Source organism: Nerophis ophidion, linkage group LG21 (assembly GCF_033978795.1).
Source record: "Nerophis ophidion isolate RoL-2023_Sa linkage group LG21, RoL_Noph_v1.0, whole genome shotgun sequence".
Taxonomy (NCBI): domain Eukaryota; kingdom Metazoa; phylum Chordata; class Actinopteri; order Syngnathiformes; family Syngnathidae; genus Nerophis; species Nerophis ophidion.
In genome coordinates this window covers 23,507,601-23,616,722 of record NC_084631.1, presented here as the reverse complement: position 1 = coordinate 23,616,722, position 109,122 = coordinate 23,507,601, and the positions used below count along the sequence as shown (strand labels likewise).

General features: G+C 40.8%; 6 protein-coding genes across 14 annotated transcripts; 2 read left to right on the top strand and 4 right to left on the bottom strand.

Moving 5' to 3' along the window:
- Nucleotides 1-8,930: 8,930 nt before the first annotated feature.
- Nucleotides 8,931-19,146, bottom strand: LOC133539902 (zinc finger protein 664-like). The gene is made up of 2 exons (XM_061882218.1): nt 18,876-19,146; nt 8,931-11,345 (listed from the first exon to the last, which is right to left on the bottom strand). The coding sequence occupies exon 2, from the start codon at nt 11,293-11,295 to the stop codon at nt 9,925-9,927; it is 1,371 nt and encodes a 456-aa protein (XP_061738202.1). The 5' UTR covers nt 11,296-11,345; nt 18,876-19,146; the 3' UTR covers nt 8,931-9,924.
- Nucleotides 19,147-23,033: 3,887 nt separating this feature from the next.
- Nucleotides 23,034-35,368, bottom strand: LOC133539901 (zinc finger protein OZF-like). 8 transcript variants are annotated; one of them, XR_009803511.1, is made up of 7 exons: nt 34,896-35,368; nt 32,271-32,513; nt 29,502-29,634; nt 29,168-29,264; nt 28,485-28,657; nt 28,189-28,346; nt 27,581-28,066 (listed from the first exon to the last, which is right to left on the bottom strand). XR_009803511.1 is itself a non-coding variant. In XM_061882213.1 (6 exons), the coding sequence occupies exons 1-4, from the start codon at nt 35,017-35,019 to the stop codon at nt 28,651-28,653; spliced, it is 471 nt and encodes a 156-aa protein (XP_061738197.1). In that variant the 5' UTR covers nt 35,020-35,367; the 3' UTR covers nt 27,581-28,066; nt 28,189-28,346; nt 28,485-28,650. The 8 variants fall into 8 exon arrangements, 7 of the variants coding, with proteins under 7 accessions (XP_061738195.1, XP_061738194.1, XP_061738196.1 ...); XM_061882213.1 differs by lacking the exon at nt 29,502-29,634 and having other exon boundaries at nt 34,896-35,367; XM_061882214.1 differs by lacking the exons at nt 29,168-29,264; nt 29,502-29,634 and having other exon boundaries at nt 34,896-35,367.
- A 9,726-nt stretch (nt 35,369-45,094) lies between these two features.
- Nucleotides 45,095-54,869, bottom strand: LOC133539900 (gastrula zinc finger protein XlCGF28.1-like). 2 transcript variants are annotated; one of them, XM_061882208.1, is made up of 3 exons: nt 54,229-54,865; nt 50,050-50,298; nt 45,116-47,612 (listed from the first exon to the last, which is right to left on the bottom strand). In XM_061882208.1, exons 1-3 carry the CDS (start codon nt 54,350-54,352, stop codon nt 46,285-46,287), a joined length of 1,701 nt encoding a protein of 566 aa, XP_061738192.1. In that variant the 5' UTR covers nt 54,353-54,865; the 3' UTR covers nt 45,116-46,284. The 2 variants fall into 2 exon arrangements, with proteins under 2 accessions (XP_061738193.1, XP_061738192.1); XM_061882209.1 differs by lacking the exon at nt 50,050-50,298 and having other exon boundaries at nt 45,095-47,612; nt 54,229-54,869.
- On the top strand, nt 54,700-71,303 carry LOC133539899 (oocyte zinc finger protein XlCOF6-like). Its single transcript, XM_061882206.1, has 3 exons — nt 54,700-55,328; nt 61,047-61,289; nt 68,435-71,303. The coding sequence occupies exons 1-3, from the start codon at nt 55,205-55,207 to the stop codon at nt 69,934-69,936; spliced, it is 1,869 nt and encodes a 622-aa protein (XP_061738190.1). The 5' UTR covers nt 54,700-55,204; the 3' UTR covers nt 69,937-71,303.
- Nucleotides 71,304-72,767: 1,464 nt separating this feature from the next.
- gpr39 (G protein-coupled receptor 39) lies at nt 72,768-79,660 on the bottom strand. The gene is made up of 2 exons (XM_061881457.1): nt 78,804-79,660; nt 72,768-73,623 (listed from the first exon to the last, which is right to left on the bottom strand). The coding sequence occupies exons 1-2, from the start codon at nt 79,576-79,578 to the stop codon at nt 73,172-73,174; spliced, it is 1,227 nt and encodes a 408-aa protein (XP_061737441.1). The 5' UTR covers nt 79,579-79,660; the 3' UTR covers nt 72,768-73,171.
- A 7,284-nt stretch (nt 79,661-86,944) lies between these two features.
- LOC133539912 (zinc finger protein 391-like) lies at nt 86,945-99,225 on the top strand. Its single transcript, XM_061882245.1, has 3 exons — nt 86,945-87,556; nt 91,809-92,027; nt 97,843-99,225. The coding sequence occupies exons 1-3, from the start codon at nt 87,433-87,435 to the stop codon at nt 98,913-98,915; spliced, it is 1,416 nt and encodes a 471-aa protein (XP_061738229.1). The 5' UTR covers nt 86,945-87,432; the 3' UTR covers nt 98,916-99,225.
- The last annotated feature ends 9,897 nt before the right edge of the window (nt 99,226-109,122 follow it).

Here is a 109,122-nt window from a genome sequence, read left to right as displayed (position 1 = left end):
TGGGTACAAGCAGCTGAAATGAGTTTCCTCCACCGGTTGGCGGGGCTCTCACTTAGAGATAGGCTGAGAAGCTCTGCCATTCTGGGGAAACTCAAAGTAAAGGCACTGCTCCTCCACATCGAAAGGAGCCAAATGAGGTGGTTCGGGCATCTGGTCAGGATGCCACCCGAACGCCGATCCCTAGGGAGGTGTTTAGGGCACGTCCAACCAGTAGGAGGCCACAGGGAAGACCCAGGACACGTTGGGAAGACTATGTCTCTCGGCTGGCCTGGGAACGCCTCGGGATCCCCCGGGAAGAGCTAGACGAAGTGGCTGGGGAGATGAAAAAAAAAAAAGTCTGGCCTTCCCTGCTTTGGCTGGTATACCCCCGCGACCCAACCTCGGATAAGCGGAGGAAGATGGATGGATGGATATTTTACTAGAATACCCTTATGAGCATTACATATATTTTACTAGAATACCCTTATGAGCATTACATATATCAAAATCAAGTACTGTTTACTGTTTACGTGTTGAAATACCCTTTTTACAGCTAAAAATCTACCCAAACGACCACTTTGCTGCTGCCAAAAATAGATTTCAAGTAATATTTTGATATTGACACATCTCATCGCTGCATATATTACTAGAATACCCTTATGGGCATTACATATATCAAAATCAAGTACTTACTGTACTGTTTACTTGTTGAAATACCCTTTTTAGAGCTAAAATCTAACCAAACGACCACTTTGCAGCTGCCAGAAAGTGATTTCAAGTAATATTTTAATACTGACACATCTCATCTCTAAATAATGTAGTAGAATATCCTTACGGGCATTACATATATCAAAATCAAGTACCTACTGTACGGTTTACTTGTTGAAGTACTCTTTTTACAGCTAAAAATCTACCCAAACGACCACTTTTCTGCTGCTAAAAAAATATTTCAAGTAATATTTTGTTATTAACACATCTCATCTCTGCATATTTTACTACCTTATAAGCAATATATAAAAAAACTCAAGTACCTACTGCACTGTTTACTTGTTGAAATACCCCTTTTAGAGCTCAAATCTACCCCAATGACCACTTTGCTGCTGCCAAAAATTAATTTAAAGAAATACTTTGATACCGACACATCTCACCTCAGCATAATTTACTAGAATATTCTTATGAGCATTACATATATCAAAATCAGGTATTTACTATACTGTTTACGTGTTGAAATACCCTTTTTTTAAGTTTCCAATAATTTCTGCAACACTTATTTTTTGTAATATAGTGATTGGAGGACATACTTGTTGGTCACAAAACACATTCATGAAGTTTGGTTATTTCATGAATTTATTATGGGTCTACTGAAAATGTGACCACATCTGCAGAGTCAAAAGTATACATACAGCAATGTTAATATTTGGTTACATGTCCCTTGGCAAGTTTCACTGCAATAAGGCACTTTTGGTAGCCATGCATCCACAAGCTTCTGGTTAAATTTTTGACCACTTCTCTCCAAAAAATTGGTGAAGTTCAGGTAAATATGTTGGTTTTCTGATGTTGACTTGTTTCTTCAGCATTGTCCACACGCTTATTGTAAGTCTGGACTTTGGGAAGGCCATTCTAAAACCGTCATTGTAGCCTGATTTAGCCATTCTTTTACCACTTTAGACATGTGTTTGGGGTCATTGTCCTGTTGGAACACCCAACTGCGAACAAGACCCAACCTCCGGGCTGATGATTTTAGGTTGTCTTGAAGAATTTGGAGGTAATCCTCCTTTTTCATTGTCCCATTTATTCTCTGTAAAGCACCAGTTCCACTGGCAGCAAAACAGGCCCAGGGCATAATACTACCACCACCATGCTTGACGGCAGGTTGGTGTCCCTGGGATTAAAGGCCTTACCTTTTCTCCTCCAAAAACATATATCTGGGTATTTTGGCCTAACAGCTCAATTTTTGTTTCATCTGAGCACAGAACTTTCCTCCAGAAGGTCTTATCTTTGTCCATGTGATGTCAGATGAAACAAAAATTGAGCTGTTTGGCCACAATACCCAGCGATATGGTCCTGGTTAGAGTGAGTTGCCGGGTCAACCCTCACATATTCCAATTTACACCCTACTAATCCCAGGTGGTTAATAGCTGCGTTAACGACCAATTTAATTAATTCACTCTTTGATGTGACTTGAGCAGTACAATTAATGACTCCTGCAATAAAAATTAGCAATGCCTTTGTATCCACATGCACTCTGTTGATCATACATTGCTGCTTCGCTCTCTTCTGCGGTTTTGTCTACTTTATTTTGCTCTCTCGACACTCTCACCACCTCTGCATATGATTTTCTTCTCTCCACCCTTACTTTTTGAATCTGGTTTTCCTTCCTCATGACTTCACATCCACCATACTTCATACAATGGGCTCCTCCACAGTTGCAGCATTTTGGTTCCACACCCTCCACACACGTCCCATATTCATGGTTACTTACACATCTTCTTTGCTCTTTACGTTATATAGCTATGTGTCCAAACCTTTGACAGTCGAAGCATCTTAACAGCTTTGATACATAAAGCTGTTACCTTGGAGTGACAATAACAGAAGACCTATCCTGGACCACACACACAGACAAAGTGGTGAAAAAGGCACAACAGCGTCTGTACTTCTTCAGGAGACTGAGGAAGTTTAAGCTAAACCACAAGATCCTCAGAAACTTCTACTCATGCACAACAGAGAGTGTTATGCCTGGAAACATCACCTCCTGGTATGAGAATAGCGCCGCACACGACCGCAACAGACTGCAGAGGGTGACCAAATCAGCCGAGCGCACCATCGGAGGTGTACTCCCAACCATCTGCAACATCTACACCAGGCGGTGTAGATCCAAGGCCAAGAGGATTGTGAGAGACTCTAGCCATCCAAGCAACTGCCTCTTCTCACTGCTGCAGTCAGGCAAGCACTACCAGAGTCTCAAGGCCAACACAGAGAGACTCAGGAGGAGCTTCTATCCCCAAGCCATCATCAGACTGCTCAACTGCACCGCTGATTAACACTCATTACAATTGCACAAAATCGCACGCACAAGATCACTTTATTTACCACTGTAATTACCGGACTACAATACTCTTCATTCAATGACTGTAAATAATGTAAAAAAAATATGTAAAAACACTTTACTTACCACTGTAATTACCGGACTACAATACTTTTCATTCAATGATTGTAAATAATGTAAAAATAATGTAAAAACAGGAGTATATAGAAGTCATACTGTTCCATTACCTTGTTCATACAAACCCCATTTCCATATGAGTTGGGAAATTGTGTTAGATGTAAATCTAAACAGAATACAATGATTTGCAAATCCTTTTCAACCCATATTCAATTGAATGTACTACAAAGAGAAATTATTTGATGTTCAAACTCATAAACTTTATTTTTTTTTTTACAAATGGAAATAATAATTAACTTTGAATTTGATGGCTGCAACACGTGCCAAAGTAGTTGGGAAAGGGCATGTTCACCACTGTGTTACATCACATTTTCTTTTAACAACACTGAATAAACATTTGGGAACTGAGGAAACTAATTGTAGAAGCTTTGAAAGTGGAATTCTTTGTAATTCTTGTTTTATGTAGAGCTTCAGTAGTTCAACAGTCCGGGGTCTCCGCTGTCGTATTTTACGCTTCATAATGCGCCACACATTTTCGATGGGAGACAGGTCTGGACTGCAGGCGGGCCAGGAAAGTACCCACACTCTTTTACTACGAAACCACGTTGTTGTAACACGTGGCTGGGCATTGTCTTGCTGAAATAAGCAGGGGCGTCCATGTTAACGTTGCTTGGATGACAACATATGTTGCTCCAAAACCTGTATGGACCATTCAGCATTAATGGTGCCTTCACAGATGTGTAAGTTACCCATGCCTTGTGCAATAATACACCCCCATACCATCACAGATGCTGGCTTTTGAACTTTGCGCCTATAACAATCCGGATGGTTATTTTTCTCTTTGTTCCGGAGGACACCATGTCCACAGTTTCCAAATATAATTTGAAATGTGGACTCGTCAGACCATAGAACACTTTTCCACTTTGCATCAGTCCATCTTAGATGAGCTCGGGCCCAGCAAAGCGTTCCTTGGTGTTGTTGATAAATGGCTTTGGCTTTGCATGGTAGAGTTTTAACTTGCACTTACAGATTTAGCAACCAACAGTAGTTAGAGACAGTGGTTTTATGAAGTGTTCCTGAGCCCACGTGGTGATAATCCTTTACACAATGATGTCGGTCTTGATGCAGTACCGCATGAGGGATCAAAGGTCCGTAATATCCGAGCTTACGTGCAGTGATTTCTCCAGATTCTCTGAGCCTTTTGATGATTTTACGGACCGTAGATGGTAAAATCCCTAAATTCCTTGCAATAGCTCGTTGAGAAATGGTTTTCTAAAACTGTTCGACAATTTGCTTACAAATTGGTGACCCTCACCCCATCCTTGTTTGTGAATTACTTAGCATTTCATGGAAGCTGCTTTTATACCCAATCATGGCACCCACTTTTCCCAATTAGCCTGCACACCTGTGGGATGTTCCAAATAAGTGTTTGATGAGCATTTCCTAACTTTATCAGTATTTATTGCCACCTTTCCCAACTTCTTTGTCACGTGTTGCTGGCATCAAATTCTAAAGTTGATGATTATTTGCCAAAAAAAAAAAAATGTTTATCAGTTTGAACATCAAATATGTTGTCTTTGTAGCATATTCAACTGAATATGGGTTGAAAACTATTTGCAAATCATTGTATTCCATTTATATTTACATCTAACACAATTTCCCAACTCATATGGAAATGGGGTTTGTACTACTGTCACTACTCAACTGCCAAAGAACTGTCGACACCTTCATATTTGTTCCTTCCTATACTGTATATAGTGTTACACTATTTGATCTTGCACTGGTACTTTATTTGACTACTGTACTTCTACTTGTACTGATACTTCTACCATAACTTCTGTGACTTATAGTGCAACTTACCTGTCTGTAATTATTGTACATCAGAGCTATTCAATTGTTGTATTTCTTTGTATTTAGTGTATTAGATTCTGCAACTAGTGTTTGGAACCCAGTGTACGCAGTATCTGAAGAGCATGGAAAAAAGCATTTCACTGTGGTGTAGTCTGCATGTGAAAATAAAAAATTGTACCTTGAACCTAAAAAATTGAACCTTAAACTGACTGGATAGCTGACAAATCACCAAAACACCTTCTGAAGTACATGTTCCCCTTAAAACTGAAATAATACTGTCTCAGTGTCCTTCTTCTCCCCTTCTCTTGATGTCTTCATTCTTTGCACACTAATATTCTTCCTCCTCTCATGTTCTTCTTTAGCTCTTCCATTCCCACACTTACTGGAACCACCGTGATCACTCCTTTGCTACCACCACCATTTTGTGCTCCTACTCTCCTTGTGTTATCTACTTGATTCTTCCCAATCTCTTCCACACCGAGTGTCTTTTCAACTTTTTTTTCATCAGTACTTTTCACTAACACCTTTTCATGGTTTATTAAGATTTTTGCATGCCCAATCTCGCCTATCTTGCTTGCCCATGTAGTAATTAACATAATTTAACGTTTTTAATGTTTTCTTAAGCCTTTTCATTAAATCCTGTTATGCCAATTTTTTTCCCCCATTGTCTTCCTCACTTTCATCCCTCCCACATGCTCCTCAGCTCGCATTCCTTTATATCTAAACTTTATGTCAAAGTTAAGTTAAAGTCCAAACGATAGTGCACACGCATACACTAAGAGTGGTGAAATTATCCTCTGCATTTGAGTCATCCCCATGTTCACTCCCTGGGAGGTGAGGGGAGCTGTGAGCAGCAGCGGTGGCCGCGCTTGGTGATCATTTGGTGATTTAACCCCCAATTCCAACCTTTGATGCTGAGTGCTAAGCAGGGAGGCAATGGGTCCCATTTTTATAGTCTTTGGTATGACCTTAAGGGTCTCAGGGCAGACACTCTGGCCACTTATGGTCATTTTCCCATCCAGTCTTCCCACATTCTCATCCCCTCTTCATCATCAAAGTCCATTTCTACCACGCTGCCTACTTCTGACCCATTCACAGAGTAGTCGTGCTCAACCGCCACTGACACGGGGATTTCCCAATGTTTATCCCCCACACTTCTCCATGTTTTGTCATGTCCTTTTCCGGCTGAAGATTCAGCATTCTCTCCCCAACTCTCTCCACTTTGTGCAAAAACGTTATACTTGCTGTTCGAAGTTAGTCAGTCTCTACGTCTCGCCTACTTTTGGACTTACGGGTCATCCCTTTTCCCAAAAATCACTTCTCAGTTCCAGCTTGAAGTCTTGCACTAGACGGCCCCCTAAAATAGACCGTTATGAAGTCTCGCGATAGTTTGTAAAACGACAGACCAGGGGCTTCACACTAATTTTAGCTCTGGGGTCGGACTATCAAAGGGGAACATTATCACCAGACCTATGTAAGCGTCAATATATACCTTGATGTTGCAGAAAAAAGACCATATATTTTTTTAACCGATTTCCGAACTCTAAATGGGTGAATTTGGGCGAATTAAACGCCTTTCTGTTTATGGCTCTTGTAGCGATAACCTCCGTACGTGACGTTGCATAGGTAAGAAAGCCGCAATTTTAATTTTTTCGAACACATTACAAACACCGGGTCTCAGCTCTGTTATTTTCCGTTTTTTCGACTATTTTTTGGAACCTTGGAGACATCATGGCTCGTCGGTGTGTTGTCGGAGGGTGTAACAACACTAACAGGGAGGGATTCAAGTTGCACCACTGGCCCGAAGATGCGAAAGTGGCAAGAAATCTGCTGCCAGACCCCCATTGAATGTGCTGGAGTGTCTGCACATTTTACCAGCGATGACAGACATGGCACAGAGATGTATGGATAACCTGCAGATGCATTTGCAACGCTAAAGTCAACGAAATCACAAAGGTGAGTTTTGTTGATGTTGTTGACTTATGTGCCAATCAGACATATTTGGTCGCGGCGTGACTGCGAGCTGATCGATGCTAACATGCTATTTAGGCTATCTGTATGGACATTTGAAACTATATTACGTTTCCTTCCACCCACATTTAATGCGAAAACAACACTTACCAATCGACGGATTTAAGTTGCTCCAGTGTCACAAGATGCGAAAGTCCTAATTGTTTGGTCCGCACATTTTACCGGCGATGCTAACGCAGCTATTTGGCCATGCTATGGCTATGAATAGCGTCAATAACTATTCGCTCAATAGCTTCAGTTTCTTCTTCAATACTTCCATTCTCCAACCCTCCGTTTCAATACATGCGTAATCTGTTGAATCGCTTAAGCCCCTGAAATCCGAGTCTGAATCCGAGCTAATGTCGCTATATCTTGCTGTGGTATTCGCCATTGTTTGTTTACATTGGCAGCACTGTGTGACGTCACAGGAAAATGGACAGTGTCTTGGCAGAGAGCGAAAAAAAGGCACTTTAAAACTTTTTTTAGGGATATTCTGGGACCGGTAAAATTTTGAAAAAAACTTCAAAAAATATAAGAAGTCACTAGGAACTGATTTTTATTGTTTTTAACCCTTTTGAAATTGTGATAATGTTCCCCTTAAAATCATGGCAGTAAAACAAAAAAATAAAGACAACTTCAGATTGTTTTCTTTGTCTTTCTTTGCCCAAAAATAGAACAAACACATTCTGAAAATATTACAATAAAAATATAGAAAAAAATACCGTCAGCGCCGGTAAAGTTGAGACGCATGCAAAGTGAATGAATGTGCGATGATCTGTCACTTCATTTTTGTTTGTACTTCCTTGTTTTGTATTTACTTCTTATCAGTGCTCTTATTTTGTTTCCATTTCCTGCTTGTCCCGCTGAGCACTGTGATTTTTCCCTCACCTGCTGTTGATTGACAGCCGGTCCACACCGGCTGCCAATCAGCATTTTCTATTTATGCCTGTCTCACCCGCTCCTCAATGCTCGAAGATTGACTTATGTTTTTAGAACTTACATTATTAAGACATCATTAAGACAGCGTTCTCTGTTTGATGATATTAAAAGCATCTTACCTTCTCATTGCTCTCCTGGTTCCTGCATCTTGGGGTCACTGCAATTGCAGCCACACGAGCTCGCAACAGAATGTTTATAACTGAATAAAGTTACATATGTATAGAAAAAATGTTTCCTTTGTATTATTGTTTTTAATGAATTAATGTTTATGACAACTTTTTTCCCCAAACACAATATATAATGTGAGATGTAAAAGGATAATGCTTATTTTTATCATTTGTTTTCAAAACGGTTACAAAAAAGTGGGACCCCAAAAATTTACCGTGAGATCATATTTTTATGACTTGATGGGGCCCCTGGGACCCCATTTTGAAAATTCCTAGCGCCAAAAACTGATGGGACTATAGGTGTGTGCAAAACAGCAGCAGGTGGTTGTGGCCTGTGGGCCTGTTCTAATTCTAATCAAATATCATCCTGGGGGCCACAGATAATTCATTCACGGACCAGATTCGGCCCACGGGCCTTGACTTTGACAACACTGTGATAGACAATGATATATATTGACACAAAGTTAAATAACATCACTAATGTTACATGTGTATGTTAAAAACGTTTCGATTTTATATGCACTATATTTAGTTCTGAATGCATGCGTGTAATTTTATTTAATTAAATGTTATGTTAAAATGCATAACGAAATAAGTTATGTTGCTCTATATTAGACATAATTTTTAATTAAATCCTGTGATGAATGAAAGGTTACTTTACTTTAGAGTCTTGATGTTAATTACTTTTATTCATATTTGACTTTCTGTCTTTCAGGTGTTTCATTTGCATACTGCTTAAACAAACTCATTTCCTCTGTCAATATCATCTTTATTCCCAAACCCCACAATTGTCTACAAATAAAACATTGAGTGGAATCTGGTCAAGTTTAAAGTTCTGTCTTTATTCGAGTGTGTGAAGCTACATTGCCTGACAACATTTGACAGTAATTGCTTTAATTCACAAATGCAGATTCTTGAAAACAAAATCCTCCTTCTTTACCTTGCACAAATAATTCTGCCATTTACTCTCACCTACATATTACATAAAGGTCTAGGGAGATACATATAAAACAATCATAAAACGGTATTCATAATACAAAAGAGTAAGAATGATAATAAATATAATGTATTATCAAGACTTAACAGTTGATTTATAAAGTCACACATTTCAAAAGTAAATGATCTTGTATAAAACACAACTGCTCAAATGATGTATGAAGTAAATAATAATATGCTTCCAGAAGTGGTCCAGAAGATGTTTCAAATGTGAACCAGTAAATACGAACTAAGAGGGGTTTATGTGTACTCAAAAGCAAAGGTATGAACACATGTAAAACATATATGTATTTCATACAAAATAGTTCATCTATTGAATCATTTACAATTAGGAAAAAATAATAATACATTATTTCTAAAATGTATATAAAACACTGTTCTGAATTAGTATAAAAGTGATTTATCCATCCATCAATTTTCTACCCCCTGTCTCGTTCTGGGTTGCGGGGAGTGCTGGAGCCTATCTCAGCTTCATTTGGGCGGAAGGAAGGGTACAACCATGACAAGTCGCCACCTCATCACAGGGCCAACAGATGGACGGACAACATTCACACTCACATTCACACACTAGGGCCAAAATGAATATGCATTTGATAAAATGTTTACTGTTTTTTCTCAACCTTTTCAGTCAAATTGCTGCTTTTTAAATACACAATTTTGCATGTTGTTGCATGTTATTGAATAATTAAAAAAAAAAAACCTAAACGAAAAGATCTAATCTATAAATGGTGGACGCATAATAACAAGATTGTGTAACACACCAACAACCATGTCACGCGTTTATGTTGTTAGAAAGTCAAAGTTATCAAAGTCTTGGTTTCATTTGCTGCTGCTTATCTTACCAGCACACTTGTGTTTCTTACACTGGTACTTATAAGAGAATCTTTCATCACACACACTGCAACTCAACACTTTCTCACCTGTGTGTGTTCTCATGTGTACTACAAGGTTTCTTTGTCTGCAAAAGCTTTTGTTGCAGCTTGTACAGGAATATGGTTTTTCACCAGTGTGCGTTCTCATGTGTACTTTCAAATTTTGACTTTGTACAAAACTTTTACCACAGATGGAACAGGTAAAAGGGTTTTCTCCGGTGTGTATTCTCGTATGTACTTTTAAACTTTGATTTGTAACACAACCTTTACCACAAACCGAACAGATAAAAGGTTTTTCTCCGGTGTGTTTTCTCATGTGTACTTTCAAATCTTGGCTTTGTACAAAGCCTTTACTACAGATTGAACAGGTAAAAGGGTTTTCTCCTGTGTGTGTTCTCATGTGTACTTTCAAATTTTGACTTGTTACAAAACCTTTACCACAGATTGAACAGGTAAAAGGTTTTTGTCCAGTGTGCACGCTCATGTGTAATTTCAGATTTTGACTTGCTACAAAACATCTACCGCAAATTGAACAAGAAAATGGTTTTTCTCCGGTGTGTATTCTCATGTGTACTTTTAGATTTTGACTTTGTACAAAACCTTTACCACAGACTGAACAGGTGTAAGGCTTTTCTCCAGTGTGTTTTCTCATGTGTACTTTCAGATAACTGTGGTGTTTAAAAGTTTTGTCACAGTGAGAACATGTAAAGCGTGTGTTGTCAGTGTGACATGTCTTATCAGCTTTAGAGTCTTCATCATCAGTGTCAGGAGAGTGTGACGTTGTGTCGTCACTATCTGATAGTGGAGCTAAGAGCTTGTCTGCTTGTGATCCTCCACAGTGGTCTCCATCAGCTTCTGTTGTCCTGTGTTGATTTGAGCTGCTGCTTGGAGGCTCCACCTCTCTCTTCTCCTCACTTTCATCCTTGACCTCATCATCTTCACTCTTCACAATCACACCAATCACTGGGAACTCCTCCAACCATTCAAGATACCCTTCCTCCTGACTGATGCTGTGTTCCTCTTCCTCCTTTTTAATGTGAAGGGGCTGCGGTGCCTCATCTTCCTCTTTAATGTGGGGCGTCAGTCGGTCCTCCTCTTTCTTTGTAAGGTGCGGGGTCTCTGGCACATCTTCTTCCTCTTTAACATGGGGAATCAGTAGGTCCTCTTCTTCCTTTTTAAGGTTGGGGGTCTGCGGCACCTCGTCTTCTTCCTTAATGTGGGGGGTCAGTTGGTGCTCTCCTTTTTTTTTGTTGTCAGGGGTCTGTGGCACCTCGTCCTCTATTTTAATGTGGGAGTGCTGAGGCTTTCCCCGCTCCATCTTGAAGCTTCACTCCAGAAGCCCGGGGAGAAGATGTTCTTCACAGTTGTCTGTCGGACACAAAAAACACCAACACATGTTATAGAAACGTCCGCCTTTGGTCAGTCACATGTACTAAAAAAATAAGTTATTGTATGACCTGGTCCGAAATCTCTCCGGGGAACAAACACGCCGCTCTTTACAGCATTATTCAAAGGAAAAGAAGACCAAGCCATGGTGGAAAATACTTTTTTACTAGGGAAGGGCGATATGGCCTGAAATCTATATTGCAGTATATGGTAATACTTTAGTATGGGGAACATATGAACCATTAATTAGTTGCTTATTAACATGCAAATTAGTAACATATTGACTGTTAATTAGTCATTATTAAGTACTTATTAATGCCTTATTCTGCATGGCCTTATTATACAACCAGTAAGCCATTAACTAAGAGTCTTCCCTAACCCCAAACCCAACCCTAACCTTGACCAAAACCCTATGTTAATAAGCAACTAATTAATGGTTCATATGTTCCCCATACTAAAGTGTTAACCAATATATGGTTTCATACAGAATTAATAATAAAACCAGGACATCGAGATGGCACGGAGGACAATCTCCACTGTGTGTCGGTGTGAGTGTTTTTTCTACTTTTTGTGTGTTAACTCAGTTTTATGTCAACATTTATGGAGCTTTGTCACAAAGGATGAGCTTATAAATATAAGCTACAACTCCACGGGACGTATTTCCACTTTTCTGACAGAATAAGTGGAATTGTTGGATGTCCCGTTCAGAGGTACCCTTGCCTTTATTTGGTGCTGTGAGACGACGACACAGAAGTGGGAGGTGGGTGGGAGTGCCTGTGCGCACCGCCAGCGCCGACCACGCACTGCTCTACCAGGTAAATTTCTCTCCAATGCGCGCTCACTGGCGAACTAACTCAACAAACTTCAGCTACTGGTGGGGATAAATAAGGGACTTTTTTTTCATCCTGTGCTCTGTATTTTACGGAGACATGACTGTGTGAACTGATTCTGGACTCTGTGCTGCAGATGGCAGGATTCCTACTCTTCAGAGAGACTCGAGACACGTATTTCCTGGAAATAAAAAGTGTGGCAAAATCTGATCTGATGTCACGGTGATCTAAAAGCACTTATCTCCTGGGCCGGAATATTTTTAGATTTATAGCAATACTTTTTTATCCATCCCGTGAGTTCACTTCATTAATTCTGGTTGGTGTTTACATTACACTGCAGGCCAAGGAACATGAGCTAAAGCGAGCTATTACTGACAAGATTCTGTGCATTAGGTATAAACTGGCCGTGAAATGATACCACACCACCCCTAGTGTTCAGGTTAAAACTTGGGCTACAACATTTTTACAGCAACTACCTAAAACACTAGACTTTTCCTGTTTTTTAGAAGAACTTGGATCATGTAAACACATTAGCAGATCTTTGCTTTGCAATTTTAACAATAAAGATAGTGAAGATTTGTAATTTACATAACAGCTATTTTTCCAGAAATGTGTAACTGACAAAGAAAGTAAGTATGAAGTAAGTAACATTTATATAGCACCTTTCATAGACAAAAAGCCACAGTGTGATTCGCAACACAGTTAAAATAGAAAATACACACATTACAGAAGGCCAATTTAAACAAACAAAAACCCAATTTAAAACTGTGGAGAGGCAGAGCCGACGGGCCGACGGCGGGGCAGGGCAGGGCACGCTGTAGCCCTGCTCAAGATGGCGGCAAGGAGGCGGAGAATGTGGCGGAACGGAGAGGCGGGGCGTGCTGGAAGCAACGCCGCCGCAATCCAAATCAGGTGCGTGACACACACATCAGCTCACAATCTATGTATCTCCTCGCAGAGTATAAAAGGGGAGAAGGAGGAAAGATGAAGGAGGGAGGTAGAGTGTCCGCAGCAGATGCAGCAGTGCAGGAGAAACGAGAGCAACAGAGATCAGCACACGAGAGAGACGACGCAGCCGGCTAAAAGAGCGACCGAGGAGCGAGCAGCGGAGAGGAGCTGAAAGAGCGATCCGAGCTGCAGAAAAACTTACTGAAAAATATAGAGTCAAACCGGTGCTCGACGACCATGTCCTTCCTGAGTGGTCCATGGAATCCGCACGACGACAGCAAGCGACTATCACAAAAACATTAATCCACAGACCTCAAGAGTTGTGGTATAAGGTTGGATCAGATCACTGATGTAAGAGGGAGCCTGACCATACAAGTCTCTGAAGGCTTGATGTGGCGTCTTCGTGGCATTGTGATGCAAATGGTGCTTCTTTCAAGAAATAATGATTTATTAAAATTCAAAACGGGCTCAGAAAAAAAACACTGGTGCTAATGCAAAAAGGCAAACAAAGAGCTCTTGCTCGAGGCACAAACTGGCAAAACAAGGAGCTAGCGTGTGAGCTAGGAAAAACAGCGAGCTAAACGGGAAAATTAGCAAGTCCAAAACAGTTAGGTTACCATAGAGGGGAGTCCACGAAGTCATCGATAGTGTGTAGCAAAACTTGACGAGACCAGGACGAGTTAATGAAACAGGCCGGTTAAAAAAAGTCTCTAATGAAAAGCAGGTTTGCAAACCACAGCCGGTGGGTCCAAACAGAAACCATGGTGACAACAACCAACAAGGAAATGCACAAACTAAGAATCGGAAGACTCAAACAATAAACAACAAACACAAGAGACTCAAAACCCAAAACTATATATGATCTGGGTGGCGGATCATAACACTTGAAGTTGAACCAGATTTGTAAACTTGATACTATAGGACACTGGCAGCCAGTGAAGTTCTTTTACAACAGCATATATGTGGGTGGTTTGTGCTAATGCAAATGCTATATGAATAAAAAAACAATCAAATTCTTTTTTTCCGTTTCGTTTTTCATTTTTTAACTTTTAAACATATTTTACCACCATAGATTGTGTGCTTATTGGGTCAAATGCAATTTGATAAAATGTTTGTTAATTACAGTAAATACAATCATCCTCACATTTTAATTTTCCTGAAGGAACTCTCCTGAAGGAATCAATTAGGTACTATCTATCTATCTATCTAATTGTTGGTGCAATACATCTTTGGACAATTTTGAGCAGTATTTTAGGTCAAAGGATAATTCTTGTGTAAATATACCAATAAGTGCTTTAATTAAATTATGCTTGTGTAAGGTAATTCTTTGAAACCTTAATTTTGTTAGCGCAGACAAACCAGAAGTGCCACACTACATTACTATTGTGAACAGTTAGGAGGGTTAACCCTAATCCTCTCACCCTAAACCTTGCCTTAACACTACATACTTTCAATTCAAGGGAACGTTTTACCGACAGAAACATGGTTGTGCCATGGGATCACCTGTATACCCAATAGTGGCAAACCTTTACACGGAGGACATGGAAAAGAGGGTTCTGAGCTCTTTTCAGGGAACAGTACCAAGTCATTGGTACATATATGTGGATGACTCATGGGTGAAAATCAGAAACCAAGAAGTGCATGCCTTCACCGAGCACATGAACTCAGTGGACAAAACCATCAAGTTCACACATGAGGATGTCAAAGACAGAAAGTTGCCTTTTTTGGACTATGATGTCTACATTGGAGATATCGGGGCCTCCATGTTGGGGTTTACCGAAAACCCACACATACCGATTATCTACTTTTTGACTTAGACCACTCACTGGAACGCAAACTGGGCGTTATCAGAACCCTACAACGCAGAGCAGCTAATGTCCCTACCAGTCCACAGGCCAAAGAGAAATAGCATATAGGCATTTGAGGGAAGCCCTCAAAACATGTGGTTACCCCAGCTGGTGGTTTGTGAAAAGTGTATCTCGATTCAGAAATAAAAAGAACAGAGCGGATGAGGAGGAAAAAGGTAACAGATGCAAAAATATTGTCATTCCATATGTATCAGGTCTACATATGCATCCATCCATCTATATTTTTATTCAACCCACATTATTTACTTTTTGATTATGATTTAAATTCTGTACACTGCTGCTGGAATTTAAATTTTCCTATCCATCTATCTATCTGAAAAACTCACAATAATATTTAACCAACAACAACATCCCAGGACACTTCAAAGCAGGCAACACCCTGAGACAGAGACTGGTGCATCTTAAAGACCGGACACCCCACACCCACAAAGAAATACCTAGTGTATGCTATCCTGTGTAATGATGAATTCACTGATTCATCATTAACAAAACAAAACAACGACTATGGCGACGCATGGCCCTGCATAGACGGGCAAACTCTTCAGGCCAAGACTCAGCTGTCTACCTGCACCTCAAGGAGAAGCAGCACTTCATTGAGAACAAAAATTTACAGATTCTAGACAGGGATGATGGATGTTGTCAAAAAGGAGTGAGGGAAACCCTCTATGTAAAGGTTGAAAAACCATCCCTAAACAGAGGAGGTGGTTTGCGACACCACCTGTCTCTCACATACAACACCGTCCTTTCAACCATTCCTAAAGACTCTGCAATTTAGTCTCCAACAAATAAGAGGAGTTACAAAAATTCTGGTCAAAGAAGGTAACCAGAATGCCATTTGTGCCATTTATTTTGGACTGGTAGTGGTCGATCCACAGCAATCGTTCTGCCACACAATACCTCAATGCTAATAAAGGGAAACTACTCTTCAACTATTGTCGTTCTCTTTGACCGTTAGGATTGCTCGCTTGCATCTCAACAGTTGTTTTTTTCTTCACTACGTTAGGGCGAAACTATCCTTGCCCAGGCACACCTTCTTGGTTGAGGAGTATAAATATTTGCGGTTTTGGCACCCACCGCTTGACTAAATCTGACCAATCTATGAGCATAAATTTATGAAGTCTAATTGGATGAGCAGCCAAACGTCTTTTAACCTTCGTCTTGTGTTAGGGTCGGCACCAACCCGTTTTAGTGTTCAAATGCATAAAAGAACCACATAAATTAATTTTTTTGCATCAAGGCTTTTTGACTTTGTCAACACAACAATTTTTTTTTTTGTTCTGATTGAAATTATGATCTTAGTGTTGTTAGGGTCGGTTTCGACCCAGTTAGAAAAATAGGATTATCGAGCAATAATTAGAACCAGAACTGAACACACTGACAGCTAGGTCCTCTCCCAATCATGTAGCATTTAAGTCTCACCTTAAAACTAATTTGTATACTCTAGCCTTTAAATAGACCTCCTTTTTAGACCAGTTGATCTGCCGCTTCTTTTCTTTTTCTCCTCTGTCCCCCCCTCCCTTGTGAAGGGATTCCGGTCCGATGACCATGGATGAAGTACTGGCTGTCCAGAGTCTGGACCCAGGATGGACCGCTCTTCGGGACCCAGGATGGACCGCTTGCCTGTGTATCGGTTGGGGACATCTCTACGATGCTGATCCGACTCCGCTTGGGGCGGTTTCCTGTGGACGGGGACCCTCGCTGCTGTCTTGGATCCGCTTTGAACTGAACTCTCGCGGCTGTGTTGGAGCCACTATGGATTGAACTTTCACAGTATCATGTTAGACCCGCTCCACATCCATTGCTTTCGGTCCCCTAGAGGGTGGGGGGGGGGGGGGGTGGGGGGTTGCCTACATATGAGGTCCTCTCCAAGGTTCTCATAGTCATCATTTTCACTTGCGTCCCACTGGGTGTGAGTTCTCCTTGCCCACTGGGTGTGAGTTTTCCTTGCCCTTCTGTGGGTTCTTCCGATGATGTCGTAGTCGTAGTGGTTTGTACAGTCCTTTGAGACATTTGTGATTTAGGGCTGTATAAATAAACATTGATTGATTGATTGATTGATTGATTGATGTGAGCTTTAGGGGATTCTCCTTTTACATTGTTATCCAGTAAAAATACATGAGAGGTCAATTCAGTATAAAATTATTAAAATGAAAAAAGACATACATTTATTTAAAGGCCTACTGAAACCCACTACTACCGACCACACAGTCTGATAGTTTATACATCAATGATGAAATATTAACATTGCAACACATGCCAATACGGCCGGTTTAGTTTACTAAATTACAATTTTAAATTTCCCGAGGAGTTTCTTTTTGAAAATGTCGCGGAATGATGACGCGATGAAGACGCGTGTTTGTGACGTTATTAGTTGGAGGGGACATATTAGCCCAGCACCACTTACGGCTAAAAGTCGTCTCTTTTCATCGCGTAATTACACAGTATTTTGGACATCTGTGTTGCTGAATCTTTTGCATTGTGTTCAATTAATAATGGAGAAGTCAAAGTAGAAAGATGGAGGTGGGAAGCTTTAGCCTTTAGCCACACAAACACACGGTGTTTCCTTGTTTAAAATTCCCGGAGGTGAAGCTTTACTATGGATCAGAGCAGTCAAGCAAACATGGATCTGACTTCATGTCAACCGGCAGTTTTCGGTGAGAAAATTGTGGAAATAAGTCCCCTCTTACCGGAGATCAGCGGAGCCAGCCACCTCCTGCAGCTGCCGTGACTTCTCTCAGAGACTCTGGCGTCAAAACACTCGTGGCCACACCCCTCCGACTTTAAGGTACTATTTAACTCACTAAAACACTAGCAACAAAATAGGCAGATAAGGGATTTTCCAGAATTATCCTAGGAAATGTGTCTAATAACATCTGAATAGCTGTCACTGCAATCGACTTTTTTTTTTCCCTAGTCCTTCACTCTAAACTACCTCATCCACAAATCTTTCATCCTCGCTCAAATTAATGGGGAAATTGTCGCTTTCTCGGGCCGAATAGCTCTACCTGCTGCTGGCTATGATTGTAAACAATGTGAGGATGTGAGGAGCCCTACAACCAGTGACGTCACGTGCACATCGTCTGCTACTTCTGGTAAAGGCAAGGCTCTTTTATTAGCGACCTAAAGTTGCGAACTTTATCGTCGATGTTCTCTACTAAATCATTTCAGAAAAATATGGCAATATTGCGAAATTATCAAGTATGACACATAGAATGGACCTGCTATCCCCGTTTAAATAAGAACATCTCATTTCAGTAGGCATTTAAGAGATGTCTTCTAATACCCCTCAGTAACAGTCAGGTAACACAACAACCTTTTATTTATTCACACGATTCTCTTGAGGTTCATTTTACCATTTTTTAAATTGAAATCGAGGCGTATACTGACAAAAAAAAGCCCAATGGCTCACACAAAAAAATATTACAACCAACTTTTTCATGGATAAGGAAGCCTACAAAGGTAACCAAGAGATGAGAAACAAACTGGATGATAGATAATTGTTTTTAGTTTTCGATAATGTGGCGACTTGTCCAGGGTATATACCGCCTTCCGCCCGATTGTAGCTTAGATAGGCGCCAGCGCCCCCCGCGACCCCAAAAGGGAATAAGCGGTAGAATATATGGATGGATAATTGTTTTTAGTGTATTTTTCAGCTGATTTAAGACATGGGTCGAAACCAATAACATAAGAGATGGTAACAGAAATCGAACACAAGAGGAAGGTTAAGATAAACCAAACAGTCCAGTTGCGATCGACTGAATGCCGAGAGATGACAATGACCTGGATGAATGACAACATTCATAGACAACACTGCACATTATTGCTATTTTACACATGTTCACACAATCACAACACTTTATACTCACACTTGATCTCTGCTTGGCGATGTGTTGTCGATCGCTGTCTCTTTGTTAGCAGCTAGCGAGCTAAGCTAACTAGCAAGCTAAGTCTGAGACGCTTCTGCGAGTTGAGTTAGTCCTGACACCAACAATTAATGACGTCTAGTTTTTCAAACGATGGACGAATAAGTACAAATGTTCAAATAAAGAATCAACACAGACAACATTGTTATGTTACGTTTCAGAACACGGTTGGTACTGGACGACACACGCTTTACGCATGCGCAAGGACCAAGCTACTTCCTGTCAAATTTTCTTTTACTGAACTATATTTGCATACTTCCTATTTCTTTTTTTTGGGCGGTTGGTAAACCAACTCCGGGTACATTACTGCCACGATTTTAATATTTATTTTAGTCCAAATGACTCTCCCATGTCAGGAAAAAATAATCTATTTATGAGGTGCAATTTTGACTTGTCCTCGTCTATCTGTGTTGGCCCTGGCGACTTGTCCAGGGTGTACGCCGCCTTCCGCCCGATTGTGGCTGAGTTAGGCACCAGCGCCCCCCGCGACCCCAAAAGGCAATAAGCCGTAGAAAATGGATGGATGGATCGTCACCACTGCCTTCTGTAATTCCCCCTGCACTTTTGCCAAATTATACATCTTTCAAATCCAACAATTTTGCTACAGCTTTGACACAATAATCTTTTTTTTCCCGTCTTTTTTTTGCTTGCATATGGAAGAATATTACCTTTTTGTCCGTGGTTATCATTGAAATCGCCGATTGCTGATCTTCTCATTACTTTCCACTGATACATTTTCCTGATTGTACATTTTAAACTACATCGGCATAAGCAATATTTCACTCTGCTTTGATTTGATAAATTTTTGATTCTTGTTTCCTGGCCATACACAACCCATAAGCTGCCGAATAACATACTATGATTATTATTGTTATTACTATGTAATATAACTCCATATTTGCGTTCTCCTCCACACCTTCCAAACTGTTGCTTAACACATTATTGCTTTATATTTATATATTTGACAGTTGGCACATCTTGTCGGCAGAGGAACTGTTCAGATCTTCCATTTTAACTTGAAGCGCCCCAAAAATAGGCTCTGTAGTGTTCTATAGCTTTTACAATACTGACATCTAGTGTCTTAACACTGCAACGACCTTCAAATATACGATTCAACGTCCCTTCCCTCTGCACTTTTTTGGAATTTTGCCCATTATTTACAATCATTATGAGAGACAAGAACACAGATTTAATATTAGTTTTTTATTTTTAGGATTATAAGGATGAAAACACACTTGCAAGAGTCACCATTGTAACCTTTAAAGCCCTTTCATCGCGCTTTAAGAGTCTATATTAAATAGTAAAGAAGCTTTTTAGCCAAGTAACACTTTATATATATATACACACACACACACACACACACACACACACACACACACACACACACACACACACACACACAATACCCAGTAATATGTTTGGAGGAGAAAAGATAACGCCTTTAATCCCAGGAACACCACATCTACCTTCAAGCATGGTGGTAGTAATATCATGCTCTGGGCCTGTTTTTCTGCCAATCGAACTGGTGCTTCAAATGGGAAAATGAAAAGGGAGAATTACTTCCAAATTCTTCAGGACAACCTAAAATCATCAGCCCGGAGGTTGGGTCTTGGGCGCAGTTGGGTGTTCCAAAAAGGCAATGACCCCAAACACACGTCAAAAGCGGGAAAGGAATGGAAACATCAGGCTAGAATTAAGGTTTTAAAATGGCCTTCCCAAAGTCTTGACTTAAATGTGTGGACAATGCTGAAGAAACAAGCCTATGTCAGAAAACCAACACATTTATTTGAACTGCACCAATTTTGTGAGGAGTGGTCAAAAATTCAACCAGAAGCTTGTGGATGGCTACCAAAAGCACCCTATTGCAGTGAAATTTTCCAAGGGACATGTGACCAAATATTAACATTGCTGTATGTATACTTTTGACACAGCAGATTTGGTCACATTTTCAGTAGACCCATAATAAATTCATAAAAGAACAAAACTTCATTAATGTTTTTTTGTGACAAACAAGTATGGGCTTCAATCATTCTATCACAGAAAAAATAGGAGTTGTAGAATGTATTGGAAACTCAAGACAGCCATGACACTATGTTCTTTACAAGTGAATGTAAACTTTTGAACTTGACTGTAGGTCTCATCCTATTTTAATCAGAGAGTTGTCTATAAAAAGATGGCTGACATCAATTAAATGTCATTAACTTCAATAAAACTAAATATATCATGTTTTGATATTGTAAACATGTAAATCACAAATTATAATGGACAATACTGAAATAGAAAGAGAAAAAACAATCAAATTTTTAGAAGTTATTATACAAAACCCAAAACCAATGACGTTGCCACATTGTGTAAATCGTAAATAAAACAGAATTCAATGATTTGCAAATCCTTTTCAACATATATTTAATTGAATAGACTGCAAAGACAAGATATTTAATGATCGAACTTAGAAACTTTGTTTGTTTTTTGCAAATAATTATTAATTTAGGACTTAATGGCAGCAACACATTGCAAAAAAGTTGGCACAGGGGCATTTTTTACCACTGTGTTACATGCTTTCCTTTTAACAACACTCAGTAAACGTTTGGGAATTGATGAGACCAATTCTTGAAGCTTTTCAGGTGGAATTATTTCCCATTCTTGCTTGATGTACAGCTTTAGTTGTGGTATTTTAGGCTTCATATTGCGCCACACATTTTCAAAGGGAGACAGGTCTGGACTACAGGCAGGCCAGTTTAGTACCCACAATTTTTTACTACAAAGCAATGCTTTTGTATCACATGCAGAATATGGCTTGGCATTTTCTTGCTGAAATAAGCAGGGGCGTCCATGAAAAAGCCGTTGCTTGAATGGCAACATATGTTGCTCCAAAACCTGTATGTACCTTTCAGCATTGATGGTGCCTTCACAGATGTGTAAGTTACCCATACCTTGGGCACTAATACACCCCCATATCATTACAGATGCTGGCTTTTGAACTTTGCGTCTATAACAATCCGGAAGGTTCTCATCTTCTTTGGACCGTCGGACACGACATTCAGTTTCCAAAAACTATTTGAAATGTGGACTCGTCAGACCACAGATCACGTTTCACTTTGCATCAGTCCATCTTAGATTACCTCGGGCCCAGCAAAGCCGGCAGCGTTTCTGGGTGTTGTTGATAAATGGCTTTCGCTTTGGAGAGTAGAGTTTTAACTTGCACTTACAGATTTAGCAACCAACTGTAGTTACTGACAGTGGTTTTCTGATGTGTTCCTGAGCCCCTGAGGTTATATCCTTTACACACTGATGTCGTTTTTTGATGCAATACCGTCTGAGGGATGGAAGGTCACGGGTATTACCGCTTACGTGCAGTGATTACTCCAGGTTCTCTGAACCTTTTGATATTACAGACCATAGATGGTGAAATCCCTTAATTCCTTGCAATAGCTGGTTGAGAAATGTTGTTCTTAAACTGTTTGACAATTTGCTTACACATTTGTTCAAAAGGCTCTGCGATGGGGTGGCGACTTATCCAGGGTGTACCCCACCTTCCGCCCGATTGTAGCTGAGCCCCCCCCCCCCCCCCCGCTACCCCAAAAGGGAATAAGCGGTAGAAGGTGGATGGATGGATGGATTTGTTCAAATGTGGTGACCCTTGCCTCATTCTTGTTCATGAATGACATAGCATTTCATGGAAGCTGTTTTTATACCCAATCATGGGACCCGCCTGTTCCCAATTAGCCTCTTCACTGTGGGATGTTCCCAATAAGTGTTTGATGAGCATTCCTTAACTTTCTCAGTCTTTTTTGCCACTTGAGCCAGCTTTTGTTAAACATGTCACAGGCATCAAATTCCAAACGATCAAATATTTGCCAAAAACAACATTTCTCAGTTTGAACGTTAAGCATCTCGTCTTTGCACTGTATTCAATTGACTATAGGTTGAAAAGGATTTGCAAATTAATGTATTCTGTTTTTATTCACAATTTACAAAACATGCCAACTTCACTGGTTTATGGTTTTGTAGTTGAGAAAACTACACTCGAAACTACATTTAAATCATACAAATAACAAAATATAAAAAATGACTGCAATATAACAGAACAAAATACATACATAACAAATAACTACATTTATTGTTCCCAACTTTAGTTGAAGCATACATTATATATTGCATAAAGTCTGGGAACATACATATAAAACAATCACAAAAGAATATTCATATTACAAAAAAAACTAATTAAGTTTAAAGAATGTATTATCAGGACCCAACAAATGATTCATTAAGTCACACATTTCAAAAGTAAATGATAAAAACACATACTGCTCAAATGATGTACAAAGTAAATAATGATATTAAAATCCGATATTAAAACACTGTTATGAGTAAGCTTAAAATTTGATTATGAATTTCCATATACACATTAAATGTTTATTGTATGTAACATACATGTTTTGTACTGTTTACTCGTACCTTTTTAAGTCAAATTGCTCTGATTTTAATTAAAGTACACTAGTTTGTATATCATTGCATATACTTGACCCACAAAAAAAAATACTAACCTGAAATATATCATCTATTAATGTAAGAAGAATATTAACAAGTATGTGTTACATACACAACAATAATGTAAATCATGTTATATGTGCTGATGTCAGAAGGCCATGGTTAATAAAGTCTGCAGCTTCATTTGCTGCTGTTCTCACCAGCACACTTGTGTTTCTTACACTGGTACTTATAAGAGAATCTTTCATCACACACACTGCAACTCAACACTTTCTCACCTGTGTGTGTTCTCATGTGTGCTTTCAAATGTTGACTTTGTACAAAATCTTTACTGCAGATAGAACAGGAAAGTAGTTTTTCTCCAGTGTGTATTCTCATGTGTACTTTTAAATTGTTACTTTGTACAAAACCTTTACCGCAGATTGAACAGAGAAAATGTTTTTCCCTGGTGTGTATTCTCATGTGTACTGTCAAATATTGACGTTTTACAAAATCCTTACCGCAGATTGAACAGTTATACTGGTTTTCTCCAGTATGTATTCTCATGTGTTTTTTTAAATACTGTCTTTGGAGAAAATATTTACCACATTCTGAGCAGGAAAATGATTTTTCTTCAGTGTGTGTTCTCATGTGTATATTCAGATCACTATTTTGTATAAAACCTTTACCACATTCGGAGCAGAAAAAAGTTTTTTCTCCAGTGTGTATTCTTGTGTGTCTAATCATAGCTTGCTTCAGAGAGAATCTTTTACTGCAAACTGAGCACACAAATGGCTTTTCTCCCGTGTGTATTCTCATGTGTACTTTCAAATTTTGACTTTCTGCAAAACCTTTACTACAGATTGAACAGGTGAAAGGTTTTTCTCCAGTGTGTTTTCTCATGTGTATTTTCAGATCACAACGGTATTTGCAAGTTTTGTCACAGTGAGAACAATTAAAGCGTGTGTTGTCAGTGTGACATGTCTTGTCGGCTTTAGAGTCTTCATCATCAGTGTCAGGAGAGTGTGATGTGTCGTCACTATCTGATAGTGGAGCTAAGAGCTTGTCTGCTTGTGATCCTCCACAGAGGTCTCCATCAGCTTCTGTTGTGATGTGTTGAGTTGAGCTGCTGCTTAGAGGCTCCACCTCTCTCTTCTCCTCACTTTTATGTTTGATCTCATCATCTTCACTCTTCACAATCACACCAATCACTGGGAACTCCTCTGACCATTCAAGATGCTCTCCGTCCTCTTCCTCTTTAACAAGCAGGGTCAGTGGGTACTGTTCTTCCTTTTTAAAGTAGTGGGGATGTGTCACTTCCTTTTTCTCTTTAATGTTAGAGGTTAGTCCATCAACATCTCTCTTTTTAAAGTGTGAGGTCGGTGGTGCCTTCTCTTCCTCATGATTGTGGTAGATTTGTGGTTCTTCCTGCTCTATCTTGAAGCTGTCTTCCTGCTGCAGAGGGAGAGGATGTTCTTCACAGACGTCTGCAAAACACAAGAAGACACACACATGCTTTAGAAATGTTGAGTTTTATTCAGTCACATGAGGCATTCAGAACATATGTACATGTACTAAAGAAAACCAAGTTATTTTATGAACTGGCTTGAACTTTCTGTGGGGGACAAACAGGCCGCTCTTTAAAACATTATTCACAGTAAAATAAGACCAAGGCGGATGGACTTTTTAGTATGGACGGGCAATATGGCTCAAAATCTACAAAACCCAAAACCAGTGAAGTTGGCACATTGTGTAATTCGTAAATGAAAACAGAATACAATGATTTGCAAATCCTTTTCAACTTATATTCAATTGAATACACTGCAAAAACAAGATATTTAATGTCCGAACTAAGAAACATATCTTTTTTTTTTGCAAATAATCATGAACTTAAAATTTAATGGCATCAACACATTGCAAAAAAGTTGACACGGTGCATTTTTACCACTGTGTTGCATGGCCTTTCCTTTTAACAACACTCAGTAAACGTTTGGGAACTGAGGAGACCAATTTTTGAAGCTTTTCAGGTGGAATTATTTCCCATTCTTGCTTGATGTACAGCTTAAGTTGTTCAACAATCCGGGGTCTCTGTTGTGGTGTTTTAAGCATTTTCAATGGGAGACAGGTCTGGACTACAGGCAGGCCAGTCTAGTACGTGGCTTGGTATTATCTTGCTGAAATAAGCAGGTGCTTCCATGAAAACATTGCTTGGATGGCAACGTATGTTGCTCCAAAACCTGTATGTACCTTTCAGCATTAATGGTGCATTCACAGATGTGTACATTACCCATGCCTTGGGCACTAATACACCCCCATATTATCATAGATGATGGCTTTTGAACTTTGCGCCTGTAACAATCCAGATGGTTCTTTTCCTCTTTGTTACGGAGAATACAATGTTCACAGTTTCCAATAACAATTTGAAATGTGAACTCGTCAGATCACAGAACACTTTTACACTTTTCATCAGTCCATCTTAGATGAGCTCGGGCCCAGCGAAGCCGGCGGTGTTTTTGAGGGTGTTGTCCTGGGAACAACACCCTCAGGCGGTACTGCATCAAAAAACAACATCAATGTGTAAAGGATATCACCACATGGGCTCAGGAACACTTCCGAAAAACACTGTCAGTAGCTACAGTTTGTCGCTATATCTGTGGGGGCAAGTTAAAACTGTACTATGCAAACCATTTTGCAATGTGTTGCTGCCATTAAATTCTGAGTTAAAGATTATTTGCTAAATAAAATTCAACATTAAATATCTTGTCTTTGCAGTATATTCAATTGAATATTAGTTGAAAACGATTTGCACATCATTGTAATCTGTTTGTATGTACGAATTACACAACGTGCCAACGGGGGGCAGGGGTTAGTACGTGTGCCTCACAATACGAAGGTCCTGGGATTGATTCTGTGATGGGGATCTTTCTGTGTGGAGTTTGCATGTTCTCCCCGTGACTGTGTGGGCTTCCTCCCAACTCCAAAGACAGGCACTTGGGGATAGGTTGATTGGCAACACTGAATTGACCCTAATGTGTGAATGTGAGTGTGAATGTTGAGGTGGCGACTTGTCCAGGGTGTACCCAGCTTTCCGCCCGAATGCAGCTGAGATAGGCTCCGGCACAAGGCGCAAGTGGTAAAAAAATGGACGGATGGACAACATGCCAACTTCACTGGTTTTGGGTTTTGTAATATTTACATGATTCCACTTAGCAGTGTCATCAAGAGACATGTGATTATTTTCCAGTTATGCTGATGACACACAGCAATACATTTCCCTGTCTCCTGATGACACAAGACCAAATTATACTCTTTTTAATTGCATTTCAAATATGTCCTGGATGGCAGATGTTTGTTTACATTTTAACCAGGACAAGACTGAAGTTTTAGACTTTTGCCCTGAGGAAGAAACACACATCAGAACTAAAATCATTGTCTTCAACTTCATCACCACAAGTAAAAAATCTGGGCATTGTTTTCGACTCTGACCATAGTTTTATACCACATATAAAACACAAATAGTTTTTTTATCTCTTTAAAAATATAGCCAGAGTTTGCCCAATTCTCTCTCAGGGCACCACGGAGACGCTAATGCATGCTTGTATTACAAGTCGTATAGATTATTGTAATGCCCAGCATTCTGGTCTTCCTGAAAAGGTTATTGCACATTTGCAATTACTCCAAAATTCAGTGGCATTACACATTACACCGGTTTTAAAATGTCTGCATTGGCTCTCAGTGTGTTTCAGTATCCAATTTAAGGTTGTTCTTAGGGTTTCTAAATGTTTTTTTATGGTATTGAGCCTTCTTATCTTTCAGATTTCACTGTAAAAACTGTTGCCTAGATCTAACTCAATAAAAATAAGGCAACATTTTCCAAGCAATTTTTGTTAGTTTAGTCAACTAATTGGTATTTTGAGTAAGTAGAACTTAATAATATGCATTTCGATTTATGCAAAAAGATTAAGTTGAGTTTACAGAAAAAGCCAAAAAATTGAGTAAAATCAATGTAAAAAAAAACATCAGCATATTAAACACACAAGACTTAATTAAAATAAGTAACATTTAAATGAAAAAATAATTGTTGTACTCAATTTTATTAATTTTGACCAACTTACCCTTTCTTTGTTCTGAAAATGGAAAAATTATTTAGAATAATAATTTTAAAAAATCAAAAGATATCAAATTCCAACCTTCATTAAATCATTACCATATAAAAAAAAGTGTCAATGAGCTGGACAGTATGAACAGTCAACATCCATATTTAGTGCATAGAATACATGACCTCAACTTTTTAAAGTGATGTGTAGAACACCTTCACAGTAGTTTTCTTTTTTTTTAACCGTATGCATATTAATCAAACATTTTCACAAGCCATATCCAAACCGTGTCAATAAGCTGGACAATATTAATAGTCAAGAACATCAGTATTTAGTGCATAAAAGAATGCATGACCTCAGCATCTCAAGTTTTACTCAGAACATTCACAGTACAGTTTCTTGCTAAAACAATTTAACATTAAGATTATCTGTACTTCTGTAACAATTCACAAGCAGAACAACTTCACAGTAGTGTCTTTCAGTGAGCTCCTGTCCACTCTCTCCCATGTTCTCTATGAGGCATCTCAGAGTCACATCTCTCTTCATCACTGCAGAGGCACTTGGGTCCTAGAGTTAAAAGAATAATAAATCAATGAATTTTGTTGGCACTTTTACTCCAAATCTGTGATACCGTTATTAGAGCAGGATTACAGATTCAGTTTTAAACTTTTAAACCACTTTTTACCCACCTGTATCAGTTCCATCAACAAGTTCTTGATGCGCTGACCAGTCACTCCTTTTGCACTGAAGACATCCAGGATAGGAGTTTTGGAGTGTACTTGTCCAGCTGGGACATAAATGTTGATTCCAGTGGAACAGCAGTGCACCTTCGGAACTCTTCATTCCTCTGAAAGACAGCAAATGTTGACCATTACTGATATTAAGGGTTTTAGTATACATTTTCAGACAAAAAGTGAGACTAGTATGTCATGTCCAAGTCACAATGGAAACTTGGTCAGGAAAAATAGAATGATTAATCATTTACCTGGAATGGTTCGATGAGGGCATGCAGTCTTTCCTTAAATTCTGCCGCCCCAGGAGACTTGGCAACCACTTCCTGTCTTCTCCAACTGTATGTTGTGGCCATCCTATCATTGATGGTCCTGGCACAGTCCTTTCTCTGATAGGCTGCACATCAGTCAGAGCAGGAATCAGGATCTGCACATGCAAAGGAACAGTCAGTAAACAGGCTGTCAGACGCGCTCAGTCTCCTGCAGCAGGTGGTTAAATATGCAAATGAGGGCAAAATCTCCATCAAATTTACCAAAATAAACTGTGGTTTTCACCGACCAAAACAAACGTAAATATTCAGCAGTGTGTTAGCAATGATATTGTTTCGTTTATATACAGTTTAAGACAAAATAACTAATACTTACTTAACCAACAGACGAGTATCACAACCCATCTCACCAGCACATAACAGCTTCCCCAGTTTTGCTGGGAATGTGAATAAGCTACATCACTACAGCGTCTTGACTACAAGCAAAGAAAACGCTCATTTTAAACCGCACATGTATAAACAATGTTTGGTTGAAGTTATGAGCTGTTGGCGGTAAGAGCACATTCGAAATGGCAGTCGGCGGAAAAGTAGCAAACAAAATATAACGTTGAACCATGCTTTTGAAAATGTATACATTTCAATCCTGGCAAAGACTGACTTTTACTTACATGAGTTGGGTAAAGTGTTTTCCTTGGGCTCCGTGAAACAACGTGTCTGGGCTTGTTCTTCCACAGCTGCAGGTGGGCGGGTCCTGACGTTTTAGGTCTGATATAAACATTGGAACTGAGTTTTGCTAAATCAATGTTGGAAGTCCAATAAAATTAATTTTATCACATAAAAAAGTAAGTCACGAAAATATTCACACTTTTTACTTATAGATTACTCAAAAAGTATAAAAATAAAAATAAGTTGATTAATTGGAATAAATATACTTTTAAAAATAAAGTAAAATGGACAATACCCCTGAAAGAGTTTTTACAGTGTTGCTTTTACCCTACCAACCTTCACATGCCCTGAGATCCTGCGGCAATCATCTCCTAATTTTTCCAAAAGTTAGGACACAAAGTCACTGGACAGCATCTTTCCACCATTATGGTCCTCGTCTATGGAATGTGCTTGCCAGACGACCTCAGGGCTGTGGAAAACATTTATGTTTTAAGAGCAGGCTTAAGACCCACCTTGTTGATTTGGCTTTTACCTAATATTAATTGATTTTATTGAAGTAATTCATACTTTACTTTTTATTTTATTAGTTATGCAAGATTTTATTTAGTTATATTATTTCATATTTACTATATATTATTCTTTTTTTGTCTTCATATTTCTTACTTGTATTTTATACTTTATGTCAACTTATGGTTCTTACTATTTTACAGGTTTTAATATTTTTACTTTCCAGCGTTCCTCAGTGGGAGCCATCTGCCTCAGGGGTTGTCAGCCTTGCTGTTGGGGCGCTTTGTGTCAGCGTCCTTGTGGCTGTGGTCTGGTGACCTCCTGTTGCAGATGGCTCCTGTGATAGTGTTTACTCACATATCTCCTCTGTACTCGACCATGCATTCATGTGTTCATATAGTTGCATATGTGTGTATATGGGTGTGTATGTGACACACAGACGGTAACTCTGATTGACTTACTGAAGGAACCCATCACAGATCAATCCATAAGTGATTGTACCTAAATCTAGCCAACCACAAAAAGCTCCATGCAGTATAAAGCAATCAAAAGCAACCTATGGCAGGTTTTTGCGTCTTTATTTTTCACACACACACATTTCAGTGCAGTGTTGTCAACTTGGCGACTTTCTGACTAAATCTAAATAAATAAATGGGTTGTACTTGTATAGCGCTTTTCTACCTTCAAGGTACTCAAAGCGCTTTGACACTACTTCCACATTTACCCATTCACACACACATTCACACACCGATGGAGGGAGCTACCATGCAAGGCGCCAACCAGCACCCATCAGGAGCAAGGGTGAAGTGTCTTGCTCAGGACACAACGGACATGACGAGGTTGGTACTAGGTGGGATTTGAACCAGGGACCCTCGGGTTGCGCACGGCCACTCTCCCACTGCGCCACGCGGTGGAAGAGTGGGAGAGTAGAACCATTCCAACTCTTCTTACTGACTTTCTTTCTCAAAAGCGACAAGCGACAAATCTTGCAACTTTTTTTGGGATATTTGGAGACATAAAAGTGCGTAACACTTTCTAATATCCTCAACGTTCAAGCAGTGTTGCTGATTGTCTTTTCCTCACAGCCGGTCCTGTCTACTGAATGTCTGCTCTTGCACAACTTGTACTGAACACACTTTTAAGTGCAATAATAATGAAGTCCATTCCATTATAGTCAGAGCAGCGAGGATACCAAACCCACTCTGTTCATAGCTGCTGCTGTTTCTGCCTAGGTTGAGATGAAAATGTTTCGTCACTGTCACGCTTCAAATAAAAACAAACCTATCGTTCATGTTAATGGACCAGTCGATAGATGGGGTTTGTTTGTGAACATCCCAACCTGTCAGTCTTTTGATCAAATTTGACACTCTAACATTTAACAAATGTGTAGCAAATAAAAATACAATTAAACTAAAAATCTACACAACAAAATTCATTTACAGTTGTAATTATAATTTTCATTTTTAACTCAGTCATCCTTTCTTTAAGTTTACGGATTGCAATGCCTTAATTGATACTTATACTATTTGCTCATAATTAATGCAGGCACTGCTTGTTTTTTAGGTGTCTATTTAAAAAAATAAACATATGACATTGTTCTGACATGATACAATTAATTTTCTTCTCACCATGCAAAGCTTCCATCTGCATCGAATCCTATGGAGTTTTAATGTTTTAAAAATATTGTTAGTAAAATGTATCACAACGCATGTATTAAGATTCATATCACATCGCCATTCAAGGTACAGACGCAAAGCCCTAATAAAAACGTTCAATTTTAGTGTTTTGTGCACAGCATATCCCAGGCATGGGTCATGTGGATGACCCTTGCCTAGGTCATTCTAGCTCTGTCTGCAAATTTGACAGTGACAATCCAACTAATGCCTCCTCAACGCAAAATACTGTCCTTGCTTGCGACTTACGCTTAAACATGTTACACTTCACACCGTAGGGAGAAATGGTAACTTCAAGCTAGAGCTCTTGGATGTAAACAAAGGTGGGCCAATCCATACATATAACGATAGTAGTGATATCAAGTATAATGTAATGATGTGCAGGTGTTTAAGCATCAGTTGACACAAATTTGTCAACGATTTTAGACCTTTTCATCAGCTTTCCTTTTGGACCACAATGTTTACAAACGTTGTCCTCCACATGATTTGTTCTACAGCCACAAATGGTTGAACTTGCCCTTACAATCTTACACAAATAACTCTGCTTTCCTGTGGGCTTTCCTAATATCCGCTGCGAGCTTAACTCTGTTGTAACATACACAGTACCACACACTCGTCCTGCTCCAGAATTTTGACCAGGCTGAACAGATAGTTTATGTATTTATTTAAACAAATGTATGTATCATTATAATTTTGGGGACATTTCCAGGACTTATTTTAGATTTTTTAGAAGATTGTGATAGAACTTAACACACCCCAAGGTCTTAAATTGAAAGGATTAGATTTAAGACTTTACGTCTGTGAGCATTAAGTGATGAAGCCTACTTGGATGAGAGGCCAAACGTCTTCTAAGAAAAAACGAACAGTCCAGTTGTGATGGATTGAATGCCCTGAGAATAAAATGATACGTGGATGTTGTGCTTACTTGGACTGTGATGACGCTGTGAGGACTCAGGGGGTTTGTCTTCATGGTCTTCAGTCTTCACAGAGACAACACTCAGTGGAAACTTGGTGAGATCCGTCTCCTCCTGCCCTAGAGGACACACTCCCTCCTGACTGCTCCGCACTTCCTCCTCTTCCTCTTTAATGTAGGATGGCTCTGCCTCATCCTCTTTTACACAAGGGGGATGTAAATATTCTTCTTTGATATGGGGGGGCTGCTGGGCGTCTGTTTGTGTAAATAAGTAAATAAGATTATTAGAGAATATAAATTGTTTTTGACTGACACTGTTAACAAAATGAGATTATTTGTGTTCTTTTGTGTGTTGTGTTAAAAGTGTGTAGCTAAACAACCATTAAAAACACAGGAAAACCTTCCTTTTGTCCCAGCCACTAAAATTACTTCTAAATTGGTACAGTGAGTAAAAAAAGGCTTGGGAATTGTGTTGGGGGTGGGGGGCATTCTTAACATTACACTCACTGGTGTAAAGTGTGTAACCATTTTTTTGTATACATGTCCGCCTATTACACCTAAACTTTACCTACAATTTTAACCATAAACCTGTTATGGTAATTTTCTAACCATGAATTAAAGGCCTACTGAAATGAGATTTTCTTACTTAAACGGGGATAGCAGGTCCATTCTATGTGTCATATTTGATAATTTCGCGATATTGCCATATTTTTGCTGAAAAGATTTAGTAGAGAACATCGACGATAATGTTCGCAACTTTTGGTCGCTAATAAAAAAGCCTTTAATGTACCGGAAGTAGCAGACGATGTGTGCGTGACGTCACGGGTTGTGGAGCTCATCACATCTGAACATTGTTTACAATCATGGCCACCAGCAGCGAGAGCGATTCGGACCGAGAAAGCGACGATTTCCCCATTAATTTGAGCGAGGATGAAAGATTTGTGGATGAGGAAAGTGAGAGTGAAGGAATAGGAAAAAAAAAAAGACGAGGGCCGTGGGAGCGATTTAGATGTTATTAGACACAGTTACTAGAATAATTCTGGAAAATCCTTTATCTTCTTATTGTGTTACTAGTGTTTTAGGGAGATTATATGGTCGTACCTGTACAACCTGAAGGTCGGCCCTGCACCTTTCTTCAGCACCAGTCGACGGGTGGTGGCGATGCCCATCTCTGCCCTTCGCAAGGGACCCTCATCGAAACACGATCTTTCGACATGATCGCTGCATAATACACTGTACTTTGTGTGTGTGGTTCAATCCGACCGTGTTTGCTAGACATCTCTGTTCCATCGTAAAGCTTGAATATCATCTTTCGGGAATGTAAACAATTAAACACCGGCTGTGTTTGTGTTGCTAAAGCCGGCTGAAATACACCACTTCCCACGTACAGCTTTCTTCTTTAATGTCTCCATTGTCCATTGAACAAATTGCAATAGATTCAGCAACACATATGTCCAGAATACTGTGGAATTTCGCGATGAAAACAGACGAGCTAATAGCTGGGAACGATCCTGGAACAAAATGTCCTCGACAATCTTTGACGTCACGCGCAGGCTTCATCATACCGAGACGTTTCAGCCGGATATTTTAGTAAACTAACCCGGCATGTGTTGCAATGTTAATATTTCATCATTTATATATAAACTATCAGACTGCGTGGTCGGTAGTAGTGGGTTTCAGTAGGTCTTTAAATATAATGAAAAACAATAAAACACTTCTCATTCCGTAACTACTTAAAAAAGTAATACCATGTTTTTGTCATTATACAGAATACTTTTCTATATGGTCATTTTGTTGACTAGGCCAAAAGGAGCTCTTACAAAACATGTTTTACTAAGTCGTGTTTTTATGGAGGAGTACGTCCATCAACAATTCCTCTTTAGAGCACAGCTCCCACATTCACTTGGAGACCATGCGTGCTAAGGCAAATTAGTTTTTTTCCCCTTGGACTCAGTCTGGACCCCCTCCCGAGGGTCCATCCTTAGACCGATATGTTTTACTCTTCCCCCCTTTCCCAATATCACCTTTTCCCCACCTTTTTGAAGCAGCAGCCGTAAGTGGCTGATCCGCTTGTCTCCCTGTAACGTATGTCTGCTCTTAGTGGGACTGTCCCGAAAATGTAATTTCAGTTCATATATGTCTTATACATGTTAAAAAATGGACAATAATAAAGCATCCTGAATCTTTATCTACAACACGCTGAAAGAAAGTCAGTGACATTAATCTTTTTTATAATAAAACAACTGTTGACTATTTTGCTTATTGAAAAATGATTGACAATACATGTTTACTTTCACTTATTGGTGCATATAGGTCAAAATCAGGAAGTGAAATTAGCCAACCTCTCATGTCTGAAACTGTCTCCTTGTTATGAACAAAATAAAAACAAAGCAGTGCATCATCCTCATACGATAATTAACCGTCCATCCATCCATTTTCTACCGCTTATTCCCTTTTGGGGTCGCGGGGGGCGCTGGCGCCTATCTCAGCTACAATCGGGCGGAAGGTGGCGTACACAATGGACAAGTCGCCGCCTCATCGCAGATAATTAACTTTCCTATACACAATATATTAAAGAATAGTATTGTTAATCAAATATAAAGTTGGCAAACATGTGAGAGTAAGAAGTAAACAAACCTGTTTGTAAAACAATCTGATGATGTTTCTTATAATAGGCGTCCAGTAGTTGATGTTGTCGCTCCTTCCCCTCTTTTGTTGGACACAGTTCCTCCTCGTACTCTGCTATCGTTCTTTCACACATTTTCCCACAATCACAACACTTTACACTCACACTTGGTCTCTGCTAAGCCATGTGTTGATAACTTCGGCGTATTCTAGTTAGCAGCTAATAAGCTAAGCTAACTAGCAAGGTTAGCTCATTTGCCAGCTAAAATAGCACAAGAAGAAGCATCAAAGTGCGCCAGACAAATGTATCCGAATACAAACAACTTTAGACAATGTTTGCTTCACTAAACGTCATGTATGCACAAACTAAAAATGCTGAACAATAATGCCCACGTTTAGGCCTTCTTATCAAACGCCATCTTGCTTGTTCCTCGTTCTTCTTCTTCTTCTTTCAAATTCAGCAGACCAGTAAAACACGTTTGGCGTATTGCTGCCCTCCACAGGTTATTCTTCTTCTTTACAGTTTAAGGCAGCGGGCATTCATATGTGTTGCCTTACTGCCATCTTCAGTTTTATTTTACAATTACATTAGACTTAGACTTCCTTTTACTGTCATTTAAATGTGAGCTTTACACTAGTGCAGGGGTGTCAAACTCAAAAACAGAGTGGGCCAAAATTTAAAACTGAACAAAGCCGCGGGCCAAGGTTGAACAAATTAACCTTTTAATAGGGACCCAAACAAGTTTTGCATTGAACATTGAACAAGCAAGGCTTATATGCAGTAACTCTATAGTGACATGCAAAATCGAGTTTCAAATAATAACAATAACAATTTAAAAAAAATATCAATGGCATATCAAATAAAATCTAAATACAAATTTCCAGGTTGTATCCCGCCTTCCGCCCGATTGTAGCTGAGATAGGCGCCAGCGCCCCCCGCGACCCCAAAGGGGAATAAGCGGTAGAAATGGATGGATGGATGGATGGAAATTTAATTCCTCTTTTCTATTTGCAGCCTTCTGAGGTAAATATCAAAATATATTGTAGCGTCCCGATAGAGTTAGTGCTGCAAGGGGTTCTGGGTATTTGTTCTGTTGCGTTTATGTTATGTTACAATGCAGATGTTTTCCCGAAATGTGTTTGTCATTCTTGTTTGGTGTGAGTTCACAGTGTGGCGCATATTTGTAACAGTGTTAAAGTTGTTTGTACAGCCACCCTCAGTGTGACCTGTATGGCTGTTGACCAAGTATGCTTGCATTCACTTATGTGTGTGTAATAGCCGCATATATTATACGAGTGGGCCTGCACGCTGTTTGTATGGAGGAAATGCGGACATGACGACAGGTTGTAGAGAATGCTAAAGGCAGTGCCTTTAAGGCACACCCTCAATATTGTTAATCCGGGTGAAAATCGGGAGAATGCTTGCTTGATTTTCAGGAGGGGCACTGAACTTCGGGAGGATTGGCAAGTGTGAGAAATTGCGGTGTTACAGCCAGGGGCACCAAAGGGGGGGGGGGGGGGGGTAAGGAGACGGATTCTAGGGGCATATGATGGAGGGGGGCCCAGAGAGGCCCCTAATGATGATGAAATTATATGAAATTAGAGCAAAGCATTTTTGGTTGGAAAAAAGAGATAAAGAAGTAAAATACAGCACTATGTCATCAGTTTCTGATTTAATAAATTGTATAACAGTGAAAAATATTGCTCATTTGTAGTGGTCTTTCTTGAAAAAAAGATGTAAAAATAACTAAAAACTTGTTGAAAATAAACAAGTGTATATAAAAAAATAAAATAAAGATTTCTACACATAGAAGTAATCATCAACTTAAAGTGCCCTCTTAGAGGATTGTAATAGAGATCCATCTGGATTCATGAACTTAATTCTAAACATTTCTTCACAAAAAAAATAAATCTTTAACATCAATATTTATGGAACATGTCCACACAAAATCTAGCTGTCAACACTGAATATTGCATTGTTGCATTTCTTTTTCACAGTTTATGAACTTACATTCATAGTTTGTTGAAGTATTATTCAATAAATATATGTATAAAGGATTTTTGAATTGTTTTGAATATTTAAAAAAAAATCTGTTGTTCCCCTTGGCATACCTTCAAGTACCCCCAGGGGTACATGTACCCCCAATCCAATCCAATCCACTTTATTTATATAGCACATTTAAACAACAACAATGTTTCCAAAGTGCTGCACAGCCATGTTAAAAATAATTGTAAAAAAAAAAAAAAAAAAAAAAAAAAAAATATATATATATATATATATATTGCTCCACCAATGACTGAATAAAAATAAAAAATGAATAAATATAAAACCAATAAAAACAATATAAAAACAAATATGATTAAAAACTATTTTATAGGGTAAAATCCATTAAAACAGTAAAATAGAAATCAAAGTGTATAAAAAACACAGTGGACAACAGAGAACAGAGGACCACACAACTCACGTAGTGTTAAAATCCAAAGAATAAAAGTGGGTCTTAAGACGAGACTTAAAACACTCCACTGTGGAAGCAGTTTGAACATGGAGGGGCAGAGTGTTCCAGAGCTTAGGGCCGACCACAGAGAAGGCCCTGTCTCCCCTGGTCTTAAGTCTGGTCTTGGGCACCACGAGCTGGAACTGGCTCTCGGACCTCAGAGCGCGCGCAGGAATGTAAATTTGGATAAGGTCCGAGATATATTGAGGTTCCAGTCCATGTAAAGATTTAAAAACAACAGCAATGTTTTAAAATCAATTCTAAAATGAACAGGGAGCCAGTGCAAACTCTGAAGAATTGGGGTTTTATGCTGGCGTTTCTTGGCCCCTGTTAAAAGTCTTGCTGCCGCGTTCTGGACTAACTGCAACCGGGAGAGAGCTTTTTGGCTAATGCCAGCATAAAGTGCATTGCAGTAGTCCAGGCGACTTGAAATAAAAGCATGCACGACTTGTTCAAAAAGGTTAAAAGATAAAAACGGTTTAACCTTTACTAAAAGACGAAGGTGATAAAAACACGATTTTAAAACGCCATTGACTTGTTTGTCTAGTTTAAAATCGCTGTCTACAGTGACGCCAAAGCTGGTGAATTTGGGACCCACATACATTTGCAATGGTCCCAAGTCAGTGAGGGCCGGACCAAAAACTAAAATTTCCGTTTTTCCCTCATTCATTATTAAAAAAATATGGGCTAACCAAGCCTTGACGTCGCATAGACAGTTAAGAAGGGGTGTCAGGGGGCCGTGGCTTTTTGAAATCGGCATATGAATTTGGCAGTCATCTCCATAAAAGTGATAAAACACTCCATGTTTCTTAAAAATATCTCCAAGAGGAAGGAGATAAAGAGCGAACAGGATGGGGCCTAACATAGATCCCTGGGGGACACCACAGCAAAGCGGGGCATAAGTGGAAATGGCGTCCCCCAGCCTGACAGAGAAGGACCTCTCAGACAGGTAAGATCTGAACCAGGCTAACGCAGTCCCCCTGACACCCACACAGTCTCTCAGGCGGTCTAAAAGAATTGTGTGGTCGACTGTGTCAAAGGCAGCTGTAAGATCTAAAAGCACTAAAATGGCAGAGCTGCCAGAATCAGACATTAAAAGCAAATCATTAAAAACCTTTAAAGTGCAGATTCAGTACTGTGCAAAGCTTTGTATCCAGACTGAAATGGATCTAAAGTGCTATTTTCATCTAAAAAAGGCTGCAGTTGTGCCAGAACACATTTCTCCAAAATCATTGACACAAAATGTAATTTGGAAATGGGCCGATAATTTGACAAACTTGTCGGATCAAGACCTGTTTTTTTAATCAAAGGCTCAACAACAGCTCTTTTACAAAAGGAGGGGACACAGCCAGAAATCAAGCTGCTGTTGATGATGTTTCTAACAGACAAATCAATAGTGTCCCAGATTTCTTTAAAAAAGCGAGGGGGGACTGGGTCTGTGGGACACGACGAGGGTTTTAGCTTGCCGACTATTCCTGTAAGTTCAGGCATGGACACAGGCTCAAAGTGACAGAACACAGTCGAGCACTGAGTGGCCACATTAAAACTGTCATGATCCGTAGTCTGGATCATGTTTAGTTTAGTTATTTTCTGTTAGTTTGGACTCCCTTTGTTGTTTGTGTACCTTTTTGTGAGTCAGTTTGGTCACCATGGCAACATATTAATTTCACCTGCTGAGGGTTCCAGACGCACACCTGTTTTTTTAATTACTTCCTTATTTAAGCCTGCCTTGTCCCGTCAGTCGGTCTTGGTCCCTTGTTTGCGGTATGCAACTGTTTCGTTGGTAATTCTAGATTTCTTGTTACCTGATCCTGTGCTAGTGTTAGCATTAGCTTCTGTGTTTTCGCCACGTGTTTCTTTTCGTCTGTTTTTGTACCAGTGTTTTGTTATTAAATCATTCTTACCTTTTAGTTGTTGTCCGGAGTGTCTATGTTTGCGTTGGAGGAACGATCCCGCATTAAAATGCGACCCCCACGTGACAGAAGGGACCAAGCTTACAGTTCCTTCGCCATAGACTCTGAAGATGTGGAGCAAGGTACGTGGAGAGCAATGGAAGCGGAGACTCTACGCCACTCGCCCTTGGAGCGCCAGGACCTGATGTGGGGTCCTAATGGCAAGTTGATTCCGATCACCTCCGTATGGCCCGAGGACATCGATCCACCACAGTACCGGACGCGTCAGCGAAGACGGAAGCCGTCCAAAAGGGCTCCACTTCGCTACCGGGACGTGCCGCTCCCTCAGACTCCTCCGGACAGCAAGACGCCACAAGCAGCAAAGTTTTCCTCGCCGCCGATGTTTGGTAATCCAGTCACTCATTTTGCCAAACAATTTTCTGATTGGGCTGCTAACAAAATGAACTCCGGCTACGACTTCACTCCATCCACTCTTCATGACGTCACTCTGCCCACTTCTGATGACGTCACTGAATCGGCGCGCGGCGATGACGTCATTCCGCCGGCGTCATCTAAGGAAGTCACGGACCATAATGTTCTTGTTGTGCCTTCTGTCTCCAGGTGTAAGTCACCTACAAAAGACTATAATTCAAAGATAAAACACTACCAGGACATTTTTTTGATATTTAGATTTCCTCAGTCTTCTTTTGATTGCCAAGCTCCGCCCCCCATGGCTCTAGTCCCGCCCACGACACGGACGTTTTCTTCTTGTCCTCCCACACAATCTCAGGTGGGAGAGGGAGATGCACTTGCTGAACATTTTTTAGGGGAGGATTCTACCCACCTCCTAACCTCCCTCCACCCACCCCGAAAGACGGTTCCAGACCGCAAGAAGTGCGTCTGGTATCCGCCTCTTGGGGGGGGACTGGGGCAGGGGGGCGGTGCGGGGGGAGTGGCACAACTGCGCCCAGCCAAGCCGCAACCTCCTCCTAGGCCGCCTCCACCAGCTCCACGACCAGTACCAGCACCAGCTCCACGACCAGTACCAGCACCAGCTCCACGACCAGTACCAGCTCCACGACTAGTACCAGCTCCACGACCAGTACCAGCACCAGCTCCACGACTAGTACCAGCTCCATGACTAGTACCAGCTCCACGACTAGTACCAGCTCCACGACCAGTACCAGCACCAGCTCCACGACTAGTACCAGCACCAGCTCTAGTACCAGCACCAGCTCCACGACCAGTACCAGCACCAGCTCCACGACCAGTACCAGCACCAACTCCACGACCAGTACCAGCACCACGCCAAGTACCAGCACCACGACAAATACCAGTACCAGCTCTACGACAAGTACCAGTACCAGCTCCACGCCGCCAAGCACCGCCATGCCAAGAACCAAGCCAAGTCTCGTCTTCTGCTGCGTCCACGCCTGACTCCTCATCTGCTGCGTCCACGCCTGACACGTCTTCTGCTGCGTCCACGCCTGACACGTCTTCTGCTGCGTCCACGCCTGACACGTCTTCTGCTGCGTCCACGCCTGACACGTCTTCTGCTGCGTCCACGCCTGACACGTTTTGTGCTGCGTCCACGCCTGACTCCTCTGCTGCGTCCACGCCTGACTCCTCTGCTGCGTCCACGCCTGACACGTCTTCTGCTGCGTCCACGCCTGACACGTCTTCTGCTGCGTCCACGCCTGACACGTCTTCTGCTGCGTCCACGCCTGACACGTCTTCTGCTGCGTCCACCCCTGACACGTCTTCTGCTGCGTCCACGCCTGACACGTCTTCTGCTGCGTCCACGCCTGACACGTCTTCTGCTGCGTCCACGCCTGACACGTCTTCTGCTGCGTCCACGCCTGACACGTCTTCTGCTGCGTCCACGCCTGACACGTCTTCTGCTGCGTCCACGCCTGACAAGTCTTCTGCTGCGTCCACGCCTGACAAGTCTTCTGCTGCGTCCACGCCTGACAAGTCTTCTGCTGCGTCCACGCCTGACAAGTCTTTTGCTGCGTCCACGCCTGACAAGTCTTCTGCTGCGTCCACGCCTGACTCCTCGTCTTCTGCTGCGTCCACGCCTGACTCCTCGTCTTCTGCTGCGTCCACGCCTGACTCCTCGTCTTCTGCTGCGTCCACGCCTGACTCCTCGTCTTCTGCTGCGTCCACGCCTGACTCCTCGTCTTCTGCTGCGTCCACGCCTGACTCCTCGTCTTCTGCTGCGTCCACGCCTGACTCCTCGTCTTCTGCTGCGTTCACGCCTGACTCCTCGTCTTCTGCTGCGTTCACGCCTGACTCCTCGTCTTCTGCTGCGTTCACGCCTGACTCCTCGTCTTCTGCTGCGTTCACGCCTGACTCCTCGTCTTCTGCTGCGTTCACGCCTGACTCCTCGTCTTCTGCTGCGTCCAGGCCTGACAAGTCTTCTGCTGCGTCCACGCCTGTTACGACGGCGCCGACGTGCCAACTTCCACGTCGACCATGGATGTGGCCGCCCCCTGGTCGTCCGCCACGCCAAGTGCATCCACCTCCCTGTCGGCCACGGATGTGGCCGCTCCCTGGTCGCCCGCCTCGCCGGCTGCAGCGGCGTTCCAATCGCCGCCGCCACTTGACTTTGCCTCGGTGGATTCGGGGACACTTGGCCTGGCGACCCACCGCCAATTCCTCCCTCCGCCCTCCCGTGACTCTTGACCCTGCTTGTTTTTGTTTATGGACATCTGGTATCTGTCCTTGAGGAGGGGGTACTGTCATGATCCGTAGTCTGGATCATGTTTAGTTTAGTTATTTTCTGTTAGTTTGGACTCCCTTTGTTGTTTGTGTACCTTTTTGTGAGTCAGTTTGGTCACCATGGCAACATATTAATTTCACCTGCTGAGGGTTCCAGACGCACACCTGTTTTTTTAATTACTTCCTTATTTAAGCCTGCCTTGTCCCGTCAGTCGGTCTTGGTCACTTGTTTGCGGTATGCAACTGTTTCGTTGGTAATTCTAGATTTCTTGTTACCTGATCCTCAATCAATCAATCAATGTTTATTTATATAGCCCCAAATCACAAATGTCTCAAAGGACTGCACAAATCATTACAACTACAACATCCTCGGAAGAACCCACAAAAGGGCAAGGAAAACTGTGCTAGTGTTAGCATTAGCTTCTGTGTTTTCGCCACGTGTTTCTTTTCGTCTGTTTTTGTACCAGTGTTTTGATATTAAATCATTCTTACCTTTTAGTTGTTGTCCGGAGTGTCTATGTTTGCGTTGGAGGAACGATCCCGCATTAAAATGCGACCCCCACGTGACAAAAACTTAATGGAAAACGAGAAAGATTTGCCCGAATAGAAGCAACCTTATCATTAAAAAAGGAGAAATATTTTTCACAAGTTTCACTTGTCATCTCCAGTGAAGTGGCTGGATTCGGTTTAAGAACATTACTAATAGTATTAAAAAGAACACGTGGCTTACTGATGCTATTTAAAATCAAGTCTGACAAATATTTTGTTTTCTCAGCTATAACCACACTTTGATAATTTCGACAGTTTTCTTTTAAAATTTGATAGGAGACTTCCAAGTGATCCCCTTTCCACTTGCGCGCCGCCCTTCGCCACTCACGCCGAGCTGTGCGTGTGGTTTCATTGAGCCAAGGTTCCTGTTTTGGTTTGGGACGTATAGCTCTGAGGGGCTCTATACTATCCTGAATCTTAGAACATGTCGAAAGAAAAGAGTACATCAATTGTTCAGTGTCTGCAGGGTGTGATTTACTCTGCATGGACTCAGTAAACAAAGGAGAAAAGGCGGCTGCAGTGTCAGACCTAATAACACGCGCATGACGCACGGCAAGCGGCTTTACATCAGGTGCAAAAGTTAAATTAAACACAACAGGACTGTGATCACTGAACACCGCATCACCAATAAAAACATTGTCAACAATAAAACCATAAGACAGTACAAGGTCTAGTGTATGCCCGCGTTCGTGTGTAGAACCACACACAGACTGTACAGAGTTAAAAGAGTCAATGACATTCAGGAAGCTCCTGGATAATGGTTCGTCTGGGCAGCAGGTGTGAATATTAAAATCACCAACAATTAAGACACGATCATATTTGGGCAGGATTTCGGCCAGAAATTCAGAAAAGTCATTTATAAAGTCTTTGTGGTACTTGGGTGGTCGATATACGACGACACACAGGAAGACATCAGAAAGACCCAGTTCAAACATGCATAGTTCGAAGCTTACGGCTGACGGCATTTAAAGTCATTTTTAAAAACGACTGCTAATCCTCCTCCTTTTCGGCCGGACGACCGCGGAGAATTAAAATAGGAAGTTCATTAAGAGCGGCGGACTCACCGACTCTCAGCCAGGTTTCTGTCAAACAGAGGAGGTCCAGTCCGCGGGAGACGAATAAATCCTTCAGGATAATTGTTTTGTTGGTCAAAGATCTTGCGTTGACAAGACTGAATTTAACGGGCGCCGGCGCGTCCAAGGCCGCTGCTAATCCAGGTGGGGCCCGACACAGAGCCCGCAGGTGGCGGGAATTCACGCCGCGTCTCCGGGGGCGGGGCCAGCAGGAGTGAGGCGGGCGAGCTTCCCTCTGCAGACCGACAACAGGAAAAAGATTCTCTTTATTGAAAAATGAAGAAGTCCACACCTGCTCGAGCGAATGTCCTTCCTTGGTTGTCCTGGGAACCCGCACGACGGCATGAGACTGTCACAGTTGGCGCCCAACCCGAAAGGACCATCCGAGGCGAGGGAGGACGATCTCCTCTGGGCTCTCGTGGGCGTGTTCATGGACCTAGCGGCAGGCAGCCGGCAGCGGCTCGAGGAGTCTCGCCAACAGTTGCAGCTCCTGCAGGTCCTGGTGGACCAGGTGCATGGCAGCGAGGGCCCCCACAAAGAAGTGGTGGAAGAATAAGCGGTGAAAGAGGAAGTGGTGGTCGAAGAAGAAGAAAAAGAAGAAGTGGTGGTGAAAGAAGAAGTGGTGGTGGAAGAAGAAGTGGTGTTGGAAGAAGAAGTGGCGGTGGAAGAAGAAGAAGTGGTGGAAGAAGAAGAAGAAGAAGTGGTGGTTGAAGAAGAAGAAGAAGAAGAAGAAGAAGAAGAAGAAGAAGAAGAAGAAGAAGGAGAAGAAGAAGAAGAAGAAGAAGAAGTGGTGGTGGTGGTGGTGGTGGAAGAAGAAGAAGAAGATGAAGTGGTGGTGGAAGAAGAAGACAAAGACAAGGAGGAATACAAAGACAAGGAGTAAGACAGAGAAGAAGAACAAGGGGAAAATGAAGAGAAGACCGGGGGCACAGGTGGCAGTCTTAATTTCCCGCCCCTTCAAAAAGGGAAGGGGGGAGTTGGCTTAGCCGGTCGGAGTTTCGGCCTAAGTCTGGCAATGGAGGTGTGTAGAGAGACGGGGCTGATGGTCCGACGGCGGGGCAGGGCACACCGGAGCCCAGCCCAAGATGGAGGCCCGGACGGCGAGCAGCGATGCATGGCGTGCCGGGAGCGACGCCGCAATCGAGATCAGGTGCTGGGGTTGCGCACCTGTACACTATTAATGAATATCCTCTCGATGTATAAAAGGGCACCAGCAGCACGAGAGGGGGGAGAGCAACGAGAGGAGCGAGAGACATGAGAGCCAGAAGACACAGCGCATACAAGGCGGAAGAGAGCGAGAGCGAGAGCGAAAGGCAGACGATGCGGGCGAACTGAAAAGTCACCAGAAAAAGATTCTCTTTATTGAAAAATAAAGCAGTCTACACCTGCTCGAGCGAATGTCCTTCCTTGGTGGTCCTGGGAACAGCATGAGACTGTCACAAAGATAAATTGAAGGGTCTATATCATATACAGGTAAATGAAATTAGTGTTAGGTCATATGCCACTTGGCTAGAGAATGTAACTTTTTTACGGTTAAATCAAAGAAATGTTGTTAAAAAGAATATGAGTCAATACAAAAACAAATATTAAGGGAAGAATTTTAATATTTTAAAGCCTTAAATTCTCGCGATCCTTCATCGGAGCTTCCAAGCAGTGTGTCAGAACAATGTCTCCCTCAGGACAATGTCTATAAGCCGTGAAGGGGAACCATATTAGGAACACATACCTTTGTTTCTCTCATTATTCCTTTACAGCTATGAGATGGACCCATTTGCTGACCTAAATTCTGTTTTCCAGGGAAAATGGGAGTTCCCGTGGAGCCACCATGAAAAGGGAATCATCCCAGATCCATTAGAGAATTATTCCATCTTTTTTTGATTCCATGATGTTTGTTACAATCCATCCATCCATTTTCTACCGCTTATTCCCTTTCGGGGTCGCGGGGGCGCTGGCGCCTATCTCAGCTACAATCGGGCGGAAGGCAGGGTACACCCTGGACAAGTGGCCACCTCATCGCAGGGCCAACACAGATAGACAACATTCACACTCACATTCACACACTAGGGCCAATTTAGTGTTGCCAATCAACCTATCCCAAGGTGCATGTCTTTGGAGGTGGGAGGAAGCCGGAGTACCCGGAGGGAACCCACGCATTCACGGTGGAGAACATGCAAACTCCACACAGAAAGATCCCGAGCCTGGATTTGAACCCAGGACTGCAGGAACTTCGTATTGTGAGGCAGACGCACTAACCCCTCTGCCACCGTGAAGTTGTACTCAAAGAAAATTCCCTCTTTTATTCTAGACACAACCGGGATTATGCTGTTCCTTTTTAAATAAATGTAAACAATGTTGCATATTTATGCATGTACTTGTCTGAAAAAACACTCATCTAGAATATATAATCTATTAATGATAGAAGCATACTAACAACATTGTATTACATACACAACAATGTGACACATTTGTTTTGTAATGTTGTTATTAGAAATTCAAAGCTATCAAAGTCCTGGTGGTTGACTGAAAATCCTGCAGCTTCCTTTGCTGCTGTTCTTACCAGCACACGTGTGTTTCTTACACTGGTAGTTAGAAAAAATCTTTCATCACACACACTGCAACTTAACACTTTCTCATCTGTGTGTGTTCTCATGTGTGTTATCCGTTTTGATCTTTAACAAAAGTTTGTTGCAGCTTGAACAAGAATGGGGTTTTCACCAGTATGTATTTTTATGTGTACCTTCAAATTTTGACCTTGTACAAAACCTTTTCCACATATTGAACAGGTAAAAGGGTTTTCTCCAGTGTGCAATCTTACATGTCTTTTTAAACTCTGACTTTGTGTAAAACATTTTCCACAGATTGAACAAGAAAAAGGTTTTTCACCAGTGTGCTTTCTCATGTGTACTTTTAAATGCGGTCTTTGTACAAAATCTTTACCACAGATTGAACAGGTGAAGGGTTTTTCTTTAGTGTGTATTTTCATGTGTTTTTTCAAATTGTTACTTTGTACAAAACCTTTACCGCAGATTGAACAGATAAAATGTTTTTCCCCGATATGCGCTCTCATGTGTACTTTCAAATATTGACTTCGTACAAAACCTTTACCACAGATTGAACAGGTAAAATTGTTTTCTCCGGTGTGTGTTCTCATGTGTATATTCAAATATTGACTGTGTACAAAAGCTTTTCCACAGATTGAACAACAAAAAGGTTTTTCTCCGGTGTGCGTTATCGTGTGTGCTTTAAAACACTGTCGTTTCACAAAATCTTTGCCACAAATTGAACAGGAAAAAGGTTTTTCTCCAGTGTGTGTTCTCGTGTGTTCTTTCAACACATTTTTTCGTGCAAAACCTTTTCCACACAGTGAGCAAGAAAAAGGTTTTTCTCCAGTGTGTGTTTGCATGTGTTCTTTCAATACATTTTTTCGTGCAAAACTTTTACCACACACTGAGCAAGAAAAAGGTTTGTCTCCAGTGTGTATTCTCATGTGCACTTTAAGGTCACAACGGTATTTAAAAGTTTTGTCACAGTCAGAACATTTAAAGTTTTTGTTGTCAGTGCGACATGTCTTCTCAGCCTTAGAGTCTTCATCGTCAGTGTAAGGAGAGTGTGACGTTGTGTCCTCACTATCTGATAGTGGAGCTAAGATCTTTTCTGCATGTGACCCTCCACAGTAGTTTCCTTCAGCTTCTGTTGTCATGTGTTGAGTTGAGCTGCTGCTTAGAGGCTCCACCTCTCTCTTCTCCTCACTTTCACCTTTGACCTCATCATATTCACTCTTCCCAATAACATCAGTCAATGGCATCTTGGTGACATCAACCTCCTTCAGTTTTTCAAGATACTTTTCTTCCTGACTGATGCTGTGTTCCTCCTCTTCCTCTTTAAAGTGGGGTGGCCGAGACTCCTCCTCCTCTTTAATGTGGGGAGGAAGCTGTTTTTTCTGCTCCATCCTGGAGGTCCATTCTTGCTGCTCAGAGAGAAGATGTTTTTCACAGACGTCTGCAGGACACAAGAAGATAAACATATGTTTTCCAGCTTTGCTCAGTGACATCAAACCTTGTCCTGCACCAGCATGTGTTCTGATAATGTCATCAGTCACCACGTTAACATTCAAGCTGCTCACCATGTCGTTCAACAGGGAAATCAGAAGCAATTTGAGTATGAGTATTAGAAAACAAACCTTACACAACTGCTCATAGATAATAGAAATGAACAGTAAACCGGAGAAATAAGAATAACGTTCGTTGAGCAAAAGGAATGAAAAACAGGAAACCAAAAATAAAGTAAATCAGAAAACATTAAAGAGACATCCCATATTTGTGATTTTTGAAATGTATTTTAAACTACTGTCCTAAATTGTGTAGAAATGTCATATCATGAGGTTAGTGTGCTTTTAACTATGGGTGTTTGTGCTGCAGACGGGTGGTGGTGCTCGCTATGGAGCTACCTATCATTTTTGTTACTGTGTTGTGTTGGACTGATCGGGTGGCTATATTTGGGGGCCAGATGGTGTTGGCTTGCAGGCTGGCTTGGGTGCTGATATGTGGGCAGGATGTATTGGCATCTTTCCCTATTGGGAGGCATCGTTCACCGGTCTGGACTTGTGTAAAAGCATTGCGGTCTGTGTAGTTCGCGTTCAGCAAGGGGGGCTGTGCAGTTTTTGCACAAAGTTGTCAGTATAGACTCTCCACAGTCATGATGGGGCGGGCGGGCGCGGGGCTTGTTTGGTGGCGGGCGGATTCGCGTGGGCTGTGGGTGGAGCGATTGTCCGTACGGTTTGCAATTAGTCGGTAAAGTTCTGGAGCATTTGTGGATTGAAGTGGGGAAGGAAAGGCATGTTCGGACATGCATATGGGGATGGTGTGGTTCTTGTAGGAAAGGGACTGTCTTTGGTGTTTCCTCTGCTGGGACGGCATATTGGGCTGCTATTTATTTTGGTTATTAGGATAATTGCAGCTTGGTTGGGGAATTTTGGCGTGTGTATGTGGTACTTTTTGTGCGCATTGATGGTTTTGCTGGCAGTGGCTTTGTTTGGTCGTTTTGTTTTTTGTTTTAGTTTTGTGTATTAGGTGATCCCCTGCCAGGGGGCAGCTGTCGGAATAATTGTATTTAAGTTATCACAAAACTTTGTGTTGCCAATATTTCCCTGCGAGAGGACAAAAACTGTCTTTGATCTTACCAAGCAGAAGGCCTGTAAAACACCACTGTATACGATGGGAGGAGACAGGAGGGGTTATAAATGGGTTGTACTTGTATAGCGCTTTTCTACCTTCAAGATACTCAAAGCGCTTTGACACTACTTCCACATTTACCCATTCACACACACATTCACACACTGATGGAGGGAGCTGCCATGCAAGGCGCCAACCAGCACCCATCAGGAGCAAGGGTGAAGCGTCTTGCTCAGGACACAACGGACGTGACAAAGTTGGTACTAGGTGGGATATGAACCAGGGACCCTCGGGTTGCGCACGGCCACTCTCCCACTGCGCCACGCCGGGTTCAGTTTCTTTGATCTATTTTAATCCACAGGAAGATCTTGTCTTGACCCGAGATCTATAAAGCGGAGAGGAAGCGGGACCTGACGCAAGTTCTATGTAATCTATTCTTTGAACTGTTTTAGGACCGACGGCTACGGCTGTTTACGACTGCCCTCTACCCTAAGAAACAGCAAGTCCAAATAAAAGAGGAGGCGCGCAATCCTCTTGCCAGAGCGTGGTGGAAGACTGTACAAAGAGTACAGCCCAGACGTTTCTCCTCATTGAGCCAAATTGAATCCGGTCTGTTTAATTCTTGTCTGTTTAATAGATGTCATCGGTGTTTGTACATGACAGCAGGGCTGTTTTTTTTCTGTTGGTTGTGGTTTTTATTCAGTTGTGGGATTCTGCTTGCCTCGGTACGCATCCAGGGTCTTGGATTGTGGGGGCGGACCTACTGGCAGTATGTTTCAGTTACCTTCTAGATCGGCTGGGGGGGCTTTTTGTGGGATCTCTGCTCCTCCTACTTACAGCACACACATCTGTAAGACTTTGGGGGGTTGACCTGTGGAAAGGCGTGACGTGGGGATGAGGATGCTTCTATGGGGCTCCAGTCCGTTTGACTTGGCCCTTGTTCTTCCATCGCTCAATTTTAACTGCGGGTTAAACACTTAGGGTTTGGGGGTCTCGGCGTGGTATGGACCCACCATGCCCCTGATATGCCCCAATTTTAATTGCATCAATCAGTCCCCACCTGCATACATATTTTCCTCACACTACAGCACACACATTAATAGGGACTGGAAGTCAGTATAATGGCTGATCTTCTAATTTTAACTACACACTAGACACACTTGTCAGCCGCGATATGATATGCTCTTATGTTACGTGAATTTGGAGATAAAAAGTGAGTATATCTCCAAACATCGTATTAGATGATATGTGGATGCTGTTCTTACTTGGACTGTGATGAAGCTGTGAGGACTCAGGTGGTTTGTCTTCATGGTCTTCAGTCTTCACAGAGACAACAGTCAGTGGAAACTTGGTGAGATCAGCCCCCTCCTGCCCTAGAAGACATGTTTCCTCCTCAGTGATCCAGATATCCTCCTCTTCTACTTTAAAGTGGAAATGCTGTGGCCCCTCCTCTTCCTGTTTTACATGAAGGCTATGAGGATCTTCCTCTTTAATGTGGGGGTGCTGCTGGACGTCTGTTGGGTAAATAAGTAAATAAGATTAAGCAAGAATATAATACGTTTTTGACTGACACTGTGACCCAATTAGATTAGTTGTGTTATTTTGTGTGTTGTGTTAAAAAGTGTGTAACTAAACAACCAAATAAAACATTGGAAAGAGTTCCTCTTATCCTCACCACTAAATCACCTCAAAAGTAGTGCAGTGTGTTTGGTGAGGTAGGTAGAAATAGGACATGGAATTTGGAGGTGGGGGCGATTTGAAAAGTGTTTACAAAGATGAGCCAGAAGTGATTAAACATTCCTAAAATGCATATTAAATCATTTTTAACCTCCAGTGTAACGTGAGTTAGCATTTCATTCTGTATACATGTCCACCTAAACCTCATAACCCTGTAATGGTATAGTCCAGGGGTCGGCAACCCGCGGCTCCGGAGCCGCATGCGGCTCTTTGACCACTCTGGTGTGGCTCAGCCGCATACTTGCCGACCGCCCGAAGAAGTCGGGTAGATTTCCAGGTTTCAGTGTCTCTATCAGAAATCTCCCGGGTAAATATTTTTCGATTTTCACCCAGACATTAACTTTGAGGACGTGCCGTGATGACAATGCCTCTAACACCCTTGCTACATGTCATCGCGCCAGGATTTTCACCATTCTATCTGCGTGCCAGCTGGCTGGCTGGTCACATTTTAGATGCGACTTCTATCTGAACGCATGCGCTAGCAAGACATACTTGCTCAACAGCCATACAGGTCACACTGAGGGTTGTGATATCAACAACTTTAGCACTCTTACTAATATGCGCCACACTGTGAACTCACGGCAAACAAGAATGACAATCACATTTCGGGAGAACATCCTCACTATAACACGACATAAACACGACTGAACAAATACCCATAATCCCATGTATCTCTGACTCTTCCAGGCTATAAACCCCCGCACCCCGCTACCCCGCCCACCTCAACTGACACACAAAGGGTTGGGGGGGGGGTTGGGTTGGTGGTAGCGGGGTGTATAATGTAGCTCGGAATAGTCAGGGATACATGGGATTCTGGGTATTTGTTCTGTCGTGTTTATGTTGTGTTACAGTGTGGATGTTCTCCTGGAATGTGTTTGTCATTCTTGTTTGGTGTGGGTTCACAGTGTGGCGCATGTTAGCAAGAGTGCTAAAGTTGTTTAAATGGCCACCCTCAGTGTGACCTGTATTGCTGTTGACTAAGGATGCCTTGCAGTCTCTTACGTGTGTCTGCAACAGCCTCGTCAAACAATTCTTTGGGCTGGCAAGCTATTTGTACAAACTGTAGAGGGCGCTAGCGGTAATGCCATCATTGTACGCCCTTATTATTGTTCATTGGGTGAACACCAGCGTACATTTGAGAGAATTATTACTCTGAAATTCGGGAGTACCCCGGGAAAATTGCGATGGTTGGCAGGTGTGACGCTGTCAAGCAGCATTCATATAAAACTTGCGGGCCGCTCTAACATTAAAATGTCATATTAATGTGCGGGCCGCATGTCTGAGACCCCTGGTTTACACATAGCACAAAGCAAAAAAAAAACTCTGCATGCAGTATTATTTCATCATAAATTTCAAAAGAGTTATGTGGCTCCCATTGTTTTCTTTACTTTGTGAAACGGCTCAAAATGGATCTTTGAGTGGTAAAAGTTGCCGACCCCTGGTATAGTCATTGAAAAAAAAAAAAAATTCCAAATCTACTTAAACACAGTAATTTTATGGTTTTATCATCTTGTAAATTAAATTTTCTATATGGTCATTTTGTGGCTGGGCCAAAAGGAACTTTTACAAAACATGTTTTAGTAAGTGGTGTTTTTATGGAGTATGTCCATCAACAATTCCTCTTTAGAGCACAGCCATTCTATGTTTTTATCATCTTATAAAATGATTTTCTTTACGGTCATTTTGTGTTTGGGCTTGCAGGAACTTTTACAAATCATGTTTTAGTAAGTGGTGTTTTTATGGAGTATGTCCATCAACAATACCTCTTTAGAGCACAGCTCCCACATTCACTTGGAGACCATCTTCGAGATGCTGAAGGAAAATCAGTCACCTTTATGTTCTTTTCATAAATCGACTGTTGACTGCTTTGCTTATTGAAAGATGATGGGCAATACATGTTTACTTTAAATCATTGACACATGTCGGTCAGAAACAGGAAGTGACATTAGCCATGAAACTATAAATACTATTGATTACAATCCATCCATCCATCCATCCATCCATCCATTTCCTACTGCTTGTCCCTTTATGTCAAATATATTTGGTGACTGTGTGAGTTTTGTCCAAACATGTCGAAACACATTGTTACAAACTGAGAGGAACATCAACCTCTCATACATATTGTGTCTGAAACGGTCTACTTTTCATGAACAATTTAAAATAAAAGCAGTGCATCATCCTCACAAAACAATTCACCTTACTAAAAACAACATATTTAAAGGCCTACTGAAACCCACTACTACCGACCACGCAGTCTGATAGTTTATATATCAATGATGAAATATTAACATTGCAACACATGCCAATACGGTGGCAACTTGTCCAGGGCGTATGCCGCCTTCCGCCCGATTGTAGCTGAGATAGGCGCCAGCGCCCCCCGCGACCCCTAAAGGGAATAAGCGGTAGAAAATGGATGGATAGTTTACTAAATTGCAATTTAAAATTTCCCGTGAGTTTCTTGTTGAAAACATCGCGGAATGATCACGTATAGCTCGGTTGGTAGAGCGGCCGTGTCAGCAACTTGAGGGTTGCAGGTTCGATTCCCGCTTCCGCCATCCTAGTCACTGCCGTTGTGTCCTTGAGCAAGACACTTTACCCACCTGCTCCCAGTGTCACCCACACTGGTTTAAATGTAACTTAGATGTTGGGTTTCACTATGTAAAGCGCTTTGAGTCACTAGAGAAAAGCGCTATATGAATATAATTCACTTCACTTCACTTATACGTGTGACGTCACGGACAGTGAGGAAATATTAGCGCTGCGCACACACACGGCTAAAAGTCGTCTGCTTTAACCGAATAATTATACAGTATTTTGGACATCTGTGTTGCTGAATCTTTTGCAATTTGTTTATTTTATAATGGAGACTATAAAAAACAATGCTGTTGGTGGAAAGCGGTGGATTCCAGCTGTCTTTAGCACCGAGACCCAGCCGGCGTTTCTTTGTTTGTTGTGAAAGCAGAGCAGTCAAGCAAACATGTTTTCTCTACGTCAACCAGCATGTTTTTGGATGGGGAAATTGTGATATATATCTTACCGAAGACATCCGTGGATTATTCGTTGTTCTGCAGCAGCTGTGAGCTTGGCTCCCCGGCTTCTCTCTGAGACACAGTGTGTTCAATGCAACCATCCGACCTCGAGGTATGTCTTTACAATCTTTAAAATCTAACTAAAACACTTATGAAAACAATAAGCAGATAAGGGATCATCCAGAATTATCCTAGTAAATGTGTCTAATTACATCTGAAACGCTGACACTGCCTTCGGAGCTGTAGCTTTTTTTTTTGTTTTGTTTTTTGTAGTCCATCGCTATCATTATCCTCAAACACAAATCTTTCATCCTCGCTCCAATTGATGGGGAAATTGGCGCTTTCTCGGTCAGAATTGCTCGCGCTGCTGGCGTCCATGATTGTAATCAATGGGTGGATGTGAGGAGTCCGACAATCTGTGACATCACGCGCACTACTTCCGTGAAAGGCAAGACTTTTTTAAGAGCAACCAAAAGTTGCGCACTTTATCGTCGATTTTTTCTACTAAATCCTTTCAGCAAAAATATGACAATATCGCAAAATGATCAAGTATGACACATAGAATAGAACTGCTTTCCCCGTTTAAATAAGAACATCTCATTTCAGTAGGCCTTTAAGGATACTGTTAACAATAAAATTAAAATTTCGTAAACATGTGAGAGTGAGAAGTAAACAAACCTGTTCTGTGTAACACAACTTGATGTTTCTTGAAAACAGCGTCCAGTAGTTGACATTGTCGCTCCTTCTCCTCTTTTGCTTGACACAGTTCCTCCTCATACTCTGCAATAGTTCTTTCGCACATTTTCACACAATCACACTTTACACTCACACTCGATCTGTGCTTAGTCGATGTGTTGATAACTTCCACCTCTCTTTGTTAGCAGCTAACAAGCTAAGCTAACTAGCACGAGAAGCGTCACAGTGCTCTCAGACTAATGTATCCGGATATAAACAAATATTAACGAGGTGTACTATGTTAAACGACACGTATGTGTACATGTATGCACTTATTATTTAAATAACGTTAATAAACAACATAAAGTCTTCTCCATCAAACGCCATCTTATTTTTTTCTTCCTTCTGTTTTGGCGTCTACGAGGTCTCAAACGCTCTCAAACCTGGAAGGAATGTTGGCCAACGTGTGTTTCACTGGGACATTAATAATTGATGCACACTTACTTCGCCAAGCCATACTGTTGTATGTTTAATGGCAGTGTTGCGGATGTGAACCGACACTTTAATAGTCATTTTGCATAACACGATAATCAAGAAAAGAAAAGAAAAGAAAGAAGAAAAAGAGTTGGTTGTGGTTTCTCTCGCGAGATCTGACAACAGTGCCCGTGAACTAAACAAGACGAGGGAAAAACAAGATGGCGTGTGACGGAGACGATCGTGGTCTTATTATATAATTATTGTAATACTGGATTCTTATCCAGATTTGTAATATGTCGTGTAATACATTACAAATCTAAATAGTAAATATTAATGGTTTGTATTCAGATACATTAGTCTGAGCGCACTTTATCGAATTTCGTGCTAGCTTAGCGTGCTAGTTAGCTTAGCTTCTTAGCTGCTAACAAAGCGAAGCAGAAGTTATCAACACATCGCGTAACAGAGATGAAGTGTGAGTGTTAAGTGTAGTGATTGTGTGAAAATGTGCGAAAGAACGAAAGCAGAGTACGAGGAGGAACTTTGTCCAACAAAAGAGGAGAAGGAGCGACAATGTCAACTACTGGACGCTGTTTTCAAGAAACATCAAGTTGTGTTACACAGAACAGGTTTGTTTACTTCTTACTCTCACATGTTTACTAACTTTGTGTTAGATTATTAACACTATTGTTTTTAGGAAGGTGAATTGTCTTGTGAGGATGATGAACGGCTACGTTTTTATTAGAGATGTCCGATAATGGCTTTTTTGCCGATATCCAATATTACAATATTGTCCAACTCTTAATTACCGATACCGTTTCCAGAAAAGACAGAGTGAGATGTTCTACCTCTTGTGCGAAACACAAATGCATAAAATGACTTAACACGTCAAAAAAGACTAGTACAACGTTTAAAATGACTACCTAAACACAACAAACAACTTCTAAAATGACTCTAAAACACATAAAATTACTCCTAAGAGATGCACAGTGCCATCTAAAACATAAATTACTCCTCAAACACGTAAAAAGACTCCTTCCACACGTAAAAAAAACTCTTAAAACAAATTAAAAACACAGAATGAGGTGTTTGCATCCTTTGCGAGCACATATATTTGGTAGCCTTGTAGGTAAACAGTGAACGTGAATGGAAGACCTGAAGGATAAAAAATTTACGGGTGCGCATCATCAGTAGTGCTCCTCTGAGTCATTGGGTGTTTCGGCCTTTAACACTATACATCCTCTCCAGAGGCGGCCATCTACAGGATGATCAGACCTGAGATTGCGACCAAGCCCAATTAGCCATGAAAATCACCTTGTTGGCAGACATACCAGGAGACCATGCATGGCAGGGGCGTCCGGTTCCCTGAGTCAGATTCTGGTCTGCCTGACCGCATACCTCCTGATACACTAGTTTGAGGCCCAATTGGGGTCATTCCTCTTCAGCCAGAGCCACCGGCTGCTCTTTTCAGCTGCTTCAGATGCGGCTTTGATGGCTAAACGCAGGCACTGGCCCCTGACTCCCATGTCCCTCAGCAGTTTTGTGTTAGAGGTTCCCACGAACCCTCTGCACCCAACCTCCAAAGGGCGGACTTCAGTATTCCAGCCACGATTTTGAGCTTCCGCGGCCAGTTCGGAATACCGCAAAAGATTCCTCTCATATGCCTCCTCCATTGATTCCTCCCAGGGTACAGTGAGCTCAACAATAAAGGCCTTTTTGTGGGAAGGGGACCAGAGCACTAGGTCAGGCCTCACAGTGATGATCTCGCTGGGGGAAATCCGTTGTTTGCCAACATCTGCAAGCATCTTCCAGTCACGTGCTGGACACAGCTGATTTCTCTCTGACGGGTTAACGTTGCGCCCGGCAACTGTGACCCCTTCACGGACAAAGGTAGTTCTCCATGAGGTCTTAGATGTTAATGGTGGTAGTGCATTAATGTTGGATCGTTTTACCTCCAGTGTGGAAGCAAGGCTCTTCAAAACTTGGTTGTACCGCCAAGCCTATCGCCCCTGAGTGAGGCTGGTTTTGCAACGTGTGAGTATGTGTCGGAGGGAGGCTGGCTTCGCACAAGGGCGCATGATGGATCTTCGCCAAACCACTGCTGGTGATTGGCTGGGGTCGGAAGGACATTGTAGGTAGCTCTGATGACAAGGCTTAAGCTCCCTGCATCCATGGCCCATACATCCCTCCAGCTCAACTTCCTTCTTTCAACGCCTTCCCACCAAGTCCACCGACCCTGTTTGCCAAGGGTGACTGCTTTGGCTCATTTCAAGGCCTCCTCCTGACGCCGTACTTCCCCCACCACCATCTTCCTCCGTGTTGGCACAGTGGCACTTCTCCAGGCAGGGCGACTAGTCTTAAGTCCAAGGCCTCCTCTAGCTTGCTGAACATTCCCCACAATGTCAGCATGTCTGAAAGCTGCTGTTGCCTCTTCAACTGCTCTTGCTGGTGTCCACTTGCGCCCTGAAACCAATGTTGGTGCATTTTCCTTAACCCTCGGATCTTTGGATTCATTCAAGGTCAACTGTAGTCGTGTTTTGGCACACTTGAACTCCTCCGTAAGACTGGTAAGGGGCAACTTGAAGATACTGTTACCGTAAAGGCCTATGGTGGTGAGACAGTGTGGAACTCCAAGCCACTTTTTTATGTAGACGGTGACTTTTTTCTCCAGCTTCTCCACTGTTTAGATGGGCACCTCATAAACCGCCAGGGGCCACATCACCTGGGGTAGTAAGCCGAACTGTAGGCACCAGGACTTGAGCTTCCCAGGAAGTTGGGTATTGTCAATCGTCAGTAGGGCTCTTTTGATGTCATTGCACAACTGATTGACCTGGTGTTTATCTCTTAGACCTGCATCATATCGCCTTCGTAAACTTTTGACTGGCTGCTCAGATATAGTGGGGATTGGCTAATGTCCAATCAAGAACTGCAAATCAGCGAGCACTCCCTTCACCACTGAGATGCTGCGTGACTTGGATGGGTTAAACTTCATCTGAGCCCAACTGATGTTCTCCTCAAGTTTTCTGAGTAATCTCCCGGTGCAAGGGATGGTGGTAGTCAGAGTGGTGATGTCATCCATGTAGGCTCTGAGCGGAGGGCGGCGCCTGCAAGAGTCCAGTTTTTGTCCACCTACGACCCATTTTGAGGCTCGAATGATGACCTCCATGGCCATGGTAAATGCCAAGGGAGATACAGTACATCCGGCAATGAAGCCAATTTCCAGGTGCTGCCATGAGGTTGTAAATTCCGGTGTTAAGAAGCAGAACTGCAGGTCATGAAAGTATACTTTCACCAGGGTTGTGATGGGGATGTTAAAAAAACTGGAAGGCAGTCCAGAGGAGCTGATGGGGCACAGAGCCAAAGGCATTTGCGAGATCCAAGAAGACTGCGTGAAGGTCCCTTTTTTCCCGCCTTGCCATTTGGATCTGGCATGTTCTAGGCACCCAGAGAAGCCTGGTACTCCGGCCTTTTGAAAACATGTATCTATATACTCATTTCTGTGCAGGTACTCGGCCATCCTTTGTGCAATAACACTGAAGAAGATCTTACCCTCCACGTTTAGCAAGGCAATGGGGCGGAACTGACTGATGTTTGCAGCGTCTTTCTCCTTTGGAATATGGATCCCACCTGCCCTGCGCCATGCTTTAGGAATGGTTTTCTTCTGCCATACCGTTCTCATGAGTCTCCAAAGAATCCTGCAGACATCTGGTGCGTTCTTGTCAAAGTTGTACGGGACTGCGTTTGGCCCAGGAGCTGAAGCTGTTCTTGCCCGATGGACATTATTCTCGACCTCCGTCCATGTTGCTTTGGGGGGTCGATTGGTGGAATGTCTGGAGCATTGGCCATGTGTTCATGACACCTTGGATCAGAGTGGGTTGCTCTCAGGTGGTCCTCTATATCACACTTTGTTGTTTTTAGGGCCCCACTTTTCTCCTTGGTAAAGAGAGTTTTCAGGAATTTAAAAGGATCTTTGTAGAACCGTGTTCTTGTTTGTTCTTTCATCCTTCTTTGCGTAGACTCTCTGCTCTGCGGAGGGATGCCAGGCGTGTTTTGATGTCAGCTTGGAGAGCGCAGATGCCCTCCTTTTCCAATTCTGGGGCCCTCTTTCACAGTTTCCTGAGTCGTCTCTGTTCTTTGACAAGGCGCTTGATTTCCTGTTGCCTCCTGGACTGGGTGGGGTGGGAGGTTGTTTAGCAAGTTTCATCTCTAAAAATTCAAATCGTTCTGCTCCTTATTGATGGATGATGTTTCCCATTTTCTCCAGCCTTTTTCTCTGCTGTGCCTTTGAGTTGTTCAGGGGACCACATTAGATTAGTATTCACTGTTTCCCAGAGCTTCTTTTCCGCAGCACTGGGCCACTTCACTCGCAGTCTGCGGCCTGGGAGTCTCTGCTCGACTGCAGGTTGGGGAGTTTGGGTAGGATCCACCGCTGCTGTTTGTTCCACTACTAGTTCAGTGTTTGAGTATACCTCTTCCGCTACAGGGGTGCTGATGCTCTCCAAGCTATGGTTTTCATCCAGTTGATGAACTTCATTCGACTGATTTGACTCCTTCTGCAAGAAGAGGTCAATGCGAGACCCCTGATTCTTATCACTCAAGCACTTTTTCTTTCCCTGGTGAATCCTTAAGCCCCGAAAAGATGTTATTTTTCTCCACCCGCAGCTACAGATCTGCAGCTTGTGGCCCACTGCTGTGACGAGGCTTGTGCTGGTTGCTGTAGTGTTATCTTGCGCTGTGCTTTCATTACTCATAGTCGTTTCCGGTCCAGTCGTTACCATTTTGTCATCCGATGAGTCATCTTTCGGCCCCACTCTCGCAGACTCTAGGGGTATTCTCTTTAATTGCTTCTTCGTAGCTAAGAGGGGTGTTTCCTACACGCTGCAAGGTGTGAGAGACCACAATCGCGGGTAGCTAACCCACGACTGTCCCGTTGGGGTCTATTCCCTCCTGCCAGCTGTCTCTCCATGCCGTCACAAGGACTTTCCCCTGTTGTCAGCTGATCTTTCTCAGCAGTCACTGAACAAGTCCAGATAATCAAACTCCAGAAAACACAGTCATGGAATTAACACATTATTATGCCTAATTTTGTTGTGATGCCCCACTGGATGCCTTAAACAATGTAACAAGGTTTTCCAAAATAAATCAACTCCGGTTATGGAAAAATATGCCAACATGGCACTGCCATATTTGTTATTGAAGTCACAAAGTGCATTATTTTTTTTAACATGCCTCAAAACAGAAGCTTGGAATTTGAGAAAGTATGAGGAGGTTGAGGTGGGCATGGTTTGGGGGGGTTGAGGTAAGGCGTTCAGGGGTTAGCGGGGGTGTATATTGTCGCTTCCCCGAAGAGTTAGTGCTGCAAGGGGTTCTGGGTATTTGTTCTGTTGTGTTTGTTTTGTTACGGTGCAGATGTTCTACCGACATGTGTTTGTCATTCTTGTTTGGTGTGGGTTCACAGTGTGGCGCATATTTGTAACAGTGTTAAAGTTGTTTATACGGCCACCCTCAGTGTGACCCGTATGGCTGTTGACCAAGTATGCGTTGAATTCTCTTGTGTGTGTGTGAAAAGCTATAGATATATGTGACTGGGCCAGCACGCAAAGGCAGTGTACACAGCAGCGTTTTGAAAAGTAATGAATTTTACTTTTTGAAACCGATACAGATAATTTCCGATATTACATTTTAAAGCATTTATCGACGGATAATAGCGGCAGTCTGATATAATCGGACATCCCTAGTTTTTATAATAATCATGCAAAGGAGACAGATTCAGAAACAATACTTATGAGAGGTTGATGTTCCTCTCAGTTTGTAACAATCTGTATCAACATGTTTACATATAATACATTTGACATAGTAATCAATATGGCTTACAACATTCCTAAAAAGGGAGGAAGGTATTTTTAATTGATGACAAAAACATATTGTGAATATTTTTACGGACAATGTTTTTTCTATATATCCATGATATTTAACATATTGTGGGACTACATACCTTTACAAGGTTAAGGGTATGGATAATGCTCAGGTGTAATAGGCCGACATGTATACAGAAAACAAATGGTTAATCACTTTACACCGGAGGTTTAAAAAGTTCTGGTTTGTCTTTTGGAAATGTTTTGATCAATGCTGCCCACCCCCCAAATTTCTCAGCCCGTTTTTTTTTTTTTTTAATTACTGGACTACTTTTGAATTCATTTTAGTGGCTAGGACAAAATAATCTATTTACCATGTTTTATTGGTTGTTTAATCACACACCTATATCACAACACACAAGAACACACATCTCATTGTGTCAGCAGTTTCAGTCAAAAACTACTTTTAATATTTACTTATTTAACCAACAGACATCCAGCAGCCCCCCCACATTAAAGAGGAATATTTACATCCCCCATGTGTAAAAGAGGAGGAGGCAGAGCCATCCCACATTAAAGAGGAAGAGGAGGAAGTGTGGATCAGTCAGGAGAGAGGGTACCTTCTAGGGCAGGAGGAGGCTGATATCACCAAGTTTTCATTGACTGTTGTCTCTGTGAAGACTGAAGACCATGAAGACAAACCACCTGAGTCCTCACAGCTTCATCACAGTCCAAGTAAGCATAACATCCACGTATCATCTAACACAATGTTTGTAACAGATGTTCACAGTCATGACGAAAGGTGGAGATATACTTGCTTTTTACTCCACATTCACATAACAAAAGAGAATATCGCAGCTGACAAGTGTATCAATGATTCATGTTTTGTTTTATCTCTGATCTGCTCGCATTGGTGTCTTGCTGCTGGGTTGAGCAATCCAGTTTAGTCGCTGCTTTTCTGTCACATCTTGGCGTCCATGATTGACAGTTTAGCCTGCTTGGCTGTGAAATATGGAATTATCCATCCATCCATCCATCTTCTTCCGCTTATCCAAGGTCGGTTCGCGGGGCCAGCGTTCTAAGCAGGGAAGCCTAGACTTCCCTCTCCCCAGCAACTTCGTCCAGCCTTTCCCGGGAGATCCCGACTCATTCCCAGGCCAGCCGGGAGACATAGTCTTCCCAACGTGTCCTGGGTCTTCCCCGTGGCCTCCTACCGGTTGGACGTGCCCTAAACACCTCCCTAGGGAGGCGTTCGGGTGGCATCCTGACCAGATGCCCGAACCACCTCATCTGGCTCCTCTCGATGTGGAGGAGCAGCGGCTTTACTTTGAGCTCCTCCCGGATGACAGAGCTTCTCACCCTATCTCTAAGGGAGAGCCCTGCCACCCGGGCAGGAAACTCATTTCAGCCGCTTGTACCCGTGATCTTGTCCTTTCGGTCATAACCCAAAGCTCATGACCATAGGTGAGGATGGGAACGTAAAATGACCGGTAAATTGAGAGCTTTGCCTTCCGGCTCAGCTCCTTCTTCACCACATTGGATCGATGCAGCGTCCACATTACTGAAGACGCCGCACCGATCCACCTGTCGATTTCGCGATCCACTCTTCCCTCACTCGTGAACAAGACTCCTAGGTACTTGAACTCCTCTGTTTGGGGCAGGGTCTCTTCCTCAACCCGGAGATGGCACTTCACCCTTTTCCGGGCGAACCATGGACTTGGACATGGAGGTGCTGATTCTCATTCCGGTCGCTTCACACTCGGCTGCGAACCGATCCAGTATAATATGGAATCATAATATTGAATTATGATTATAGCAAAAGTATTTGCAAACGGATCTCTGAATCTGCCCATCTTTGTTCTTCACGTGTCGGTGTACTAATGTGTGTGTCTGTATCTCAATGTGTGGGTGTAATCAGAGCTGTGTGTTTTAAGTTGTCTGTCTGTATTATGATTTACGATTTGTATGTGGGTAAAAAGACATTTGTCCTTATTTTGATGTGTGTGTGTATAAAAATGTGTGTCTGCATTCAAATTTGTGAAAAACTTATTGTATTTTTCCATGTGACTTTTTCAAGAGTTGTGTGCGTAATACAATCTGTGTGTCCGTACTCAAGAGTTGTGTACGTATGTTTAAAAAAATGTGTGCTTCTGTAATCAGAATTGTGTGAAGCAGGAAGCCTGATTGGCTGTCTTTTTATACGTGATTTCTGCCGTGTAAGATTTGTTTGTCCTTGCAGCGATTCAAAGTTATAAAAAGACTTGTCTGCCTGCACTCACACTTGTGGTAGACGTAGACTTAGACTTCCTTTTATAGTCATTCAAATTTGAACTTTACAGTACAGATAAGAACGAAATTTCGTTGCATTAGCTTGCTGTAGTGCAGGATAAAAGAGCAATAAGGTGCAGATAAAAATAAATAGATTACTGTTCAGATAAATATATTGCACTTTTGCATATGCATTCACGTTTAAGGATGTATATTATATTGTCTTATATTCCAGTGAGTTAATCCGTTTTTGGGGGGGAATTAAGGGGCTTATTATGATGCGTTCAAGAGTCTTATGGCAAGAGGGAAGAAGCTGTTACAGAACCTGCTGGTTCTGCTACGGAGGCTGCGGAACCTCTTTCTAGAGTCCAGCAGTGAAGACAGTCCACGGTGGGAGAGGGAGGAGTCTCTGCAGATTTTATGAGCCCTGGTCAGGCAGCGGCTTTTTGCGTTTTCATGGATAGGACGAAGAGGAGTCCTGATGATCTTTTCCGCCATCCTCACAACACATTGGTGTTGGCGTTGAAGCTAAGACCAATGGACTTATCATCACTTTACGTGAATAAACGTCTTAGCAGTAACGTAGTTGTCAGAAGTATTTGGAACTCAAATAAGTTGTCAGTAATGTTACGATCGCTTTTCCTGCTTCAGGGGGCGGGGCCCCTTGAGTGAAAGGAGTGATTATGAGACCCACGGTCTTTCCTGTGGCCTCTTACCGGTTGGACGTGCCCTAAACATCTCCTCAAGGAGTGGCGTCCCGGGGGCATTTGGACCAGATTCCCGAACCACCCCATCTGACTCCTCTCAATGCAGCGGCGTTACTCTTAAATCCTTCCGAATACTACAACTTCTTAATCTCTAAGGAAGCCCCGCCCACCCAACATAGGAAACGCGATAATGTTGGCCGCTATATGTCATAAAATTACTGATAACTTACTTGAGTACCAAATACTTCTGACAACTAAATTACTGCTAAAACATGAACTTTTATATCAATGCGTGGACTTTGGGGTTTGTTTTCCTGGAATGCAAAGGAAAGTTGAAGCGGGCAAGGCGTGAAGGTAAAGACATATTTATTAAGTACTATATAAAAGGAACAAAAGGCGCGCACAAGGCGGAAGTACAAAAACTTGGCTAATGAAACAAAAACTTGCAAAAAGGCAGAAACTATGAACATGAAGCAAAACTCGATAACTGTGACATGTAAAAACAAAACTTAGGTGGCATGGCAAGAAGCATAACTATGAACAGGCATGAGTATCAGAGGTAAAGTCGCCAGGCTCACTTCCTGGCAACTTTCGGTTTAAACAATAGTGACATGATTAGTGAAAACGGGTACGTGACTCCGAATTTGAAACAGGTGAAGCTAATGGTTGCTGTGGTGACAAAACAAGAGAGTGAAAAAGCAGGAACTGAGTGTCCGAAAACCAAACAGAACATGACTTGAACCGAAAAATGATCACAGACATGACATTTTATTAATGGTAAGTCCATTGTGCTTGGCTTCTACGCCAACACGAGTGTGAGTGCAGGCAGACAAGTCTTTTTCCAACGTTCACCAGAGCCGTACATTGAGAGGATGTTGTTATGATCCTTATGTCAGGATCATACCCATATTCTAGTTTTTGTTCCATTTTGGTATCACTCTGTTGTTTTACGTCCTTATTTCCTGTATGCTTTGTCTCCATGGTTGTTTATTAGTTCCACCTGCTACTCTCGGTTCCCGCACACCTGTTACTATTGATTGCTACCTTATTTAAAGGCCTACTGAAACCCACTACTACCCACCACGCAGTCTGATAGTTTATATGACAATGATGAAATATTAACATTGCAACACATGCCAATACGGCCGTTTTAGTTTACTAAATTACAAGTTTCGTCTTGAAAATGTCGTTTAATGATGACGTGTACGCAAGACGTCACACGTTTTTAGGAAGTATGAGCGCTACACACACACACAGCTAAAAGTCGTCTGCTTAAACCGCATAATTACACAGTATTTTGGAGATCTGTGTTGCTGAATCTTTTGCAATTTGTTAAATTAATATTGGAGAAGTCACAGTAGAAAGATGGAGTTGGGAAGCGTTTGCCTTTAGCCACACAAACACACGGTGATTCCTTGTTTAAAATTCCCAGAGGTGAAATTTTACTATGGATCAGAGCGCGGTCAAGGGAACATGAAACCAGACCAAATGTCAACCAGCAGGTTTCGGTGAGAAAATTGTGGTTAAAAAGTCGCTTCTTACCGGAGAAAAGCTGAGCTTGGGCTGTCCATGAAGCTGCCGTTGACTTCCCTGAGACACTGGCGTCAACCCACCCGTGGACACACCCCTCCGACTATCAGGTACTATTAAACTCACAAAAACACTAGCAACACAATAGAAAGATAACGGATTTCCCAGAATTATCCTAGTGAATGTGTTAAAAAACATCAGAATCCGTCCCAATGCAATCGCGTTTTTTTTTTAAATCGTTTTTTTTTTAAACTCGTTTTTTTTCTTCTTTCTAGTCCGTCGCTATCAATATCCTCAAACTCGAATCTTCCATTCTCGCTCAAATTAATGGGGAAATTGTCGTTTTCTCTGTCCGAATAGCACTTTTTGTTGGAGGCTCCCATTAAAAACAATGTGAATATGTGAGGAGCCATCAACATGTGACGTCATCGTCTGCGACTTCCGGTAGAGGCAGGGCTTTTCTCTTAACACCGAAAGTTGCGAACTTTATCGTGGATGTTCTCTACTAAATCTTTTCAGCAAAAATATGGCAATATCGCGAAATGATCAAGTATGACACATAGAATGGACCTGCTATCCCCGTTTAAATAAGAAAATCTCATTTCAGTAGGACTTTAAGCTGGGATCCTAATTTGCCTTCGTGCAACAGTGAAGACTGCTTTATATGTATATTCTCGCTCGCTTACACGCTTCGCCTTTGTTTATTCCTAGCGCCCATGCTAAGTGTTTTGTTTTCCCTTCTTCGTGTTTTCGTGCCTAGTGTTTGTGTTTCCGTTTGTTTTCCTAGCATTCATGCTAGCGCTTTGTGTTTGCCTTTTCTGTTTAGCACCAGTGTTTTGTTTCTAGCCTGTTTTATTACTTTAATCCATCCATCCATCCATCATCTTCCGCTTATCCGAGGTCGGGTCGCGGGGGCAGCAGCTTAAGCAGGGAAGCCCAGACTTCCCTCTCCCCAGCCACTTCGCCTAGCTCTTCCCGGGGGATCCCGAGGCGTTCCCAGGCCAGCCGGGAGACACAGTCTTCCCAACGTGTCCTGGGTCTTCCCCGTGGCCTCCTACCGGTTGGACGTGCCCTAAACACCTCCCTAGGGAGGCGTTCGGGTGGCATCCTGACCAGCTACCCGAGCCACCTCATCTGGCTCCTCTCGATGTGGAGGAGCAGCGGCTTTACTTTGAGTTCCTCCCGGATGGCAGAGCTTCTCATCCTATCTCTAAGGGAGAGCCCCGCCACCCGGCGGAGGAAACTCATTTCGGCCGCTTGTACCCGTGATTTTATCCTTTCGGTCATGACCCAAAGCTCATGACCATAGGTGAGGATGGGAACGTAGATCGACCGGTAAATTGAGAGCTTTGCCTTCCGGCTCAGCTCCTTCTTCACCACAACGGATCGATACAACGTCCGCATTACTGAAGACGGCGCACCGATCCGCCTGTCGATCTCACGATCCACTCTTCCCCCACTCGTGAACAAGACTTTAATAAATCCTTTATTTCTTACCTTTTGCTGTGTTCTTGCCCGACGCATCCCTGGAGGAACAAATCCGGAATCGTCATGCCACAAAAGCGTCACAGGTATGGTCAATCTCCTAAATGATTTGTCAAAAGTCATCACGTGACCACGGGGCGCCACATTGGACACCATCTTTAAGACGCTGCTAAGCGACACTGCACTTCCTCTCTCGGCATCTCTTTGAATTGAAGAGTTTCTTGCCAAGTAAACATTTCATGTTGTGCGGCTTGGGGATGCTCCGCTCGCCAAAAATGTGTGAAACATTTGCAACAGTTTCCCCACCACCCAGAAAAAAGACGAGTGTTGGAAGTAAAGATTATGCGGGAGGCCGAAAGATCCAACAACAACAGTATCTTGTGTGAGCAAACGTGGTAATTCCACTCTCAGTAACCTTCGGCCTTAAAAAACCTTGCTTCAAAATTGAACCTTTTCTGCGCGTGTCACCAAGAATCCAAAGAAATATCTGATTAATAAAAATATGTAATGTACATTTTTTAGATTTTGCAAGAAGAATTGAAAACTTTGGCAATAATCCTAACCCTGTGCAATCCCATACTGTACACTACATGTTTTTACATTAAATAAGAGTAAAAAAAATAGAGTAAAAGCATATGCACAAAGCGCGGTGATTACATTCAAAAAGCATTTCACTTTCCTTATTTCTTTTGCTCAAATGAACTGGATGAAAGTGATCTTTAATTGTCGTCACTGAGTGTAATTATATATAATTATGTACATAATTACCTTCCATTCTTCATCTTAAATACTGCTTGATTTAGCTCTCATCTTATTTTATCCAGAGAGAACTTGACCATCAAAAGATGGCTGACGTTAATTAACTGTCACTAAACTTCAATAAAACTAAATATATCATATTTGGATATTGCAAAAATGTAAAACACAAATTATGATGGATAATATTGACATTGAAAGAGTACAAGTAAAATGAGTTATCATTGAAGTAAAGTCAAGATGGAATTTACACAAAATTATATAAAAAACACAACAAAATATTAAATAGAACAAAATACGGCCATAACAAATATTAACTGCATTTATTGTACCAAGTTTATTTGAAGCATACATTACCTACTTTGTAAAGGTCTGAGGACATACATATAAACAATTACAAGACGATATTCATACTACAAAAAGAGAGTGATACAAATAATTAATGGAATGTATTATCAAGACCCAACAAATGATTCATAAAGTCATACATTTAAAAGTAAATTATCTCGTACAAAACACAACTAAAGTAAATAATAATATGCTTCCAGAAGTTGTTTCAGAAGTGAACCAGTAAATATGAACTAAGAGGGATTGATGTGTACTCAAAAGGAACAAATGTTAAACAAATATGTATATCATGTAAGGGTTTTCATATATGGAATCATTTACAATTAGAAATGAGGCTGTTGTGGCTCAGTTAGTAGAGTGGCCATACCAGCAACTTAAGGGTTTCAGGTTTGATTCCAGCTTCCCCCCCATCCGAGTCTCTCCCGTTGTGTCCTTGGGTAAATCACTTTAACCCTTCTCCCAGTGCCACCCACACTGGTTTAATTGTAGCTTAAATGTAGATAATGAGTTTCACTATGTAAAGCTCTTTGAGTCTGAGTACCATTTTATTTAGTGAGTTCAAGGTATTGTCCTCCAGCAGGCTTTGTTCGTATACGTTATACAAAATCAAGACAATGCTCTGTTGTTGATTTGCTTTAACCAATACAAATAACGTGAAATAAAAAGTGCCTTACTTTGACTCACAAGATGAAATAAGTTTTATGTTTGAACATCACACTGTCCCCCTATTTATTATTTGACATGTCGGAGTTAAAATGTGTTTTGTTTTGCTGTTTTATTCTGCAGACGTCCACCAGCTAATTGGACTTCAAGAAGATAGTTTGCCTCAACTGCAGTTGGGGAGCTTCACTTTGGAGCAGACAGCTCCACAGCACTTCGAGGAGCCACAATCGCCTCAAATTAAAAAGGAAGAGAAGAAGTCACAGCTCCATCATGATAAAGAGGTTGAGGAGTCGCAGCCTGTACGTGTTAAAGAGGAGGAGGAGGAGGAGCCACATACCCCTAACTTTAAAGACAAAAACGAAGAACCACATCTCCCTCATTATAAAGAGGAGGAAGTGCGGCTTAGTTGGGAGGAAGAGTGTATTCTAGGGCAGGAGGAGGCTGATCTCACCAAGTTTCCACTGACTGTTGTCTCTGTGAAGACTGAAGACTATGAAGACAAACCACCTGAGTCCTCACAGCTTCATCACAGTTCAAGTGATGAGAAGAGAGGGATGGAACCTTCAAGCAGCAGCTCAAGACAACACATGACAACAGAAGTTGATGGAGACCACTGTGGAGGATTTCAAGCAGACAAGCTCTTAGCTCCACTATCAGATAGTGACGACATAACATCAGACGTTGATGTAAACATGGAATTACACGTGAGAACATACACAGGAGAAAAACCTTTCAGTTGCTCATTTTGCGGTAAAAGATTTTCCTCCAAAAGTAAAATGCAAATACACATAAGAACACACACAGGAGAAAAACCCTTTGGTTGTTCAGTTTGTGCAAAAAGGTTTGTTGTAAATTCTAATTTGACTCGACATATGAGAACACACAGAGGAGAAAAATCTTTCAGTTGTTCAGTTTGCAATAAAATATTTTCAGTAAAATTTAATATGCAAAAACACATGAGAACACACACAGGCAAAAAACCTTTCAGTTGTTCAGTTCGTGGTAAAAGAGTTAAAGACACACAAAATGTGCAAACCCACTATAGTTGTTCAGTTTGGGCAAAAGGCTTTATCAGAAACAATGACTCGACTACGAATATGGAAACGAGCAAAATGGAAAAACCTTTTAAGTGTTCAGTTTGCGGTAGAAGATTTACTCACAAATATAGTATGCACATGCACATGAGAAAACACACAGGAGAAAAACCTTTCAGTTGTTCAGTTTGCGGTAGAAGTTTTTCTCACAAATATTGTTTGCAAATACACATGAGAAAACATACCGGAGAAAAACCTTTCAGTTGTTCAGTTTGTGGGAGGAGAGTTTCTTACAAGTATAGTATGGAAATACACATGAGAACGCACACGGGAGAAAAAACATTCAGTTGTTCAGTTTGTGATAAAAAATTCTCTACCAAAAGTAACATGCAAGCGCACATGAGAGGACACACCGGAGAAAAACCTTTCAGTTGTTCAGTGTGCGCGAAAAGATTCGCTGTCAATAGTAGCATGCAAAGACACATGAGAATACACACCGGAGAAAAACCTTTTAGTTGTTCAGTGTGCAATAAAAGATTTTCTGACCGTAGTAACATGCAAGCACACATGGGAACACACAAAAGAAAATAACTTTTCTTATTTGGAAGTCCTCTTTGAATGGACCCAATAGTGGCTACAGGTCTATTGGAGTGCTTCTCTAAAGTCTGGATATAGGTTTGGATTAGCCTGTCAGGACCCAGCCAGCCCAGTTTATGCAATGAATTACATAACACTTTCAAGTTACTATGAAGTACTCATTAAAAATAAATCAGTAATATATTTTTACATTGTATAAACATTGTTTTTAATGATGATTCTCAGCGATTTAAAAATTGTTCAAAGTAAAATATTTCTAACCAAATAATATATGTTACCATTAGTGATTTAACCTAATATACATATTTTTCAAACGTATATATTTTTTTACAATGATCTTATAATGATAAATAATAAAACACATACTCAAAAGCAATCCAAGAGAAGCAACTTGATAATTGTAGTCATGTTGTATAAACGATAATAGCTCATGTTAGCTATACAACATGCTATGATTAGCTAACAAAACACATATGGTGGGTCTCCTTTGTACTGGGGAATTGGAATTTCCGAGCTCCTCGTCGGAATTTTAACTGGAACCCCCCTGGAGGTCTGATTTTTAACTTGGAAAGTCGGCGCATTCTCACCACCCCCGAGTTTGTTTTAAAGTTGGCTGCTTAGATTCTATAGTATCCTATATTAGCACTTCTGATGAGTTTTTGTTGCAGTAAACCATACATATTTGATTTATTTATCTCCTAACGTCACTGCAGTGTAAACTACATTTATTTCACGTGATTTCTACGCGGTCAGTCGCTAGCAATAGCTTCCGTTTCCTCCTCATCCACCGTGCTTGAAAGTTGTAGTAAGTGTCCATAATTTTCCATAAATTGTTTGTATTCAGACAAAGGGAGTGCAAAAATACCTTTCGTGGCCATCTTAATTGTCAACTCGGCTGGGATGTCGTTCCCAGCTCCAACTTTCGAGGTAACTGGAATGAAGCAAAAGCTTTTTTTCTTGCCCTGATGTGGGATCTGGGATCGGATGTCGTTGTGACTTGCGCAGCCCTTTGAGACACTTGTGATTAACGAGTATATAAGTCAACTTTGATTGATCAATGATTGCAGCTTTGTCCCCTGGAGCCTACTAGAAGCTATTGCTTATTTATTCATCATCATTTTATGTTGTGATGCTAAATTATTTTTATGACTGGTCTCTTTTGAACATTTTATCTTATATGAAAATCAACAAATTTCATGTTGAAAAATTGTTTTTGTATTAATCAAATAAGTGTTTCTATTGTTTTGTAATGTGTTTATAACTTCAGCATTTTATATTGACCTGATGTTTAATTTTAGTAAGTGGCTAAGACTACATCTGTTTAAAGTGTATTAAAAACAAAAAATTATTTAATGAAACAATTTTATTTATTTTGTGTATCAATCTTTAGATAAATAAAATAAATGTGGTTTCTGTCGCTGGCCGGCCTGGCTGCGTGGGGCCTGTGGTCCCTTGTTCCCTGGGCGCCACACCTACTGTTTGTTGGTAGAACTCTCTGGGTGGCTGGGGCTATACTCTAGCTCCCACACACACTGGGAGTCAAATATATTGTACATACAATACACATACACTCACATACACACCGGTATTCATACATACATATGTACCTACATACATACACAAATACAGTACATACCCACATACTCAAAGTTCGTGCATCCACAAGCACATTCACTGTACAAACATCCATATACACATACTGTACATATACAGTGGGGCAAAAAAGTATTTAGTCAGCCACCGATTGTGCAAGTTCTCCCACTTAAAATGATGACAGAGGTCTGTAATTTTCATCATAGGTACCCTTCAACTGTGAAAGACAGAATGTGAAAAAAACAATCCAGGAATTCACATTGTAGGAATTTTAAATAATTTATTTGTAAATTATGGTGGAAAATAAGTATTTGGTCAACCATTCAAAGCTCTCACTGATGGAAGGAGGTTTTGGCTCAAAATCTCACGATACATGGCCCCATTCATTCTTTCCTTAACATGGATCAATCGTCCTGTCCCCTTAGCAGAAAAAAAGCCCCAAAGCATGATGTTTCCACCCCCATGCTTCACAGTAGGTGTGGTGTTCTTGGGATGCAACTCAGTATTCTTCTTCCTCCAAAAACGACAAATTGAGTTTATACCAAAATGGATACATGGATGATACAGCAGAGGATTGGGATAATGTCATGTGGTCAGATAAAACCAAAATAGAACTTTTTGGTATAAACTCAACTCGTCGTGTTTGGAGGAAGAAGAATACTGAGTTGCATCCCAAGAACACCAGACCTACTGTGAAGCATGGGGGTGGAAACATCATGCTTTGGGGCTGTTTTTCTGCTAAGGGGACAGGACGATTAATCCGTGTTAAGGAAAGAATAAAAGGGGCCATGTATCGTGAGATTTTGAGCCAAAACCTCCTTCCATCAGTGAGAGCTTTGAATGGTTGACCAAATACTTATTTTCCACCATAATTTACAAATAAATTCTTTAAAATTCCTACAATGTGAATTTTGGGATTTTTTTTTCACATTCCGTCTTTCACAGTTGAAGTGTACCTATGATGAAAATTGCAGACCTCTGTCATCATTTTAAGTGGGAGAACTTGCACAATCGGTGGCTCACTAAATACTTTTTTGCCCTATTATATATATATATATATATATATATATATATATATATATATATATATATATATATATATATACATACATACATATATATATATATATATATATATATATATATATATATATATATATATATATATATATATATATATATATATATATATATATATATATATATATACATACATATATATACACACCCTAGATTTACAGCACTGGTTGCTGTATTATTTTTTCTTAATATGACCATTTTAGTCCTATAGTATTCAACTTTTATTTTCATTTTTTATCTTTATTTCATCTAAAACAATAACACAGTGAGGTTAGTGAGAAATATACTTATTGATACAATTCTGGTGGAGTTAGTTTTTGAGATGCCTGCAATAACTTTAATAAAAGTGGTTTCGAGGCAACTTTGAATATGCAAAATACTTTATATTTCGTCCGACAATTTACTGTAAATATCGTTGACCAAAATATTGAGGAATTTAGTCTACTAAAACCATTTAGATGACTAAAATTAGAAAATATATTTTTGTCAAGGCTCTCAAAATTAACACTGATTTCTACATGAATAAAGTTGTTTCATATTTACATGGTTCTTGTTTTTAACATGTCTTTGTTGGGAGAGCCTCAGCTAACTCCTTTGGGGCTGTCAGACCATCTAAAGGCATCCCTGAGCCACTTTGGTCCTGAGAGGAACTTTTTCCTAAAGTGCAGCGGACCTTCTGACTGCGACGCAAGGACTTGAGCAGCAGAGGCGAGAGGGAGCTTGCTGAAGCCACGCCGGAGTAATTCAAGGCCCGCTTGTTGACGTGTTGGACCGTAAGGCGGCACCGCAACACCTGGACAAAGACGTCCCTGAACTGCCTGGAGGACACGTTGTACAGGAACGGGTTGAGGACTGAGCTGAGGTAGAAGAAGGTGTCGGCCACCGGGTGGAGGGTGACGTAGCTCCAAAAGTAGGCTGCAGTCCAGCGGGATTTAGGAACGGCGGCCATCATAAGACGACGAATTTGATTGGGAAACCAACACACCATCAGGGAACCCACAATCAGGCCTAAAGGGTCAGAACGACAAGAGAAACCCACGTGAAACACTTTTCAAAAGGTGACAGAAATACACTAGACGCAGTTGGTAAAAATCTGTTTTTCAATAGACGAGAGGTCAAATCAGGGGTCATTTCAGAGTGCAGTGAATTGTGATTGTAAGTACAATATACATACATACATATGCAGGTATGTTATCTGTAAATAACTATAAATTATTCATGTCACTGTTTATCTGTAAATTGTTGTGTTTTATCATATTTCTTGCCTTCTCCTTTTTATTGTGATGTCTGTTTCCTTCAGCTAATTATTCCCCAGCGAGGGGCGGACACTAAGGCACACCTACAACCAATTTCACCTAGGAGTATTCAAAGGGGAACATTATCACAATTTCTGAAGGGTTAAAATCCCAAAAAATCAGCTCCCAGTGGCTTATTTTATTTTTCAAAGTTTTTCTCAAAATTTTACCCATCAGGCAATATCCCGAAAAAGGGCTTCAAAGTGTCTGATTTTCACCATCGGTATATCCACCCGTCCATTATCCTGTGACGTCATAGCGTGAAACAACCAGAAACAAACATAGAGGATAGCACAGAAAGGTATAGCGATAGTAGCTCGGATTCAGACTCGGATTTCAGCGGCGTAAGCGATTCAACAGATTACGCATGTATTGAAACGGATGGTTGGAGTGTGGAGGCAGGTAGCAAAAACAAAATTGAAGAAGAAACTGAAGCTATTGAGCCGTATCACGACAGACTGCGGCACAGGAGGAAGCGAGGACCAATTCGGCGATCGCCTTCTAACCAACGATTGGTATGTGTTTGTTTGGCATTAAATGTGGGTGGAGGGAAAGGCTGGATGCAAATATAGCTACGAATGAGGCATAATGATGCAACATGTACATACAGCTAGCCTAAATAGCATGTTAGCATCGATTAGCTTGCAGTCATTCCGTGACCAAATATGTCTGATTAGCACACTCCACATAAGTCAATAACATCAACAAAACTCACCTTTGTGCATTCATGCACAACGTTATAAGTTTGGTGGACAAAATGAGACAAAAAAGAAGTGGCATAAATCACGTCTTAGCCAAGACATCCAGAAGGGGTTTACCTTGCTCGTCTGCCGGAACAGACTGCCGTCGTCCCTGAATAGCTCACACACTCCGGCAGATTCAGTGGTGGTCTATTTTCCAATATTGCAGATTTCTTTGACTTTATCATTGGAAATGCATCTGCTTTGAGTGTCGCAGGATATCCACACATTCTCGCCATCTCTGTCGTAGCATAGCTGTCGTCGGTACAGTGTGCGGAAGAAACGAGGGACTTTCGCATCTTTTGGCCACTGGTGCGACTTGAATCCGTCTCTGTTCGTGTTGTTACACCCTCCGAAAACACACCGACGAGGCATAATGTCTCCAAGGTACGGGAAAACAGTCGAAAAAAAACGGAAAATAACAGAGCTGATTTGACTATGTGCGTGTAATAAGATTGAGAAAATGGCGGATCACTTCATGTTGTGACGTCACGGGTGAAAGGTCATCGCTCCGACAGGCTATCAATTGAAAGGCGTTTAAATTGCCAAATTCACCCTTTTAGAGTTCGGAAATCGGTTAAAAAAACATATGGTCTTTTTTCTGCAACATCCAGGTATATATTGATGCCTACATAGGTCTGGTGATAGTGTTCCCATTTAAGCTCGTCACTGACAGCTTGGCCTTGCCGGTTATTGTCTCCTGCACCTCCCACGTGCATGCACCTGCTTCACTTCGTCAGTCCTGGTATGTTGTCTCTCCTTATTCCGGTTATCCCTCACCTCTTTGTGTTTGCTTCCTAGCCTCCCTGAGGTAAAAAGGATTCTGTGTTGGACATTTTGCTGTGCTCAGTACGCCATGGCCATTTCCCCTGCCGATCACTGAAGAACCTGTTTTTGTTTGTTTATTCATGGTGCGCACTTCTGCCCCATCGCCTTTTGTTACACTTTTTGGACTTGTTAAAGTTTCCTCTTTTTGTAAATCTACTTTGCCTAACGTCTCTGCATCCTGGGGTCACCTCCTTGATCAATTCCTGACATAAATAACAGTATATAAATAATAAATGTCAGTGTTTATCTGTAAATAACAATATATAAATAATACATGTCAGTGTTTTATCTCTAAATAACAATATATAAATAACACGTGTCAGTGTTTATCTGTACATAACAATATATAAATTATAAATGTCGGTGTTTATCTGTAAATAACAATATATAAACAATAAATGTCAGTGTTTATCTCGCGCCGACAACACAAACACATTGACGTTAGCATTGACATTCTGTTCACTCGGGTTGAGGCTAATAACTACACATATGGAGTGTCACTTACTACTTTTACAACATGTAATAAAGTAAATAGTTAATATTTGAGGTTATTTCCCTTCGTTCCACATGTGTGCTGCCTCCTTTATTTCACATTTATCCAACAAAAATTCAGAGTAGTAAGCAGCTGAGATCGTTGCCTCGAGTCCGGCTTCATACTCCTTTGCAAATACGTTTAAAAGAATCCGTTCACTACTCGTAGCTTTGTGTATCGAAATGAAGTTTGTAAAAATAATAAACAAAAATAAACTGCCTATAGTTTAAAGTACGGCTGAGTAAAAAACACTGCAAGATAGTTCCACTGATCAGCGTTCTTCAGCATAGAGATGCCCCACAAAAGTTCCTGCGAGTCGAAAGTTTGTGCGTTTGAAAAATAAGTTTTAGGAACGCCCCCAAAGGTGTTCAACCAAACAGCGTTGGACAACACAGGGCACCCCTGATAATGTTCCAGTAACCTTCCAGAAATCCCACCTAGCTGGAAGGAACTCCAAAAAGTTCCTAAAGAGCTAAATTTTTGGTGGAAACACAAGGGAAACTTTATTTACCTGGGTAAATGGGAAAGTTCCTGTAAAAGTTCCTGCAATGAGAAACGGCCTTTTGAGAGCGTTTATGGTGATCAGTGTCATGTCTTGTGATCATGTTTTGTTTAGTTATGATCTGTTTTGTTTAAGACTCCATTGCTTCCTGTTTTTGCACTTTCTTGTTTGCCTTGTTTCCATGGTTACCCATTAGTTTTACCTGTTCCACGTTTGGACTCACACACCTGTCACTGATTATTTAAAGCCTGTCTTTTTCTGTTGGTCGTTGTGACAACATTAACGCTGTTGGACTTCTGCTACCATAGTTCCATGCCAAGGGAGTTTTGTCTATTTCCTCAGAGTGTTTTAGTTTTCATGCCCAAGTGTTACTTTATTGTTTTCAAAGCCAAGTTTGTTCTCCGCCTCGTGCGCGCCTTTTGTTTGCACTCCTTGTTCCTTTTTTTTTTATAGTAAAATTAAATCATGTCCCTACCTTCACCTCATGTCCACTTCTATTCTTGCATCTCGGGAAAACAAACACTCCTTGTGGTTAGAGTGTTCGCCCTGAAACTGGAAGGTCGTGAGTTTAAACTCCAGCCGAGTCATACCAAAGACTATAAAAACGGGACCCAATGCCTCCCTGCTTGGCACTCAGTATCAAGGGTTGTAATTGGGGGTTAAATCACCAAAATGATTCCCGAGCGCGGCCACCGATGCTGCTCACTGCTCTTCTCACCTCCCAGGATGGGTCAAATGCAGAGGATGACGTCACCACACCTATGTGTGTGTGTGTGACTATCGTTTGGACTTTAACTTTAACTCTAGTAGATCAGCTCAGTGTGTGCTATCAGGTAAGGACAAGTTTTAGTACGCGCAATCCTTTAGTCAATCAGGCCCTAAATAGATTAGGTAGAATTATTGAATAGCAGTAAAATCCAGAGTGGGATTACTAACTCAGTGTTATCATTTAAGCGGGCCCTGATCTAAACCAGTGGTTTTCAAATGGGGGTACGCGTACTTGAAGGTATGCCAAGGGGTACGTGAGATTTTTAAAAAATATTCTAAAAATAACAACAATTCAAAAATCCTTTATAAATATATTTATTGAATATTACTTCAACAAAATATGAATGTAAGTTCATAAACTGAAAAAAAAATACAACAATTCAATATTCAGTGTTGACAGCTGAATTTTTTTGTGGACATGTTCCATAAATATTGATGTTAAAGATTTATTTTTTTGTGAAGAAATGTTTAGATTTAAGTTCATGAATCCAGATGGATCTCTATTAAAATCCGCAAAGACGGCACTTTGAGTTGATTTAAATTGAATCACTTGTTTATTTTTCAAAAAGTTTTTAGTTATTTTTATATCTTTTTTTCCAAATAGTCCAGGAAAGACCACTACAAATGAGTAATGTTTTGCATTGCTATACAATTTAATACATCAGAAACTGATGACATAGTGCTATATTTTACTTCTTTATCTCTTTTTTTTTTCAACCCAAAATGTTTTGCTCTGATTAGGGGGTACTTGAATTAAAAAATGTTCACAGGGGGTACATCACTGAAAAAAGGTTGAGAACCACTGATCCAAACGATTACAAGTTAGTGCTGAAATGACCAATCATTAACTTCTCTAACTGCAAACATAAGACCAACCTTTGTGTCTGAAATCACACACACACACACACACACACACACGCACGCACGCACACACAGGGAAGCACACACAAACCTACTACTACTACGTGGAAATAATGAACATTAAATACGGTATTTTGAGAATGATCAACAAAAATATTCCTACAATACTGTTTGTGGACAGGTGATAACATTTCAAAGGTGCTGCCATCAATACATCTACCGCTACTACTACTACTACTACTACTACTACGACTACTACGTGGACTACTCCTAGTCTCCGGACTGCCAATGCTGCGTTCAAATGGCCACTGAGCACGCCCTTACATAGGTCATGCTTTAAAATGTACGTACATCTTTTTTGCTGAGTTGTCTATTTCAGCATTGCCAAACAAAGCACAGATAAAGTTGGTCCAGATGGGACACAAATAAGTCATTAAAAGATTCATCAGATATTTTCAAAAGAGCTGACTAAAATAAAAAAATGTTGCATTAACTAGCAGACAATTTGCGGAAAAGAAGAACGCAACTGAGCTTCTTCTAGCTTCGTGAGACAATACAGAATGTTGTAAATGTAATAAATAAAATTTGAAATGTTTTGTACATATATGTATAAATCACTGCAATAAAAATAAAAATGTATTTTTTTAAAAGCTGGAACTTACCAAGGAAAATAATGCTCTGCTTTCTGGCTATCTTGACCTTCGAGCTTTCATGCTTCGACGATCTTGGGATTCCGTCACTTAAAGAACCTGGGGGTCTCCGCAGAACCAGGATCATTGCACGACACATGAAGGCCACGCAGACCAAAACCAGCATGTAGACGATAAAAGCCACAAAGATGCTGACTCGATACATCAACCAGCGTTCCTTCAGGTTTGTGCAGAAAGTCAGATTCTGGACAGGCATGTCTGCCAAAACAGGAATGTGGCCTTGTGTTCCCGTAGCAACCAGCAACGGCAGGGCCACGAGTACCGACGCCAGCCAGGCGAAGGCGATGAGGGCCGACGTACGTTTGCAGCCCAAGGCTTTGAAATGAAAAGGGTGACAGATGGCCACGTAGCGCTCAAAGCTAAGAGTGGCCACATTGAGGATGGTAGCATAACTGCAAGCCTCGAAAACAAAGTTGTAGATCTTACATGCGGCGTCGCCTGACGCCGACGTAAAGGGGAACCAGATGGCACTGTAGAGCTCCACTGGCATTCCGATGAGGAGCACCAACAAGTCCGAGCAAGCCAGGCTGACCATGTGGTCGGTCACATTCTTCTGCAGGTAACCGTTTCGCTTCAGCACTTGTGTCACTCGGATGGTGACACAATTGCCCAGGATTCCTGTGACCAGAAGAAGACTGTACAAGACAGTCAAGAAGATTTTGACCGAGTCCTTGGGTTCCAACTGCGTCCAGTCCTTCTCATCGCCTGCCTCCATTTCTTCACTCATAGCTGCTGAGTGGTGAGCTCTGATTTTCCCGTATCGATTTTGTCTCTTAGCTTATCAGCTCCTGGGTGCAGTCACTGGGATAACACCCAGAACCCAAAGGTGAACATTCAGGAGACTCTCGTGTCTAATAAGCGATACTACAGAGCCTGTTTGCATAAAGCATGAAGCAGTTAAACATTAAACAAGTTGATCTCATGTCTTATCATTAACACTAATGTGTCATTCTTGCGCAGATGCTTGCTTGTATTAGTCACATACACAAGTTCAATACATGGAAAATGAGAGAGAGATATATATAAGTGCTAATTGAACAAACCTATCCCTTGATTAATCGTCAAAGATCTGCCACTTCACAATCCCATTTGAGGTGAATCATGAATTCATGTATTCAGCAGATGAGGCAATTCCTGAAGGAATTCCGTGTGATTTTTTTGTTTTTAGATTTGGATTTATCGGTCCCCATTGGGGAAATGAATGTTCACTGCCGTACATACAAACAATTGACATTACACATCACGAATAAAAATAACAAAAAGACATCATACATGACCAACACATTTACAATGCTTGTCAGAAAGGTCGGCCGGGCCTTCTGTTTAGGCGGCTATAGCTGCAGGCATAAGGCTTTTCCCGAGGCAGGCCCTTCGGAATTTGATAGCTCTGTACCTGCGCCCTGATGGTAATGGAATGATGTATTGGTGTAGTGGGTGAGTCATATCCTGGACTCTTGTGTTTGCCAGTCGAATGATGGACCTGTGGTTTAGATCTGAGGTCTTGGGTGTGAGTTGGCCGATGATTTTAGCTGCTATGTTTATAATGCGTGTGACTTTGGGCCAGTTGGTTACAGAAAGCATAGTGAAAAAACACGAAGAACAGTACAGAAGGATGGGTTGAACGATGCTTTGGTACTGTAATAACAAGAGGTGAGGTGCAACGTATAGTCCTTTAAGTTTACTGATGGCTGACAGTCTTTGTTGACTTCTTATTTGAATGTATGTTGTTTGCTGATCAAAGGTGAGTTTATTGTCCAAGGTTACTCCCAGGTATTTAAAAGTGTCAACTGTTTTAACTGTTTGTGTGTTCATGAAGATGGGGTACTGAGGTGAGGGGGGGCTTAACCATATTTTTTCTGTTTTATTGACATTAAATGCTCCAATACTGAAGTTGAACTGAAATCCTGGAATTGTTTTAGAATTGTTGAAGTGGATCACACAATTCCCAATCAGGCTGAATCTTTTGAAGTTGGAACAGTTTGAATCAGATGAAAAATGTGGGAGTTGTGGAACTTTGAAAAATGTCCAATTGATTTCAATGGGTATTACCCCCAAAATTGGGAATTTTGGGAAAAGCAGGATTTTTTGGGAAAATTATAAAAAAAATGTTGGGATGTTTTGAATGAGTTGAAATGGCTGGTCTTGGATTTTTTCCAATCCGTCAAGAAATGTTGAAGTTATAACATGCTGAATTCTGAAATGGTATTACGGAATTCCTGGAATTTTTGGGAAAACCGAGAATTTTTCCATTTCAAAAAACAACTTAGTTTTTTTTCCTGATTAAGAGAAATGTTTGGACAGTGGAATGCGTTGAAAAATGTGAAAGGAGTAGTCGCCAGAAAAAAAGGGTGGAAATAGGCCTTTGGAGAACCAACAAATCTGGAAATTCCTATAATTTTTTTGAACTTCAAAAAAAGTAATTTAAATTTCCAGGATGGTGTAATGTGCTAAAGCTGAAATGGTTTGAATCGGTTGAAAAATGTGGAAATGGCAGAAGTTTAAAATATGGCCAATTCCTTTTAAATGTGAACCATATCCCGGAAAACCTGGAATTCTGGGAAATTTGGGAATTTTTGGAATTAGTCAAGGGAAAGCCCGCGATTCTGGAATAGGCTGAACAGCTTTAAGTTGGAATGGTTTGAATCGGGTAAAAAATGCGGAGAGTAGACCGTGTCAAAATCTGGAAAAGAAGAAGTTGAAGAAGTTTAATAAATAAATAAATGTTGGTGTTGAAAACCATATCATTATTTAATAATAATAATTTGCATTAACTGTCCTCACTTAGCATCCATTGCAGCCGGGCACCCAGGATTTGGGTTCAGACCAGTGATGTCATTATGGTTTGTGCAGCCCTTTGAGGTACCTGCGATTACGGCTTAATAGATCATCTTTGATTGATTGATTGAAAACAGAGAAAAGAAGTGGACCTAAAACAGATCGTTGTGGGACACCTACCAACTAACATTTTACTGCATTGACAACTAATAGGCTCGTTTCCACCTCAGAAACGTTTACAGGAACTTACCGGTACTAAAAAAAGGTACTAACCAAATTCAAGAAAGGACTCAAATAACTGACAAAAATAAATGTGCATATAAGTATGTTGTCCTTAAAATAAATAAACTGAATTATTAACAAATATTTCTTAAGTAAACTGTCAAAATTAAAGGTTAAATAAAAATACAGCTTTACCACTTAAGTCATAATTTTTGCGCTTAAGAAACTTTTGCTTCAGACTTCTTCTGTTTGTTTCATATTGCCACTACTGACACAAGTGGTGGAAGAGGGTATTACAGCTGAGTACCAGACAGACCACAGCGGAGAAAAATATATTTTTTGGAGGCCGGTGTCAGCCACCTGTGAGAAGATTTGGTAACGATATTGTTGTAATCTGTATGAGTTTGTGAGATTTATTGACTGTAATTATGTTTACATCACAATGTGTGGGATAAAACATTAACATTAAATGACTAAATGTGGCACTTTTTTTTTATATAGACCACATATCTGCCTCAAGGATGTAATACACAAAAATATAGGTGAGAATAAAAAGAAACTAGATTAATTACACATCATAATTATCCTATACCGCTTATTTATCTATCTATCTATCTATCCATCTATCCATCTATCCATCTATCCATCTATCCATCTATCTATCTATCTATCTATCTATCTATCTATCTATCTATCTATCCATCCATCCATCCATCCATCCATCCATCCATCCATCCATCCATCCATCCATCCATCCATCCATCCATCCATCCATCCATCCATCTATCTATCTATCTATCTATCTATCTATCCATCCATCCATCCATCCATCCATCCATCCATCTATCCATCCATCCATCCATCCATCCATCTATCTATCTATCTATCTATCTATCTATCTATCTATCTATCTATCTATCTATCTATCTATCTATCTATCTATCTATCTATCTATCTAGCCCAGTGGTTCTTAACCTGGTTGAGGGTACCGAACCCCACCCCTACCATGAATTGATTAACGTGGACCCCGACTTAAACAAGTTGAAAAACTTATTCGGGTGTTACCATTTAGTGGTCAATTGTACGGAATATGTACTGTACTGTGCAATCTACTAATAAAAGTATCAATCAATCAATCAATCAATTCACCAAACCCTTCTTTAGTGAAAAATGAAATGTTTTTTTTTTTTTTAATTCAAGACAAAGTTATATGTTTTTGGTAACACTTTAATATGGGGAACATATTCTAAGTAATAAAGACATAATTTAGAATTATTTGGTTAAGGTTAGGAGACACTAACCTTAACCAAATATTAAGACACTAGGGGAACATATTGTAAGTAATAAAGACTTGATTTAGAGTTATTTGGTTAGGGTTGAGGGTTAGGGTTATAATAAGGCCATGCCGAATAAGGCATTAATAAGTACTTAATAATAGCTAGTTAAAAGCCAATATGTTACTAATTTGCATGTTAATAAGCAACTAATTAATGGTGAAAATGTTCCCCATACTAAAGAGTTACCATGTTTTTTTTACTGGTGAACAAAATGAACCGTGCAAGAGCATCACCTTGTTCAAGCAACAAAACCAACACAGTGCATGAACTCACAACAAATGACACACCTGCAAATCAGTCAGCTGTTGCCGTATCCATAAGTTTGGATTTACACGATGAGTTGGTTATGTATTGACCTCCGCCGAACCCCTGAGGCCGACTCACCGAACCCCTAGGGTTCGATCGAACCCAGGTTAAGAACCACTGATCTAGCCCTTGTGCGAGAGGCAGGGTGCACCCCCAACTGGTCGACAGCCAATGGCAAGGCGCATATTAAGCATTTACACTCACATTCATAACTATTGGCAACTATCTTAAATGAACCTAACATGCATATTTTTGGAATGTAGCACTCGGAGAAAACCCACGCACGCACGGGGAGAAGAAGCAAACTCCACACCGAGGTGTCTAAACGGAGAGTCTAACCTAGTTCTCCAGAATGTGTCTACATTCTTGGTCAGACCTGGGAAAATCAAGGCCTTGGGGCCGCATTTAGCCCGTTATGCCCCCCCTGGACATTACCAAATAAACATTTAAGATCTTTGAAATGGAAACTGTCGCTGCCATTACGATGTGCAGTGATGTTTTCAAATGACTGTAAGTCTTGAACCATACAAAGTGTTTCAATGGTTGCAATCTGCCCTTTTGCATGATGTACTAGTTACTATGGTAATCTAAGTCACAGCAGCTCACACAAGGCACCAAGCAATGTGGATAGGGAGCGTTTCCACAGAGTGTTTCCAATAAAATGCGGGTATCAGGGACATATGCGGGAGGAGATTTTTACAACATAGTTCCAAAGCTTAGTTATATATCAGATGTATCAGATTGTAGGTGAGTTTTTTTAGTTTTTTTCACATTCATATTTAGTTGTGTACGTGTCACGCTTGGTAAAAGGATTGGACTCAGATGCAGAGTTGGGACTTTAGACAGGCTTTTATTTTGACAACTTCCTTTTACCTCCAAAGTCAAGAAATCACAATATCTATAATCACAAAAAAACTACTCGGAGAAAATGTTCCAGAAAAAGAAGGAACAACCGAAAATCACTCCAAACGGAGGAAAACACAAAAGTAAAGACGAACTATAATTGACGCCGTATATGCTATAAAAAGTATTTAACAAAAGAACGCTCCAACAGGAGGACCAAAACAACAGCTATGAAAATTTCTACACTACCTAATCTAATAAAGTTTTAACAAAAATAGTCAGTCAAAATGTTGAGGAATGAATTAAAAAAATTTAACTGAAACTTACCACTGCGGCTGAATAAAGAAATAATCAAAATCACTCTGCTGAGGAGGAAGAAAGGAAAACTCAAAATATTCACAAAGGGGTTCAGGATCAAGGGACATAAGCACGAGACAAGGCAAGGCATGGACAAGAACATGGACGCTAGAGAGCACGAACAAACGAGACAATCTGGCACAGAACAAAGGAAGGAGTGAGCTTATAAAACACATGAAGGTATTATAGGGAACAGCTGGAAACAATCAAAGAACAGGGATGACGTCAGACTGATGACACAAAAGGAAGGGCAAGTGACCTGAAACGAGAGGAGAGTTACTTTTCAAATTAAAACATGCAAACCATAAGACAGAAAAACCCAAGACAAGACATCCCTCACCGCGGTGTGACAGTACGTTGCATTTTTGTTTTGTTTCGCTTGATTGTAAAACATTGTCAAACGAGAGGATGTGTGGCATTCATATGTTGTCAATATTTTATCGTTCATCGTTAATATTGTAAAACCCACATTCGATATTTTCATGTACATTCTGGATGTCTCGTTCAGTAAAAAAAAATTAAATGTCATGATCCGTGAACCGATCATGTTTTGGTTAGTTATGTTCTGTTAGTTTTGGACTCCCTTAGTTCCTGTTGTGTGCACTCCTGGGTTTAATTTGGTCACCATGAGGATGAATTGGTTTCACCTGCCTCTGGTTAGTGGTCCCACACTCAGCTGCTGTCAAACTACTAATCAGGGAGCTATTTTATTCAACTCGCTCGCCACGTTCGGTCTTGCGTCATTGTTTGCTGTATGCAAACGTAGGTTGATTTCTTGTTTCCATGTCCATAGTTCTAGGTTTTCTGCGCTAAGTTTTCGCCTTAGCTACCGCGTGCGATAGGCGCGCTTGCCTTTGTTGTTTGCCCGTTATTTTGTAGTTGAATGATTTTTGATAAATAAATCCTCTCTTGCCTCACGCTGTCGTCCGGTTTTGTCCGTTCTGCATTCTGGGAGAACGACCCCTCATAAAGATGCGACCCCGCCGTGACAGTAAAATTCCATTCTGTTTTTTAAGGCGGTCTGTCATAACGTTTTTTTGCACTCAATCAGACATTATTGTGAGGTTCGGTATTAGTGTTCCTAAAAACCAGACACATTTTTTTTCCTCTAAATTTTGCCCCCGAGTCAAAATAATTGCCCAGGCCTGTTGTAGGCCACCGTGCAGCCCAGATTTTCATTAGTTCATGTCATTTTTTTTCATCTCTTCAGAAGACTAACTTATTAAAAACCTTTTTGTTCTGCTCGCTCTCGTTATGACTTTCAATAAATGGAATGATGACAAGCGATTGAGAGGAGAGATGAAGAATTTTAAACATGAGAAGACACAGAACTGACCTGCAGAGCTTGTAGGAGTGTCAATTTAAATAAATCATAGTGTAATCGATGATAAGTACAGGCAAGGCAACATGTATATGTATTATTTTTGTCGTAAAAGAAATATAAGGAAACATGTCATATCATACTTGCCAACCCTCCCTGATTTTCCGGGAGACTCCCGAAATGTAGCAACTCTCCCGAAAACTTCCCGGGACAAATTTTCTCCCGAAAATCTCCCGAAATTCAGGCAGAGCTGGAGGCCACGCCCCCTCCAGCTCCATGCGGTCCTGAGTGAGGACATCCTGCTTTCCGACAATATAAACGGTTATAACTGTAAAAAGATCGAGGGCGAGTTCTTGGTTTCTTTTGTGGGTTTATTCTTAGGCAGTTTCATTAACGTCTTCCCAGTACGGTAACGACACACAACAACAGCAGTCACATTTTCGTCTACCGTAAACAGCAATATTGTGACACTCTTAAACAGGAGAATACTGCTGTCTACTGTACATGCATATGTGACCATAACATCTACGGCAGGGGTCACCAACCTTTTTGAAACCAAGAGCTACTTCTTGGGTATTGATTAATGCGAAGGGCTACCAGTGTGATACACACTTAAATAAATTGCCAGAAATAGCCAATTTGCTCAATGTACCTTTAACTCTATGTTAGTATTAATAATTAATGATATTTATCTTTATGGAAACACTGATCATCTTAATGATTTCTCACAATGAATATATATTTTTGATGTCGTGTTTTAAATTGGTTGAAATCCAATCTGCACTTTTCTAGCTGTAAATATACTCCTCCCCTCTTAACCACGCCCCCAACCACGCCCACCCCCAACCTCGCCCCACCCCCCACACCCGACCACGCCCTCCACCCGCCACCTCCCGGAATCGGAGGTCCCAAGGTTGGCAAGTATGTGTCATACTCTTTGTGAATCTCATTCAAAGGCTTAAAACATGCTCATTTATTGTCCTCTTTTCTAGTAGGTATGCTTTTATATTGCTCCAATTTCGTACCGTGATTGCACTGCTATGTTATATATGATATGTGCATGTTTATATGCAAATGAATGTCTGGTAAAGAAAAATAAAAGTCGACAGGAAGTCACATGTTGCGCATGCGTGGATTTATCGGATCTTCTGACAGTATACAGTGCATTATGGTCTTAGTCTGCGTTAATCTCTAATTTCTACATCTTTATTTAGTTGTCTATCGTATGAAAAACTACAATTGATTAATTCGTCGTGTCAAGATAATCTTGACTCGTCTCAGTCAACTTTGAAGCTTCTTAGTCTATTTTAGCGTGCTAGTTAGCTTAGCTTGTTAGCTGCTAACAAAGAGAGGCGGAAGTTATCAACACATCGCTAAGCAGAGATCAAGTGTGCTTGTAAAGTGTTGCAATTGTGTGAAAATGTGCGAAAGAACGATAACAAAGTACGAGGAGGGACTTTGTCCAACAAAAGAGGAGCAGGGGCGACACCGTCAACTACAGGAGGCTGTTTTCAAGAAACACCAAATTGTGTTACACAGAACAGGTTTGTTTACTTCTTACTCTCACCTGTTTACTAACTTTGTATTTGATTATTAACACTATTATCAAATATGTTGTCTGTAGGAAGGTGAATTGTTTTGAAACACCCCATTTTCTGCTGAATGGTTTGAAAATATAACTTAGATATTGGGTTCCACAATGTAAAGCGCTTTGAGTCACTAGAGAAAAGCGCTATATAAATATAATTCACTTCACTTCACACAGTCGACGAACTTGCCGTGACCCAACTTTAAATCACTTATTTTGGTCCAGGTGTCCAACGCTCACACGGTGTATTCATTGTGTATTCATAAATGGTTGACGTATTTCCTTGAATAACCGCCGGGGCGCTAATTAATTTAAAACGTCTTCTCACTCCTGCGCTTACCAAAGGCATGCGGTAAAAGTAAGCATGCGCTAATTATTTTAAAACCTCTTCTCACTTTGGCACCTACCAAAGGTATGCAGTAAAAATTTGAGTGGGATATAAGCTTGGACCTAAATCCTACTGAATAGCTCTTAATCGTATTCCCTTTATGCGATTTCAAATTACCGGTATTGAAATCAGCCTTCTCCATTTTGAAAATGATGGCAGGGGAAGTGTCACTCGTGACATCACGAGTTTGACCAGGCGGTAATACTACTGAATAACTCTTAATCTTATTCCCTTTATGCAATTTCAAATTACCGGTATTGAAATCAGCCTTCTCCATTTTGAAAATGATGACAGGGGAAGTGTCACTCGTGACATCACGAGTTTGACCAGGCGGTAATACTAAGCATGCGCTAATTATTTTGGGAAGCGAGTTTGACCCGGCAGTAATTCAAGGCAGGCGCATACTATATACCCTGCGGCAATTCGAGGAAATACGGTAATTTATATAGGCTAGTAAGCATACTTGCCAACCTCGAGACCTCTGAATTTCGGAGATGGGGTTGGGGGCGGGCGGGGTTTGGTGGTAGCGGGGGTGTATACTGTAGCTACTTGAATAGTTAGTGCTGCAAGGGATTCTGGGTATTTGTTCTGTTGTCCTTATGTTGTGTTACGGTGTGGATGTTCTCCCAAATTGTGTTTGTCATTCTTGTTTGGTGTGGGTTCACAGTGTGGCGCACATTCGTAACTGTGTTAAAGTTGTTTATACGGCCACCCTCAGTGTGACCTGTATGGCTGTTGATCAAATATGCCTTGCATTCAATTGTATGTGTGTAAAAGCCGCACATATTATGTGATTGGGCCGGCACGCTGTTTGTATGAGTGAGAAGCGTACGTGACCACAGGTTGTAGAGGACGCCAAAGACAGTGCCTTTATGGCACACCCCCAATATTCTTGTCCGGGTGTAAATCGGGAGAAATTTGGGAGAATGGTTGCCCCAGGAGATTTTCAGAGGGGCACTGAAATTCGTGAGTCTCCCGGGAAAATCGGGAGGGTTGGCGAGTATGCTAGTAAGGTAAAGTTTTGTACCGGACAAGTTTCGGCTACCTTGCTTCTGCAGCCTTCATCAGAGGTGTCACGTGATGTTAGCGTGATGTCGTCTGTGACGGGTTGTATGGATTGTACCATTTCACCTGAGGTGATGGGATGGCGGTGTCCCCTGGCGTGCGCCGGGGGTAGGGCGGGTGGCCCCTGTCGTGTGGATGTTTACCAAACGGGACACCTCCTGATAAAGGCTGCAGAAGCAGGGTAGCCGAAACTTGCCAGGTACAAAACTTTACCTTACTAGCCTAATAAATTAACTATTTATAAATACACATCAGCAGGCTAAATGAACCTCTGCAACATGTATACATTGTCTTCATCTCCTTCTGGCAGAATGTAAGCCATTTCCCAAAGCGTTCCTATTCTGCCAAAAAGGCAGTGAATATGATGGACTGCTTGTTTTTACACAATATTTATGAGGTTGATGTTCCTCTGTTTGTATTGACATGTTTAAACAAAACTCACACAGTCACCAAATATATTTGACATCGTAATCAATATAATTAATAGTTCCATGGCGAATTTCACTTCCTGATTCTGACCTACATGCATCAATAAGTGAAAGTAAACATTTTTTGTCAATCATCTTTCAATGAGCAAAGTAATCAACAGTCGATTTATGAAAAGAATATAAAGGTGACTGACTTTCCTTCAGCGTATCATAGATGGTCTCCAAGTGAATGTGGGAGCTGTGCTCTAACAAGGAATTGTTGATGGACATACTCCATAAAAACACCACTTAATAAAACATGATTTGTAAGAGTTCCTTTTGACCCAGCCAAGAAAATCACTTAGATGATAAACTTACTTGACGTAGTGACAAAAACATGTTAGGAATGTTTTTAATTAAGCATTTTTGAGAATTGTATTTTATTTCGATATTTAACTCATGGTAAGGACTGTTATGGCTACTCTTGCGTTCCAAAAAATTTTGAAAAAATAAAAATGACGTTGGTTGAGTAGCCCCGAGAAGGAGGTTTATGACTCACTAAATTCCTTAATAAGCACTCGCGGAGATATTTCTGGATTCCAAATTATTATAATTTATTTTCACACACAAAAAATATTCTCCATTGTTGACTTTCTACATAATCAAAATAACTTTAGCGATAAACAAACTGTTTTACTCCTCACTCCTTCAACATGATTGACAGAAAAAAGGACACCCTGCTTTCCTGTATTCTTAAATATAGGAGGAGGGAGTCGCTCACCAGGAGGAATGTGAGCAGCTAAAATCAGTCAATAATAATTCATCTAATACAGGGGTCTCATACGCGCGGCCCGCGGGCCAATTGCGGCCCGCGAGACGTTATTTTGCGGCCCGCACCTTGGTGTGAAAATTTGATGTTGGTGCGGCCCGCGAGTTGGCGCTTTACAGCGTCATACTTGTATACCCTCGATTTTACCGAGGGACTCCCAATTCTTAGTTCCCCAGTAGGGGTAATCATTCACCCGGATTGCACCCAATTATTAATATTAAGGGGTGGAGGCACTGCCATTGGCTTCCTCCACAACCTGTACTAACAGCGTACCAGCCCTGCCACATGTTGTGTTTGGCTTCTGTAGACACAGTAAGCGACCGGAAGACATAGTTGATCAACAGCCATACAGGTCACACTGAGGGTGGCCGTATAAACAACTTTAACACTGCTACAAATATGCGCCACACTGTGAACCCACACCAAACAAGAATGACAAACACATTTCGGGTGAACATCCGCACCGTAACACAACATAAACAATACCCAGAATCCCATGCAGCCCTAACTCATCTGGGCTACAATATAAACCCCCACAATAGGGGGCGGGACTGGGGGCGCGAGGGTGTATATTGTAGCCCGGAAGAGTTAGGGCTGCATGGGATTCTGGGTATTTGTTCTGTTGTGTTTATGCTTTGTTATGGTGCAAATGTTCTCCCAAAATGTGTTTGTCATTCTTGTTTGGTGTGGGTTCAAAGTGTGGCACATATTTGTAACAGTGATAACGTTGTTTATACGGCCATCCTCAGTGTGACCTGTATGGCTGTTGACCAAGTATGTCTTACAGTCGCTTCCGTTAGTCTTTAATAGCCTCGTACACTGTCAGTATGGTGGAAATGCAGACGTTAAAGTCAGTGCCGTCATGGCACGCCCTTAATGTTGCTGTTGTCCGGGTGAAAACCGGCAGAATGATTTCCCCGGGAGTTTGTTGGGAGGGGCACTGATATCCGGGTGATTCCCGGAAAGATCGTGAGAGTTTGCAAGTATGTTGTCAGGGCAGGAAAGCCATTCAAATAAGGTGAATTCATTTAAAAGTGCATGTTAGATTTTTTTAAGAAATCTTTTGTCCCGGCCCAGCCTCACCCTGTTTCTGCATCCAGTGGCCCCCAGGTAAATTGAGTTTGAGACCCCTGATCTGATACATCCAATAATCCATCAACATCATCATTGGCATGATTTGATTCCTGTGTCAAAACTATTATTAAATAAACAATATAGATAGGCTCCAACAAGGACTATACCATTGCAATGTTCAAGTTAGAAATACGGCTTAGGTGTAATAGACAAACATGGTTACTCACTTCTGATTTGTCTTTTAGGAATGTTTTGAACCATGTAGTCCCTAAAATCCCTTATGTCTGGGACAAAATAAACTATTTCCCATACTTTTATTGGTTGTTTAGTTACACACTTTTAACACAACACACACATGAAGACAGCTAATCTCATTGGGTTAACAGTGTCAGTCAAAAACTATTTATATTCTCGCTTTAATCTTATTTACTTATTTACCCAACAGACGTCCAGCAGCCCCCCCACATTGAGGAGGAAGATCCACATTGCCTTCACGTAAAGCAGGAAGAGGAAGAGCCACAGCCATCCCACTTTAAAGAAGAAGAGGAAGTGTGGATCAGTCATGAGGGAGAGTGTCTTCTAGGGCAGGAGGAGGCTGATCTCGCCAAGTTTCCACTGACTGTTGTCTCTGTGAAGACTGAAGACCATGAAGACAAATCACCAAGTAAGCACAACATCCATGTATCATCTAATACAATGTTATTAACATATGTTCATTCAGGGACCACAGTTATGACTAAAGGTGTTTTTCGGAATATAAGTTTCTCCGGAGTATACTTTGCACCGGGCGAAAATGCATAATAAAGAAGGAAAAAAATATATATACATCGCATTGGAATATAAGTCGCATTTTTAGGGGAAATTTATTTCATAAAATCCAACACCAAGAATAGACATTTGAAAGGCAATTTAAAATAAATGAGGAATAGTGAACAACAGGCTGAATAAGTGTACGTTAATGACGCATAAATAACCAACTGAGAACTGGCCTGGTATGTTAAGGTAACATATAATGGTAAGAGTCATTCAAATAACTATAACATATAGAACATGGTATACGTTTACCAAACAATCTGTCACTCCTAATCGATAAATCCCATAAAATCTTCTTCCTCGATGTCGCTTCTAAACAACTCTGTCAACTCCAAAGGTATGCGCCACTTCCTCTTGTCGTTTTCTGCTGCATATTTCACTAGGTCCAGCTTGTATCCTGCAGTACATGATTTCCTTTTCGGTCCAATTTTTGTTCATCCCTTCTCAGTTTATTATAAGTTACCGCCAACGATGAAATGATCCATTTTAATAGTACGGCAGTAGCATATAGCACTTAGCATTCCATGACCCACAATGCACTTCTGCCAGGATCCTCCCCCGCCGAATTCTTATTGGCTGACGTGTATGTCACGATTGCTGAAATTTTCTTCGTCTCTTCCGCGACTGAGATAAATAATATTATTTGATATTTTACGGTAATGTGTTAATAATGTCACACATAAGTTGCTTCGGAGTATATGTCGCACCCCCGGCCAAATCTATGAAAAAAACTGCGGTACTTGCTTTTTATCTCCACATTCACATAATATAAGAGCTCAATGAGCAATGCTGCTATATTTGCCAATGCAGAACGTGACAATTCAGATTTTACAATACAAAAAATGCTAAATGAACAAGGCAAATTGTGTCAGAATTAAACGATTAGTGATATAATTACTGATCCAACTCAGACACCTGATGACAGGTGGACAAAAAATACTTTCTGCAGGGTGCCCCCTCGGTTTCAACCATTTTTTTGTTGATGTGCACGGACACCGCCGATATGAATCAGTTTCTGTTTTGTCTTGCATTTGGAAAACACAATATTTTTCCCAATCAGAAACTGAAACCATCCTGCTCCTCAAGACAGATACCGAATAACTATTGATATTTATTCATTTTAGATGTAACATTTAAGTGTAGATTGTGAACAGCTGGAAGTAAGACAAACATGGATAAGACAAAGTTTCCCGTCCAAAGGCAAAACCTAGTAACTCACTTCTATCTGATTTTGAGAAAACAAAGCAAAACCAATCTATCTTGATGCTGTCTTACAAAGATTTACAAAGTCATCAAACGTATAGATGTTTTTTTTGAGCTTTCATTTTCTTGCCGATTGAGCCATGGATTGAATCTGCTCTCATGAACGTGTGCCCTTTCTCCAGATATTTTATCACAATCTCGGGTGGGCCCCATTCTGCGTTTGCACATTGGGCAAGAGCCTTGTACAGCGTCCAGTTTTTATTTTGACCTCCACAGTTATCTGCCCAAAAGAGTATGCAAGGGGAAGAATCAAGAACAATACATTTAATGAAGGTGCTTGCAACGTCCTGGGCCAATCTTCCAAATATCCCCTCGTGCCATAATATCACATAATCAGGTTGAGCGTCGGCCCCCATTCGTGCAAATGTCTCATTAAAGACAATAAGGCGACTGACAAAGAAGCTCCGATTGGTCCCTTGAGATACTAGGTTTTTCTGTTGTATCTACGCGGTTATGTGGTAGTTGCTAGGTCCTGCCATGCGCGTAACAGCTTACTTACGGAACAAATTTCAATATCGCATACACTAATGTAAAGCATATCACCTAGGAACTCCAAAATTATTATCAGCTCAGTTTTGACCAAAATTGAGTTACTGGGTTTTGCCTTTGGACGGGAGAAGTGTACCTATGGATTTGTCCTAACGAAATATGACATCACTCCTGAGGTACAGCTAACATCGCATTCATAAACTAGTCATGAATCTGATGTCTTTTTTTTCCATCTATCAGTGTGTGCAGGAGTGTAGCCATCACATCGTTCTTTGCTAAAAAACATATATCTGAAAAAATTGCGGTGGCTCAGAAGTACAAACTGTGGCTTCACGTGGTCTGTAGGCTGAAGTCCATTGTCTTTAGTAATGGTGGGCGGCAGGGTCTTCTACATCTCTGATATTGCAGCTGACAAGTGTATCAGTGATTCATAATTTGTTTTATCTGTGATCTGCGCACATTGGCATTGGCGTCTTGCAAACCTGTTCGTCCGCTGCCGGGTTGGTTTGGTTGATATCAGCACTTCAATTGCATCATCTGAGAATTGGACATTGGAACAGTGTAGGTCTGACTTTGTAGGATATGTACAGCGAGCAGTAAACATAGTGAGTTCAGAAAGCATAAAAAAAAGTATATACATTTGATTATTTACAATCCGGGGAGGTGGGATGTGGATGGAGGGTGTTAGGCACTCCCGCTTGTTCCCCGAAACCCGTAAAATGAACCAATGCGTATGCCACGAGTTCCTCAGCAAAGCTGCGTTGGTGTACACATCCGAACAAGTCATCAAGTTGCGAGGACACGTTAGGTATTACCAACACGTCCCTTCTTTCCTCAACCGCCATCATGTGCCCGGGACGTAAAGCTTATGGTTGCTCACCCACCAACGCAAAGCCTCGACAAAGAGCTACAAGAAGCCGGGGGTACCCAAATCCAGACTACCATGCACCGAGGGACCCCATATCCATCCACCACTCATAGACATGCATAAATACCGCTTTTAATAAGGATTTTTTGGGCCAAAGACGTGTCTGATACAGTGCATCCGGAAAGTCAATCAATCAATCAATCAATCAATGTTTACTTATATAGCCCTAAATCACTAGTGTCTCAAAGGGCTTCACAAACCACTACGACATCCTCGGTAGGCCCACATAAGGGCAAGGAAAACTCACACCCACTGGGACATCGGTGACAATAATGACCCAGTATACACAATGCTTCATTTTTTCCACATTGTACAGCCCTATTCCAAAATGCAATACGTTCATTTATGTTCCCAAAATTCTTCAGACAATACCCCAAAATGGCAATGTGAAAGCTTTTTTTTTGTTTGTTTTAATCCGATCCTCCTCAATAGACTCTTGTCCATTGGCATCATCAACACTGTTCCTACAGCTCAAATCCTTTAGATCCGAACATTCCGCAGTCACAACAGGATCTGTCTTGTCCCCCCTTCTCTACCTCAATTACCTTACCCCCCTTTGACCATATCTTCCGCAAATTTAACATCCACTCTCACTGCTACGCTGAGGACACCCAGCTCTACCTCTCTACCAAGCCCAATGCCACACTTCCACCCATTTCTCCTCTTGCTTATTTAGAGTAAAATCCTGGTTCCTCTTAAACTTCCTCAAAGCAAACATTTAAAAAAACCAAAATAATATCAAAATCCACACTTTACAAAGTCAACAGATTCACCCTCACTATCGGCAACTCCCCCTCCACTCAGACTAAAGGCCTACTGAAACCCACTACTATCGACCACGCAGTCTGACAGTTTATATATCAATGATGAAATATTAACATTACAACACATGCCAATACGGCCGGTTTAGTTTACTAAATTGCAATTTTAAATTTCCCGTGGAGTTTCCTGTTGAAAACGTCGTGGAATGATGATGCGTGTTTTTGACGTTATTGGTTGGAGGGGACATATTAGCCCAGCACCACTTACGGCTAAAAGTCGTCTCTTTTCATTGCGCAATTACACAGTATTTTGGACATCTGTGTTGCTGAATCTTTTGCAATTTGTTCAATTAATAATGGAGACGTCAAATAAGAATGCTGTTGGTGGAAAGCGGTGGATTGCAGCTGCCTTTAGCACCGAAACACAGCCGGTGTTTCTTTGTTTGTTGTGAAGCTTTAACACAGAGCGGTCAAGCGAACATGTTTCTGTACGTCAACCAGCACGTTTTTTGATGGGAAAATTGTGATATTAAGTCGACTTCAGTGGATTACGCGACCTCATCCTGCAGCTCAAAAAGGCAGCTGTTATCTTGGCTCCTTGGCGTCTCTCAGAGACACTGGCGTTCACCGCAGCCATCCGACTTTCAGGTATGACTTCAAAATCTCACAAAAATACTATTAACACAATAAGAAGATAAGGGATTTTCCAGAATTATCCTAGTAAATGTGTCTAATTACATCTGAAACTCTTCCACTGCCGCCGCCTGGAGCCGTCGCCTTTTCTTTTTTTTTTCTTTTTTTTTTGTGCTTCACTCTAACTTTCCTCATCCACAAATCTTTCATTCTCGCTCAAATTAATGGGGAAATCGTCGCATTCTCGGTCCGAATTGCTCTTACTGCCGGTGGCTCACATTATAAACAATGTGAGGATGTGAGGAGCTCTACAACCGGTGACGTCACACGCACATTGTCTGCTACTTCCGGTAAAGGCAAAACTTTTTTTATTAGCGACCAAAAGTTGCAAACTTTATCGTGGATGTTCTCTACTAAATCCTTTCAGCAAAAATATGGCAATATTGCTAAATGATCAAGTATGACACATAGAATGGACCTGCTATCCCCGTTTAAAAAAGAAAATCTCATTTCAGTAGGCCTTTAAGACTTTGGGTGTCATCTTTGATGGCTCACTGTCACAGTCTCACATCAAAAACATCACTTTGCTCAAAAAGGTTAATTATGTCTTCTTATTCTTATACTTTTCAAATGTTTTCGTCGCCAGACAATATTTTCGGTACATTAGATGGAGTTTTTACCTGACATGTTTCAACTTTCAATCTGCAGTCTTCTTCAAAAGGGTCACCTGACCACTGTGACGGGTTGCCTATCAGCTGCTTTTATAGGCGTGGCCAACCGGCAAAACTCCCACAATGCAACATTACGGAAAAGGAAAAACAGGCTATCGTTAGACTCAAAAAGATGAAACCATCACCATTGTAACAGCAGACAAAGGAAGTACTACAGTGATAATGGACACGGACGCATATGAAAAACAAGTGGAAACAATTCTAAGAGATTACAACAAACATTACATGGTAAAAAAATGTCCCACAGAGGAAAATAAAAAAAATGCTCAAGACTCTCCTCAAAGCATTAGTTGAAAGCAAAAAAAAGAAGAAGAATTTTTAATATTCACAGCAAATATCAGCCTAAGAATTTTCGGCACCCCCAAAATTGACAAAAAAAAGATACTCAGCTATGCCCAATAGTAGACAGTATAGGTTCCGTTACATATCATTTATCAAAAACGCTCATTGAAATAATAAAACCGCTCCTTGGCCTCACAGAATACCACTAAAAAAAAAACATTCGCCCAGCACATCGTCAATAAACGCAACACAAACGACAGGACTCTAAAAGCAAGAAAAACCTGAACTGAATTTTGTAAATATAACTTTTTTTTCATGGTCTACTATGTCCTTTGGGTGTACAAGCAGACGTTTTGTTTATATGTAAGGTTTTACTGCTCTGTTTATTTTGTTTTTTTTACATAATTTTTTATATTGCTTCTGTTATTCCCTGATGTATGATATGGTTATGACAGTTTGAATGTCAACGTGGTAACTGATGACATTATCAGAACACATGCTGGTGCAGGACAATGTCTCATGTGAGTGAGAGAAGTTGGACTTTTCTAAAGCATGTGTTTGCCTTCTTGTGTCCGTCAGACGTCTGTGAAAAGCACCTTCTCCCTGAACAGCCGGAGTGGACCTCCCGGATGGAGCAGGGGGAGCCGCAGCCCGCTTATATTAGACAGGACGAGAACTCACAGCCGCCCCACATTAAAGACGAAGAAGAGGAACACAGCGACTATCTTGAAGGACTGGAAGAGATCGATGTCACCAAGATACCATTGACTGTTGTGATTGTGAAGAGCGAAGATGATGTCAAAGGTGAAAGTGAGGCGGAGAGCGAGGTGGAGCCTCCAAGCAGCAGCTCAACACAACACATGACAACAGAAGCTGATGGAGACCACTGTGGAGGATCACAAGCAGACAAGATCTTAGCTCCACTATCAGATAGTGACAACACAACGTCACACTCTCCTGACACTGATGATGCCGACTCTAAAGATGATAAGACATGTCCCACTGACAACACACACTTTACATGTTCTCACTGTGAGAAAACGTTTAAACACCGTCGTAATTTGACAATACACCAAAGAATACACACTGGTAAAAAAACTTTTTTCTGTTCAATCTGTGCTAAAGGTTTTATACGAAGTACTGATTTGAAAGTACACATGATAATACACACTGGTGAGAAGCCATTCATGTGCTCAATTTGCGGTAAAAGATTCTCCCAGAAGGTACATTTGATAGCACACACAAGCATGCACACTGGAGAAAAAACGTTTTCCTGTTCAATCTGTGGTAAACGCTTTCCACAAAATACTGATTTAAAAGTACACATGAGAATACACACTGGAGACAAACCATTCATGTGCTCAGTTTGTAGTAAAAGATTTTCCCAGAAGGCACATTTGATGACGCATACAAGAATACACACTGGAGAAAAACCGTTTTCCTGTTCAATCTGTGGTAGAGGTTTTACACATAATAGTAATTTGAAAAAAACACACGAGAACACACTTGTGAAGAAACATATTTTTATTCAAGCTGCAACAACAACTCTGCTGACCAATCAGCACTTGTTAGAAACACAAGAATACACACGGCTGAAAAAACTTTTTTATCTTCAGTATGTGGTAAAGGTTTTGCAGAAAACAAATGTTTGAAATTACACATGAGAACGCACACTAGTGAAAAAACATATTCCTGTTCAAGCTGCAACAAAAGCTTTGCTGACCACTCAACACTTGTAAGACACATGAGACAACATACTGGTGAAAAGCCATATTCCTGTTCATGTTGCAACAAAAGCTTCTGTTACCGATCAGCATTTGTAAAACACATGAGAACACACACAGGTGAGAAAGTGTTTAATTGCAGTGTGTGTGGTGAAAGATTCTCTTATAAGTACCAGTGTAAGAAACACAAGTGTCCTGGTGAGAACAGCAGCAGTAAATAAAACTGCAGGATTTGGAATCAACTGTCAAACTTTTAAAGGGGAACTGCACTTTTTGGGGTAATTTTGCCTCTCATTCACAATCCTTATATAAGACAAGAAAACATTACTCTTTCTTTTCTTTTTTTGCATTTTAACTCATAAATAAAAGTCAGCTACTGAAACATTGGAGTGAATAGGAGTCGTTATGCCTATTAAGAGCTCTACAAATATCCAAACACCTCCAATATGTCATATACATGATGTAAGTACATATATAATGCAAACATTCATAATGACATGCAATATTTATTTATTTTGGGGAAATGTTGAGCATGTGGCAGCACATTCATTTGACAGGCGTATTGCAATTATTTCCTGTTTCATGATAAACAACAAACAGTAATCACAAAGAAATCACTTACCGTACAATGTTTGCTCTCACTGGCATACCGACTGACGGAATGTGTGTATTTCTCCTGTTTAGACAAAGAATTAAAGGGGCTGTTTGCAACATTTAAACACATGCCAAAGAGGGTGGCAACTTTCGAATGTATTTTTTACAGTAATTTTTGTATAAATAGGTCGGGGCAAATAATATTCTTAAGCCCCCCTAAATAATTTGGTGTAATGTTTTGTGTTGTTTTTGTTTTGTTTTTTAACAAAAAAAAAAACACACAATATGTAATATAAATATACAGGAATATGAGTTTAAATAAATATTAACATAACCTGTCATTATTCTCCATGATTATAAACCATCTGAAAACCCTTTGTCAGCGCTTATAATCCAATCCAATCCGTTCCATCAGTAATGCCCCTATTACTAGACTAAAAATCCAGTCCACGTTTTCACTGTTACCTTAACAAGCTGGAGCCAGACCACAGCAGCGTTCACATTCACAACACTGCAGGGTCCATCCATCCATTTTCTACCGCTTATTCCCTTTTGGGGTCACAGGGGGCGCTGGTGCCTATCTCAGCTACAATCGGGCGGAAGGCGGTTTACACCCTGGACAAGTCGCCACCTCGTCGCAGGGCCAACACAAATAGACATACAACATTCACACTCACATTCACACACTTGGGCCAATTTAGTGTTGCCAATTAGCAGGGTAAGATGTCCAATTCTGATTTTTTTTGGTCAAATCTGATTTTTTTATGCAGTCTTTCACATTACAAAGAAAATGTGTCCAGACTCCAATGTGAATGCAAACTGACCTGAATACAGACACGGCGTCATGACTTTGCATGTCCTGTATTGTTTGTTTGATTGATTGAAACTTGTATTAGTAGATTGCTCAGTACAGTACATATTTCCAACTATTGACCACTAAATGGTAACACCCGAATAAGTTTTTCCACTTGTTTAAGTCGGGGTCCACGTTAATCAATTAACGGAAATAAACCCGAAAGTAAACATGTTTCAATTCCAGTCGAATCAACACTGGCGCATTTGTGGCAATTTCAAGGATTTTGTGCAATAAAAGTCAACATTTTGTGCGACGGCGGGGAAGATAACGACAGAATTTTGGATTCATTTGCCTCGAGGTCTGCTCTGAAGAGTGTGTTGGTAATCAGCGGTGGAACATTGATTTACGTGAGTTCCTTAAACATTATTTTCGCCTGTTTCTGCTAATTTGTCAACTATTGATTTTTTAACCATCTATTTCGGCGTGTAATGATGGCGTTTATGATAAGCGTCCTCATTATTCGTCATCATAACACTATCTGACTGATTTTTTAATATAAAACTCATAATAATAATGTCAATAATACACTTTTGTATATTCATTCATTTTCTACCGCTTGTCCCTCTCGGGGTCACAAGGGCGGCTGGAGCCTATCCCAGCTGCATTCAGGTGCAAGGCGGGTACAACCTCGACAAGTCGCCACCTCATCGCAGATACACAGACAACATTCACACTTACATTCATACACTACAGCCAATTGATTGACATAGTTTTGTCTTGTCTTGTTTGGCCATGTTCTGTTGACCTTTGGACTCTTTAAGTTCCTGTTTTTTTTCACTGTTTTGTTGCCATGGTTGCAAATAACGTTCACCTGTCTCTGATTAGTGTTCGGCCGCTCACCTGCTACCTAAGCACTAATCAGAGGCATTATTTAAGCCTGCCATTGCCGGTCAGTCTGTCTGGCGTCATTGTGTTCTTTTCATGCTCTGTCCATGCCAGTTTTTTCATGCCAAAGTCCATGCTACTCTTGTCAAGCCATAGTAAGTGTTGTTTGATTGTTGTTCATAGTCTGTTTATGTTTGTTTTGTTCCTTAGCCAAGTTGTGCCTCCGCTGTGAGCGCTATTTTTTTTTTTGTAACTTTTTTTAGTTAAAATTATATCATGTTATTACCTAAACGCCATGTCCTGAGTAGTCCGTCTGCCTTCCTGGGAGAACGACCCAGCGGCAAGCTGCGACCCCCTCAACGTAAAAATGTTTTTACAGTGTACAAATAACTACGGTAGTTTTATGAATTGATTAAATATCAATCAATCAATCGATCAATGTTTATTTATATAGCCCTGAATCACAAGTGTCTCAAAGGGCTGCACAAGCCAGAGCGACATCCTCTGTTCAGATCCTACATCAGGGCAAGGAAAAACTCAACCCAGTGGTATGACAATGAGAAACCATTTACCTTTTAACTGGTCTAAAAGGGGGGTCTACTTAAATGCTAGAGCAGTGGTTCTCAACCTTTTTTGAGTGATGTACCCCCTGTGAACATGTTTTAATTCAAGTACCCCCTAATCAGAGCAAAACATTTTTTGGTTGAAAAAAAAGACATAAAGGAGTAAAATATAGCACTATGTAATCAGTTTCTGATGTATTAAATTGTATAGCAATGCAAAACATTGCTCATTTGTAGTGGTCTTTCTTGGACTATTTGGAAAAAGAGATATAAAAATAACTAAAAACTTGTTGAAAAATAAACAAGTGATTCAATTTAAATCAACTAAAAGTGCCCTCTTTTTGGATTTTAATAGAGATCCATCTGGTTTCATGAGCTTAATTCTAAACATCTCTTCACAAAAAAATACATCTTTATCATCAATATTTATGGAACATGTCTGACAAAAAATCCAGCTATCAACACTGAATATTGAATTGTTGTATTTTTTTTTCAGTTTATGAACTTACATTCATATTTTGTTGAAGTATTATTCAATAAATATATTTATCAAGGATTTTTGAATTGTTGCTATTTTTAGAATATTTAAAAAAAAAAATCTCACGTACCCCTGGGCATACCTTCAAGTACCCCCAGGGGTACGCGTACCCCCATTTGAGAACCACTGGGCTAGAGTATGCAAATGAGTTTTAAGATGGGACTTAAATAGCAAGTATGCTTTATATTGCAATTAGTGTTATTTAATGAAGATATTTTGTGTACACATGGATTTTATAATGATGGTCTTGGCTCTTACACAGGCCAGGCTTCTGTTTTGGATGGCGAGCTAAGGAAAAGAAACATCTGGTCTAAGGATCGTTTTTGGGAGATTCCAGCCAGGAACCCCACCACCTGTTCTGTCTGAGCTGGTAGGAGGCTCTCAAGCCAACTCTTTACTATTTTCATCCTTAAACTGCAGCACATGGACTGTACTGTCATCATTTTTTCCAAGAACTCCATTATCTGAGCTGAAATTTGAACAAGATCAAGAGACACTACATAATTGAAATTGAATTGTGTGTATATGTATATAGTACTTGTGTTTTTTTCTTCAAATTGCTTTCATGTTGAATTGCCATTCAACTCAGTGTTGTGTGTATATATCTGCTGTCCATCACTAATTCCCTTATACACGGTGCCAACCAAACGGCAATTCAAGCTATGCCTTCTCTCTCCGAGTCTAAACTCAAGTCTTCTGTTCCTAGCCCATAACACCCCATATATATATTGATTTGTAGCACATATATGTTACACATGTTTGTAGCTCAATCCAAGATCATTTCTTGATGCCGTCTGCTTTTTCATCATTTCTTTTTATTCCTTTTCATGAAAATGCATATATACAAGCCATGTGCAGTTGACACTTTCATTGTGTTTTTGGTTCCTTTACATTTCCATGATCAGAAAGGAGCAGATGGAAGAATAACATTCTTATATTTATCCGACCCCTTTTTTTAACACAATTTATTTTAGATGACTTTATAACTGTTCCCTCCACCAACACCCGAACTCCAACATACTTTTTAATTTTTGTTTAAGCATTTTCACAATGACGCGTCCAAAATAATAATCAAAAAATGTGTTTGATATAATTCCAGTTGTCTCTTTTTGTAACTCTTTTTAAATTCAAAGATATTCTTACAACTTTTAAAGTCTTTGTTTAGAGCAGGGGTCACCAACGCGGTGTACGCGGGCACCAGGTAGCCCGTAAGGACCAGATGAGTCACCCGCTGGCCTGTTCTAAAAATAGCTCAAATAGCAGCACTTACCAGTGAGCTACCTCTATTTTTTAAATTGTATTTATTTACTGGCAAGCTGGTCTCGCTTTGCTCGACATTTTTAATTCTAAGAGAGACAAAACTCAAATAGAATTTGAAAATCCAAGAAAATATTTTAAAGACTTGGTCTTCACTTGTTTAAATACATTCATTCATTTTTTTACTTTGCTTCTTATAACTTTCGGAAAGACAATTTTAGAGAAAAAATACAAACTTAAAAATGATTTTAGGATTTTTAAACACATACACCTTTTACCTCTTCTTCCCTGACAATTTAAATCAATGTTCAAGTATATACATTTTTTTTTATTGTAAATAATAATTTAATTCTTCATTTTAACTTCTGTTTTTTCGACGAAGAATAGGTGTGAATTATTTTTTCAAACTTATTATGATTAAAATTCAAAAAAATTATTCTGGCAAATATAGAAAATCTGTAGAATCAAATTTAAACCTTTTTTCAAAGTCTTTTGAATTTCTTTTAAAATTTTTTGTTCTGGTAAATCTAAAAGAAATAATGATTTGTCTTTGTTAGAAATATAGCTTGGTCTAATTTGTTATATATTCTAACAAAGTGCAGATTGGATTTTAACCTATTTAAAACATGTCATTAAAATTAATCTTAATTAGGAAAAGTTATTAATAATGTTCCATAAATACTTTTTTAAATTTTTTTCAAAAAGATTCGAATTAGCGAGTTTTTCCCTTCATTTTTTTCAGGTTGAATTTTGAAGAGTCGAAATTGAAGATAAACTACGTTTCAAAATACATTTTCATTTTTTGTGTGTTTTCTCCTCTTTTAAATCGTTCAATTAAGTGTTTTTTTCATCATGTATTCACTACAAAAAACCTACCATAAAAGGAAAAAAAATGTACGACAGAATGACAGACAGAAATACCCATTTTATATATATATATATATAGATTTATTTATTAAATGTAAATTGGGCAAATTGGCTATTTCTGGCAATGTATTTAAGTGTGTACAAAACTGGTAGCCCTTCACATTAATCAGTACCCAAGATGTAGATTTTGGTTTCAAAAAGGTTGGTGACCCCTGGTTTAGAGCATTCCATGCTTTCACACCAGCAACAGACAAGCACATTTGTTTCAAATTTGTTCGCACTCTTGGATGTTTAAAATCATACGGCCTTCTGTGGTTCTCATCTTCGGACGTGAACACAAATAACTTTTGTAAGTCTATCGGAAGAACTTTATTTCTTCTAGCTTTGAACATCAATAATAGAGTATGCAATTTTAGAATGTCTTTTAGTGTTAATAACTAATTTAACATCAGCATAGCTGTTAGGGACCTAATATTTGTCATCTGTGTCGATATTACAGTGGACTTCACGTCCAGCAGAGCAAGACTGTTGACTTGTAAAGATCTGCAAATCCTAGTGTGAAATCACAGGAAAATAAATACATTCATCCGCGCTAAAACAAAATAAGCGCCCCCTAGTGTACGGGACACACATGGCGTATGACCAAAGGTTGCATTAGAGAGATGGATGGATACTGGGACTTAACATGTCGGTGTGAAAATACAAAAAAACTAACTACTTGAGGACTCAAACTAATTTAGTGCATAGAAACATTGTAAGTGTGTTTTACCATCTTCTGCAGTCACAAGTATGTTGGAAAGTGTAACTCTCCTTGTCAGGAGCCTGCTTGTCTAAAGTGGTTACACACTCAAAGACAATTGGGTCGTTTTTGTCACCATTTTCCCTTCTGAGCAAAGACAGCAAACAATGGATTACTTTATGTCTTACAAGATCTTCTTGAGGTCTGCGGTGGGTTAAGAGGGAATTAGTCACAATAATTTGTTCCAAACAGTCAATTGTCACAATTGTAAACATTGAACGTCTCATCATCCATTTGACTACTTTAACTTGCAAATGTAAGAAATGTGTGCTTCTCTACTTCTCAGAGTTTATGAGCTGTCCGTATTTAAATATCATTTTGTGATATTGACCTTGTTTGTACTTGCAATTTGAGAGCAGCATTGCAACTTTGACATGTGACCTTGTAGGATAAAAGTGTGTGAACCCTGACTAAAGACCTAGTCCTTGGAGCTGTTCAGTAAACTATTATTTCGTAACTATTCTTATTTTCAACAACTTTTGTCTCTCCTCGCTTCGTCTCCCGTTGCAGTGTGTGCTCACTAGTGATGGGCGAGTCATGAACGAATCAACCTTCTTTACTGACTCGGGACTCACAGGTTCTCTTAGTAACTCGTTCAATGACTCATCACTACTACCGCAAAACAAATTAAGAAAAGAAAACAGGAAAAATGTTCTTAATTATTCAGGTATTACTGTGTTTGCATAAATGTATCAGCCACATGGAAAACATTTTTCTTGGCTCAAATCAGCTTTCCTTTCCACTTCCTTTCTGTCACTAACTGAACCAACTCTTGCGCCTTTTAGTTGAGTGACTGAATGAAAATCCACTTGAAATATGACAAAAGTGGAGAGGCACAAAGATGACATCAAAGATCAACAATTTCAAACCCATGCTCATGTGAAATTCTTCTCGATTGCGGTCCATTTCCTACCGCTTATTCCCTTTTGGGAACACGGGAGGCGCTGGCGCCTAGCTCAGCTACAATCGGGCGGAGGGCAGGGTACACCCTGAACAAGTCGCCACCTCATCGCAGGGCCAACACAGATAGACAGACAACATTCACACTCACATTCACACACTAGGGACAATTTAGTGTTGCAAATTAACCTATCCCCAGGTGCCTTCTTGTGAAAATCCTTTGCTGTTTTGGGGGCGGGGCCACCAGAAGCACAGGACTGCATGTGATTGGTTGCCCTGCAGGAAAATTACACATCTCTTCAAGATAACTGTTTGCCCTCCTTCAATATTTGCCTCCACTGTAATCCATAAATCGACCCTTTAGTCACTTAGGGGGAGCTCCACAAACCACGTTAAACCCAGATTCCGATCTAACAAAGGTCTTAACCCGATCTCCTTCTATGCCACATCAATGTGGAATGCACTCCCAACAGGTGTAAAAGTAAGTGCATCTCTATTTTCCTTCAAAACCACACTAAAACAACCCCTCCAGACAATTTCAACCCTTTACTAACACCCTCCCCCCTCCATATCCCATCTCCCCGGATTGTAAATAACCAAATGTAAATATTTAAATGTATTTCAAATGTATATACTTGTTTTTATGCTATCTGAACTCACTATGTTCTCTGTTTGCTGTACATATCCTACTAAGTCAGACCTACACTGTTTCAATGTCCAGTTCACTGATGATGCAATTGTTGATGACTGAAGTACTGATATCAACCAAAGTCCCCCCCCCCCCCCCACGGATTGTAAATGTCAATAATTCAATGTATATACTCCGATGATTAACTTGTGTCATGACTCTATTATGCTGATAGTATATATTTGTACCATGAATTGATTAACGTGGACCCCGACTTAAACAAGTTGAAAAACGTATTTGGGTGTTACCATTTAGTTGTCAATTGTATGGAATATGTACTGTACTGTGCAATCTACTAATAAAAGTTTCAATCAATCAATCAATTCCCTGATTTAGTTTTCCTAAAACATTGTTCGTAGGCGTTTTGAGTTTTAGCGCCCGTTTTCTTTGAGCCTCACTTTTACATCATTACATCATCTTTACTGTACATTCAGGAAGACATCAGTCAGCTCTTTTTCATAACAAGTTGTCCGCCGTTGTATTCTAGAAGCACTTTAAACATTTTCACATCCACCCTGTCTATGTTTAAAGTAATCCCAAGTTAAAAACAACAAAGTAAAAAGATGCTGACAAGGTTCAGCTTTTATTTTCCGTTTCTGCTCTCACTGGCTTCTCGAACAATTTCCTCCCTTTGGCCCTCTATTGGCATTAAAGTGTAAAACCCACAGCCCAGAAGAAATAAACCACCTTATCGGTTCCTTATGACAGTGATGATTTTATCATAATATTTAAAGCATTAATACTTTTTTACTTATTAAACACCACATTTCCACTTCTGAAACATTAAACTGCAAACGTTTAATTCTTACTTTTCTCATAAAGTCAACTTAACACCATTTCAGTCATTTGTAACAAACAATGATAAATAAAATAAAACATAGTTACATTCTTACACATGTGATCTCAAACTATGTCACCATCATTTGAGTGTTATGAATCCAAACGTTGAAACGGGCGCACATTTCTTATGCATCCTCAACATGAAACGCTTTCCAAAGCTCCATTTGTCTCCTCTGAGCTGTGAGAATCATCTGCAGTCTGTTATTCACTTCTTCTTCTGGAACATCATTATAGTCCCAGCTTCTTTCGGTGTTGGTATCAGTTTGCTCTGAAGTTAAACTGTTTTTATTCATGTTCCTTATGACACAAGATATGTTACAGTACCTGTGACAAAGGCCAGCCCTGACAGAGTCCAACCGTCACTGGAAATGGGTCCAACCTGCGGTCTAAGAACTGACACCGAACATACAGGGACAACGCCGCCACAATCAGACGGTCCATACTTTATGTTCCCAGAGCACTCCCCGCAAGACTTCCTGACTTACTTCCGGCAATGCAGACCCAAGCTCTGACAGTGATCATACAGGAAACAGACTGCAACAATCAGGCGGTCAGGTATCCCATACTCTCTAAGCACCCCCATAGGACATCCAAACGGAGACAGTCGAATGGTTGAGTAAAAAAAGGTTGGTTTTAGACTGGGCACTTGGGGAGAGGGTGCAGACTGAGGCCAAGAAAAAAACTTGGTAGCCGTAAGCACACACAAACATGTTACACAGAATTCACAAAACTTGCAACGGGGGTTGGGGGTCTACGATGGCAGACTGCTGTTATCTAAAGTGCTGCTCAGCCGTTCATCGCCCTGAAAAGGTTTGAGCGTATTTGACGATACACCAAAGCAATGCCCAGTCCAATCAGCAGATGCCCTGCGAACACAGTTCCAAATAGATGTCTTCTACAAACCCCGTTTCCACATGAGTTGGGAAATTGTGTTAGATGTAAATATAAACGGAATACAATGATTTGCAAATCATTTTCAACCCATATTCAGTTGAATATGCTACAAAGACAACATATTTGATGTTCAAACTGATAAACATTTTTTTTTTTGCAAATAATCATTAACTTTAGAATTTGATGCCAGCAACAGTGACAAAAAAGTTGGGAAAGGTGGCAATAAATACTGATAAAGTTGAGAAATGCTTATCAAACACTTATTTGGAATATCCCACAGGTGTGCAGGCTAATTGGGAACAGGTGGGTGCCATGATTGGGTATAAAAACAGCTTCCCAAAAAATGCTCAGTCTTTCACAAGAAAGGATGGGGCGAGGTACACTCCTTTGTCCAGAACTGCGTGAGCAAATAGTCAAACAGTTTAAGAACAACGTTTCTCAAAGTGCAATTGCAAGAAATTTAGGGATTTTAACAGCTACGATCCAAAATATCATCAAAAGGTTCAAAGAATCT

Excerpts from the sequence above, each read along its gene's own strand:
- LOC133539912 (XM_061882245.1), top strand. The coding sequence starts at position 87,433 with ATGTGCGAAAGAACGATAACAAAGTACGAGGAGGGACTTTGTCCAACA. Across the intron at positions 87,557-91,808 it reads AATTGTGTTACACAGAACAG|ACGTCCAGCAGCCCCCCCAC; the intron begins GTTTGTTTACTT and ends TTTACCCAACAG. Across the intron at positions 92,028-97,842 it reads CCATGAAGACAAATCACCAA|ACGTCTGTGAAAAGCACCTT; the intron begins GTAAGCACAACA and ends TGTGTCCGTCAG.
- LOC133539902 (XM_061882218.1), bottom strand. The coding sequence starts at position 11,295 with ATGGAGCGGGGAAAGCCTCAGCACTCCCACATTAAAATAGAGGACGAG.
- LOC133539901 (XM_061882210.1), bottom strand. The coding sequence starts at position 35,019 with ATGTGTGAAAGAACGATAGCAGAGTACGAGGAGGAACTGTGTCCAACA. Across the intron at positions 32,514-34,895 it reads TCAGATTGTTTTACAAACAG|ACGCCCAGCAGCCCCCCCAT; the intron begins GTTTGTTTACTT and ends TTACACAAACAG. Across the intron at positions 24,890-32,270 it reads ACAGCGTCATCACAGTCCAA|ACGTCTGTGAAGAACATCCT; the intron begins GTAAGCACAACA and ends TGTGTTTTGCAG.
- gpr39 (XM_061881457.1), bottom strand. The coding sequence starts at position 79,578 with ATGAGTGAAGAAATGGAGGCAGGCGATGAGAAGGACTGGACGCAGTTG. Across the intron at positions 73,624-78,803 it reads GCAGAGCATTATTTTCCTTG|GCCTGATTGTGGGTTCCCTG; the intron begins GTAAGTTCCAGC and ends CTGACCCTTTAG.
- LOC133539900 (XM_061882208.1), bottom strand. The coding sequence starts at position 54,352 with ATGTGCGAAAGAACTATTGCAGAGTATGAGGAGGAACTGTGTCAAGCA. Across the intron at positions 50,299-54,228 it reads AGTTGTGTTACACAGAACAG|ACGTCCAGCAGCACCCCCAC; the intron begins GTTTGTTTACTT and ends TTTACCCAACAG. Across the intron at positions 47,613-50,049 it reads ACAGCTTCATCACAGTCCAA|ACGTCTGTGAAAAACATCTT; the intron begins GTAAGAACAGCA and ends TGTGTCCTGCAG.
- LOC133539899 (XM_061882206.1), top strand. The coding sequence starts at position 55,205 with ATGTGCGAAAGAACGAAAGCAGAGTACGAGGAGGAACTTTGTCCAACA. Across the intron at positions 55,329-61,046 it reads AGTTGTGTTACACAGAACAG|ACATCCAGCAGCCCCCCCAC; the intron begins GTTTGTTTACTT and ends TTTAACCAACAG. Across the intron at positions 61,290-68,434 it reads ACAGCTTCATCACAGTCCAA|ACGTCCACCAGCTAATTGGA; the intron begins GTAAGCATAACA and ends TTTATTCTGCAG.